Source organism: Sinohyriopsis cumingii, unplaced genomic scaffold (assembly GCF_028554795.1).
Source record: "Sinohyriopsis cumingii isolate HCF-2022 unplaced genomic scaffold, ASM2855479v2 utg002530l, whole genome shotgun sequence".
NCBI classification, from domain to species: domain Eukaryota; kingdom Metazoa; phylum Mollusca; class Bivalvia; order Unionida; family Unionidae; genus Sinohyriopsis; species Sinohyriopsis cumingii.
The window spans coordinates 572,502-716,680 of record NW_028316239.1 but is presented as its reverse complement, the minus strand read 5'-3'; the positions used below and the strand labels follow the sequence as shown (position 1 = coordinate 716,680).

General features: G+C 36.5%; 1 protein-coding gene across 1 annotated transcript; it reads left to right on the top strand.

Moving 5' to 3' along the window:
- The first annotated feature begins 37,350 nt into the window (after nt 1-37,350).
- LOC149770181 (uncharacterized) lies at nt 37,351-139,534 on the top strand. The gene is made up of 9 exons (XM_089949280.1): nt 37,351-37,441; nt 105,843-105,970; nt 106,244-106,412; nt 106,999-107,104; nt 118,495-118,713; nt 124,113-124,207; nt 125,086-125,173; nt 134,944-135,133; nt 139,140-139,534. The coding sequence occupies exons 1-9, from the start codon at nt 37,389-37,391 to the stop codon at nt 139,334-139,336; spliced, it is 1,245 nt and encodes a 414-aa protein (XP_089805406.1). The 5' UTR covers nt 37,351-37,388; the 3' UTR covers nt 139,337-139,534.
- The last annotated feature ends 4,645 nt before the right edge of the window (nt 139,535-144,179 follow it).

Here is a 144,179-nt window from a genome sequence, read left to right as displayed (position 1 = left end):
GCAAGTCGTTCGCGCATCGTGGGTGAAATGATGATATTTAAGGACGCTTCTTCGCCAAGGTCAGTGTTCCTATGCGCGAGATCATGATGATAACATGCGTTATCTACCTTATTGACTAGATTTTCGCCATGTCTTGGACGATCACCAGGATGTAATCAGATATACTGTAATCAGAGCGACAATAATTATATCTGTGTAAATGGTTATTTTAGTGTGGCTGTTGCATCAATGACATGATTACATCTGGTCTAGATAATTGTGATGCTGACATCGATGATGTCGTCATCTATAATGACGCCTGAAAAGATCATTTTGACAGACTCACAACTGCAAATTTGACGATTAATTTATCTTAATGTGAGTTTTGCCGTGCTTGTTTAACATTTCTAGGATATATCGTGGGACATGGAAAAGTTGATATTATAAGGTCAATGATATCTCTAAATTCCCTGTACTATCAGCAAAGAGAACCTGATGCGATATTTGGGTATGACTGGATACTATCGGAAATTTTGGTCCCATTTTTCCATAATTGACGAACCCCTGAAAAATTTATTGAGCAAGAAAACCATGTTTCATTGGTCTGAAAAATGTCAATAGGCTTTTGATAAATTAAAGGCCATACTTAAAAGTGCACCAGTTATTACAGCTCCAAACTTCAGTCAATAATTTAAAATGTATGTTGATGCCAGTGATGATGAGGTTGGTGGAGTGTTGATTCAGGCAGACAATAATGGCGTAGATCATCCAGTGTAATATTTGTCTAAAAATAAATAATAAGCACCAGAGAAATTATTCCACAATTGAGAAGGAATTTTCGACTTTGATATTTGCTGTGCAAGACATTGAAGTGTATGTATATCAATTCAGTTCCTTCTCCGATTATTCTATTCACTAATCACAATCACCTTACTTACATTGGCAAGATGAAAAAATATCAGAAATTATTAAGCTGGAGATTATTCTTGCACGAATATAATCAGCTACATCAAGGGAAAATATAATTGCAAATGCACTTTCATGTGTATTATGTTGTTTCGTGTATATTATGTGTCATTCACAAAAATTCAACTTCTTGTAATTTTTAAATCACATGTATGTTCGACTAATTATTTAAAAAAAATCATTAGTGTATAAATCGTATTTTCATGAGGGGAGGTGTTCTGCATTTTTCATTTGTATTTGTTAGGTTTTACTAATTTCTGCGGTAACGTTTAAAGCAAAAATCAGTCTTAGTGCTGTGTATATTATTTATTTTGGGTGAAATTGCTCAAAGTATGTATCCCTTGACAGAAACATTAATTTGAAATTATAGTGAATTCAAACAAGAACATCTTGGATTATAACATTGTGATTTTTGGAAGACTGCAAGTACATCATCACACTTTAAGCTACTGGTCCATTAGTACAGTCAAGACTAGAGACACATAGATGCCTTCAGTGCTGGATCTTATTTCGAACACCACTAAAATGTAATTAGAACTTTATTCATGAGGACTGGGGATATAACATTTGAATATTTGGGATTTAATTAGCGATACTGTAAGTTTTTTTTAAAAAAAATTCACTTTCTATTTTAGGGAAATAAATTATTTGTTAAAGTTTAATAAACGTATCGGTTTTCGCTCATTTCTATTACTTAGTTTAAGACCATAGATTTGGAATAAGAGGAGGATATTTATTTCAGCTATCGACAAACGGACTTTTTAAATTAAAAAGTGTCAAACCCCTGCCACAGAACGTTAATTGTTGTTCCCTGACATAATTGTTGTATACGTGATACGTACCGCGGTTTGTTCACAAATACCGCGGTACAAATTTTTTAGTGGTGTACTTTTCTGTTCATACTGCTCCTTGCTTATGCAGAGAAAAATTGAATGACTGTTATGATTTGTCAGTATCTTGAACTGGAAATATTTTCTAGAAATACGGATCTTAGTATTTTAAACATTAGATTTGCATTCAACTTCATAACACTATGACATGTCTTTGAAATACTGTTAAGGTGGTAATAAGAAGAATGCAAAATTGTATCTTTCAAACACAATTAATACGATTATGGCATTCAGATCATGAAATGGTGTATGCTATCTAGTTTAAGAGACGCCTAATATTGTGTAATCTTAACTCTTTGGCACAGAGATTTATCAATCATTATACTTTCTCCATAAGACTGTCAAGGAAGAAGATAACTCATCACTCGAATAGAATATGCTTAGGATATGTAATGCTAAATCTGTCAAAAACTTTGGGATGGCTGCTATGGTAGACACTACGGACATGTTTCATTCGTGAAATACATGGCACAGACTGCAAGGGGTGATCGCGTTTTGAAACTGGAAAATAAGATATGGTATAAATTGCGTAGTTCTAAGATTTATCTGCTGTTAAACTGTCAGAAGAATTATTAAATTTATCTCGCACGTGCAAGTTATGCCAGTTGTTTCAAAAGTGAGATATCTCATTGATTACCACTTGCAAAATCAATAACACATTACCGTGTTGTATACACGACTGCTTTACAGCATGTAAAGATTTCTCGGCGGACTAAGAAACTTAAATGTGTGGTCGGAAATTGCATCATATGGTTTTAGCTTAAATCAAGTTGTGTGAGCTGATAATTATTTTTGCCAAGCTGCAGGTTGCGAAAAATCCTCAGTAGACTTTGCTAAGTTGTTTTAGAGTATCTGGTTAATCTATACAATCAATTTAAATGTTTACAAGCCATTCATGTTCGTAAAGAGAAACTAAGTTAAACTTTGAACTGATAAGAAAAGATGAATGCGTCAAAAATGAACATCCCATCGATTGCTAATCCTGAAAACATGATTTTCAAGATTTACACGAGTCGAAGTCATATCGACAGGAAAATAGGAAGACTAATACTTGCATATAAAAAGGATAAACAACTGTCTTGAACGACAAGACGTGAATTCATTTGAAAGAAAACAGTTTGCTTTAATTATGTATGTCCAATTATTATTAACATTCTCATTTACTATCATCACGCGTTTGGATGACTTAAATAGAATTGCTGTTGGATGACTTAAATAGAATTGCTGTTGGGTGACTTAAATAGAATTGCTGTTGGGTGACTTAAATAGAATTGCTGTTGGGTGACTTAAATAGAATTGCCGTTGGATGACTTAAATAGAATTGATGTTGGATGACTTAAATAGAATTGCTGTTGGATACTGACGGTGACATACATTCAATAACTGGTAGGAACATATACAAGTTCACATATTATCGTATCACTATCACGCTTTTACTTTGCGTTACAAGGTATACTTAATTTTGAGTGTAATTTTAAATAGTCCAAATGATTAAACTGTGTACATATGAAATCTTTCGTTCCACGATGATTATATGTACGACATTTAAAATGATTATGAACAGAAACATTCGTAATTAGAATACACAAGTGTAGTCACCATATGCAGTTATGCGTTTTGCAGCTTTGAAGCTATACAAGTATTCATCATGCAAATTGATGACTTCATCTTAAATGTTCCTTTTTCTTCACACAATCATTAAAGACTTTTCTGGACATATTTTGCGAAATAGAGATTTTAGTGTATAATATTAAATCATAGCGTTCAACATTGTAAATAAATATTAAAAAAAACGGGATACTGTATCATGTAAGGTCCAGAGCAAGAAATGATCATTCGAAGATATAGGAGTTCGATGGAAAATTCTTGCTCTTTATAATTTTCATTTAGGATTCTGTTATCCAGATGTGTTCGAATATTCTTATAGTCTGCACTTAACAAATAATACATAAGAACAAGAAACTCTTATTGATCAATGTTTGGCATATTGTATCCTTTTCTGCTTGCAAACCAAAGTACCAAAATATGTCAATTTCCTTAAGGTATTTAATAACTTACATATATTGTCTATATTGTACTTGGCACGCAAACATTGACATCCAATATTGCCTATTTTTAACTACTTCACACGTAATGCAGTGATGCCGTTCTTTTTCCATTTGTATCTGTCAGTTTGTATGTCTCTTTGTTACGAAAATTGCTTTTCTATCTTTTGATAACTAGAATAGAATAAAAAACTAATGTGAATATATCATGTTTATTTCTATGATAAGTCTCCTTATGGGCACGATAGCCATGGTCTAATTATTTTTTTCCCTTCAAAATGCAGTAAGTATATATTGAAAACGACCGTTCATTTAATGAACTAATACCCTAGTCCAATGCAGAGGAGTCAAAGGCTTCGAACGATTAATGATTAGATCAATGTCCCTACGTGTATAGGCGATTCAGGCGTCAAAATTGAATTATCTACATTGTTAAGTTATCACACTTTCATAATACACTCTGGAAGCGTTTAAAACATACAACTATAATGGAACATACTTGGTTTCGAATATTCATGGTCTCATAATTCTAATTCAACTCCCAATGAAAACCAATGAATGTACCATTATAACTGTAAATGGCCAAATGCTCAGAATTAAACCTTTTTTCTATCGGTAACGACATAACCTTGATGCAAGTTTTTATGTAGAGAAAATAAAGATTCAAGGCTATTTGTGATCTGCGAGTATTCCAAATCCGTACCTATCAATCAAGTGCTAATTGCATTAATGAGTTTTCCAAATTCAAATCTGTACAAGGACTGAAATTGCAAAAAAAAAAAAAAAAAAAAAAAAAAAAAATTGACTCTATCTTTTCAGTTACACTATAATAAGATCTCAAAATATTATTTTCACTAAAATTTTCTTTTCATTATCAACCAGTCGTGGCGCGCCAAATCCATATAAGCTCTACTTTATGTTCATCTATTCTGAGACTGGTTCCCTATCTTCCATATACTTAGTAACGACATTCCTCCAGTGTATTAAACACGAAGAACTTATAAAAAAACCCACAGCAAAAACATTTGTGATCATGATTTTCAGAGTAATGGAAGGATAACCTGCTCGGAGTGTATTGATCTTTAATCTTTGACATGACGTGTGTATGAGTGATTGTGTGCCTCTGTGTTTCACTTGTGTAATGCATATTTAATTTATATTGTGTGCGTCACTTGTCTGTGATGGAGGTTACAGTTTTTTACGTACCTGACTTTTGTCATACTTTTTAAAGATGTCTTCTTGAATTTGAGTTTTAGCCCTAGCCTTGTTTACAAGTTTGGTACGTTCTGTAGCAAACTTGTTGACAATAATTTGGAATATTCCATTAGTTTTTCAGAAAATGCTATTGCGACATAGATCAAGTGGAATGCATATAAAACGGGTTTTGTAAACAAAGTCTTCATTCCTATGTTAAGTTCAGTATTTGTAATCATTTACTGTTGTGATCAGATATAATTTGAGAGGAAGTTATTTTTCAAATTATTTATTGGAATTGCAAAGTGTTTATTGAAATTTTAGACTAAAACAATACTTTAGGATTATTGAGAACTGTTATCTGTATTATATGCTTGGATTTTGTCCATCATTGAGTAAAGAAGTTTTGTGCTTACCGGATTTTTTCTTGTTTATAAGTTATAAATTAATTGTATACTGTTATATGAATTGAATTTGTTGCCTAATGTACAAACTTAGAATGTAGTGGAAACAAACTGTAACCCCCATCTAAGGTTTGTAAATTAGGTTGTAGTAAACAAATTCATTTCTATATTCTGTGGAATCACTTTTAGTTGTGTAATGTAATGATCTTTTATTACTGCATTGAATTGACCCATTAATTCAGTTCCTCATAATCAGAGAAGCTGAACTGAGTGGGAACAACATAGAAACAAACTCCACGCGAATTCATTCACAATATGACTATAAATTTCAGTTTCAAGTAGACCAACAGGATAATCCTTTTTGAAACTGTTGTAGAGTGCGCGACTTAGTAAAGAGGTCGCTGGGCGGAGTTACGTGCGCTTGAATACTGTTATTGTGTATTGATGAATCTACGGTTGTGAATTTACTTTTGAATAAAGCATAAAATTCAAGATCATTGTTTCTTGTAATGATTTTATTATTAAGCCTTAGGCTGTTAAGCAAAATGAGTATATAATAAAAAGGTTACTGCATTTGTATGGGAAAACATGAACTCATTTTTTTTTATACATTTTTAGGCTAGCAATAGAAGACACTGTATTATACAGGTCATATCTGGGGTCCCTCCGACAGCGGAGATACTGTTTTACAAAAAACACGAAAACACGATTTTACAGAAAAACTTGAATTGAGGGTATCGAATAAGGTCAAAGGGCACTTCCATACTAATTTAGTCTGTAGTGATTGTGGAAAGACAAGTACTGTAAAGAGAGATGTACTCAGACGGGCAGGTTTATAGAAGTGATCAAATCATGTACTGATTAAAACGATACTAGTCATTTAACTCCTTTCTCACTTGATCCAAAAGATCTTTTGTTTTCTGTTCACCAATTTATTTACTACATGTCATTGTTTAAGATTAAATTCTATGACTTTTAGGTTAAAATGTGCGGCTACTGCTGAAATATCAGCATTCTTTATCAAATGAAGACGCTTTGCGCATGGAGTTGTGTTCATGTCTACCAGTAACGTATTCGTGTCAATGGATGCAGATTTTATGCCTTTGAATGTTAATTTTATTTTTCCCATATTATACCTTAGCATCGGTATTGTTTCTTGCTCAAGGGTCTCAAGACTATTTATTATAAATAGTAAATCTTTTTTATTACTATCAGACAGTTTTACCTTTGGGCAATATTTGATAGCATTCCATATCTTGTATAATCTGGTTGATATTATTCCATATCGATCTTAAACCTCTTTACCAGAAACAGAATTACGGATCATAATCTGTAGTTCCTTAATAGTTTCTGGTGGAGTGTCTATTAGTGTGTATATATATATATATATATATATATATATATATATATATATATATATATATATATATATATATATATACCACATATATTAAAAATAATTTTGTAGAAACTAACCTTTTAATACAAAAAAAGCAACAATACTCAATCCAGGAAATAAATATTATTGAGTGTTGAGCTCCACCCTGTGTCGTCTGCTGTCATTTCTGTCAACACGGCTGTTTCCAGTCTCTCCCTCTGGCAAAATCAAGCACTGCAATTCTGTGGAGAAAAGGAAGCAATGATATCAGATAAGGAGCAAGATTTTGAAGCCACATTTAATCTACTTAAACTGTGAGTTAGTTGCAGAGTTTGATAGAGACATGGTTGAGACATTTGTACATGAAAATGTTCAATGTGTTAGGGAAGACAGATTTGTACACCATGAGTCTGATGATATACAGAAATTTATAGAAAGTAAGCACAATGAAAACACTTTAAAAAAGACACTTTTGGACGCAAGGCTAGAGACATAATTCTTGCAGTCAAAAACATGAATTCAGAAATTTACACAAGATACACCCAGTTGAATTGGATCAGCACCTGGCTGGTTTTATACTCAGTGTTAGGAATAAAGATGGATCTGAGTTTGAACCGAACAGCTTAAGAAGCATCATCAGCTCCATTGATTGCCACCTTAAAATCATGAAATATGCAAGTACAATCATGAGAGGAACAGACATAAATTTTGCATTAACAAGGGAAGCTCTTCTGGCTAAGAAAAAAGATTTAAAATTTAAAGGAAAAGGAAATAAACCCAATTAGATTCAACCGATCACAGACAAAGAACTAAATGCACTGTATAGCAAAAGCTAATTGGGATGGAAACACCTGAAACCATTGTTAACACATTGTGGTTTAACAACTCTGTTCAGTTTTGTTTGAGGGGAGTGACTGAACATTACAGTCTGAAATGAGGGGATGTTACACTAAAGAAAGATGTGAATGGCCTCTAGGATCTTGAGCTCAATGAAAGGCAAACAAAAACAAGGACAGGAGACAATTTCAAGGACATCAGAGATATTAATCATATGATGTATAAAAACGAAAACAACAAAGAGAGAGATCCACTAGCTCTCTACGAACTGTATGCTGAACTAAGACCAGCAGACTTTTGTCAACGTGAAGATCCTTTCTATATTGTGCCTAACACTATGCCAATCTCAGCGACAAACCCAATTTTTTTAGGAAACAAGTCGTTGTAATTAACAAACTTGGATGCGTCATGAAAATAAATGAAAGAAAAGGCAAATATTACAGAAAGAAATTAGCAAACACTAGAAGCCGAAAGTACCTAATTCAGAAGTTATGAGACCAAAACATTCCCCCAATTGAAATCATGCACATTTCAGGCCACAAATATGTACAGTCTATAAACAGCTACTCAAATATTAGTGACAAACAACAACAGACGTAGTCCAATTAACTGAGCAACACCGGCCACCCAAGCAATGATGCCATCAACCCCCCCACCACCACCACCACCAACAAAGAAATTTCTTACTACACAGCAATACACTTTAGTATATCAAGTTCTCAAACGTGTAATATTCAACTGAATCAGATTATCAGTAACCCATTCCACGGATCAAACATCACTGTAAACAATATATTTGTTATGAACCTCACGCAAAACGTGAACGAGATCCCTAACTGGGTCAAATTCTTTCAACAGAAAAATTCTCCAACAGGGCACACACAGCGGAAACGTAGGAGAATCGTTGAAAGTGACACTGACAGTCAGTAGGAATACCGAAATATGGACATAAACGATACCAATTAAATGTGGTTAAGGTTAATTGTTTTACCTCTTGTTCCATCATTATTTTGATGTGTCTGGCTCGAATCGTACTGTTGCTATAATTGCAAATGGCCGCCCTGTTACTATATTTTTCATGAAAACGAACGCTTCAAATTCGATGTTTGCATGCACAATATTAAAACAATTTTAAATATTAGCTATCAGCCTTGTGTTTTCATCTCATTTAATATTGCTAAAGGAGACATATAGGAATTAATATGAATGAAGTGTACTAGAAGTAATGAATCACTACATAACTTCTTGTTGGAGCGTACATACATGCGAGATGTTGTGAAGAGTTCACTCCCCTACAGTGCACAGTTTATGGACGTCAGTTTTATCTCCCATATAAAATGAAAACGTGAATGTGGTATAAACAAAATAAATGTATAGTATGTACGATGTGGTATAAACAAAATATATGTATAGTATGTACGATATATAAAAGATATACCACTCGTTGTATATTTTTTTCATTAAAAGGAAACTCGGGCAAACCTGGTTTCCATTTAATGAAAAATGTATACATCTCGTGGTAAATCAGTGATACAGCGTACATAATATACATATATTCTCTCTCTATATATATACTGTGAAATCAGTAAGTGCAGTGCAAGCAATGCTTCAACGGCAGGATGACCGCATATGTGACCATTCAACAGTATTTATACTGGAATCGTCGAATCGGACAACGAGAGACGACTCTGTGCCCCGGTGTAAATAAAGAACAACTTAAAAGGGCGGTGCAAGCCCATACGAGTAAAAATACAAACTATGCTGAGGTGTTACTTTGTATGTGAATGTGATGTCACTGTTCACATATTCCACATAGGCATTGTCATTGTTACTTTACAGTTGACAATTTAAATTTTTATTTTTAAGGGTGTTCTCTTTTCAAAGCACGATATTCTGAAAATTATTTGTTTGTCTGTTTCCTTCAAAACTCACACGTTTCTTTCGTTTTACGGTCACTGCCAAATTGACTAATTTATCAATGTGTACTAGATTTATTTCGGAAAATTCGTACATTTTATGCGCCTCTTTAATGAACCTGCATGACGCATTCAAACGATTGAGTTATTTCAGTTTGCCTTATCTCTGATCTTTCAAATCTTGTGGCAGGATTACGCCATTGCTAGTAGCTACACAAATAAATGCATTGATAATTCTCTGGCAATCAGTTCCCTGACTATTTCTCAACATTGTTTATATAAGCCACTCTTAGAATTTATTACAAAATACATTCAAAGCTCGGCTCTATTTTTCTCTTTGACTAGAATAAAATGATCACAACATATAAATTCTATATAATCGCAGTGTACACAAATAAATATACAGCAAAACTGCTATAATAGCCAGAAATATATCAGGCTTGTCAGCATATATTTAATATCATCACACTGTAAAATATTTTCCTTTCCACAAAATATGGAAAAAATGTGGAAAATATCCTTTGGCCATTTCTGTCATTCCGAACGACTTAGGAAATCAGCTCAAAGGCATGGTTAAATGACTCATGGAATCTTTAAACTGTACATGTCCACTTTCATGTAGCTGATTTTGGCTCCGTTCATGGTGACATTCGGGCATTCGGTACCTTGTTCTGAATAGTATTTCACAAGAAATTACTTATCCTATCCCGTGAAATTGTGTGCTATCACCGTGACACAGCGATGGCAGTCTCCGTAACGTTCAATGTCCTCTTGGCTCCAAGTGTCGTCGATCGGGTTCAATATCCACTGGGCGAAATCGAGAAGCGTGTTAGGTCCTCGAAATAGGTTTTCACGTCCTACTTAAATCTTGCCACAATGGGGAAAATGAAGAATAAAAAAAGTTTCTTGGATACCCTTCTTGCGCGCTCGATGAGTCACGCAGAAATTAGGAATGTGAATGCCCATCTCTTGCATGCATTCGAAATTAAAAAGGATAAAATTCATTCTCCTCCAATTTCGATTTGGTTTTTTTTTAATGTAACATTGATATTCCAGGTCCACAATTTGGTGACAAAATGTAACATCGTTTCTTCCGTCGACAAACGTGTGCATTGACATTATTAGTGCATATAATATGCTCGTAAGTAGAGCACAATGTCAGAAGTTGGCAAGCACATTATTGATGTGAACCTTGCGTCATGAGATGTTGTTGCTAAAACAAGCCGAGCAGTGGATTCGTTCTTGTCTTTCGGAATGGCATGTCTTAGCTGCGTAAGAACCCGATATATCTTTCCTCAAAGAATGTGTTGCTCCCTACTGTTAAACCCATAGTCACAATTTTCACAATAATAAGAGTGTGCGATGAGTCTGATGATACTGGTAATGGCGTCCAAATGTACTTCATGATGATAAATGTGATTATATAATCCGTCTGAGAAATATTCGCCAAGAAACACCAGTGGTATGTACACCTTTTGAGGGTACATGTTCAACGTGTAGCATGGAGTCAAAACGTCTTGCAGTATTTGCATTTTAGGAATGTCACATGCCGTGTCGATGAACAGACCTGCCTGATGTACAAGGAGTTCTGTTTCTCTGTGTTATTTTCTTTCGGTTTGGAGTGCTCTCCCAGGCTAGTTTCTGTTCTAGCGTATCGTTATTGTTGGTATTCGTCAGTGCCACGACGATGACTATGCTAAACATATCTGGTTTTGGTCGTTCTTAATTTGGACGATGCTGCTTTTTATACTGCGAAACTCGTCCAACAATAAAACCTTTCTACCTGGCCTGCTCCCTTTTCAAAAGGAAACATTGGTCATGTAAAGTATAGATTTCCAATCGGTGACATGAAGTCGGTCGTTGGATTGATGAACGTGTTGAATCGTATAAATGGTTTTCGGAAGGTGTCAATTCTGCTGGGCTGCTAAACTCGATCCAGACCGGTGTGTGTGTGTGTGTGTGTGTGTGTGCTTCAAACTGTTCTGATAAATGGAGTCTCAAACGAAGTTCTTCTTTGGCTTGGCATTGTCGTTTCAGTGTGATTAAAAAGGTATCGCACAAGTCGGTGATGAAAGCTTCTGATTTCTCCAGCGGTACTTCAGACTTGTAATCTTTAAACTTCACCTTGTAAATGTAAACCACAATTTAAGGTGTCCTGAAAAGATACTCATTGCCGAATTTTTGTCTGTGTTTGTGTTGTATAAGTAAATGTTTGGTTTTATGTATGTTTATTTTGATCCCACAAACCCTTTTGTCCTTATAAAACCCTCCTTGTCCTATAAATCCTTTTGTCCCTATAAACATCTGACAGCATTTTCTATACCTACTTGTCACACTGTTGCCAAGTTTCCCTATTGTACAGTACCATGAAGTCACCCATGTTAAATTCCATATGTCCAGCAAGTGTCCTTCCCATGATATGTTCCCATTGTCCCTATAAATCCCACCCCCCATTTAAAGGTAAGTCGCATTCTCCCCCATTCTTTCCACATTACTATTTACAGAGGTTATTATTATATAGGGGCAAGGGGCTGGGCATCGCAAACACCCCGATTTCATGTCTAAGCATGTTTATTAGCAGACCTTGACATATTTTCATACCTCCACTAAAAATATAATTCTGCCTGTGCCCTTGGATTACATTCGATGAACTCTTAGGGGACAAACATTAGTTGTTGATGATAAAATTGTCAGAAATGGCAGACCTCAATTTGATTTACATAGTAGGATTGTTAACGTGTACCTCAATATGCACTACTATAGGTACGAATGGGAAAACCTATCTTAGCATCGCCCATCGGCTAAACATGTGTTGAGTGAGTGAGGGAGTGACAATCTGATTAAAATCAGATCTGCGCTGTCCTACGTGAAGATCTGATAACGGACGCTGAAGGGTCATCTTCTGGTGACCTTTGAATTAGCCACTGGTAATGCAGCTTTCAAAAATATGGAAGTGAATCAATTAATGCTTTTCATCCACAGCTATAATGTATATCTTTCTAGTATTATATTAATAAGGAACAAGTACACATTGTATATTCCATCCATTTATTTTTATACGTATGAGTCTCCCTGATGAAAGGTTGCCTGTAATAAAGTATTCCAATATAAGTGCTTTCCTCCTTTTTTGATTATATTTGTACTCGTGCATGTGGGTCACTTGGATTATTATTATTACAATTGCATTCAGTTTTTGTTCCAGATAGTTTTTTCCTCGTCTATGTGATGAGTTTGATTAATTATGTCATGATTAGGAAAATTAAGTGTAAGGACATTTTTGTCTTTATTGATACCATTCGCATTTGGGGTGAAACCCGGAAGTTCGTTTACTCCATCTCTTCCCTATATGTTGGTATTTAATTCTTTTAATTCCTATTTGTGCCTTATGCTAGTATATCTGTATCCTTATTGTCATGTCTATCGTCATTCATGACTGACTTACTTCAATCATAATCACACTTCATAGTAATATCGTCGTCTGTCTGATCATTTTCATCGTCCGTGTTCTCATCGTCTGCGTCTGTTTATAATTTTCCGTATCCTTGTCCGATTCTTTCTCTTGCTTTGGGAAGGGTTATTGTGTTCATAGTTTTCCCCATTTATTTAAATATTTCCGGAATTCCCAGGATTTGTGTTTTTCCTAGTTCTTTATTCCTCTGTTGTAAATTTACCACTTTAGAAATTATGGTGAGTCGGGTTTTATTTATCCTCGCCGGGGATTGGTCCCTTTGTCTAAGAGGCCTCTTTTCTGAGGTAGTACATAGTTTCCTTCGTTTTTGGTGGACGGGGTTGAAGTTCTTTCATTCTCTTTCTAATTTCCCTTTCTATTTACTTTCTCGACTTCCTCTATTTGTTCCCCTGAGGATGTACTATCTTCCCTTTGGCTATGTAGTACATAGTGTTTATTTCGTTCCAGAAGAGCTGTTGCTCGTCTTTATACCGCTCCTTTAAGCATATTTTTTTGTGGGGACAGGTTGGAAATTGGCATTCTCATTTACTGAAGTTTTCCTACTCCATGTCTTGTGACGTTTCAGTAGTTTTATCGGGTGAAATGGGTATTTCCTTCTGATCCGTAGATGACTAAATGTCGAGGGTTTATTCCTCAAGAACTGTCACATGTTCTCCAAGATTATTTTCTTTGTTCCACATTATTTCTCACACAATGTCTTCAAGGAATAATTCCCGTTATTTCTTCCCTATCTGGAGGTAATTGCAAGTGGGATGCAAACTGTTTTATCTGTATACGAATTTACCGGTATTTCCTTCATTGGGCACGACCACTCATTTGGCATCATAGGCATTTTTTTATCCCGTCAAGATCCTTTGTACTAAGTTGTAAGGAGAAAACAAATGATTTAAAAGAATGTATGAACCTTTTTCGGAAGTGGATGTTTTGGATTATTATTTACCGTATGGGTCCACGGACACCGTCCTCGCCTCTCCCCCCCCCCCCCGGACAAATTATCGCCCACGCGATTCACGTTTGTCTAGTCACTTTTGTTTTGTCAGAAGAAATGTTCCACCTCCACGTGTATACACATACGTAATGCGACTGAGCCAATCATGGGATTTAGAGACTTGTACGGCTGTCTGTATCCCCACAGGGTTACGAATAAGATCAAACAGCCAGTTTTCTACTACTCCATGATGCCGTGATTGTGGAGACAAAATTCCTGCAGAAAGAGATAGAATGAGAGAGAGATGGGGGAGGGAGAGATGGACGATATACTCAGGCAGGCACGTCTATGCTAGCGATCAATATTGCGGGGAATGGCACACCAATATCGTAATGATGTTTCACGAAATTGTGCTCGACTCTGCAAATCCATGATTGAAGGATTAAGAGTCGCTAAATTATCTGCTTCTGAATTATCATTGCTAGCAGCATTTCAAGGATGTCTGATTATATTTAGTCTATGATTTGCGGGATTTATTACATCCTTGACAAACTGATGTTTGTTGGTACAGCGGTTCTCCTGAAATCATGGCTCTATCGGGCGAGTCTGAGAATATCTGTTGCCACTTCTAAATTGGTTATATAATGGATTCGATTTCCTTTCCATCGAAGGAGTAACGTGAACAACGCCATGATTCCATTGTCGACCCATCTTACTCTGCTTTTGGCATCGTAATTGGCACTGTTCTCGTGTAACAGTGTTCCCACCACTTATTAAAATGCCTCACACGGTAAAAAAAATGCTGGACGTGTTTTGCACTTGCTATTCTACTTTAAATTGATTGGGGTCTCGGCTGGGTTAGAGTAATACTGAAAATATCTCTTGCATTGATCCACTAACACTGGCGCTCCCATGACAAATGCTGGAGCAAATACCTTTTTTAACTGGGTTATTTCACAATTATTCATGATTGAGTTTTCGTAATACCTTGCAAATCCAGTCCCCGTGGCCAGATACGCAATTCTTCAATTTCAATCTGACAATCGCTGTTAAGCGGCCTCGTCGGCGGTATTGATTTAGTCCATAGTGATGCAAACTGCGTCTGGTGCTTGTCGTTAATAGCTGTACTCGATCTCGAAGTGCCGTAGCCACCTGCGAGCCCAGTCTTTTTAATCAATACACGGCGGCACGTTTAATGCTATCCATACCCGCGTGGCCAGTTGTTTAGCGATGCGTGCCGTGCGCGAGGTCACAGATGTTAGGGCTTTAGGTGCACTCGCATATAATCTATGAACAACGTCACAGCACTCACCCAGGTCCGTAATAGATTATGTACACGGGACTTGTTTTCTCCTTAAGAAAGCGAATGGATTTCACACGTCCACGAAAGAATCATATTGTTATAATTATTAAATGTTAGGCCGAAAGCTAATGTACAGTTGTATCATCAATGTTTGAGCGCCTTGATCTACCAATTGACCGTCTGGGTCTATCAGAGGAAAACGAAAATGGGTCAGCCGATTATTATGGCATGAAAGATAAGCGGATGCTGCGGTCGTAATCGAGATCAGATTGTCGCAGAATAAACACCGAGTGGGTTTTTGGACTAAATGAATAAGACAAACACAACGTGGGAAAGATGGAAATTTATGAATGAATTAATAATGATAAATATATGATGTAAAAATACAATGAATCTCTCACGCTCTTAACATACGATTTACTCAAATCACTCTACACAACATTCATACATCGAAAATAAACCAAACATTAAATCAAAATGAAGTACAGATCCAAGAAACCTCATGGACTGCACATACGCCTCAAACAGTATTTTACAAAATAAGAGATTCACATAATCTGAAACATAAATTATATTAAGATTCAAAATAATCTTAAGAACACAACTAAGATTCAAAATAATCTTATCGATATAAAAAATGCAATGGAACAACAATTAATCCAAACGTATGTTTCTAGACCCCTTGTACAGTGGCACGATTCCTTTGGTTGGTCCACACTTTTATCGACCGCTCGCACCCTTTATGAATCCACCACGAGTACAGTCATACGTTACACGTACAGACAGCATACAGCACTTTTTCTAATTTGCTACGTCTACGTCCGTGGCACAGACATACGTACATATATACATACGTATCGACAGCACGTAGCATTAAATGTTCTGGAAACTCCAGATAGATCTAAGCAACTTTAGACGGCTTCAGACAGCTTCAGACCGCTCTAGTCAAATTCACAGTCACATTGACAATCACACTTCATAGACACAATCACAGCGACAGTTACAATCAGCTACAACAACAGTCAGCTACAATAACAGTCAGAATCAGCTTCAAACACAGTCAGCTACAAACACAGTCAGCTACAAACACAATCAGCCACCATAACAGTCAGAATCAGCTACAAACACAGTCAGCTACAAACACAGTCAGCTACAAACACAGTCAGAATCAGCTTCAAACACAGTCAGCTACAAACACAGTCAGAATCAGCTTCAAACACAATCAGCTACAAACACAGTCAGCTACAAACACAGTCAGAATCAGCTTCAAACACAGATAGCTACAATAAAACCAAATTGGTAATAATAATAGTTTCTCTATAATCTCTAGATATAGGATAATACTTTAAATCTGCGTTGTAATAGATACATTATTACGCGATAAGACATTACAAACCGAATTAGCTTCGCATATCAAATGAAAATGTAAATTTAACACTTACCCCTATGGCTGGAGAACAATGGAGATCGCACACTCCTTGACGTGATCCAAAAACGACCAGTGTGGTTTTAGAAACTGGTCTTACTTAAATCCATAGGAGAGTGAGTACAAGTCAGGGTAGAATACCCGTGCATATCGTGTTAGTCATGTTACCTCGTCACAAGTAATCTCTGTGGCTAGGTACATGTTAATACAGTCGCTTACCTGGAAAAACATATTCACCCTAGATAACGTTGTACGCATGTGCAACGAGAAATGGTCGAATAGTTTTAAGACAAAACCAAGTTATTTCTTTGCCTAATTCTGTGACACAGATCACTTGGTTCCACGGTGGGTGAAAATATAAAACAAAATGTAACCTCTACAACTATGCCTGTTGCGTAGAAAAGTTGATAACTACCACTGACGGTGTCTCAAGTTAAAATTGACTTTCGTCGATGAAGTAATTCTTACTATGTCGGGAGCGATATGATATCACAACACACAAGAATCGTTTATGCTCTGGAATGTGGCCAGGCGAACCTCAGACTGACCTTATGGACAACCGTGCAATATGCATGCATACGTGTGAGATTTGAAGGTAATGAATAACTGAGTGTCGGTTCATGGGCACATATATAAATTTTAGTTTTCGCCAGTAACCACCAGAATTAAATTCTTGGTCAAATTCTTTCATTGATAGATTCTATGTCGTACGCGCCAGATGAAAGTTCAATAGTATGCCAGAGATTCTTCATAGTATCTTTGCTTTTGCAGATCTTGTAAGCACGTACGATAAATCAGCTCTTTTTCTTCCGGTGTGAATAAAGAGAATACTTCGTCGTGTTGTTTTAGTGTAGCTCTTAATTGTGAAGATTTAGGTAGTGCAGCCTTTCGTTTTGCTGATTCGGTTAGACTGTTTCCCTTTCCTGAGTTTTGTTATCAGCTGATAAGGAAGATTGGATAGTTCTTGTTGGCGCCACAATTCTACTTGTTTTTATCCACTCGTCTTATTGTTCCTGTTAGAGAAATTGAGGGACATACTATTTCTTTAGCCACATATTTATTTGCTCACTTGCAGGTGCACGTGCAGATACGTCTTCTTGTTTTGTATGTTCAGGAATCAAAGATGTATTCGTGGCACAGAACTTTGTCTTGTCAATTCTTGTGGCGGTGGAAGTCATATTTGCAAAATTTCTCTTCATAACGCTTCAACTTCATCAGTGTTTCCTTCTGTAAATACTTTGTACGTTTGCACAAACTGACCCCACCAAGCACCAGTAGTTCCTGTCTTTCCAGTAAACTCCATGAATACCATTTAAGGACATTCCCTATTCCTGTATTTATCATGTGTCTTTGATGGATTTTCTTTTTTATCATGTGCGTTTTTCATTTGGAAGCTTTTCTAAATGCGACAAGCATTTGATTTTCAAAAATTACCTGGCGAACTATTTCATTATTAAAAATTGAGGGGCTGTTGGCAACTCTGATTTATACTCGTGTGATACATTTTGCTTTCTAGCAAGTGCCTCTCTCACATCCTCGCTAAGTTCCTCGACGCTAAGTGCCTGGGAGCCTACGCGATTACACGATGTCTCTCTCCAGGTTCTTCAGCGTATTCTACGATTTTCTCACCTGTTTATGGTAAGCGCGCAATAGTTTCTGCAGCTGCTCTTGTAGCCTTCTTTAATTCTTTGCTACGTTTTGTTACCTTACGAACTGGAGTCATTTGCGAATTTTCTTTTACGTGTTGCGGTTATGGGTGCTCGTGTTCGATGTGGAGAAAGAGGTTCACATTTGTAGTGTCCGGTTAAAAAAGTCACCGGTGGCAGTGATATCACGGCTGCATTAACAATGTTACCAGGGACACCGTGGAGTAACTAGCTGGACAAGAAACATCTTCCTGCCTACAATTACTGTGGATCTGGCAAATGCCTGGATCTACTAATGGATTATCATACCCATACAGGGCCCGTCGAAGCACCCTATCAATCGATGACAACTGTTACCGATATGTCCTTTCATAACAAGCATTCAATGATATCCGTCGACGTTAAGACTCCGACACGGATCTGATACATGACTTAAATGCTATCGATCCAACAACATTGGTAGAACCAATCATATGATAAGTCGTCAATGGAGGTGTGAAAGCCAAGACTGCATTGGGAGGGAGTGAACGGAGTCCACTTGGAAGCAGACAAAAGTAAACCAGTATAAACCAACGATGGACACAAAAGCCGCACGCTGTCCATAATATACTGCAGATCGCCTGGTTATTCGAGATGTGAATCCGCCGTGGAACAGTTATCCAGTTAGCCAGTGCGGTCAAGGTCACTCATGGGTTTGCTCGAACATGGTTGACCAAACAAATGATGTGGTTGATTTATCTGCCAGTGTCAAGTAGCATTTCACGGGGTTGGTTCCATACGCCAACACTAAATGAAGTTCATCAGGCAGATTTGTTGTTTCTAAGATACGATGGAACCCGTGACCGACCATTACACATCTGAAAATAAGCACTCACCATTGTCGATGTGGCCAGCAGTTGCACAGAAGCGGAACAATTGGCGTCCAAAGATTATTCCAGTGTCGTAGATGTACACGAGTGTATATATGCACGCGGCCCACTCACACCCCTGTTGCAAGTGGATCTTGGCAAACTATTTCTTGGATCTACGGCTGTAATGTTGGCCAAATATTAGAAAGTACATACCGTGCATTGTTAGTGTATATATTGTCCAAGCTATTATGGAACGAGTTAATCGCACTCTTTCGAAACGATTATTCGGTCATCAGTATGATCAGTAATTCTTGATATGACTAGAACGGTCTCAGAAATGGGCAAACCGAAAGTCAGTCAATTCGATTTGACAAAATGCAGTTACGAAATGAGAAAACGATTTCACAGCCGACACTGTTACAACCGCTCGGAGGCAAGCAACTTCGGTATTTATATGCATCTGGAGAGTTTTAAGGCGGAACACAACTTGACGCTACTGACCAAATATGAGTAGTAGAGAGAAAGCGGGGTTCTAGGGCACTTTTGGGGTTTAGGGATGCATTGTCTCCTAATGAGTTTTGAGAGAGTAAGCAGGGTTCTGGGGCACTTTAAAATTATGAAAGTGACTTTGTATCACCTTATGTTTTCTCTTTGTGATGATTTTGGTTTTCTTATTTCTTTGTGACTATGAACGAGAGTGTAAATGCCATCGTTGGAGGGGCCCGAGTGGCCAAGTGGTCTAAAGCGCTCTCCGTTACGGACCACTGCCATCTCACCTCTGTCTGCGTGGGTTCGAGTCTTGGATTCAGCCAATGTGGGTATGTGAGAAAGCTTGCCAGTAGCTTCTCGTGGGTCGGTGGTTCTTTCTGTGGTTTTCCCGGGTTCTTCCTCCACCAATAATACTAGCCGCCATGTATAGCCTATCGTGTGCTGAAAAATTGCGTTAAACCCTACAACAACAACAACAGCAACAACAACAACCATCGTTGGAGAATCGTTTATCATCAAAGGAGCATACTCTTTTTGTTGATTAGTGTGGTGAATACTTGATATCGAAAAGTTATCATTGAGTAGTAAATCAGGTATCCATGCAGTAATGTTGATGGGTGGCTACTTTGGCGGCGACTGTTTTTTTCTTCTTCTTATTCCTTTAATTTGTCTCATGATGATGTCATCATTTCGTGTGATGAAGTACACTTTGGTTTACAGTCCTATGAATTCCCTGATGGGTACTCTGCAAGTATCATCTTTTAACTTTCCTAGCATCTTTTTGCAGTCGATTGGATGAAATCATGTATACTTGGTAAGATCAAAGAATTCTCAATGTTGATGTAGGTGTGTGTAGACGTCGTCTGTTTGAATCTCGTACACGAGTGAGTCGTACCGGTCATGAGCAGTGTGGATTTATCACCATGCTTATGTTTGATGAAGTCGTAGTTAAATGTCAGCATGAGCATTTAGGAGAGATCGAGAACGGCTGCTTCTACATAGATAGGTTCGTCTAGCGACAGATGTGTTTTCTGGACTCGATGGCGACGAAGTCTTCGTCAAAGACTTTCATGGTGTCAAAGGAATCGTTCGCTCCGAGTTTATATCATCTACGCTGGTTATTGACGATTTCGATATTTTTAGATGTCTGTTTTCCATGGTTGTTCATGAGTTTGAAGAACTCTTTGTCGAAGTCTGAGGTGGCTTTAGCGCGCTACGTCGTATTGAGATCGATGTATGGTTTTATCCATGGTCATTGACAAAATATGAGAGTTCGATGAACATTTTCGGGAAACAGTCCATGCTGAAGAGCTTGCTCGAGTAGTCGATGATGCATTTTGTTTTATGGTTGAGATTGGATATGAGTTTTATGGTTAAGATTGGGTATGGGTTTTGTGACGTTAGCACCTCCTAGTTCGAACTATTTCGTTTATCGTATTTTTTCAGTAGATAGCTTGGAGTTCTCCACGTGAATTTGTTCAGTTCAGAAGGGACACTCTTTGTGAATTGCGAGGACATGTTCTAGATATGTAAGTTCTACCTCAAGGAAATTGCCATAGTCATCAAGATATCCTACCTTTCGTTCCAGTAGAAATTGTTCCTCGCTATTCCAATGAAAATCGTCCTCAGTAAGTGGCAGTGATATGGCCCAGCCGTAGAAATTGTCTAGGATGTACTTGGTAGGTTTGGTGGGATCATAGTGTAATGTATTTACTTTTAGCAACAGCGTGCTATTTGCTGACGACGGAGTTACCGCCTCGTATCATTTGCTCTGTGAATATAAATATGTCTGGATCGGTAAATACTCTAAGGTGACCTCGGTGTGTTTAAGCAAAGTGTCCAGGAGAGTCCAGGTGATGAGAAATATCAGAGTGGATCGAACTGGTAATGACTCAAGCATGTGAGCCTGAAATTTGCAAAGATGTTCGCGAGTAAGAGCACGACCAGTTTGAGATAAACACCGTGATAGTCTCCGAGAGTGGTCGAAATCGTTCTATATCGTGTACACGTATTGGTATTAACCATCGGGGACTCCTGTCAGGCTGCGATGAGAATATAAATCTTTTTGAGGGGGAAAAGACGTTTCGTCAAGGCGTGAGGGGGATTCGATGTACTCGAAGGGATAGGCTCTTTTTGCTTGAGTAAATCGGCTTGTCGCCCAAATTCCTTGTCTAGATGGATAAACTTGGGGAAATGTTTAGTGAGTTCATCCAGCGATGTGGACATAAACTGGAACAGGTCAATGAATCGGAAAGATCCAATGGTGATCCATATGTACTTTTCGAAATATTTGGTGATGCACCTGACTTTAGTTCCCACCTCGGCTAGAATCAGTTTGATTTGTAGATGATTGAGGGCTGCCACGATAAAATGTCCATCATATCCTCGTAGAATATTAGCAATGACAATAAAAAAGTCTGTATGTTTGAAGCGTAGGTGGTATTCGGCATGAGCAGCTCCTTTATAGTAACCAATGATACGGCAGTGTTATCTCACGTTTTTGTCGTGGGGTTTAAAGTACTTTTGGCAGATGTTGCATTTTCTAGCTGACGTACGCTGTTGCATCGTTTGTGGATTGAGTGCATGGACCGGTATTGGATATATTCGTATCTCCCTGATGCGTTTCAGGTCCGAAGAAAGTTGTTCAAAGAACAATTGAATGCAATCCTAACCTCAGACGACAACGATTCATCGATGGCACAGCATGTTTTACAACCGATCAAGCAGGGGACATGTTTATGTTCTATCTAAGTGAAAACATGATTGAGATTTGTCGAGAATCCTTCTATTCTTTCCAGGATGGCCTCACTATCAAACAGTGTTTAAAACGATTGAGAGTATTTAACGTGGTGATATTCAAAACTTAAGAATGCCATCCCTGGCATCTGCACCATCTGTAACTCTTGAAAGTATCCAACTCAAATGTGCTCGTGCAGTCGTGTGATTGTGAAAAGCATCGTAAGCAACAATAAAATAAACAGTCCTGATTTTTACCCTTAGTGTACTGAGATCGGCATAACCGACTAAAGTGTTTGAATTACACAAAGTGATTTTGATACCGCAGTAAATTGATACTGTGCTATGGTGCCGTTTTGAAGATCAGCAGTGGATAGCTCACAAACTGCTTATCACCTGCTCTTTTTGTTATCGACTCCAAACACATTAATGGAAAGTCACTCGTTGAGTGGCTCCAGTTTATGAAAGTATTTGACTTCTGAAGGAAAGGTGACTCCAGTAGTTTTAAGTGTATCAAAATATGGCTTGCACCCAGAGACACTTTGGGCGCTGTCATCTGAGTGGGATGCAGTGCGGAGAGGATAGCCCACAAGAGACAAGAGTTGTTTGTCGACTCAACGCTAAAGAATATGGGAATGATTGTCTATAAATCCTTTGTCAGCACCTCCTTACGCTTTTTGAATATGTCTTGATGGTAGAAGATGGGTTACTTGATAGTGTTGTCGTTGGAGAACTTGTAGATCGATATTTTTTAGTTTTATATCTATATAAGCTCAACATGATCGACTGAGAATTTCATGCTGAAGTCGAAGGAACTTGGAAGCGCTAGCGATGTTTCCCGTGAGTAATTTGTATTAGTCGCACAGTTTCTTTATGTACTTGCTGCGTAGCGAGGTTCTCTCGTCCTTCGATCTCCTTGTACTCCTTGACGAGCTTATGGCGAGAGGCTTTGTCCAAGCTCGGTATCGCTTTGAGATCTCTTGGTACGCGCTCGATGAGCTCATACAGAGCGGTATTCGACCTTGCATATGGGACGGGAAACCATGATATGGATTGAGCGATGCTCCTCAGTCGATGAGCAAGAACATGACGAAGGATAAAATCTCTTCCTGGATCGCCACTAACCTGATTCAGAATGCTGATCCTCATTGTTACTAGGACAAGGTCCTGGTCTATTCTAGCAACGATAGAGATGCTATATAATATAGTCCTGTATTTGTTTCTTTAATTGTTTGTTAATGTTTACTTATATCAAGATTTTTGTCTATCATTGAAGCAATAGTGATACTACATAATAATTCTGATTAGTTTCTTTAATTGCTTGTTCATTTTCGTGACATAAAATATTAATGTGTGTTATATAGCACATCGCCTACGCGTGGAACACAAAAGTGTGCTTGGTGGCCTCGAGGTAGCACGGAGAAATGAAGTAGGTCTTGCACGAAAAAGTTTTGTGCTCAGCACAAGCCGTGAAGTTCAGAAAAGAAACCCTGCTTGGGATGTCAGGAAGGATTTCGGCGTAAACTCCAAGTGTACTAGTGCTGTGACGGAAGGAACATTCAATCGATTGAATATTACTATGACAAAGCCAGAACAATCCCCCCCCCCCCACAAAATAAAAATCATTCCTAGACTTTCAATTAGTTTTGGCTAAGATTAAGAATGGAGTAGGAAAATCGGTGGAAAGCACATCCCGTGTTGAGTCGTTATTAAGCGAGCGAGGAAGGATAGTTGAGAAGCATAAGCATGAACACAGGCACGTGGTGAGATTTATCACGATTGGCTATTCCAGTGTGTGCTTATTTACCAACGGAGTGAGAGCGGCAATGCACCGTCATCGTTTCGTGTTTGAAGCTCATTGGGGAATCATTCCAATCGGTTATTCCGTCTTTCATCTTAACAGAGGTACCTCAGATACTCATTTGTGTAATTTGGACATAAGACATATCTGATAGCAAATAAAATTGTCAAAGACTGCTTTCACTACTTTTTTATTCAGGAGGATCGGCTCAACAGCTTATGGAGGTCTTCTCGCTGGATGCATGAGATACAGTGCTTAAACAGTAGCTCTTTATCATAGGTCATGTTGAGTATGTCAGTGTCATAGAGCATTTTGTTTTACTGCGCCGCTGTGAGCAGAACGAGATCGTTTCCTATGCCTACAACTTAGGCCAGTGTAAGATTGACGCTAATGTTTATGTTGAGACGGAACACGTTGGCAATGGTCTCCTCGAGATCTTCCATGTTTTCAACGTTGACATAGGACATGTATCGCGCATGGTCTGATCCGACTTCAGTTATCTCTATATCGCCATAGTTTACTATACTAATTTAATTTTTAAATCTTTTTCCAAGTTTTTTTTTCTTTCGCTCAGACATCTTGTGCAGTGCTGTAGGATCAAAGTTTTGTCGTAGTAGATTTTGACGATACCATTTTGACGATACCATCAAGTCTATTCGCTGTTCTCTAGCCAGCAAGACCAGTCCACGCAATGCTCCTTGCGCTTTGGTGACTATCAGTCCGATATGAACTGGCAAGTTGTGGCGATGATTTTGTGAAGCACTTCGGGGTTATGCATGATCACGTCGGTTACAAAGGCCTCTTCGTCAGACATTCTCTCCTTTCTGAACATAGATGTTTTTGAATCGGCTCGATTCGTGCATGGATTGCCTAACATGTCCACAATGTGTTCGTCCATGGTTCTCATTTCGCGGATCAGAAATGGCATGTCAAAAGGATCCCCACCAATATAGGATCGTAGTTTGTTCAGTATGGTGTGATAAGCCAGCATAGCTTGTTTGGTACAATTCATTTTGGCCTCTATCCGAGGCTCAATATGCTTCATACGCATCTGCATTGCCAGTCCGGCTACGGATAAAATTAACATCATCGGATTGGCCAGGGCACGCGTGGAAATGACACCTCACTCTGTAATCACGAGTAAAATCAGCGAGATGACTCTTAAGATTGTTTGTAACAACGGTAGACATGTTTGTAGACGTATTCTCGTCCTTTCCCCCACCAAATCGTTTTCGTTTGGTATTATGAACCATTCTCTTGATATTTTTGACAAACCACGCTGACTCGATCTTTACAAGATTTAAAGGCGTCCCATTATCGATCGATTGCCTCTCGTAGCTGCTCTTTACACATGTGTACTACTAACAAATGAGACCGCGTGACATCATCCTCGTTCAAATGCCTTTTCAGGATAGGATTTACTAGCATTTCTTTCCTCATTTAACTGCGTGAACTCCATTGGTCTGCTTCAGCACATGCTGATCATTGGATACATAGGAGGCCTCCTGTCTGTACTCATCATCAAACAACAACTGATACACCTCTGTTGCGATGTGTACAATTTCCTCCACGCCATGTTAATCGAGAAGAAACATCTGAAATAAAATAACTTAAGCCTGGATTGGTAGGCTCAGCTGTTAGTGTTGTAAACTTAAATCTGCTAGTCACTCACTTGTTTCCTTTGCAACTGACTCCTGCCAGATGGGTTGAACGGACCATGTAGACCTTGAAGGATGAGGTGTATTCTGATAATGCTGAAATGATAAGGCTACATCTGTTATCCATGTTTCGAGAGAGAATGAGAACGTATCCAACGTAGTTTCTGTCATGGCTCGTAATCACGTACAGTTTTGTGTCTGCTTCTTTGTTGGATGTGGGTGGGTAATCTGTCACCACCAGTTTATGTCCAGACGCCCTAGCGATAGTCCCTGTCAGGGTTCCACCGCTCGTAGATAACTTAGTACTTCCAAACGAGTTCGGTTGTCCAAATGAGAATTCCAGGCTGACATCTGTGAGGGGCAATGTGGTAGGAAGACCGTACATTTTCTGCCCTTGCATTTATGTAGTTCTGTAAAAGTTAAACTGACTATTATTTATATCCACCAGCAACTAGTAATTAAAATTGTTGATGCAAAATCCTTTCTACGGTTTGACGGTAATGAGAGTGTAACTGCCAATTGCATCTCTGTCAATCCAGCTGGAGCGATCTGACGTTCCAAAATGATACACCATATTTGCTCTGGTACTGAGTCCATTGTAGGCATCCACCACTCTGCTGTTCTGAGATGTGGTTACAGAGGTCGGTAAGGATATGGTGAGATAAATGGTCATCTCACCTGTCACGGACAACGTGCAAGTCGCTGACCCCCCCCCCCCACCTCCCCGTTTTATTGTACGTACCCACCAACGCCACAGCCAGATCGGATGATATAACAGAATTAGACCAGCCATGTTGATATTTCCTGTCATTGTGCCACCCTCAAAGGATAATTTAGTCTGCAAGAGTCTGTTTACGTGAAACCAGCGCACGGCATTGGCGTCCGGAGGGGGATAACTTACATTTTCGACGTTGGTCAGACTATGGTCGCTCATGTTTAGGTGTCCCATTATTGAATCCTCAGAGCAGTTGACCTTTTCGGACAGCTCATAAGGATAGTCAACCGACGAGGAATTACTTTCATAGTTGATCAACGTCCCAAAACTAGTTTACGACATGTCAAAATTATATAAATCAAGAACATCTTTGACTTAGACACGAAGGATAACTTCTCAGAGCTTACACATCATATTATGAAGCCGGACTGCCATTACACCATCGTGAGTCAAAGGCAAAACCAATCTCCTCATGAACATGCTCCAGTATGATAGTCATTATATACACGCTCAATCCCTCATCAGAACAGATACCATACTCAGCACACGTTTGGTGGCGCAGTCGATGGAGATTTGATGGACGTCTTCACGATGGTGGATCCAGAGGAGATTTAGCCCGTGGAAGACATGGATTCAGACTTTTACGAGTTCACCGTGTTTGACTACATCAAATTCTTCAGCGAGAATATCAGTAAAATATGTGAGTACTTTTCTTTGTCGAGACACAAACGATGCAGCAGTATTTATCTCACTCGATCGTACTATGACATACCTAAATACGTCCGACTAAACACGGATGCTTTGTGCTGCTTTCGGGGTTGGATAGCCGAGATGTTGACGTGATCGCAAGAGATCACTGCAGGGGCATCACTGCATCTAGGGTAAACGCTCCAAATCAACCTGCAGCAACTGGTAAAAAAGGCAGAAACCGAGGAAATAACAGAAGAATTCACTGAAAATATACATGAAGAGGAAGAAGCTAGGCAGAAAAAGATACAAGAAGAGGAAAAAGCCAGGAAGCAAAAGATGCAAGAAGAGGAAGTAGCCAGACGTTAAAATGCTAGAAAAGAAGAAGACGAAGGCAGACTTGAAAAGATAAAAGAAGAAGAGGAACATGCAAAATCAAAGTTAGAGGAGGTACGTAATAATGACAAAGAGACTAAGGATGAATTAAAAGCGTTGCATGTAGAGGAAGAAAAGGTTACTAAAACTAGCGATCTTTAAACACTTAAACTTAATGCGGCAAGAAGTAAGCTGATCCAGGAGAAAAAGTATTCAAAATCGGATTCTAGCTTAGACTGGTTAGTTGAGTTTGGGGAAAATTAATTGGACGCTATGCTAAAATACTTAAATAGGAAAGCAACTTTGGACTAATCTTATTTTGATATTGTAGTAGTACATGATTTACTTGGTCCAGTAAACCAAAAGTATGGTTCACTGGTTAAGTCTTTAACTGATGAAGGAGGTAGTGCTGAAATTAGTAAAATAAAAGAGAGATTACAAAAATTAAACAAAGATCTTAAGGTTAAGGGAAAAAGTATAGAGATTACTCAGAACAAGTGCGAATAAAAACGGCTGAACAGAAAGCGTTGCAGTAAGGAATAACTCGCAAAATACCTAGTAAAGATATCATTATATGTGGATATTTAAATGCCCACAATAAATAATGGGAATGTAATTACAAAAGATTTAAAGAGTAAGACATTAGATAAACTTATCAAACAAAACGTTAGTTACAATCAATAAGGGGACACCAACTAGAATCAACCCAGACATTGACATATTAACACCAATATATTTAACTATAAGCATTAAGTACAGATTGGGAAGTTTTCCAAAAAAGTACTTTCGGCAGTGATCAACTTCCAATTTGTACTACAATTTACACTAGCAATATTAGGGAGCAAAAAAATAATATGCCAGATGGAAACTAGAAAAAGCAGTAAGGAACTCGTTTAAACTATTATTAAATCATATTGAACTATACGAATTACACAACAATGACACAAATCACTATTATGATAGCATAATCCAGGTAATAGATAATGCTGCAACTAATAGTTTACCCAAAACAAGTAAAAAGGTAACTAAGATCCAATACCGTGGTGGACTGATCAATGCAAACAAGTCATTAAGGAAAAGAAGAAAAACATCTCACAACCGATTCAAACAAACTAAACAATCTAGTGACTTTTTAAATTATAAACAAAAGGAAATATTTGTTAAACCAATTATTAAAGACGCCAATGAAACCTCCTGGCGTAATTACTGCTCATCGCTCAACAATAAAAGCAATTCAAAACAGGTCTCGGAGAAAATTAAATCAATAAACGGCAAACCCCAAGGACCGCAATCAAAATTTCCAGGCGCGAACACTAACAAAGAAAAGGCTAATTAATTCGCTAAACACTTTGCGAAGTTGATAGTGACTGCAACCACTCTATTAAATAAACCAATAAAAGAAAAATGTTAGACAAATATTACTCTTACTTGTTCACTGATTCAGCAAGCAATGGCAAGGGGTCAACAATAAAAGATTTTTTTAATATTACCATTAATGAATGGAGAAAGGCACTACTGCTTAAGAAAACTTCATCTCCAGGTGAAGACCAATTTGATTATAAAATATATAAAAAAATCTCCTGGAAAACATGAAGGAAATCATGCTTGATTTAATAAACAACATAAGGCAAACCAGAAATATACCCAAGCAATTGAAACAAGCAATAGTAAGAGTCATACATAAGCCTGTGAAAGACCCAACCAACACTAACTCATATAGTCCAATCTGATTAACAAATAAAATCTGTTAAATAATGGAAATTAGGGTTAAGAATAGGCTAAAACATTACCTGGAATGAAACCACCTTCTATCAGAGAATCAGAGTAGACTGAGAAACAAAAGATCTACTATTGACCACCTGGTAAGGGTAGAAACCAATATTAAAATGGCATTCAGTGCAATAAGAAATCGAGTTAGGCCCTTAATAGCCATAGTTCTAGATTTCGAAAAAGCTTTCGCTTTAGTTCGGACCAAAGGCCTAATTAAAAAAACCAATATGGTATAACAGGCAGAATGCATCCTTGGATCCAGCTGTCTACTGATTAGAGCGTCTGGGAGGTCGTGAGTTTGATCCCCGGCCGAGTCATACAAAATAGTTCTGAAAATGGCAATAACATCTGCCTCGCTTGGTGCTCAGCATTAAGATGTTAGTGTTAAGACTGGTCGGTCTGGTGTCAAGATAATATCACTGGGTGGAACATCATGTTACATGTCTGCGGCATGATGCCCAGTTCTAGACATCATTATAAACTGTTACACTGCATACATCGTAGGAATATGAGTGAACATTGTTAAAGCTAGGTTAAAAATCCAAATCACACATACACACTCATTGGATTTCGAATTTCCTAACGGAGATAAAACCAGAAAAGCAGATCTGTACTCCGACAGTTATCCACTTGAAAATGGAACACAGCCAGGAACGTAATTAGCCCTACATTTTGTAACATCATTGTCAACAAACTTGGAAAATCCATGAACAAACCAAAACTTGGTCTGTCACAGTTCGCTGTCGACAGCGGAATTCGGAAATCATGAAACTTTACACGCTACGAAAAATTCAATTTGCTACGAACGAGCTTAAATGCGATCGGGAAATAGGCAGACAATTGGGGATTCAAAATATCAAACAATAAAACCGTATGAATGCTCTTTTCTCCATTCAGCACAAACAAAATTGTATCCAAAGCTTCTTCTACAAAATGCCCCGATTTTGTTTGTTAAAGAAACACGATTTGTAGGAATGCTAATTGACAAACAACTCAGCTAGCGATCCCATATAAATTATATAATTAGAAGATGCAATCAATATTTACTAAAATATATTAAAGGAACAACCTGGAGCGTAGACCAAGAAACATTATTAATACTATACAAATCTCTAATTAAATCTAAGATTGACTATGGATGCCAAGTCTATGCATCAACCAAACTTCCCCTGCTTAAAAAGTTAGACAAAATTCAACATCGAACCATCAGGGTTTGCACAGGGACTCTAAATAGTATACAATAGATGAAATGCATATTTTAACTGGAAAATCGCCTTTGGTTCTAAGGGGAGAGGAACAATTACTAAGATACCCCACCAGAATATTAATAGATAATGAGAAAAACCCAACCAATGTGGCAATTAAGCAATGAAAGAAACTCTTTAGGATTTAATTAATTCCCACTCCACCCGGGGGAAGTAAGATTCATAACCTATGCAAGGAACTGGAGATCAAAACATTGCAAGCAGAACCACTCAAACTGTAGGATCCACTACCATGGAGAACCAAAAGCCTAAGAATAATTTAATTGAACTGACCTTCTGATCAAAACAACAAATACCATTGGAAATATTATCTAAAGTCCAAGCAGCAATCGAGGAAAACTATACATGTTATAACAAAGTATACACTGATGGATCAAAATCAACAGAACAGCAGCATTAATCATTACACCAGATAAGAAACCAGAGGGTGGAAACAGGCTTCCAGCTGGATGCTCAATATACACCGAAAACTGAGGCACTAAAATGAATCAGAACTCAACACACCACTGATCATGTCATTATTCCAGACTCGCTTAGTGTTCTTAGATCAATAGAAACAGGCAACTCAGGGAGCTGGGAAAATGTCCTAGAAGAGAGCATGCAAATAATTAGAGAAAAAGACCCCCCCCCCCCAGCAAAAAGTAGAATTCCTATCGGTATAATCACATATAAATCTACCTGGAAATAAAAAAGCCGATGAAACGGCCAAGGCCAAACTACTAAATCAACAACTGAACCATATAAACTACAGTATACAAGAGATCTACAGCCAAATTAGAAACCAAATGGACATCAAATTTCAGAAGAAAGGGAAACAACTAACTTAGGTAGAAGAATATTTAAACTGCAAAAACGAAGTTACTCGATATGCTAAAAAATTTAAAAACCATATCTGCGATAGATTTTAAAATAATAAATACAATTAGAAAAGGAACAACTCTGCTAAAGGAGAGATGTGGAAAATACATAATGAAAGGGTCGACTAGGTGCACAAATTTTCCCTTTTGTCCAACTCCAGTAAATCAAGACCACATATTTTATCATGGTCCAAAACTTAATAAACAAATAATCTCTTTAACAAAATCACAAAACATTATGAGGTAGCCGGCAAATAACCCTGACCTATTAGACCGAACAAAAATAACAATATAGAAAAGACATACAAAAATATTATTAAAAAAATCATTAAGCAACTTGGTAAGTTGAAGAAAATCTGATCATATCAATAGAGTGTATTATAGGTAAATACGATCATTACAGTGGACCAGGTGAAGGAGGCATAGGTAAAGCTGGACAGCATCCGCCTAAGGATGGACTCTAAGTCACTCGTAAAATTGTGACCTGCCCTCTTATGTCTTCCAAGGATTGCATTTGAATTAGGTGGTGACAATATTAAGGACCAATCATAACACCTACTAGCACCTATATCAACAAAAACACTTACCAAGGACTCTCTCTCAAAACCAAAATTAAAACTAAACCCTTATAATATACCAAAAAGGTTTCGTTTCTCCAGTATGTGTTGGTGTTGAGTATAATGTGTTTTGTTTGTAATAGTGAGTTCATTGGTAAAAAGGTAAAAATAAAGTTTAGTTTAGGTCCGTGCTAATATCTCTCTTTTGGACGTCTTGTATGTAATATGTAGCTTAAGTAAGTGAAATGATTTCTTCACGTTGATGCTAGAGGCATATAAAACGGTTCGTTCTTTAGTCTGGCCGACCAGTACTCACTCACTTGGACTCGATGAGCACACCTAGCTGACAAACTTTGTGGCATAATCACCAAATAGGGACAATCTTACACTCAGCCACCAAATCCATCCAGCGCAGCCCGCCAAGCAGCCCTACCACCTGCCCGCCTTCCTGTTTCGATCTGCAGACAAGGACAAACAGTCCGCCCAGCAACCCGCCGAGAGTTGATTTACAGAAGAGGCGCAGCAGCCGGCCTAACTGAAGTCTGGAAATACGAGACATCAATATAAATTGCGATATAGTGATATTGTTTCGCTATGAGATAGGAAACATTAGACGCTATTTGGAACATTTGATTAATCCCATAGGAATTTCTTCGTGCTGTTCTTTTTCACTAATAGAAATTTGAACAACATTCAATTTATCAAACTAATCCAAAAACAATTACAATTAACACTCTAATCATAACACATTCGATAATTAGTTATTTGATTAACAGTATTAGAACCAAACTTGTTGTATTTTGATACCTTTTAAAAACAATAACAAATACAGTTTATAACATGGCGCCATTTTCAACCATATAAACTTACTCTTAATGTTATTTAGGTATTGTGACAGTTTTACATTGAGCTAAAACAGTAGCTAGGTATCACACCAGCAAAAATCCTGGGTAGAATCCTCTGTGATCAATAACTTGAAAAGCTGATATTTTCTACTGAGTGGAAAGTGATAAACCAGAACAACTTCTCTTTTTAAAAAAAAATTAAAAAAAATAACGTCACTCACTGTTATAAAAAAAATCTTTTTTTACAGATTTAGAAATAATAACATACGTAAATATATAAGGCGACTAGCTCAGGTCTCCCGCAAAGGGCAGAACTCAATAAATAGAAAGACCCCCCCCCCCCCCCCGCCAGATAAACACATTACACAAATGCTGAGGCATCCCACTAAACAAACCAAGACAACGCAACACTGGCCAGTCGCTTCCATAACCGTGGAACAACACAGACTTAATTTCAAAATTTTTTCAAAATGACGCCGTTAAATCAATTAACCTGGACGTCATAAGTGTATGCTGTGGCGCTGGGGCCTCCCATGACGTCGTAGCCCTCCGACCCTTCCACGCACGGATAGTACAAATGAGAAGTATGCATTGCATGCATAAAACAGAGAGGGTAGTGGCACCAACGAGTCGCAAATGCATTAGAGCGAACCTGAGTAAGCCAGCAAAACTAAGTAAGCCAGCAGTCTTGCCGAAGAGCTGACAGATCTGCGTGGGTTTCAGGCATTTCCGGAGCAGCGGTTCGAAGAAACACGAAGTGCCGCAGGGATAAAGGAAAAAGAAGACCACCACCAGACTTTCAGAATGCCGTCCTAACAGGGCTAATAAACCAATCGCCCAATATGTTAGGGTTCCAGTTTGGCATGGACTACCCGACATGATAAAACTGTATCAAATCCAATTTGACCTTTTAAACACTATTCTAAATTATTTTCCAAATAATCAAATATTGACCAACAACTTCAAGAACCTCCTTGACTCGCAATCGTTTCTAAGCATATTTAGGTTAATAAGAGGTACGCTTAGTACACAAGATTCTAACTTAAATTACAATATAGTCAAATTTTAACTTCTTTTAGAGCGACTATAATTACGATGGTAGCATACACGAAGTTGGCAATAGGGTACAACCATTAGTACAACTGAGTTAAACTTGATTTAAGTACACTTAGGTGTTTCGGGTTGCATCATTTAACATTTGGGTTCTTCTACCGGATCACTCTACTCGATTTCCTAGACAGACAACCTAGGAGGAGTTTGTGGGTAGGTTCTCACTCATCTAGTTCCCAAATGCCCCGATGAGCGTGTACGTACTTAACTGGGGTAGCGCTAATGCCTTATAGCGCAGCCGACATTAATTCAAATATCGTGTCGTATCAATCTGGCAAAACATTCTTAACGAGTAGCTTTGGCACATTTATTAAGGACATTATATCAAGGGACACTAAATATCCACATTGCCCCATTAACAGAAGACTTAGATCATATATTCAATTTATACTCGAAATATCATAAACACAGAAATGACTTCCAAAGAAAAGAAAAGTCGTTAAATTCACCATGACTCTAACCAAACTTCATTCAGCAATACAACAATAATAACGTGGCATTTGCTTATAACAATATTATTGCATTTTTTAAGAAAATAGGTAAATATAAAAATATAGTTTCGTGTTATACATACAATACCATACTCACACAATTGTTAAGGATTTCAGTTGATAAAAATGTAGCAAATGAGTGTACCCATGTGCAGCCTTGAGAGGGGGAAGGTAGGCGGGTTGGATCAGCGGGTATTTGATAAGCCGGACACCAGCCGCCTAGGATCTGGTAACTAACTGTACGCGTACAGTGGACCCTACATCAATTGTGAAAGCCTGCAATGCACACACCTACTCTGTTATGGTAAGCATTTGACCAAGGCAATGCAATTTGTAACTAAAGCAAAACAACTTTATAGACAATAAAGAAGTCTTACACAACAAATTAAAACCTACACTATAATACTATACATAAGATATTTCTTTCTACATTCATAACTAATCTCCTGGAAGCATCACACCGTGAATGCAGTCACAACATACAAATTAGAAAATAAAAGGTGGCTAAAACTACCCGCCACAAGAAATGCCACACAATGTGGCGCTCATTAACAGTATAACATAGGTATTATATAAGTAACTAATTAAATAGTATTAGTAGTAGGCCCTTACCTAAAAATATAAGATGACTAAACCCAATAAATTATGACCCCTACACACAAGACGGAACTAAAATGATCAATACAAGGTCCCCAAATATACACACTTCACTAACGCAACCCTAAAGAAAATGCACAATACAAGACAGGCCAATCGCTTCCAAATATAGGAAAGCAATGATTATACTTCTAACTTGTAAGGCTACGTATTTAGATCATGAATCCAGGACGACAGGGGTGCCTGCTGTGACTCTTCTGCCTGCGTTTGTGTTGTCTCTTTCCGCCGATGCCACGCACAGACATTACAATACCGAAGTATGCTCTGCATATATTAAAACGATGGGTAGTGTCTGCATACCTCCATGCTCGACTAATTAATGATCCCATCCAGTGTGAGTAAAGTAGTGGCAAATGCTTAAAGGCGAAGCAACCTTAATTCCATTCATTCAGAGAGTCTAGACATCCGTTGTTGACTTGTCCACACACTGAAAAATTAAATTTTATGAATGATTTAAAAGATGCTTGGTATTGATGGTGGATGCGTAGTATGCGGTAGAAACGATTGCCGTTTACTAGAGTTATCCAGTCACCCTAGACTTCAAGTGACGATTCTAAAAGTAGCCAAGGAGCTGGTCAAATACGTGATAGTGGAGGAAGCCAAGATTAAAGGATTGATGAAGTCTGAGTTAAGATAGTAAGTTGAAGGAGGCTATTGATGGTGTGGTGAAAGTAAAGTATTTTTTGAAACCATACAGGATTGGGAAGATTGGTCTTACCTACGATTAAGGAGTGTGCATTGGTGATCAATTTAAATAAAGCTTAAAAGAAGGTCAAAGGGTCATGGAAGAGGAAGTAAGCAAAATAAATGCTACTTAGGCCAAGGACAGGAAGGAGAAAGAAAATAGAAGAAAAAGAGAACTTTGGGAATATATGGGAATTGGAAAAAATGTGCAGGACACGTTTAGAGCCATGGAATATCCTGACTCGATCACGGAGGATGAAAAGAAGATGAATTTCCTCCGAAAAGTAAGAAATGTTTGAATAAATGCAGAATATAGAAGAGGGAACGAACGACCCTAACACTCCATTGCCTCTAAAAGATCTAATATTTGCACCAATTGTTTTGTCTTTATGTGTATCAATGTTTTTGTGCATGTCTGTGTGTGTATATCTATGTTCAGAGTCCTATTCTGAATGAATGTGCAGTACAACAACTTTTCCGATTGTTCTGGAATGAATAGATTTTTGTGGTTTTGTCGATTCTGGTAAATTGTGTTATTATGGACTGGATTTATCCGTGTCAATTCTACATGAAGTAACATCTGATCTGTGTAGCGAGGAAGCAGCGTCTTGACTCGTCTGCATGTGTGTTTCTGTTCTGTCATTGAATGTTTGGAATCATAATGTAGGAAAATATGAACTATTTCAATTGTAATTTTCAAAACAACGGTATGGAATATAATGTTCCTTTCACTCTGAGTGTAGTAAAGATGATGTTTTTGCACTTGGAATGTTGTCGAAATTACAATGCGATTTTGACATGTCTAATCAAGCTTTAGAACCCATGACATAGCTCATGTAAGTCTGATTTGAAGAACTAAGAAACTACATTGTGTGACCTGTCTGGCATCTATCGCTAGCCTAAATACGACACATTGTATCGAAATGTTAACGCGCAATATTGCCAAGCATCTGGTATGTGGCAGTCCACGAAAATGCTGCTTTAGTTCATACAAAAACAAATTTAATGAACCAAAACGTAAAGCGTCTACTGTATGACTGTACATGAGTTGTTTACAACGTAGTTCCGAATATACTATGCTACTATTGGGCACGCGTGTCGTACACGTGCGTGCAATATAAAGGTGTTCAATATCGTAAAATATTAAATGATTCTGAAAATGTAAAGTTAATGGAGCGAAACATGAGCATATAATAATGAGGTTTATATATTACTTATATTTCCGGTAAGGGAAACTGGACGAGAAAAGATATGTTCTGTATGTCAGTAAATGATAGGAAAAAACTCATTTTCAGAATGGCTGCACTTGATACTCATTGTGGATAGAAACAACGTCATAATCTTTTGACGTCACCGGAATACCATAGATACCGTCATCAAAAACACCATTCTCATTTTATTTGGAATGCATACACGTCGTCGCTATGAAGACTTTACCAAAATAGGTCAGGAGACAAATATGGAATTAATTTACCTTCCTAATCTGAGCATATTCTGCAGAGAGGCAGTAGTGTGAGTATTATATATAATTCAGAAATATGCTTGAAACATAAATCCTATAACTATATATTTATATGTTATTGCATTTGTGTGGGAAAATATGAACGCGTTTTCGGATGGATATACTGCACGACGTTGGAGTGCAGTATATCCATCCGACAAAACTAGTTCATGTTTTCTCATACAAATGCAGTAACCTTTTTATTATATGCTCATCTTATTATTCTGCCTAAAGCTTAATTATATAAACAAAAATACATTCAATAAACAAGAAAACTGAATTTATGCCGTATTCCAAACTAAATACACAAGTATAGATTCATCATTACACAACAAAAATATCATTGATGTGCACATAACTCCGCCCATATAAATTTTAACATAGTCGCGCGCTAGATATAACCTTTGAAAGAAAATGATGTTTTGTTCCACTTAAAATTGAAATTATATTCATATTGTGAATGAATGCGCATCGCAAAAACGTTTCCATGTAGTCTGGATTCAATAAAGGTGTTATTAGGCAAGACAGACATCTGAATTCCTACAGAAAATAAGGGTCGCCGGATGAGGGGTGGGGTCGTTGTGGATACTGGATTATAAAATGTTTGCAAACTTAATAATATTACCTACAGCATGTTAAAATGGTACAAAACCTTTCCAGCTAAATGCTATTCTTAAACAAGTATTTATTTCAGATTAATACTGGCAATCACATTTCGTGTATCTGTAGTAGACCATGTCCATAACTACATTGTTATAGCTTAATAAATTTAAAATAAAACCAATGTATAACGTGCAAGAAAGTATAAAATGATTGGCTTCGGTTTCCATTTTGTTAGCAGTGAACTAGTCAATAGATTCAGCTTCAAGAGTGTTTGATCAAAATCCTTTCAGGAAAAAGACAACGTGTTATAGTCGGCATAGCTACATAAAGAACCATATGAAAAGAAATCAGGATATCATTGACTAAAAAAACAGTAAAACGAAATGATCTGAGGAACAACACCTGATGAATTTTATTCCAGCTACTTAAGATACACTGCAATCTAAATTTCTGCTTTCGATTCGAAGTTAGCTCAAGAAGAGTCCTACTGTGTCGTCTGACATATATTTAGTCCTTAACTTAAAAAAAAGAATAGCACGAGGATGACAGTCAAGTGCCTTAGATATATCCATCAAAACCACAGCTATACATTTGTAAGTCGTCTAATACCTATGACCTTTACAAAATGACCCCAACTGTATAATAAATATGTTCTCAAAAAATTACGCTGACTGGGTCTCATTTGATTTTTCTAATCGTTGGATATGATGGATAAAATGAAAACAGTTCGGTAACTACTTTTATCAAGGATTTATTCTTGCCCAAGGTTTTAACAGATTTACATGGATTTGGTCACATCTTGTAGCTTTTTTTAAAACCATATACGTCTTATGTGATACACTTCGGATCAAATATTGTATAAATCGTGATAGTGGCGTTGATAGCCTTGATAGTTTGACGGGTAAAAGGGCCAAATGGCCCAATGGAAGATCCTTACCAATGCCCAATGCCACATTTACATAAAAATTATTGAAGTATTAACCTATTTGTTCTGTCAATGTTTACAATTGTTGTACCTTCAGCAAGAATGATCTTACCTAGACCATCGAAACATTTATTAGAAAAATATAGCTTAATAGTTGACCAAACGTTCCTAGACTTAGTGCATACGCACATCTTGCTAAACAATAAGCCATCAAATATTCATTCTTTTATTTCTTTACCAAATATATCAGCTTCCTTTAGTCTTCCAAGTCTTCCAATGATCTATACCTAGTGTATTTCGTAAACAACACATATTTACCAGATGTAGTTTTCCTTAGTTTTATGTTCAAATAAGGTTATGGTTTTGACGAGGTATGTAGTCCTAAGTTTTTTGGAGCATGTTTGTCTGTAACATTTAACATAATTTTGAAAATATAATATAGAGTTGAAAGAGTCTGAGTCAATACCGGAAGAGAGGGTAGATAAAAGAGCCTTTTAAAAATGTAATATAGAGTTGAAAGATCCTGAGTCAATACCGGATGAGAGGGCAGTAACTGGAGCATTTTAAAAATATAATGTAGAGTTGAAAGATACTGAGTCAATATCGGAAGAGACGGCAGTAAAAAGAGCCTATTAAAATATAACATAGCGATGAAAGATTCTGAGTAAATGCCAGAAGAGAGGGCAGTAAATTGAGCATTTTAAAAATATAATATAGAGTTGAAAGATTCTGAGTCAATACCGGAAGAGAGGGCAGTAAATGGAGCATTTTTAATATATAATATAATTGAAAGATTCGGAGTCACTACCGGAAGAGATGGGAGTAAAAAGAGCCTTTTAAAAATATAATATAGCGTTGAAAGATTCTGAGTCAATACCGGAAGGGATGGCAGTAAATGGTGCATTTTAAAACATATAATATAGCGTTGAAAGATAAAGCGTCATTGCAGGAAGAACGGGCAGTAAATGGAGCATTTTAAAAATATAATATAGCGTTGAAACATTATGAGTCAATACCGGAAGAGATGCCAGTAAATGGTGCATTTTAAAAATATAATATAGCGTTGAAAGATAAAGAGTCATTAGCGGAAGAGAGGGTAGTAAATGGGGGCATTTTAAAAATATAATATTGAGTTGAAAGATTCTGAGTCAATACCGGAAGAGAGGGCAGTAAATGGAGCATTTAAAAACAAAATATTTACAATGTCAACCACATCAAAAACTTTAAAACGTCCATACCATCCTTTTTTTCTGGTTGCAGAATGCATACGGTCTCTTAACTGAGTAAAGACCATATTATGAAAATCACGAATACCAGTAGTTACATTTAAGGTATTGATACATTGGCTTTGTTCATTTGTAAGGATAAGATCAACACAACATGGTTTGCATCCATTCTTAGAACACGTATGTTTGCTAATTAAGCATGTCATTTAAAATGTTACATATATAATGATAGGATCGGGATTTGGAAAAGTCATGCTTACCAAAATTTATGTCACTGGTGATAATAATGTTTCGCACTTAACCAGACTTTTGTCAAGCGATTTTATAAGATTTTCCGAAAATAGATTTTCATTTAGTGATGGCTGTATATAGATTAACTATTTAGTTTTATTTACATGCAGTTCTTTAGTAATCTGATTCAGGTGCTCGGCTTTTAAATCATTCATCTCGCGTTCTTGTATATCTTAACGCAGTCCGATAAATCAACCCCACAAATCTGTGCTTTTACTGATGGACGATGTTATGGGTCTTATGTCACTTGTTCATTAAACTATGCAATTTTGCTGCATGCAAATCATTCCGGAACAAACCCGCGTACACTTTAGACACAAACCGGTAACAGCCATATCAAGCGCGAAATTCAAAATGGCCACAGGACAGATAGTTGTGCTATTCCATGTGGATTTACAAACATATGATTTGCTCAGGAAATATAATCTACATGTCACCAAAAGAACCCTTCAGTCGACGGTAGCTGCACAGCCACGAGAAATACCTGTAAGTGTATAAAATATACATCGATGTGTGGAGTCAAATTTAAATGCAGATAATTGCAACTTTTAATCAATATGTGATATCAGCCCCTCACTCGAAAATGAATATTATCACGGGTGAAGGGCTGATTTATCGACCTAATCTAAACGAATAAATGACATTATAATACCACCACTGGAAATAAGATCCCTCCTCTCAAGTTTATACTTATCAAAAAGATAAACTTTGTCAATTCACTTTTGTTATTGACAGTGACCGGTTTAGTTATGGAGTCATACTGAACAATGTACACTGCTGTCGGGCATTTTTGCGCACCTAAGGTTTTCGTTTCCAATATTGAAGCAAAACGCATATCGAATTCGAGCGATTGACAAAAATAAAATGCAGCAATGCTTACCATTTGAAAAGATGCAATTGTCACCAGAATATTCTGTTCAAAATAATATTAATTTTGGACACAGGGGATACCCCCCCCCACCCCCCACCCCCCACCCCCCCGTTTTCCTGACTCGCGATATGTCGGCCTATTCTGCGCATAGCTTTGGAAAGATGTAATATTTATCCATTGGGCTACAGAAATGAAACATATTACTTTGGACTGTTTCTGTCAGCAGTTCAGTCGAGTAATTAGGTCAGGTTTATAGCTAGTTTTACAAAATTCAACGTAAAAATGCCAATAAATGGCAAGATATATTAAGCAAACTAAACCGATCTTGTAGAAAAGTTAGTAAAGTTCAACATTTTATGAAAAATAAGCTAGTACGTGGAAGAGAAACAACAATGAATAGGATGTAATGTGTTTACAACGTCTTGTTGATGGGGAAAAATTACTACAGAATTTGGAAACAGACTATACACCGGGGAATTTGTTGAGAATTTATGTTCTAGCGGCAAGTAAACACGTTGGGTAGCAGACGATTGAGTATGTGTAGGACAACTTCTTGCAAAATTGGAAACTTGGATTAAAATACAGTTTTGTTTCAAGGTACACATTTCCATCTTTTATATATGTATTTATTTGCATGATTCTAAAAGATGCATAGCAAATCGAATTTTCTGGGTTACAGGTTTAAGAAAGTCACGTTGCCATTTAGACATCACATTTTTATGTGCATTTCGAGTCTAAATGTGGGATATTTTTGTACACTTTATGAATATCACTTTTCTTAATTAATATACGATTCTTCTTTCTGGACACAAAATGGATTTTTGACCCAAAAGAGCACGTGATCAAATGTTTACAGAAATGACAAATCATTGCGCAGAATTACCCGACGCGCAGAATAGGCCGACAAGGCAGTATATATTATGGGTATGCTCATTGATTTATTTGATAAGTAGCTACGAATTTTAAACTTTACGTTGTAGGACCAGTCTGAATGTCATCAACAATGTTCTCTTCATTCACAAGTTTTCTTATCATCACCTTTTTATATATCTTTCAATCATGCAACTTGAATTTGTTTTGTTGACATTTCACTTTTTTAAAACTGTCTGTGTACACTTTTGTGGATCTTGTTTCCATTTATGTATCTTCATTTTATATGTACGTATTGAGATCGTAGAATCTAAAAACTAAACAACTTATTCGTTGTATAATGTTGAAACTCAATGTATGAAAGATGTCATTTGTGTACATAATCTGAGCGCAGTAGTTCGTATCAACTCCATTGGTTGTGTGTCTGTGTGCGTGTGTATAAAACATGAATGACACACTGAGATTTGTATGAATAAATTACCAGTGACTAGACCCATTCAAAAGAAGGAACGTTTTTAATTATTTAAAGGCAAGTACATATTTTACTTGCCTATTACACGATGCTCGTTTTATCAAGAGTTGTCAACTAATTCAAGAGTGGTAGCTATTATAGTAAACACTAAGTTTCAGTTCACTATATATAGAACTAAGTGTGGTAATATTGATCGCAAACTTATCTTGATCTCTTGACACAATCCAATTCATTCATTCTTTTTATTGTTTATAACCCAGCTTGTAATATTGTACTAAAAATATTGATATCTTTAGTAATGGCTATGTTGGCGTGATTTCAGTTTACGTATGGACTTATATTTTGATACCGACAGTTAATTTACCGGAAGTGATCCATGGACCAGACGTATAGTTCTTAATATGTGTGGAGAGTGTAATTTAATTCATATATCGAAAGAAAGAGAAATATTGCAAGCAGGAACTGAATGTATGAACTTTTCTGAAATTCTTTTTTTTTTACGATGGTTCAATAAACAGTCAAGGAATTTGGTTATTGGACAGATGACTTTCTCGTAAAGACAGCGGTGCATTTTAGAAAGCAAAACCAAATTGGCAACTTTAATGATTAAATTGAAGAGGTAAACATTATTTGTTATAATTCGATTTGTAAAAGAAAGAAGGCAACATATTTGCCCAGATTCATGATCAATATCTTTAGTGTTGCTTGCCTATAAATGCTGTCCGTGTGGGGAAAAACATGTTTATTACATAAAAGTATACATATTAAGGGTTATTTTCGGAAAGAAAACAGAATGTGTTTAAACCGAAGCTTTGCCAAAATATTCTACTAGCACACACACACACACACACAAAATACACACACACACACACACACACACACACACACACATATATATATATATATATATATATATATATATATATATATATATATATATATATATATATATATATATATATATATATATATATATATATATATATATATATATATTCGACTGCAAGAATAAACTTAAAGACCTAATAATGTTCCCTACCTTAAATATTTACAGCATGTTTTTATGTTTTCTAATTCCATGGTGTTTGTTTTCTCTAATAATATCATTATATATGGGTTTTTTATGTTATACGTGTTGTCTAATGTTGTAACGCGCTTAGAGCTTCTAAAGATTAGGCGCTATTCAAAGTCCTATTGAAAACACTTCTTTCAATAATAATAATACGAAAGACACTACTTTTAATATGCGTTGTGATCCTAACTGTGAAACATCAAAGATTATTTATTTAATCACATGCAAAAGATAGGGCATCCAATATATTAGACAAACCAGTCAACAAATATCTAAACGTATGAACCAACATAGATCAGACATAACAAATTATATGGATCAATCATTTTCATCTTTTGCCGCACATTTTAACAACAGTTCCCATGCTTTGCAAAATTTCTCCTTTCAACATATTGTTATAGCATTTCTGAGATGGATTGTCTGCTAACGGAAACCTGTTGGATTCACCGTCTAAATTCAGTATATCTAATAGGTCTAAATTCGAAAATACTGTACGATATTCATTAATATTTTTTTTAAATTATGTCCCTTGTCTACAATTAATTACTTTTATGATATTCTAATTTACAGAATAACTTAACTAGTGAAAGCATAAATTAATATCATAAAAAATGTTTACGAGTTATTTAAAAATGAAAGGGCATTTAAAATTAATTCTAAATATATTATGATTAATTATTTATAAAATTCTTGATTATAAGTATTATGCACACCATATTTGTTTATTATAAAAAATGAGTTCTGATAAAATATTGAACATTCGTCAATAATATATCAAGATAAAATATATTATTTTTTCTTACATTTTTAAAAGTTTTTATTTTAAATATGTGCATTATACATAATAAAAATATTAATAAAACTGTTTAGCTCTATTTATACATAAATTTTACACACACACACACACACACACACACACACACACATATATATATATATATATATATATATATATATATATATATATATATATATATATATATATTGTTGCATCATTGATATACCACGAGATGAATACTTTGTTCATTGAAAGGAAACGAGGCTTGCAGATTTTTTATACAACGAGCGGTATATCAAAGATAAGACGTAAACACTATACATATATTTTATTAATCACATACAATTACACATATTTGCATTTCCAACACAGTTAAGATTGATTTCAAGAAACTGTGTATCGATGCAATGAATAAACTTTGCACAGCCCTGCCCCGTGTGTCCGCTAGAAAATATAGTTCTTAACCTTAGGCGAATAATCGCAATCTCCAATGCAAATTGATAAGTTGCTTCTTTTTTTTCTGAACTTCTTTTTTCGTTTATGTTGATTAAATAAATAAGACACATTTATTATTTAAACAAGAAATGTGCTTCAAATACATCAGTCTAAGCACTAGAAACACAACATCCTGGCTCCTTGAACACTGAATGCGCCTTTCTGTACGGCTCGCGCGTTGAAACGAGCTGGAAATATAAACTAAGCGAAACGAGGAACCAGAAAGAGGTAACTCAGACATTTAAATACTTAAATACATGTACAGTTCATCTAAATCATTATTATGATTTAATTAACATTGCTACCAACCATAAAATTGCTTCTTTCCTCCAGTTTCCTTTCTTACTCTCACTCCACGTTCTTCGCGTATTCTCTCTTATTTACATGAGAGAGAGAGAGAGAGAGAGAGAGAGAGAGAGAGAGAGAGAGAGAGAGAGAAATACAATTTTGCACCATGAATTGTTAATATTTTTATCGTTATTTCATTACAACGGTAATAATGGAACTTCGTCACAGATTTAGAGAATATAGAAGCCTATGCCTACTGTTGACATATGATCTAACCATAAAACAAGATTGATAGTTGGGTATTAATGCAGCATTATTGACATCATTAATACTACTTTTCAACAAATACCTTCTCTTATACAACTTGAATCTTTACAATGTAAAACCAAAAATAGAAATGAAGACATCATTCCTTTTGTTTTATAATATAATCCAAGTTTGCTTAATATAGGTAAGATTATCAATACATACTGGGATTTATCAAACTTATCACGTGAAGCAAGTGTAAAATCGCTACACGAAAGCAAACCCACACATTCTTATAAAAGGACTAAATATATTGAAGATTTCCTAATTAATTCTAAGCTAGAAAAAACATCATATAAAAAGTCATAATAACTAAATGTAAAAGACATATACGTTCAATGAAAGTACTTCTTTCAATAGAAATAATACGAAAGAAACATTTAATATGCATTGTGATACTAATTGTGCAACATCGAATGTAATTTATTAGATCACATGCAAAAAAGGGGCATTTTAAACTTAATTTTCAGTATATAATGATTAAATATTTATAAAATACTTATTTATTATATGATTATAATAAGTCTTATGTCCGCAATACTTTTATATTATATAATCAGAGTTCTGATGAAATATTGAATATTCGCCAAGAATATATCAAGGTATAATATATTATTTTTGTAGAAATGTGAATTATACATAATAAAAATATTAATAAAACTGTTGATCTCTAATTATTTATAAATAAACATATATATATATATATATATATATATATATATATATATATATATATATATATATATATATATATATATATATATATATATATATATATATATATATATGTTATGTAACAGAAAATCTGAAAAATATCCACACTTTATTCCTTCGAGAGCTTTCGCATCATTTTTATGGATGCTCTTCAGTGAATACATCATTTCTTTACAATATTTTTGTACATAAACAATAAGACGTCATTGTAAAATTAAATGCGTCATTGTTTTTACGGCGAGATATTAACAACGTTAATGCATATTTATAGGTTACTGCATTTGTATGGGAAAATATGAACGAGTTTTTGGATGGAATGCTGCACGAACTTGTGAGTGCAGTATATCCTTCCGACAAAACGGGTTCATATTTTCCCATACAAATGCAGTAACCTTTTTATTATATGCTCATTTTTTTATTCTACCTAAGGTTTAATTATATAAACAAAATACACTACAAGAAACAACGTAAATGAATGAATGCCGTATTCCAAACTAAATACACAAGCGCAGATTTGTCATTACACAATGACATCATTATTAATGTGCACATAACTCCGCCCAGATAAATTTGAACTTAGTCGCGCGCTCGACATAACTTTCGAAAGAAAATGGCGTGTCTAGTTAAAATTGAAATTTGCAGTCATATTGTGAATGAATGCGCATTGCAGCAACTGTTCCATTTGATCTGGAGTGAATATATTTTGGTATTTTGTTTCGATTCGACGAAAGTTTGTGATTTTGGACTGGATTCATCTGTGCAAATTATACATGAAATACATCGGATTGAAGTGGCGCGGGAGAAGCGTGTTTACGTCTGCAAATGTGTCTGTTTCTGTCATTGAATGTTTGAAATCATAATGTGGGAAAAATATGAAGTCTTTCAGTTGTAATTATCAAAAAGACGCTATGGAATTTAATGCTTATTTCATTTTGAATGTAATAAGGAGGATGCAATTGCACTTATCACCGAAATTACAGCACAATTTCGAAATGTGTAATCCAGATTGAAAACGTTTGGCATGGCTCATGTAATTCGGATTTGCAGAATTAAGAAAATACATTTTGAGGAAATTCAGGATGTAAAACTGGAAGTATATTTTATTTTGCCATTCTTATCACCAGCTAAAGAAAACAGTATATGCCTTGTCACTTGTATGTTATTTGTAAGGACCTAATCTTCCGTCATTTATATAATGTAGCTAGCCTAAATCCGAAACATTGTATCAACGCTGAATGTGCCAAAACAGCTGGGTTTTTTGCAGTCCACGAAACATATTTTAGTTCATTCAGAAACAAATTTAAACAACCACAACGTAAAAAGCCTCTTACGCGAGTGTACATGATTTGTTTACAAATCAAAAGTGCTGGCGTCTGAGTTCATTGTTTGTTTACAAAGGAAAGTAGTTCCTTTATTCACGTGAATGCTATATGTGTATTGTCGCTTGCTTTCAGTATCGGGGAATATTGAACGATTCTGACAATGTAAAGTTAGCGGGGAAAAAATGAGCAGATAAAAATTATAGGTGTCTGCATTTGTATGGGAACATATGAGAGATGTTTTCGGATGGAAATACTGCACGACCTTGGGAGTGCAGTATATCCATCCGACAAAACCAGTTCATATTTTCCCATATAAATGCAGTAACCTTTTTATTATATTTTCTTTTTCTACTTTACGCTTAGTTATGTAAACAAAAATACACTACACGAAACAAATTAACTGAATGTATGCCGTATTCTAAATACGCAAGAGCAGATTCATCATTACACAAGAACAACATTATTAATGTGCACTTAACTCCGCCCCGACAAATTTGAACTTAGTCGCGCGCTAGACATAACTTTCGAAAAAAAATGGCGTTTTGTTCTACTTAAAATTGAAATTTAGATTCATATTGTAAATGAATGCGCATTGCAACTTTTCCATTTGATGTGGAATCAATATATTTTGGTATTTTTCTCGTTTCTAAGAAATTTCGTGATTATGGAATTATTTATCACTGCCTGGATTTATCTCTGCAAATTCTACATGAAGTACATCAGATTTCAGCGGCGAAGGATCAGCGTGATAAAATATGCAAGCGTGATTCTGATCTTTCATGAAATGTTTGAAATCATAATGTGGGAAAATATGAAGTCTTTCAATTGCAATTATCAAAAAGACGCTATAGAATATAATGTTTATTTCATTTAGAGTGAAGTAAGGAAGACGTAATTGCATTTGGAATATAGTCAAAATTACAGAACAATATCGAAATGTGTCATCAAGCCTGAGAACCTATGACATGGCTCATGTAATTCGGATTTGCAGAACTAAGAAAGTACATTTTGAGGAAACTCAGGATGTAGAACTGTAAATATATTTTTGGCATTCTTATTACCAGCTAAAGAAAGTTTATGGCTTGTCACTTGCATGTTACTTATAGGGACCCAACAATTTTATGAAATCTGGCGTCTGTCGCCCACCTAAATCGGAAACATTGCATCAATGAAGTTAAGGCATATTGTAGCAAAGTAGCTGGTACCTGTCAGTCCACTAAACATCTGCTTTAGTTCATTCAGGATCAAATTTAATCAACCAAAACGTAAAGCGCCTACTACGTGAGTGTACATGCTTTATATACAAAGTAGTTATCACACAGCCATCGCAACACATTTCCGGTATCATGTTCAGTCGCCTGCTTCGTTGAAAGTTTCTTTTTTGAGTCTATAAATGCATGCACATTGTCAACTTTGGCATACCTGCTTTCAAGTGGCTTAAACAGTGTGTTGTGTCCTTTGCTTGTTTACAACACAAAGTAGTTCCTTTATTAGTGCAATATGAATTGTGAACGCGAGTGCAATATCGTAAAATACTGAACGATTATGACAATGTAAACTTGACGGAGAAAACTATGAACATAAAATAAATAGAGGATCTCAAATGGGTAATAATTTAATATTGAATTTATGAAACCAGTTGAATAATATCCAGCATTGCGAACCTTGGCGATAACAAGTTGGACAGTGTAAAACGATTTTCATAAATTTAATATTAAATCATTACCCATTTGATAATCATTTTATCTAATTTTATTTCAGTGGAATTTATTTAGATAGAAAGAAGAGTGAATACTTGTATTCATTCTGAAAGACGGTGCACCTTTCATTTGTTGTACATAAAATATAGTCCCCAAAATGTTGAACTAGCAAAAGTAGATTGTACTTTTTTACAAACTTTAAATCAGAGAAAAAGCTTCCATCCGAATAAACAGAACATTTTATAACGATAAAATCATTTTTTCAAAACAGAACGATCAATGCGATGTGATGCCACATACATAGGAGCTCAAATGTGTAACTATTTAATAAATAATTTATGAAGCGAGTTGAATAATGTCCAGCTTTTGTGAGCCTTGGTTCACAAAAGCTGGGCATTATTTTACGAGTTTCGTGAATTTAATATTAAATCATTACCCATTTGAGATTCTTTTTATCACAGAGTTTTTGGTAGAAATTATTTAGATAGAAAGAAGAACGAATAATTTCGTTATTCTGACAGATGCTGTACCTTTCATTTGCTGTGCGTAAAAAATATTCCCAAACGAAGTTGAAATAGTAAAAGTATATTATACATTCTTGCTAACTATAAAACATAGAACAAGCGTCCTTCCAAATAAACAGAACATGTTACAAAAGACAAAACATTGGTCAACAAAAGATGTCCAATGCGTGTGATGTCACATTGTTTACTATGGTGCACAGTACCGATTTGAGTCAGCCTACATCACATCACAACTAAACATTACATTGTTGTAATATTTTTGTGAAAAGAAGATTACTGACTGGAGAAATACACATATTTACTGCAATACATTGCTGACAGATATGTTCAGTATTTGATTTAGAACATTTGATTGTACAGAAGACGTAAGCAAATCTCTTTTTTAGTCGGATTTGTAACACATATTAACTTCGTACATATGCTATGGTTGGAATAAGTTCTGTCAGTTGGGGAGACCGATTTATGTCAATATTTTTCTGCGAACAAAAGTGTGTTTATTTACTTCAGTAAGTTCGCTTTTAAACAAAGCTTGTGTATAGGATGGATTCCATGGTACAGATATACCACCCATCCGTCCCCACCTCACCCTTGTTATCATCTAAGAAATGTCGGTTGTTTTTCTTGTTGTTATTGTTCTTGTCTTGACAGTTTTGTCATTTTTCATGTTATGATATTGTTATACATGTCATATGAAACCCTTGTGGGGGTAAATTGTCAATATTGAAAAAGACGAGACCATTCTTTCCAAATTCCCTTTTGCGAGTCGAATAAAAAATATGGCGGCCAAAAATGTTCAATGAAAACAAAAAATTACATATAGCGAGGTTAATTTTTTTCGCGCGATCCCAGCCAATCAGTAAAGAGAATACTGCACAATAATTTTATGGGTTTATTTGGACCAATTAGAATCACATAAGGTGATATGTTCATATGTATGATATGAAAAATATTAAACAGCACACACCGTAGGCAAAATATATTGACTAGATGAAAAAATTTGATACAGTACACACGGCCCATTTAACATGTTTACCCTTAAATATCCCGTTCAGAGCTAAACACTTTTTTTGCGATTTTCACGTGAAATAGGATTACTGGATGCAGAAATTCCCATATTTACTGTAATGCATTTGTGAACGGATATTTGCAGTATTTGATTTGGAACAATATACCGCACATAAGACGTAAACATTTATTTTTGAGAAATTTGCTGTGGTTGGATAAAGTTCCGAGATTTGGGAGATCCAATTATGTCCACATTCTTCTGTGACCAGAGGTGAGTTTATTTACATCTGTAAGTTAGCATTTAAACTACGCTTGTATATACGGTGGATTCTATGTTACAGATATACCAATCCCTACCACACCCCACCATCCGCTATCAAATGAGCAATACCCTTAGTTTCACTTCTTTTTGTTGTTCTTGTCTTGTAGTTTTGACGTTATTTTTCTTATGATGATATTGTTATACATGACATAATAAACCCTTTTGGGATTTACTTGTCCATATTTAGTCAGCCGAGATAATATTTCATAAATTTCCTTTGACGAATCGAGTTGAAAAAATGGTCGCCATAATGTTCATTCAAAACAAAACACCCCAGAAGGCGGGTTTAAAACAGTTTTCCCACGATCGCAACAAATCAGTAAAGAAAATAGTGCACAATAATGTCATGGTAAGCCCAATCGGAAATATTAAACTGCATACACCATGGACAAAGTGTACTGACTATATGATAAACATAACATACTCTTACACAAAATTAAATTTCCAGTGTTTGAAATATCATGAAGGTGCATCAATGCATTGATGCAATATAAAATTTGATCATATAAATCAAATTTATTGAAAAATTATCAAGTCATTATGATATAGAAAATATGTTAGTGTAACGATACAATGTACGAATAATCATGTTTTAATTTTTAGAAATAATTATCTTGAGTTATTAAGGTCTGGGTGCAGAGTACGTATGAAATAGAGCTCACATTCTTCACATAAAGTTTCATTATTAGTTTATAGTTTATATAAGGGAAACACCTTGAAGTTTCCTCCTGAACAGTTATGTGTATGTTTATTGACTTTTAATAACGTCAGTCACTGATGCAGCCCTCAGCAGCATAAAGAATCTGCCCACCATGGAAGAGCTCGACAAAGTGCCAACCTTAAAGGAGCTCAGCAAAGCAATCGACTGCCTTCCAAACGACAAAGCACCAGGTAGTGACAGCATCCCGCCGGAAGCTATCAAATGTGGAAAACCAACATTAATTAAACCACTGCACGAGCTACTTTGCCGCTGCTGGGAGGAAGGAGTAGTCCCCCAAGACATGCGTGATGCCACAATTGTGACCCTTTACAAAAACAAGGGCGACCGCAGTGACTGTAATAATTACAGAGGGATCTCGCTCTTGAGTATTGTTGGTAAAGTGTACGCCCGCATCATACTCAACAGGCTGCAGTTGCTGGCAGACCGTGTGTACCCGGAATCACAGTGCGGCTTCAGAGCAGGCAGGTGGACGACAGACATGATCTTCTCCCTACGACAACTCCAAGAGAAGAGCAGAGAGCAAGGGCAACCACTCTACATGATGTTCATCGACCTCACCAAGGCCTTTGACTTGGTCAGCAGGAAGGACCTTTTTGAACTTCTGAGTAAGATAGGTTGCCCCCCAAAACTCCTCAGCATGATAATCTCTTTCCATGCAGATATGAAGGGAACAGTCCTGTATGATGGATCCTCCTCAACCTCCCTCCCAATTAACTGTGGTGTGAAGCAGGGCTGCGTGCTGGCACCAACACTTTTTGGGATCTTCTTCTCCCTGCTCCTGTCCTACGCCTTCGACACGTCCACGGATGGCATATATCTACACACCAGGTCCGACGGGAGGCTGTTCAACCTGGCACGACTGCGCTCAAAGACCAAAGTGAGAGCTGTGCTCGTCAGGGAGATGCTTTTTGCAGATGACGCAGCTCTTGTGGCCCACACCGAGGAAGCCCTCCAGAGACTGGGAGACCGTTTTGCTGTTGCCTGCACGCAGTTTGGTCTCACCATCAGCTTGGAAAAAACAAATGTCAGCGTGCAAGATACCACCATTGCCCCTTCAATCAAAATCAACGGTGTCACCCTGGAAGCAGTCAACAACTTTACCTACCTAGGGTCAACCATCAGCAACACTCCCTCGATTGATATGGAGCTGGACAGAAGGCTTGGAAAGGCAAATACCATCATGGCTCGATTGACGAAGAGGGTGTGGGAAAACAACGCGCTGACAGAGCACACTAAGGTCCGAGTCTACCAGGCCTGCGTTCTCAGCACCCTTCTATATGGAAGTGAGACCTGGAGTACCTACATGAGGCAAGAACGCCGGCTCAACTCCTTCCATATACGGTGCCTAAAACGCATCCTGAAAATCAGCTGGCAAGACCGTGTTCCACACGGCGAGATCCTGCAGCGTGCAAATACCCCCAGCATGTACTCCCTGCTAATTAAACGCCGCCTTCGATGGCTGGGTCACGTCCGACGCATGGAGGATGGAATGCTGCCAAAGGACATCTTATATGGACAGCTGGCTACTGGCATGAGAAGAGTCGGACGCCCCTCACTCCGTTTCAAAGATGTGTGCAAGAGGGACATGAAGGCATGCAACATTTCACCCGATGGCTGGGAAGAGCTGGCCGAGGACCGAGGGACCTGGAGACTGATGGTAAACAATGGCATATCAGTCGCTGATGCGAGGAGAGGCCAGTTGGCGGCAGAGAAACGTAAGAGAAAGAAGAACGCAGCAGCAACCACAGTAACGCAGACTTTCCAGTATGTCTGCACCAACTGCAGTAGGGACTGTCACTCACGTATAGGCCTGCACAGCCACAGCAGATGATGCCAACAGAGACAGACAACACCCCAAGGGCGCTATTCGCATGGTCTTTTGAGACTGAGTCGCCAATGATGATGATGAATATGAGTTCTGTTTTTGTTTGCTCTCTATATACTGTCATTCTCTTCCTTATTTCATTTTTCATCTGACCTATGTTAAAGGCTTCACACTTCACACTCATTAATGTATAAAACACTTTTCTTGAATTGCAATTGATGTCATTTTTAATTTTAAATAGCTTGCCAATTTTTATATTTTATTGAGTTTCCTTATATCATATTTAAACAAGTCTTGCATCTACTCGTACCACATTTGGTTATTCGGACCACTCTTTCAATGAAGTTAGATTTAGATCTAGTAAACATATATAAAAAAAATAAACAACACCAACATGTAGAATGTTTTACCATTTTAGCTTCCGCTCCGGTGGCCTAGTGGTAGAGCGTCGCCTCGGATGCGGGAGGTCGCGGGTTCGAACCCCGGCCGAGTCATATCAAAGACTTTTAAAAATGGTACTAACAGCTGCCTCGCTTGGCGCTCAGTATTAAGAGATTAGTGTCAGGACTGGTCGGCCTCACGTGAGGATAATGTGACTGGGTGGGACATCATGATGCCCCAGTGTTAAATATCACTATAAACTCTCACACTGCAGACATCGTAACCATTTGACTGAAAAATTGTTAAAAGCTACGTTAAAAATCTAAATCATACACACACGCCGGTTTCGCTTTATTGTTTCACCAGACTGAATTCAAACTGAATTCAATATCATTGCTTACGGCATTAAATATATTCTGTTTCTAAGAGATTAATGATATAAACATTGTTACATAAACATGATGACGTCATAGCTTACATTTTGGACCTAATTGTCTTATTATTTAACCAATAAATGAAATGGAGATATGCATATACAGCACATATTAATGGTATTTTGATACATAAAAATACATGAAACTGGATTGTAAAGATACATATATCTCTATTGAAAACTATCTCTAAAATGTATGAATAAACAGAGATAAACGGTTTTATTAATAATTTTAATTTTATTATGTATAATGCACATTTAAAAAAGATATAAAAAATAAATAAAAAGTTAATGAATAAATATGACAAAAAATGAACAACAAAAAATGTATTATATCTTGAAATATTATTGATAAATGTACAATATTTGATCAGAACTCAATTCATATAGTAAAATATTATGATGTGCATAATATTTATAATCAAGTATTTTATAAATAATTAATCATAATGTATTGAGAATTAATTTAGAAATGGATTTTCATTTTTGAAGAATTAGTAATTTATTTTTATGATATTAGTTTATACTTTCACTAGTTAAGTTTTTCTGTAAATTAGAATAATATAAAAATATTCTTATCTGTAACAAAGGGTCATAATTAAAAAATAATAATAAAATGATTAATTAATGTTGTATAGTGTTTTGGAATGTAGACCTTTTGGATATACCGTAATAAGACGGTGAATCCAATAGGTTTCCTTTAGCAGAAGTTCCATCTCAGAATCATCTATAACAACAGATTGAAAGAAGAAATCTTGCAAAGTATGTGAACTCTTGTTAAAATGTGCTGCAACATGAGATGAGAATAATAGATCGATATCATTTTTTTTGTCTGATCTATGATGGTTCATACGTTTAGATATTTGTTGACTTGTTTGTCCAATATTTGGGATGCCACATTTGTTGCATGTGATCAAATAAATAACATCTGATGTTGCACAATTAGTATCACAACTCATATTGAAATTTCCTTTCGTATTATTACTATTGAAAGAAGTATTTTCTTTTAATAAAAGAACAGTGTGAATATCTAGGTTTATTATATTTAGTTGATAATCCTTTTTTATATGAATGTTTGTCTAATTTAGATTTAAATGGGAAATCTTTAAGATTTTTAGTCCTTTTATAATCAGTTGTGGGCTTGCTTCGTGTAGCGATTTAACACTTTCTTTACATGATAATTCTAATAAATCACAATATTTACTGACAGTCTTACCTACATTAGGCGAACTTGGATTATATTCAATAACAAAAGGAATGATATCTTCATTTCTATTTTTGATTTTACATTGTAAAGATTCAAGTTGTGTAAGAGAAGATACTTTTCGGAAAGCAGTATGAATGATGTCAATGGGATAAATTTTAATTAAACAATGCTGATCTAACTCTGTCAAAGATGATTTAAAAACAGCGTCATCCGAGATAATTCTTCTATATCTTTTTGCTTGACTATATGGTATCCCATTTTTACATGATTTAGGTTGGCATGAAGAATATTCAACATATTGATGAATATTCGTGTTTTTAACATGAACCATGGCAGTGATGTCATTATTTTATCATGGTAGTGATGTCATTATTTTATCATGGTAGTGATGTCATTATTATATCATAGTAGTGATGTCATTATTTTATCATGGTAGTGATGTCATTATTGTATCATGGTAGTGATGTCATTATTGTATCATGGTAGTGATGTCACTATTGTATCATGGTAGTGATGTCATTATTATATCATAGTAGTGATGTCATTATTATATCATGGTAGTGATGTCATTATTATGTCATAGTAGTGATGTCATTATTGTATCATGGTATTGATGTCATTATTTTATCATGGTAGTGATGTCATTATTATATCATGGTAGTGATGTCATTATTATATCATAGTAGTGATGTCATTATTGTATCATGGTAGTGATGTCACTATTGTATCATGGTAGTGATGTCATTATTATATCATAGTAGTGATGTCATTATTATATCATGGTAGTGATGTCATTATTATGTCATAGTAGTGATGTCATTATTGTATCATGGTATTGATGTCATTATTTTCATTTTTATATGCACACACATTTGGTAAAATTCCAAGCTTTGTAAATATTTTAGGACTGTCGAAATGCACACAATTAATTAGTACTAGTTCCAGTGAGTTGATACTAAACGAGCGCAAACATCTAAATAATTTCATAGACACGATTTCTTCTCTGTATAGTGAATAAGGATAATCTGATTATGTAATCAATTTTAAAATAAATAATATAGTTGTTAAATCTCCACTACAAAGTGTTTCTAACCAACTCCGAATATGACCTATGGGAGCTATTTTTGTTTTAAATTCAAAAACTGTATTTTTGACACATATTTTCATTACCTTTAGCACATTGTTATTTAATGATTGGATTCCTGTGTGTGCGTGCATGTGTGTGTCATTTGCTTCTTTGTTTGCGTTATTCTGACAGAACAGCCAGCTACTGAAACGTTAAAATTAGAATAGCTATAGAATTTCAAATGATAAATGATCACTTTTGTGCGTGTACGTAGTGGTTTTTTTTTTTTTGGGGGGGGGGGTGTCTCTCATTGTTCAACACCATCTACCATCTCCGTCTTGAAATTCTTGTTTGATAGATATCGGTAAATACTTTCACATAATTCTAGTTACCAAACTTGCATAATTATATGCTTGATTGTGTACACCGATGTTGATGACGTAATAAATAACAGCGCTACCAAACTGCGCATCCTGTCAACAACGGTGAGTACGGTCATCTGCGCTTAATCGTTTAAGTTTTAGCTTTTTATTTTGAGAGGAAGCAAAATGAATTTATTTGGAACGGCATTTTGTGGTTGTATTTAAATCGTTTTTGTGGTCTGACAATTATTCAAATCGACATGGTTTGTAAAATATTGCAAATATCCGCCGGTAAAGCCTCAGTTTTGTAGATGCAGATAACTGTGAAAGTCTTTCAGCTTCGTTAAGTGAATCTGTACATGTTGTAAAATGAATAAAAACAATTAGATGGAAAGTATATGTTTTATCCCCAACAAAACTATGCAGCAACAAATAGAGGAGATACAAAGAGATCATGCAGACTATGTGTAGGGAATCCAGGTTTTTAAACGTCCATCGAAACACTCTTGAGACAACTTCGATGTCTTTACTTGTACGAGAGGTCCTTGGGCCCTTTTACCATACAAGTCTTGCATCATAATGGATATTGTCGCACCTTATTTGTACGTCTCTTTAAGGGTGACTCAGTTCATTTTTCTGTTACGTTTTTTGTATGTGTGTAACGTAGACACTCGTGTACATTTCTGTATTTATTACTGTTACGTGTTTAGGCTCGAATAAACAGTAACACAGAAAGAGTGAAAACAACAAGCTTTTTAAAATTTAACAAATAATTTATTTTCCTGGAAAATTCTGTAAAAATTAAAAAAGGAGAAGAACTTACGGTTTAAAGAATCAAACCCCAAAACAATCTAAGAATAATCTACGAATTAAATTGCAAAAGTCCTAGTCATAAATGTTCTAATAATTTCAAGTTCGAATCCTGATGGAAAATCCAAGATGGATGACGATGACATATGCTATAGTCAGTACTGTGCTTATCTACAGTTCCTTGTAGAAATACAAATAATGGCACTCCGGTGTTGGACATCCAAATTGAATTTGCAAGCAATGTTTTTCTAAAATTTCTGTGTGAGCCCTCCTCAAAATATTTCCAGAGAATAAAGAATTAATCCTTTTGAAATCCAAATGATCTGAAGAAAATTATAGCTCAAGATCTGGCTACAACAAATGAACTTGACATCAATATGAAAAGCTCAAAAACTGAGAAATCTCCATCTACACATCTCTATTAAAACAACCAAATGCGTAGTAATGGAAAAACCAGAATTGCGAAATCAAAAAAAGGGAGGGGGGTCACGTGATCGTACACATAATATGGCTTTGATTAGACTAATGATTTGCTATAAAATAAAAAGATAAATAAAAAAGTTGTTTACATCTTAAACCATGTATGCCCATCATAACCTTGGAAACAACCAATCATTTTAAAATAAAATAGAACTTTGTTTACTAATTTTGAATCAAGGTAAGAATTTAGATCAACACTTGGTGTTTATGAAAAGAATGATTCAGGTCAACCAATTTTCTGAAAAAATATCATCTCTATTGGATAAATTTACATTACAATAGCATGTAAGAAAAATAAAATAAAAAAAAGAAATAAAACTGAAAATAAAAACAATTAAATTATAATAAATATATATTAAATCAGATATACGTAACAATTACTGTCGTCGGACAAGTACAGGACTGCTCTAAATGCATGGTTTATTTATTCGCATCCTGCTCGTGAATGTTTGTATACACGACATTTGCGTCATGTTTATCTGCATAAACTTTCCATCATATCGAACGAACACGACCATGCAACTTCACAAGATAGGTTTGGGCTAGATTATTTGTACGTGTGCCTGTCTTTCTGCTCTTACGAATTTCCTTATGCATGCATAATTCTGCCTTCGCTGGTACATGCAGGTGAGTTTCGACACCACGGTATCCCTATCCACAGAATGACGTGCTTCAACGATTCTGTATGTACCTGCCTTGCTTGCCCTTCTCTACAAGTAGCATTGTAATTGAGATCGTCTGCTATCACTTTATTCCAGGAAACAATCATTTGGCATAGCTCTGCGCCTACACGATTTTCAAAAATAGCATGTGCAGGCCCATATATTTCTCCCACGTGCAGGTGGTATAGTCATTTTATTTTACCTGTATACTTCATTGCTTATTAGACTGTCTGTTAACAATTTCTTGGTCAACCTTTTAATGATTTAACTCTGTGTGTGTGTGTGATTATGATTTTTAACCTAGCTTTAAAAATTATTCAGTCATATCGCTACGATGTCTGCAGTGTGGCAGTTTAAAGTGATGTTTAGTACTGGGACATCATGCCGCAGACATGTAGCATGATGTCAAACCCAGTCACATCCTGACACCAGGCCGACCAGTCCTAACACTAATCTCTCAATGCTGAGCGCCAAGCGAGGCAGCGATTAGTACCATTTTTGTAAGTCTTTGGTATGACTCGGCTGGGGATCGAACCAAAGACCTTCCGCATCCGAGGCGGACGCTCTAACCATTAGGCCACCGGAGCGGTTAATGATTTAACTCTGCACGGATATTGCTTTCTAATGACATGTACAGGTCTACAATTCTTGCATGTTAGTACTAAGGGATACGCGCAAACAACGCACAGCTCAGGACGAAAACGTCACCAGTCACAGTGTGAAAGGTTATGGTACAAGTGAGATAATTCAAGTTACCCCTCAACCACGAAGCGCCGCACATTGACACGCTCTGAAACAGCATTGGCACCAAAGTCACTACCACATGACTCAGTATTTGTGGAACTCTCTCTCTACCTTGCCACATCGTGGTCTGACTTGATTCCTCTTGAGGAACAGTGAGGACAGAGCTAACAAACAACCATGTTCCCTCTCCCTCTCACTCAACAGACATACGATCAGGTTACATGAATCAACTATTAAAAATCCCGTTCCTACTGCTGATCCTAGCAATATCCTCCTCACACTGATTGCCTATTTCCGTTGCGACCGGCCTAGGCCATATACGAGGGATCACAAAGTGCCTAACGTCAACATTACGAATTCACACGATAACAGCATCGTTTCCATTACGTCGAAACAGACTTTTGCATACATGTGCTGAGACCAGTCTAACCCTCGTACCACCTCAAAACACCCATTCGGCACGATGACACGAATAATTTATCACGCTTCAACAGAAGTCGTTCGCAGTTTCTATACACTCTGCCACGAGAAGGGACTCTTACCTAGTGACTGTCTTGATGTCATGGCTTCCAATGCTGAACGTTCTACGAGTTAGTGAACGACACACCTAGTCACTTTTTGCTCTCTAAGTCTAAGAATCACATGGGACCTTAGCCTCACCTCACGCAACCAAGATGATGTTGCCCTTTTTCCAGTACTGTCATCTAATCTACACTATTCGAAGGCACTATACCATTTTGCCTTCCGAGCCGTTGTTGAGGACGTGTTCCGCACCCAGAAGTTTGTCCTTGTCCTCCTATACCATCAACAACCTGGGCCAGAGGTTCAGCAGCTGATGGTCTTACGACGTTACAGAAGAGTCCAAATTCAATTACTTCCGCAGTCTAGGAAAGTTACAAACGGTCTGACCCGCCATTATCATCAGGTCGTCGGCGGGGCGGTCCTACCTTTGCTTCCCAATCGATCTTTCATTCGGAAACCAAGCAACTAACAGCGATATCGCCGCTTTGGTATGGAAAATGCAACACTCCATACGTACGGAACGGATGACCTTTAATGACACTCGAAAGTTTGTGAGGATATTGTTTCCGTGACTTCGATGTTGAACTTCTTCTTCTCCTACTCTCAATACCGAGGGCCATGCATGGGAGTCAATGTCAAGAATGGACCGAGTACTGAACAGAGCAGCTCAACACACTTTGGCCAATGCCGTAACCGCAGCTGCATGTAAATTTGGCGAACCACAACGCAATGATCTCTGCATACACTTCCTGAACGACAACTATACGGCCAAGCTAATAGCGCAGCCTTTATCTTCTAACCTTCTGTTTAACGTCCAGATGGATGAAGTCGGCCAACAAGCCATCAATGAGTCATATTTCCCTCCCTCCAAGAACCACAACGTCGAGACAGGGATTGCAGGAAAACAACAAAAGGACCAAATAGTCCCTCACTGGACACGAGACTCTGAAAACCGTCCTGTCGTTCGTTCCAGATTTCTCTTGGTCCCAAAGGCAAAAACGATATCGCTTCTTCTGCCCGAAATTACAGTCTATACCGATGCAAGTACGGAAGGCTGGGGAGCCCACCTAGAATCATACTTTCGGGAAGCCAGTGGTATATGCTGTCCCCAAAAACGACATCTTTATATCAATAATTCTGGAGATGATGGCCATTTTGAAAGTTTGGTGGCAGGACTATTTGCGTGGCAAAGAAGTTCACATTCTATAGAACAACTTCTACAGTGGTGACTTATGTCAAACGACAAGGAGGAACCATATCCTACAGTGGTGACTTATCTTTAACGACAAGGATTATCCTAGTCACCCAGACCTTTACGTCATTGTGTGGGACTTTCTAAAGTGGTGTTGTCAACAACAACTCCACATTACATGTTTGCCATATCCCGTACTGGTAGACTCTTTGTCTCGGAACAATCAACTAATGCAGACGGAATGGTCGCTCCATCACTCAGTGTTCACTCAGATAGGACGAACCGTTGGCAGACCTGTTTGCAGTAAGGTAACTGGCCTATTCTTAGACTTTGTTGAAAAGTCTTACATGTAAGGGGAGGTCACTCTGCTAGACCACAACATAGGTTGGTAGACAAATCTTAGCTCCCTTTAGCTGAAAGTAGTATCAGAGAGGGCTGGATTTGCGAGTTTGTATTATTTTTCTAAGGTATTATGATTTGGTAAATATTTTCAAGAAACATATTTTACTAGAAAAATTGGTTTCTAATATCTGGATGTAAGTACATGTATCGTATTGCAGAAGTTGGCAAATGCAACTTCCATCGAATGTCTATTTTTTTAAATCCAAAAAGTGGATGTTTAAATTCCCTCACATTTTGTAGCCCTCAATTCACTTAAGAAAGACAGACCATGTACACAGACACCTTAGAAAATACGCTGTCCTAACTGACTTGTTAGAAAAAGAATTTACAGATTTACAAGTTAAATTCTAAAAGATTCATAGAATTACAAACACAAGTCCTAATAATAAAACTTCCGAATAACCTTTAGAAAAAATCCAAATTAAATCCAATGCTAAAAGAGTCTGTGGTTGCCTATATTGTGGTGTTGTACCAATATTCTTTTGTGCATCTTTATAAGAATATTACATTTTAATAAGCACTCTGTATTTCCAGAGAATAAGTCACTTGTACTAAATAATTTAAAGACAAAAATTCTAGCCCAAATGAACTACTCCACACAACAATAATGCTATTTATTCTGCTAGATTTCAAAGTATGAATTTAGATTTTTCCAGTGACAAGATTATATAGTACTCTACTTGACTCAAGTCGCAATCAGCATTTTCATATAAAAAATTATTACATAATGGTAAATTTCAACCGGGAAGGTTCTAAATCTTTACAAAAGAAAATGTTACTTTTATTTAGAAGGTCTGTTACCAAAATTATAATATATAACCTGAAATTTGTCAGGTGCACAAGTGGAATCACATTAACCTCGACCCATAACCAATAAACATGTTTACTTCTATTAATAATAATCCTAATCGTCACCCTAGGTCATAGCTCGGAAGCCGTATAGATACGAAACTTTTACCTATGCAGTGCTTGAAGGACATTATTTAAAATGTACAAATTCTTAGGATAAATCTTGTAGAAAGAGACTTGCTGTTAGCCATTACTTAGAAACGGTTGAGATCCCTAGTCTATAACTAGATATAAGTTCGAAGATCATGGGGAGACAAAATTAGACATATGTCCAGGACTGAAGCTGGGTTGTGCCCACCATGATTAGAAAATTGACACTGGCTCATAACTTGGAAACTATTAAGATCCTCATCCTGGAACTATTTGGGCATACTGGAATATATACAATTGTAGATCCAACACATGTCCTGTTTCATGCCCTTGGAGCATGGGACTTGCTCATGGCTCATAACTTGGAAACTGTCAGATTCCCACCATATATAAAAGTTGCCCCTAGATCAGGCTATACCCCTAGCCATATATATTGGAAGCATGGTGATAAGCTGTGCCATCTCATGTACCTGCTTACAGGTATTTTCCTGCATCTCACTTTGGATTACACTGTTTTTTTATGGATACTCAAGCAATCATCCAGTTTGAATACTGTGCAAGTGAACTGCCCAGATATTTCCTGAAGAAAATATAAAGTTAGTGGGAATGAATACATATATAATTTGGTACAAAATCTTCCACTTTATTCTGTATGAAACGAGCCTTTGGAATGATGTTTTGTATATTGTATCAGATCTAGGGATAGTGTAATTCTTCTTTTTTTAAAGTCAAGGTCATATATTATGGTTACAGTTACTTTAAGTGTGCTTTTGTAACTCTCAGTCCTAGAAACGTAGTGGCATGAACACTTATAAACCTTAATACATATTTAAGATAATTTAAGATAAAGGTCTCTGATGAGTCACTTTCATGGTTCTCATTTGATTGTCAGAGGTGGACATTACTATATTTGTTTGGAGGTGTAACTTCCAAACTTCTGAATGAAGTAATATAAATTAAACTTGTAATAGCAATACATCATGACTTGATGTTGTGACTTGACACTTGCGCGGATCTGTCAGTAAGGCCAAGTGTTAGATCTGAGGTCAATGTATTTTTGTGCGTATCCAAAACTGTCACCCAGACGTTGTTAAAGATCATGCAATGACATGTTTCCCTCTGTATAACCATAGCTTGAGAGTGTATCAATTGTAGCTATTGTGTGTATCAACTGCATGCTCCAATCAACAAGATCGAACTCTCATGTAAAGCTTACTCAATGTTATTTACGACTGTACGTTATTATTCTTTGAAAGTAGTTTAAATAAACCTATATGTATCACATACTTTCTGAATGTGACATTCATTTTTATTCATATTTGTATCAATGTTTTGATATAGATCAACATTATCTATGCTCTGATAAAACTGGGTTTAGTCACGCATCATGACTTAAGGACATGTCACATAACACACATGTATGATCCAGTTGTAAGGTCAGTGTTATTTCTTATGGTTGGTTCAGAGGCTGTTTAAGTAATGAAAATAAAATATTTAGTATGGTGTATCTCGTGCCACTTTCAACATCATATCTACAAAATTAGGGACACAGGCATTGCAAGGTACTTTCATGTGATGTCATGGTTGTTACTTTAAGCCATTAAATGAAGTATTATCCAACACTGTGAAGTTTTACAGGCACGTACTTTAAAGATGAGTCATATATAATATGCAGTATGATGTTTCATTCATACGTTTCAAGGTTAAGTCATACTTATAAGTGAAAGTAAAAGTGTAAATACCAAAGGATTCATTTAAAATACTCACCTTGTTTAGCTATTACATTGGTAGCTTGATATATAAGAGGATTAGAACAGGGAATCATTCATTCTTAAAGAAATTACTGGTCTTCAAAGAGTATTGATAGAACAGATTCATTTATTTAATTGAATATCTTTCATTGGAATTGCAGTCCTGTAAAATTTCTTCGAAGACATTTCCATATATTAATTGCTCTATGGATTTGCTGTTAAAAATTTAAAGACTATTTTGATTATTAGTTTTACGGAAGTGCTGTGAAACATTCAAGGACATTTTAGATTTTTATTTCTGTTGGATGTACTATGAATACATTTAACAGACATTTTCATTTAAAACATAATGACTTTTTATGCAGCATTGGTACATCAGTACGTTAGAGTCAACATTTGAAATGCCTTTGGAAAGTATTCAGACTATTTGGAACTGTTGAAATTGATAAAACGTTTAAGACTTTAAGAATCCTCACATACTGTAAGTTATTTTTAAGTCTTTCACTTTGTATTTTAGGAAAAAGCTTCAATTATATAAAATGCGTTGGTTATCTCTCTTTCTTGTTATTGTTTAGCCCCTAGAGATGATAACAGTATGAACACTTCTTGTGTCAAGTTATATTATGATATGACTTTTGATGCAGTTTTGCACCCATCTTAGACTGGGAAAAATATAAGCGGCAAGGGTGGGTCAACCGACCCGTTGCACATGGGTGAAAACAATGACGCCAAAAAGTCTAAGGGGTCAGGAGAGAAAATGGCATCCAGACATGAGTGAAAATGACACAAAAAATACAAGGCTCTGTTTCAGAAACTAATCGTGGTAAGAAACATTTGTTGTTTTCCCTGTTGTGTATTATCGTGGCTTCGTTGTTGTTTTCCCTGTTGTGTATTTTCCTGGCTTCGTTGTTGGTTTCTCATGATTTTGTTTTGACCAAATGTTGAACAAATTTTTTTAAAATAATTTTTTTTCTAGTTTTAAGCAGCAAAAATAGACAGCAGAAGCTGCGCTACGTTCGCTACATTTGCTGTGCCTGTTTAGTTGCCAATTTATTGCAAGTTATTTTTGCTTGTGCCAGTTTATATCCTTTCATTGGGTCACTTCATAGGGTACCCTTCAATGAGGTTTTCTCAATGTTTGAATTTCTGTCTTCATGGGGTCCCTTCATATGGTACCCTTCAATGAGATCTATTTTTGGTTTTGGATTTTCCATGTATTTCTTGCTATATTTATTTCTGGCTATTTTTAGGCTTTTTACATCTACTGTCCATTTTTACAAAATGGGGTTGGGGAAGTGTTTTCCCTTTATTGTCACACGGACATAACCCTCGGTGAATTCCTAGATACGAAACAAAATATTAGAAATTCAGAAGATTGCCCATAAATCTCGCGCACATCATTTAATGGATACCCACTGATTTCTGACAATTTTTTGCACACCCACCCCAGACAAACCCGAGGTGGTGCAGAACCGCACCACCACCAGTTTCGATGGGTAATGGATATGAGCAAATTGTCAACAATCAGTACGTTTTCCGGTTAACTTTGGAAAGCTTTGGCTATCCCCCCCCCCCCACTAAATAACTTAGCTTTAATTCGCCAGCAATATACCAATTCTGGGGTTGAACCCTCGAAGTAAACTAGTAATGGTTTGGGAATAAAATGACATTACCACTAGACTATGCTGCTGTGAGATATTTCTTAAAACCTAATATAGATACCTACTGACGATAAATCAATAACATTTTAGATAATTTACAACTATCCCGCAATCCGTAATGTTCAGCTGAAATGCCGTATATCAATAGTCTTATTTACAATAAATAAAAACTATATCTATATTCGTACTTGATATATTGCCGGGTGGGGCGAATAATCAGTATATGTAGCCCACGGGTAGAGTTAGTCAAAAGAAACATGTCTGGCTTGTTATAACTATCACCATACTGGAAAATGTTTCTAAACAGCCTGCGGCAAAATGGGTGGTTTTCGCAGGGAATATATCAGTATAATATATTTGTGAACCGACCGACAGACAAATATATAAAAATTTAAACGTGCACATGTATTAAGATCGTATTATTTATTTATCAAGTATTCTAGTATTCTAGTATTTTAAAATTTAATTTTAATGTAACAGGTACAGATTTCTCCAATTACTATACAGTTATCGGTTTTTACCTTGTGAAATTTCAGCGAGTTAGTAATAGCGCTCATAGGTATTTAGCACTTTCGGACACGTGATCATGTTGTGGGAAACCCTTCGTGTCCTTATTAGCGGATATGTATTTTTAACGCAGTCACCCACGTGATCAAGGCAATGTCTTCATTTTGAGACAAATTGAGATTCGCTGTTGCTGAAAATTACGTTACTGTAATACATTACAACCATGTATATCTGCTGCCTTGATGATCTGTAATTACATTGCGGTTGTAATAATAATATTTAGTGATTCTGCGCTTCCTGTAGAATCTCATAGAGCAAAATTTGCTCGACAACTGCTAGATCAAATCAAGAAGTATCCTCAAATCCGTGATTCTGTCAAACAACAGGTGCAACAACGACAGGGTACTCATGTAGAATTTACACAGGATACATAACAGTTATTTAAACCAGTCACAAAAAACACTAAAGACCTTCTCCCGTCGTTGGAACAAACAGCTAAATCAAAATCAACCGAACAAACAGCTAAATCAACCGAAAATATGGCAGAAAAACCCTAAAAAAACCAAACAGATTCTCAAAGAGCTTCCAACTAAAATAGTTGCTGCTCAGGCAAAATTAAGGCAAGCAATACTGCAAGCAATAGAGGGTATAGAACAAGCCAGTGCTGAGATTGGTGATATAACGGATCCTGTTGAACCAGAACCAGAACCAGAACCTGTTAAACATCCACCTGCCGAATTTACCGAAGAAGGTCATAAAATACTTCGAGAACATCCTGTAGCGGTTGCTGCAGCAGGATGTCAAATTCGCAGTAAACTATTAGATCCAGAGACCGCCGATATCACCCAAGAAAACTGGACTTGGTTCGTGTATCGAAAGTACCATGGTATACACCTCAAATTAGTGGTGAATAAAAGCCTTTATTTGAAGAATCTGAGAAACATGTGAAAGAAGCTGGAAAAGTCTCATTACTTGGAGATATATTATCACCCAAAAGATCATAATTTGGACCGCCTCAAGTTGAGGAAGAAGAAACAACAGAATGTGGCATTGCCGCTCGCGACCGACGTCGTAAAAACAAGATGATAATATGATCACTGAACGCCGGTGATTCAAGATAAACTTTGTTTAAATAAGATCCTCGTTGATGTTGATAGACTAGAAATTCGGATTGTTGGAAGACGAGCCGGCAACATTTCCCACGAAATTATCAATGAAGCAGCTGCTATTTGTCAGCGTTTATTTACCGGTGACGTCATGGACATTAGCTCACAGAAGAAGCTCCATTGTTATCGTTCTTGGATAAAGGCGGCAAGTCAACGTTGTCACGGCTGACAATGACCACAGACTTAGTTACAAGAACAGCAATTTCATATGCATGGCAAATAGCGTCTCAACAGGGAATTTCAGCACCACGACATATATTCGTTGCGTTTCAAGGTAACATAAGAGTAGAAAATCAAGAAAGAAACCCGATTGTGTTTGATAGATTACGCGTGTCCACGATTTCGCCGGGGATACATTGACATCAGGAACCATCCGAAAACATAATAATGAATTTCGAAAAAAAAAAAACGAACGTTGCACGGGAATATCATAGTTTGATGAGATTTATGGGGCGTGATCAAAATGTTGATTCTGATTTGCAGATATCTAAGCATGATTCCGCAACACTGTATCAAATCTAATTTTTCTCACTGAAACGTCTGGATTTTTTCATAAAATCTGTTGTCGATATTCATGTGCCTGCAGCTGTTAATTATATACCTTCTGCTCCTCGTTGTTCCAGAGCAATCGCTGTGTTATTGTAAGACAAAACCATGTTGCTGTAAGGTGTTAGTGGACGAATGAGAATAATTGATGGGGTCTGTGAAACAGCAATGACCGACGGTATAGTTCCAACGATAACAGCTATACCAGCGCTAAGTTCAGCAGCTGCTTCAGCTGTTTGCAAAAGCAGCTGTACTTGGTGCAGTTGGAACAGGACATGGCCTAAAGACCTAAACAAAGGGACGCGGTCTAAGATTACCAGGGACATGGTACAGTCAAGGTCTGGTACTGCCGGGGACGCTTCAAAAAGCGTCCCATGTCCAATGTTGATTTACTTGATGCTGCTAGGCGATTAAACATACATGATTTCAGAAGCGTTTCAATGTGTGATCAAATTCCGGAACAATCAAATAATGTTGAAACCGGTATCGTTAATCTCGATGAACGTTCTGGTACAGGTACTCATTGAGTTGCATGCGCGGCTGATCCACGTTGAGTTGTTTATTTCGATTCGTATGGATTGGCGCCACCAAACGAATTTTTACGAAATAGTGGCTTAGCCAGTGACATACCAATCTGATATTCAACATTACCAACACAGACAACAACGGATCTACCAATAAGTGGTCCAGAAGTGCTTGCAGTACTTAATGGCTTGTCAACGTCATCAGTACCGCTCGTGGTTTCAAACAGGTTAATAGTTTATAATGGTAGATATTTACGGAAGATCTGTTAGCTGCAAGCCCCAGGGTGACCTTGATTAATCTTAATATGCAACACGAGATGAACTTGCTGATCTTTTGAGTCTCGCCGATGTTGACAGAAATGAGGTTGTTGTTTTTCAGGATCAGCAAGGACGATTAAAGACAAACAATATCCCGTTGACATATATTATTTTGTTAGTTCCAGGCACGACCGAATATAACTTCGTGGTGTTTACTAAAATCTTTAAAGTTAAAAACTCGGAATGATCAATTCTAACAGTCATGGACGTAATAGAAGAATCGGAGACATAATGTATTACGATCTCAAAATAAGCGGTAATACAATTACCAATGTGAAAGAACCAAAATCAGTCAAAACAAAAATACGTTGACACTAACAACACCACGATCAGAAATGAGATCAGTAAATATGTTGCTAAAGTAAGTAATGCAATGACTTGCAATCTCAACATGATCGGAATACGCATTGCTAATTTGAGAGAACCACCATCAAACTATACCGCTGCAACGAAGAAGTACGTAGATAACAGCAGTATCCCGAAGATGGCCTCGTGAATGACAATCAATGATAGACTGACCACATTCGGATCTGAAATATAATATTCATGTCAAAGCGTTTAAAACTTTCGTAGGAACATAGATCGAATCATTGATAATTTCTTTGGAATTCCAACGGTCATCAACACCAAGTTCTCTGAAATTCACACACAACTTGTTTATCTCGTCAAAGTTATTACAACTATCGAAATTATTAACATTGAGCTCACCAACATCAATCCAAGAATCAATTCGATAAACACTGAACTCGATACAATCAAAAATGGTAGCAGGTGGTGTAATTCACCTAACTCCATTCATCAACATGGTATATACAGTACGGTATGGATCTGGAACATAGACAAAACATATCAAATTCATCAAACATACCACTAAGGTAACTGGGGTGTAGATGATATCCCTGATTAGCGTTGCGCAAGTTGGGACAGGTCTTTTCTTTCCTTTGAGTTATGGCTCCAAACCTTCTTCTTTTAAAAGTATGACAATCATGATAGAGCTTAATACTTAGGCAATAGTCATATTGGAATCAGAGGAGAATGCCTTAACCTCAACGATATACTACTACTGTCTTGAATTTGTCGCGAAAAAATCTTGATTGATTATTTAGTATATACCATAATGAAACTCACACAGTCCTTTCAGTATAATCAAGTATGTGTGTGGAAGATATCTCTGGAAGAAATCATCGACGAGTATATGATAAAACAAGAAAACAAATATCTCAGACGATTCATCGTCATCGACAATGTTGTATACGCGGTTCTTCGCTATTCGCTGCAACAACGACGTTAATTGGCACATTATCAGCGACGCACGTGATACCGCCCAAGGATGGAACCCGTATCTATGTTGTTGTCGGTGTTGCTGGTATACTCACTATTATCGCGAAAAAAAATATCTACATTTACCAGTAAAAAATTGCATGAACACAGAAATAACTTACGCTGCGACATATACGTGTATAAATATATCATTCATACTGTTAGCGGGGTTAAACGATGTGCAATATCAGACAATGACTTTGATGCAATTAGCGATATTCATTACAGACATCACAAGAACGCAAAAGCACCGTTGTCAATGTTGCCAACGCCAGATTTATAATCCGCCGAATATATTATAATGACCGCGGACAAAACGACACGACTGGAATACATCATCGTTAATACAACACCGCCAACGACCAAAATGTTACCAGCAACGTCAACACAGCCGGAATTCGATCTTGGTTTCACAACTCCCTAAAGCCCCCACTAGTCGGTCACTAGAGATCGGACTGGCACAATTATGACTTTATTATAGCTGGCCAAATATCAGGAAAATCATTTGGCAGATTAGACGCTAATAATTAGCTGATATTCTTGCATAAAACCGCAACTGATGCATCTGATAAGCATGGTCCAATCTGGGAAGTCGTCAGCGTACCAACAGGATCATATAAAACCGAACACATCATTGATGAATTGCAGCGCAGAATTAAATCAATAACATGAAAAGAATGAAAGATCTATATCAAGGTATACAAGCCAACGTTGAGCGCCGCCATTGAAATATCGAAGCAAGATTACGATGTTGACAAATACAAATAGTCGAGAATAATAGATCGATATAATTTTTTTTGTCTGATCTATGATGGTTCATACGTTTAGATATTTGTTGACTTGTTTGTCCAATATGTGGGATGCCACATTTGTTGCATGTGATCAAATAAATAACATCTGATGTTGCACAATTAGTATCACAACTCATATTGAAATTTCCTTTCGTATTATTACTATTGAAAGAAGTATTTTCTTTTAATAAAAGAACAGTGTGAATATCTAGGTTTATTATATTTAGTTGATAATCCTTTTTTATATGAATGTTTGTCTAATTTAGATTTAAATGGGAAATCTTTAAGATTTTTAGTCCTTTTATAATCAATTGTGGGCTTGCCTTCGTGTAGCGATTTAACACTTTCTTTACATGATAATTCTAATAAATCACAATATTTACTGACAGTCTTACCTACATTAGGCGAACTTGGATTATATTCAATAACAAAAGGAATGATATCTTCATTTCTATTTTTGATTTTACATTGTAAAGATTCAAGTTGTGTAAGAGAAGATACTTTTCGGAAAGCAGTATGAATGATGTCAATGGGGTAAATTTTAATTAAACAATGCTGATCTAACTCTGTCAAAGATGATTTAAAAACAACGTCATCCGAGATAATTCTTCTATATCTTTTTGCTTGACTATATGGCATCCCATTTTTACATGATTTAGGTTGGCATGAAGAATATTCAACATATTGATGAATATTCGTGTTTTTAACATGAACCATGGTAGTAATGTCATTATTTTATCATGGTAGTGATGTCATTATTTTATCATGGTAGTGATGTCATTATTTTATCATGGTAGTGATGTCATTATTTTATCATGGTAGTGATGTCATTATTGTATCATGGTAGTGATGTCATTATTATGTCATGGTAGTGATGTCATTATTGTATCATGGTAGTGATGTCACTATTGTATCATGGTAGTGATGTCATTATTGTATCATGGTAGTGATGTCATTATTATGTCATGGTAGTGATGTCATTATTGTATCATGGTAGTGATGTCACTATTGTATCATGATAGTGATGTCATTATTGTATCATGGTAGTGATGTCATTATTATATCATGATAGTGATGTCATTATTATATCATGATAGTGATGTCATTATTTTCATTTTTATATGCACACACATTTGGTAAAATTCCAAGCTTTGTAAATATTTTAGGACTGTCGAAATGCACACAATTAATTAGTACTAGTTCCAGTGAGTTTATACTAAACGAGCGCAAAGATCTAAATAATTTCATAGACACAATTTCTTCTTTGTATAGTGAATAAGGATAATCTGATTATGTAATCAATTTTAAAATAAATAATATAGTTGTTAAATCTCCACTACAAAGTGTTTCTAACCAACTCCGAATATGACCTATGGGAGCTATTTTTGTTTTAAATTCAAAAACTGTATTTTTGACACATATTTTCATTACCTTTAGCACATTGTTATTTAATGATTGGATTCCTGTGTGTGCGTGCATGTGTGTGTCATTTGCTTCTTTGTTTGCGTTATTCTGACAGAACAGCCAGCTACTGAAACGTTAAAATTAGAATAGCTATAGAATTTCAAATGATAAATGATTACTTTTGTGCGTGTACGTAGTGTTTTTTTATGGGGGGGGGGCGGTGGGTGTCTCTCATTGTTCAACACCATCTACCATCTCCGTCTTGAAATTCTTGTTTGATAGATATCGGTAAATACTTTCACATAATTCTAGTTACCAAACTTGCATAATTATATGCTTGATTGTGTACACCGATGTTGATGACGTAATAAATAACAGCGCTACCAAACTGCGCATCCTGTCAACAACGGTGAGTACGGTCATCTGCGCTTAATCGTTTAAGTTTTAGCTTTTTATTTTGAGAGGAAGCAAAATGAATTTATTTGGAACGGCATTTTGTGGTTGTATTTAAATCGTTTTTGTGGTCTGACAATTATTCAAATCGACATGGTTTGTAAAATATTGCAAATATCCGCCGGTAAAGCCTCAGTTTTGTAGATGCAGATAACTGTGAAAGTCTTTCAGCTTCGTTAAGTGAATCTGTACATGTTGTAAAATGAATAAAAACAATTAGATGGAAAGTATATGTTTTATCCCCAACAAAACTATGCAGCAACAAATAGAGGAGATGCAAAGAGATCATGCAGACTATGTGTAGGGAATCCAGGTTTTTAAACGTCCATCGAAACACTCTTGAGACAACTTCGATGTCTTTACTTGTACGAGAGGTCCTTGGGCCCTTTTACCATACAAGTCTTGCATCATAATGGATATTGTCGCACCTAATTTGTACGTCTCTTTAAGGGTGACTCAGTTCATTTTTCTGTTACGTTTTTTGTATGTGTGTAACGTAGACACTCGTGTACATTTCTGTATTTATTACTGTTACGTGTTTAGGCTCGAATAAACAGTAACACAGAAAGAGTGAAAACAACAAGCTTTTTAAAATTTAACAAATAATTTATTTTCCTGGAAAATTCTGTAAAAATTAAAAAAGGAGAAGAACTTACGGTTTAAAGAATCAAACCCCAAAACAATCTAAGAATAATCTACGAATTAAATTGCAAAAGTCCTAGTCATAAATGTTTTAATAATTTCAAGTTCGAATCCTGATGGAAAATCCAAGATGGATGACGATGACATATGCTATAGTCAGTACTGTGCTTATCTACAGTTCCTTGCAGAAATACAAATAATGGCACTCCGGTGTTGGACATCCAAATTGAATTTGCAAGCAATGTTTTTCTAAAATTTCTGTGTGAGCCCTCCTCAAAATATTTCCAGAGAATAAAGAATTAATCCTTTTGAAATCCAAATGATCTGAAGAAAATTATAGCTCAAGATCTGGCTACAACAAATGAACTTGACATCAATATGAAAAGCTCAAAAACTGAGAAATCTCCATCTACACATCTCTATTAAAACAACCAAATGCGTAGTAAAGGAAAAACCAGAATTGCGAAATCAAAAAAAGGGAGGGGGGTCACGTGATCGTACACATAATATGGCTTTGATTAGACTAATGATTTGCTATAAAATAAAAAGATAAATAAAAAAGTTGTTTACATCTTAGACCATGTATGCCCATCATAACCTTGGAAACAACCAATCATTTTAAAATAAAATAGAACTTTGTTTACTAATTTTGAATCAAGGTAAGAATTTAGATCAACACTTGGTGTTTATGAAAAGAATGATTCAGGTCAACCAATTTTCTGAAAAAATATCATCTCTATTGGATAAATTTACATTACAATAGCATGTAAGAAAAATAAAATAAAAAAATAAAACTGAAAATAAAAACAACTAAATTATAATAAATATATATTAAATCAGATATACGTAACAATTACTGTCGTCGGACAAGTACAGGACTGCTCTAAATGCATGGTTTATTTATTCGCATCCTGCTCGTGAATGTTTGTATACACGACATTTGCGTCATGTTTATCTGCATAAACTTTCCATCATATCGAACGAACACGACCATGCAACTTCACAAGATAGGTTTGGGCTAGATTATTTGTACGTGTGCCTGTCTTTCTGCTCTTACGAATTTCCTTATGCATGCATAATTCTGCCTTCACTGGTACATGCAGGTGAGTTTCGACACCACGGTAACCCTATCCACAGAATGACGTGCTTCAGCGATTCTGTATGTACCTGCCTTGCTTGCCCTTCTCTACAAGTAGCATTGTAATTGAGATCGTCTGCTATCACTTTATTCCAGGAAACAATCATTTGGCATAGCTCTGCGCCTACACGGTATTCAAAAATAGCATGTGCAGGCCCATATATTTCTCCCACGTGCAGGTGGTATAGTCATTTTATTTTACCTGTATACTTCATTGCTTATTAGACTGTCTGTTAACAATTTCTTGGTCAACCTTTTAATGATTTAACTCCGTGTGTGTGTGTGATTATGATTTTTAACCTAGCTTTAAAAATTATTCAGTCATATCGCTACGATGTCTGCAGTGTGGCAGTTTAAAGTGATGTCTAGTACTGGGGCATCATGCCGCAGACATGTAGCATGATGTCAAACCCAGTCACATCCTGACACCAGGCCGACCAGTCCTAACACTAATCTCTCAATGCTGAGCGCCAAGCGAGGCAGCGATTAGTACCATTTTTGTAAGTCTTTGGTATGACTCGGCTGGGGATCGAACCAAAGACCTTCCGCATCCGAGGCGGACGCTCTAACCATTAGGCCACCGGAGCGGTTAATGATTTAACTCTGCACGGATATTGCTTTCTAATGACATGTACAGGGCTACAATTCTTGCATATTAGTACTAAGGGATACGCGCAAACAACGCACAGCTCAGGACGAAAACGTCACCAGTCACAGTGTGAAAGGTTATGGTACAAGTGAGATAATTCAAGTTACCCCTCAACCACGAAGCGTCGCACATTGACACGCTCTGAAACAGCATTGGCACCAAAGTCACCACCACATGACTCAGTATTTGTGGAACTCTCTCTACCTTGCCACATCGTGGTCTGACTTGATTCCTCTTGAGGAACAGTGAGGACAGAGCTAACAAACAACCATGTTCCCTCTCCCTCTCACTCAACAGACATACGATCAGGTTACATGAATCAACTATTAAAAATCCCGTTCCTACTGCTGATCCTAGCAATATCCTCCTCACACTGATTGCCTATTTCCGTTGCGACCGGCCTAGGCCATATACGAGGGATCACAAAGTGCCTAACGTCAACATTACGAATTCACACGATAACAGCATCGTTTCCATTACGTCGAAACAGACTTTTGCATACATGTGCTGAGACCAGTCTAACCCTCGTACCACCTCAAAACACCCATTCGGCACGATGACACGAATAATTTATCACGCTTCAACAGAAGTCGTTCGCAGTTTCTATACACTCTGCCACGAGAAGGGACTCTTACCTAGTGACTGTCTTGATGTCATGGCTTCCAATGCTGAACGTTCTACGAGTTAGTGAACGACACACCTAGTCACTTTTTGCTCTCTAAGTCTAAGAATCACATGGGACCTTAGCCTCACCTCACGCAACCAAGATGATGTTGCCCTTTTTCCAGTACTGTCATCTAATCTATACTATTCGAAGGCACTGTACCATTTTGCCTTCCGAGCCGTTGTTGAGGACGTGTTCCGCACCCAGAAGTTTGTCCTTGTCCTCCTACCCCATCAACAACCTGGGCCAGAGGTTCAGCAGCTGATGGTCTTACGACGTTACAGAAGAGTCCAAATTCAATTACTTCCGCAGTCTAGGAAAGTTACAAACGGTCTGACCCGCCATTATCATCAGGTCGTCGGCGGGGCGGTCCTACCTTTGCTTCCCAATCGATCTTTCATTCGGAAACCAAGCAACTAACAGCGATATCGCCGCTTTGGTATGGAAAATGCAACACTCCATACGTACGGAACGGATGACCTTTAATGACACTCGAAAGTTTGTGAGGATATTGTTTCCGTGACTTCGATGTTGAACTTCTTCTTCTCCTACTCTCAATACCGAGGGCCATGCATGGGAGTCAATGTCAAGAATGGACCGAGTACTGAACAGAGCAGCTCAACACACTTTGGCCAATGCCGTAACCGCAGCTGCATGTAAATTTGGCGAACCACAACGCAATGATCTCTGCATACACTTCCTGAACGACAACTATACGGCCAAGCTAATAGCGCAGCCTTTATCTTCTAACCTTCTGTTTAAGGTCCAGATGGATGAAGTCGGCCAACAAGCCATCAAGGAGTCATATTTCCCTCCCTCCAAGAACCACAACGTCGAGACAGGGATTGCAGGAAAACAACAAAAGGACCAAATAGTCCCTCATTGGACACGAGACTCTGAAAACCGTCCTGTCGTTCGTTCCAGATTTCTCTTGGTCCCAAAGGCAAAAACGATACCGCTTCTTCTGCCCGAAATTACAGTCTGTACCGATGCAAGTACGAAAGGCTGGGGAGCCCACCTAGAATCATACTTTCGGGAAGCCAGTGGTATATGCTGTCCCCAAAAACGACATCTTTATATCAATAATTCTGGAGATGATGGCCATTTTGAAAGTTTGGTGGCAGGACTATTTGCGTGGCAAAGAAGATCACATTCTATAGAACAACTTCTACAGTGGTGACTTATGTCAAACGACAAGGAGGAACCATATCCTACAGTGGTGACTTATCTCCAACGACAAGGATTATCCTAGTCACCCAGACCTTTACGTCACTGTGTGAGACTTTCTAAAGTGGTGTTGTCAACAACAACTCCACATACATGTTTGCCATATCCCGTACTGGTAGACTCTTTGTCTCGGAACATTCAACTAATGCAGACGGAATGGTCGCTCCATCACTCAGTGTTCACTCGGATCTGTACCCGATAGGACGAACCGTTGGCAGACCTGTTTGCAATAAGGTAACTGGCCTATTCTTAGACTTTGTTGAAAAGTCTTACATGTAAGGGGAGGTCACTCTGCTGGACCACAACATAGGTGGCGCTATACAGTTTCGCATTTTGCATAGGGTTAGGAATTTAAAGAAAAAGAATGTCCCCGGCTTTCCTCACTGGTTATACTGGCTATTTAAAAAAGACCTTGTATATCTTAGGTATAATGCAAAGAACCTTTAATTCCCTTTATTTTGGTGTATGATTGATGGGTGTACTATGGGTTATAGAGTATACAGCTTAACCTTACTTCAAATGTGCACCTTTCAAAAAAGTGCTAGCTCTACTTGGTCATTTTCACTTCCTGAACTTCAGAGGTCAATTGTATAAAAAAGAGCCGATAACTTTTTTTACATTTTATATATTTGGTAATTCATTCATTGCACTTTCAGAAGCTGGTATTGTCTAGTCTGGCAAAATTCATTTTCCCTATTTTAATAGCTGCTATGTATAGTGTACTTTAGACTAATTCAGACTGATTTTTTAACACAAGGGAGCAGTCATTTTAGTTAGCAGTGTGCTTAAATCATGTAAAATTTCCAAAAGTACAATATCCAAAAGAAATATCATCCACATTACATTAATGTAGCATAGAGGTATGCAAACATTCTCTCCACTGTGCATGTTTTAAATGCGAACTACTTCACCTTACATACGTCACTCTCTCAAAAGTACATATTATCTGGTGAGCGCCACCATAGGTTGGTAGACAAATCTTAGCTCCCTTTAGCTGAAAGTAGTATCAGAGAGGGCTGGATTTGCGAGTTTGTATTATTTTTCTAAGGTATTATGATTTGGTAAATATTTTCAAGAAACATATTTTACTAGAAAAATTGGTTTCTAATATCTGGATGTAAGTACATGTATCGTATTGCAGAAGTTGGCAAATGCAACTTCCATCGAATGCCTATTTTTTTAAATCCAAAAAGTGGATGTTTAAATTCCCTCACATTTTGTAGCCCTCAATTCACTTAAGAAAGACAGACCATGTACACAGACACCTTAGAAAATACGCTGTCCTAACTGACTTGTTAGAAAAAGAATTTACAGATTTACAAGTTAAATTCTAAAAGATTCATAGAATTACAAACACAAGTCCTAATAATAAAACTTCCGAATAACCTTTAGAAAAAATCCAAATTAAATCCAATGCTAAAAGAGTCTGTGGTTGCCTATATTGTGGTGTTGTACCAATATTCTTTTGTGCATCTGTATAAGAATATTATATTTTAATAAGCACTCTATATTTCCAGAGAATAAGTCACTTGTACTAAATAATTTAAAGACAAAAATTCTAGCCCAAATGAACTACTCCACACAACAATAATGCTATTGATTCTGCTAGATTTTAAAGTATGAATTTAGATTTTTCCAGTAACAAGATTATATAGTACTCTACTTGACTCAAGTCGCAATCAGCATTTTCATATAAAAAAATTATTACCTAATGGTAAATTTCAACCGGGAAGGTTCTAAATCTTTACAAAAGAAAGTGTTACTTTTATTTAGAAGGTATGTTACCAAAATTATAATATATAACCTGAAATTTGTCAGGTGCACAAGTGGAATCACATTAACCTCGACCCATAACCAATAAACATTACTTCTATTAATAATAATCCTAATCGTCATCCTAGGTCATAGCTCGGAAGCCGTATAGATACGAAACTTTTACCTATGCAGTGCTTGAAGGACATATTCAAAATGCACAAATTTTTTTGATAAATCTTGTAGAAAGAGACTTGCTGTTAGGCCATTACTTAGAAACGGTTGAGATTCCCAGTCTATAACTTGATATAAGTTCGAAGAGCATGGGGAGACAAAATTAGACATATGTCCAGGACTGAAGCTGGGTTGTGCCCACCATGATTAGAAAATTGACACTGGCTCATAACTTGGAAACTATTAAGATCCTCATCCTGGAACTATTTGGGCATAATGGAATATATACAATTGTAGATCCAACACCTGTCCTGTTTCATGCCCTTGGAGCATGGGACTTGCTCATGGCTCATAACTTGGAAACTGTCAGATTCCCACCATATATAAAAGTTGCCCCTAGATCAGGCTATACCCCTAGCCATATATATTGGAAGCATGGTGATATGCTGTGCCATTTCATGTATCTGCTTACAGGTATTTTCCTGCATCTCACTGTTTTTGATGGATACTCAAGCAATTATCCAGTGTGAATACTGTGCAAGTGAACTGCCCAGATATTTCCTGAAGAAAATATAAAGTCAGTGGGTATGAATACATATGTAATTTGGTACAAAATCTTCCACTTTATTCTGTATGAAACGAGCCTTTGGAATGATGTTTTGTACATTGTATCAGATCTAGAGATTGTGTAATTCTTCTTTTTTTAAGGTCAAGGTCATATATTATGGTTACAGTTACTTTAAGTGTGCTTTTGTAACTCAATCCTAGAAAAGTAATGGTATGAACACTTATAAACCTTAATACATATTTAAGATAATTTAAGATAAAGGTCTCTGATGAGTCACTTTCATGGTTCTCATTTGATTGTCAGAGGTGGACATTACTATACTTGTTTGGAGGTGTAACTTCCAAACTTCTGAATGAAGTAATATAAATTAAACTTGTAATAGCAGTACATCATGACTTGATGTTGTGACTTGACACTTGCGTGGATCTGTCAGTAAGGCCAAGTGTTAGATCTGAGGTCAATGTATTTTTGTGCGTATCCAAAACTGTCATCCAGACGTTGTTAAAGGTCATGCAATGACATGTTTCCCTCTGTATAATCATAGCTTGAGAGTGTATGAATTGTAGCTATTGTGTGTATCAATTGCATGCTCCAATCAACAAGATCGAACTCTCATGTAAAGCTTACTCAATGTTATTTACGACTGTACGTTATTATTCTTTGAAAGTAGTTTAAATAAACCTATATGTATCACATACTTTCTGAATGTGACATTCATTTTTATTCATATTTTTATCAATGTTTTGATATAGATCAACATTATCTATTGTTGCGTCTATGCTCTGATAAAACTGGGTTTAGTCACGCATCATGACTTAAGGACATGTCACATAACACACATGTATGATCCAGTTGTAAGGTCAGTGTTATTTCTTATGGTTGGTTCAGAGGCTGTTTAAGTAATGAAAATAAAATATTTAGTATGGTGTATCTCGTGCCACTTTCAACATCATATCTACAAAATTAGGGACACAGGCATTGCAAGGGACTTTCATGTGATGTCATGGTTGTTACTTTAAGCCATTAAACGAAGTATTATCCAACACTGTGAAGTTTTACAGGCATGTACTTTAAAGATGAGTCATATATAATATGCATTATGATGTTTCATTCATAAGTTTCAAGGTTAAGTCATACTTATAAGTGAAAGTAAAAGTGTAAATACCAAAGGATTCATTTAAAAGACTCACCTTGTTTAGCTATTACATTGGTAGCTTGATATATAAGAGGATTAGAACAGGGAATCATTCATTCTTAAAGAAATTACTGGTCTTCAAAGAGTATTGATAGAACAGATTCATTTATTTAATTGAATATCTTTCATTGGAATTGCAGTCCTGTAAAATTTCTTCGAAGACATTTCCATATATTAATTGCTCTATGGATTTACTGTTAAAAATTTAAAGACTATTTTGATTATTAGTTTTACGGAAGTGCTGTGAAACATTCAAGGACATTTTAGATTTTTATTTCTGTTGGATGTACTATGAATACATTTAACAGACATTTTGATTGAAAACATAATGATTTTTTATGCAGCATTGGTACATCAGTACGTTAGAGTCAACATTGGAAATGCCTTTGGAAAGTATTCAGACTATTTGGAACTGTTGAAATTGATAAAACGTTTAAGACTTTAAGAATCCTCACATACTGTAAGTTATTTTTAAGTCTTTCACTTTGTATTTTAGGAAAAAGCTTCAATTATATAAAATGCGTTGGTTATCTCTCTTTCTTGTTATTGTTTAGCCCCTAGAGATGATAACAGTAAGAACAATTCTTGTGTCAAGTTATATTATGGTATGACTTTTGATGCAGTTTTGCACCCATCTTAGACTGGGAAAAATATAAGCGGCAAGGGTGGGTCAACCGACCCGTTGCACATGGGTGAAAACAATGACGCCAAAAAGTCTAGGGGGTCAGCAGAGAAAATGGCATCCAGACATGAGTGAAAATGACACAAAAAATACAAGGCTCTGTTTCAGAAACTAATCGTGGTAAGAAACATTTGTTGTTTTCCCTGTTGTGTATTATCGTGGCTTCGTTGTTGTTTTCTCATGATTTTGTTTTGACCAAATGTTGAACAAATTTTTTTAAAATAATTTTTTTTATAGTTTTAAGCAGCAAAAATAGACAGTAGAAGCTGCGCTACGTTCGCTACGTTTGCTGTGCCTGTTTAGTTGCCAATTTATTGCAAGGTATTTTTGCTTGTGCCAGTTTATATCCTTTCATTGGGTCACTTCATAGGGTACCCTTCAATGAGGTTTTCTCAATTTTTGAATTTCTGTCTTCATGGGGTCCTTTCATATGGTACGCTTCAATGAGATCTATTTGTATTTTTGGATTTTCCATGTATTTCTTGCTATATTTATTTCTGGCTATTTTTAGGCTTTTTACATCTACTGTCCATTTTTACAAAATGGGGTTGGGGAAGTGTTTTCCCTTTATGGTCACACGGACATAACCCTCGGTGAATTCCTAGATACGAAACAAAATATTAGAAATTCAGAAGATTGCCCATAAATCTCGCGCACACCATTTAATGGATACCCACTGATTTCTGACAATTTTTTGCACACCCACCCCAGACAAACCCGAGGTGGTGCAGAACCGCACCACCACCAGTTTCGATGGGTAATGGATATGAGCAAATTGTCAACAATCAGTACGTTTTCCGGTTAACTTTGGAAAGCTTTGGCTATCCCCCCCCCCACTAAATAACTTAGCTTTAATTCGCCAGCAATATACCAATTCTGGGGTTGAACCCTCGAAGTAAACTAGTAATGGTTTGGGAATAAAATGACATTACCACTAGACTATGCTGCTGTGAGATATTTCTTAAAACCTAATATAGATACCTACTGACGATAAATCAATAACATTTTAGATAATTTACAACTATCCCGCAATCCGTAATGTTCAGCTGAAATACCGTATATCAATAGTCTTATTTACAATAAATAAAAACTATATCTATATTCGTACTTGATATATTGCCGGGTGGGGCGAATAATCAGTATATGTAGCCCACGGGTAGAGTTAGTCAAAAGAAACATGTCTGGCTTGTTATAACTATCACCATACTGGAAAATGTTTCTAAACAGCCTGCGGCAAAATGGGTGGTTTTCGCAGGGAATATATCAGTATAATATATTTGTGAACCGACCGACAGACAAATATATAAAAATTTAAACGTGCACATGTATTAAGATCGTATTATTTATTTATCAAGTATTCTAGTATTCTAGTATTTTAAAATTTAATTTTAATGTAACAGGTACAGATTTCTCCAATTACTATACAGTTATCGGTTTTTACCTTGTGAAATTTCAGCGAGTTAGTAATAGCGCTCATAGGTATTTAGCACTTTCGGACACGTGATCATGTTGTGGGAAACCCTTCGTGTCCTTATTAGCGGATATGTATTTTTAACGCAGTCACCCACGTGATCAAGGCAATGTCTTCATTTTGAGACAAATTGAGATTCGCTGTTGCTGAAAATTACGTTACTGTAATACATTACAACCATGTATATCTGCTGCCTTGATGATCTGTAATTACATTGCGGTTGTAATAATAATATTTAGTGATTCTGCGCTTCCTGTAGAATCTCATAGAGCAAAATTTGCTCGACAACTGCTAGATCAAATCAAGAAGTATCCTCAAATCCGTGATTCTGTCAAACAACAGGTGCAACAACGACAGGGTACTCATGTAGAATTTACACAGGATACATAACAGTTATTTAAACCAGTCACAAAAAACACTAAAGACCTTCTCCCGTCGTTGGAACAAACAGCTAAATCAAAATCAACCGAACAAACAGCTAAATCAACCGAAAATATGGCAGAAAAACCCTAAAAAAACCAAACAGATTCTCAAAGAGCTTCCAACTAAAATAGTTGCTGCTCAGGCAAAATTAAGGCAAGCAATACTGCAAGCAATAGAGGGTATAGAACAAGCCAGTGCTGAGATTGGTGATATAACGGATCCTGTTGAACCAGAACCAGAACCAGAACCTGTTAAACATCCACCTGCCGAATTTACCGAAGAAGGTCATAAAATACTTCGAGAACATCCTGTAGCGGTTGCTGCAGCAGGATGTCAAATTCGCAGTAAACTATTAGATCCAGAGACCGCCGATATCACCCAAGAAAACTGGACTTGGTTCGTGTATCGAAAGTACCATGGTATACACCTCAAATTAGTGGTGAATAAAAGCCTTTATTTGAAGAATCTGAGAAACATGTGAAAGAAGCTGGAAAAGTCTCATTACTTGGAGATATATTATCACCCAAAAGATCATAATTTGGACCGCCTCAAGTTGAGGAAGAAGAAACAACAGAATGTGGCATTGCCGCTCGCGACCGACGTCGTAAAAACAAGATGATAATATGATCACTGAACGCCGGTGATTCAAGATAAACTTTGTTTAAATAAGATCCTCGTTGATGTTGATAGACTAGAAATTCGGATTGTTGGAAGACGAGCCGGCAACATTTCCCACGAAATTATCAATGAAGCAGCTGCTATTTGTCAGCGTTTATTTACCGGTGACGTCATGGACATTAGCTCACAGAAGAAGCTCCATTGTTATCGTTCTTGGATAAAGGCGGCAAGTCAACGTTGTCACGGCTGACAATGACCACAGACTTAGTTACAAGAACAGCAATTTCATATGCATGGCAAATAGCGTCTCAACAGGGAATTTCAGCACCACGACATATATTCGTTGCGTTTCAAGGTAACATAAGAGTAGAAAATCAAGAAAGAAACCCGATTGTGTTTGATAGATTACGCGTGTCCACGATTTCGCCGGGGATACATTGACATCAGGAACCATCCGAAAACATAATAATGAATTTCGAAAAAAAAAAAACGAACGTTGCACGGGAATATCATAGTTTGATGAGATTTATGGGGCGTGATCAAAATGTTGATTCTGATTTGCAGATATCTAAGCATGATTCCGCAACACTGTATCAAATCTAATTTTTCTCACTGAAACGTCTGGATTTTTTCATAAAATCTGTTGTCGATATTCATGTGCCTGCAGCTGTTAATTATATACCTTCTGCTCCTCGTTGTTCCAGAGCAATCGCTGTGTTATTGTAAGACAAAACCATGTTGCTGTAAGGTGTTAGTGGACGAATGAGAATAATTGATGGGGTCTGTGAAACAGCAATGACCGACGGTATAGTTCCAACGATAACAGCTATACCAGCGCTAAGTTCAGCAGCTGCTTCAGCTGTTTGCAAAAGCAGCTGTACTTGGTGCAGTTGGAACAGGACATGGCCTAAAGACCTAAACAAAGGGACGCGGTCTAAGATTACCAGGGACATGGTACAGTCAAGGTCTGGTACTGCCGGGGACGCTTCAAAAAGCGTCCCATGTCCAATGTTGATTTACTTGATGCTGCTAGGCGATTAAACATACATGATTTCAGAAGCGTTTCAATGTGTGATCAAATTCCGGAACAATCAAATAATGTTGAAACCGGTATCGTTAATCTCGATGAACGTTCTGGTACAGGTACTCATTGAGTTGCATGCGCGGCTGATCCACGTTGAGTTGTTTATTTCGATTCGTATGGATTGGCGCCACCAAACGAATTTTTACGAAATAGTGGCTTAGCCAGTGACATACCAATCTGATATTCAACATTACCAACACAGACAACAACGGATCTACCAATAAGTGGTCCAGAAGTGCTTGCGGTACTTAATGGCTTGTCAACGTCATCAGTACCGCTCGTGGTTTCAAACAGGTTAATAGTTTATAATGGTAGATATTTACGGAAGATCTGTTAGCTGCAAGCCCCAGGGTGACCTTGATTAATCTTAATATGCAACACGAGATGAACTTGCTGATCTTTTGAGTCTCGCCGATGTTGACAGAAATGAGGTTGTTGTTTTTCAGGATCAGCAAGGACGATTAAAGACAAACAATATCCCGTTGACATATATTATTTTGTTAGTTCCAGGCACGACCGAATATAACTTCGTGGTGTTTACTAAAATCTTTAAAGTTAAAAACTCGGAATGATCAATTCTAACAGTCATGGACGTAATAGAAGAATCGGAGACATAATGTATTACGATCTCAAAATAAGCGGTAATACAATTACCAGTGTGAAAGAACCAAAATCAGTCAAAACAAAAATACGTTGACACTAACAACACCACGATCAGAAATGAGATCAGTAAATATGTTGCTAAAGTAAGTAATGCAATGACTTGCAATCTCAACATGATCGGAATACGCATTGCTAATTTGAGAGAACCACCATCAAACTATACCGCTGCAACGAAGAAGTACGTAGATAACAGCAGTATCCCGATGATGACCTCGTGAATGACAATCAATGATAGACTGACCACATTCAGATCTGAAATATAATATTCATGTCAAAGCGTTTAAAACTTTCGTAGGAACATAGATCGAATCATTGATAATTTCTTTGGAATTCCAACGGTCATCAACACCAAGTTCTCTGAAATTCACACACAACTTGTTTATCTCGTCAAAGTTATTACAACTTTCGAAATTATTAATATTGAGCTCACCAACATCAATCCAAGAATCAATTCGATAAACACTGAACTCGATACAATCAAAAATGGTAGCAGGTGGTGTAATTCACCTAACTCCATTCATCAACATGGTATATATAGTACGGTATGGATCTGGAACATAGACAAAACATATCAAATTCATCAAACATACCACTAAGGTAACTGGGGTGTACATGATATCCCTGATTAGCGTTGCGCAAGCTGGGACAGGTGTTTTCTTTCCTTTGAGTTATGGCTCCAAACCTTCTTCTTTTAAAACTATGACAATCATGATAGAGCATAATAGTTAGGCAATAGTCATATTGGAGTCAGAGGAGAATGCCTTAACCTCAACGCTATACTACTACTGTCTTGAATTTGTCGCGAAAAAATCTTGATTGATTATTTAGTATATACCATAATGAAACTCACACAATCCTTTCAGTATAATCAAATATGTGTGTGGAAGATATCTCTGGAAGAAATCATCGACGAGTATATGATAAAACAAGAAAACAAATATCTCAGATGATTCATCGTCATCGACAATGTTGTATACGCGGTTCTTCGCTATTCGCTGCAACAACGACGTTAATTGGCACATTATCAGCGACGCACGTGATACCGCCCAAGGATGGAACCCGTATCTATGTTGTTGTCGGTGTTGCTGGTATACTCACTATTATCGCGAAAAAAAATATCTACATTTACCAGTAAAAAAATTGCATGAACACAGAAATAACTTACGCTGCGACATATACGTGTATAAATATATCATTCATACTGTTAGCGGGGTTAAACGATGTGCAATATCAGACAATGACTTTGATGCAATTAGCGATATTCATTACAGACATCACAAGAACGCAAAAGCACCGTTGTCAATGTTGCCAACGCCAGATTTATAATCCGCCGAATATATTATAATGACCGCGGACATAACGACACGACTGGAATAGATCATCGTTAATACAACACCGCCAACGACCAAAATGTTACCAGCAACGTCAACACAGCCGGAATTCGATCTTGGTTTCACAACTCCATAAAGCCCCCACAAGTCGGTCACTAGAGATCGGACTGGCACAATTATGACTTTATTATAGCTGGCCAAATATCAGAAAAATCATTTGGCAGATTAGACGCTAATAATTAGCTGATATTCTTGCATAAAACCGCAACTGATGCATCTGATAAGCATGGTCCAATCTGGGAAGTCGTCAGCGTACCAACAGGATCATATAAAACCGAACACATCATTGATGAATTGCAGCGCAGAATTAAATCAATAACATGAAAAGAATGAAAGATCTATATCAAGGTATACAAGCCAACGTTGAGCGCCGCCATTGAAATATCGAAGCAAGATTACGATGTTGACAAATACAAATAGTCGATCTGAACCGTGCTTGGATGACCACAAATTCTCGAGTAGATCATCATACCCTGTGACTAAAGAACTGTAAGGACGGTCTGCAGTTGAATAACATCATCTCGTTTTGGACATAGTGGTTTAATAACATCTGGTGCTGACAGTCAGCACCAGATGTTGTTAAACCACTATGTCCAAAACGAGATGATTTTATTCAACTGCAGACCGTCCTTACAGTTCTTTAGTCACAGGGTATGATGATCTACTCGAGAATTTCTAACATCAGGATAATAAACTTCATCAAGAATAAATAGCCAGCGCGATCACAAGGCTATATGAACAAGAATAGCGAGGATATCCTAATTTATTTATTAGATCAAGTATCACTATTATAATGAGTCGTCCAGGGGGTCTGAGTTTCAATGTGTCACGTTTTGCATTACGTATTTAAGCGGTTGTCCGAAAGTAAAATAATCCCGATTAACAAAAATTATTTTGTGATCGCTTTAAGGTCATTGAAAACGACCAATTGGGTACATTTAAACTGTCCAGGCTTGATTTTGATGAGATGAAGTAGACTATCAATGATATAGCTGACAAATATTTTCCGAAGTTTGTTGCAGCATGGGAGAAAATAAAAGACCCGCCAGGTATTCTCCGACATGACAATGATCGAACAAGTTGTGGTCGTTATCTTGTCGCCAGGCATTGTCAATATCACATCGACGGTTTCTGTAAATCTAGTCTGTGACGCAGTCGACGGTATCTATATCGCGTCTGGGCACGCATTACAAATGTAGACCCAACGGGAATGTGTTCTTTACAGCTTTTGTCCGGAAGTCCCGCCGGGTCATTTTATTGTGTTGGCACTCACTAATCCTGATCAGAAAAATAAAAAAATAACATTCTTTTGTAGTTAATTTTTGTTACGATCTCACATTTTTGTACCGGTGACCACGCTGTTCTGTGGATTCCTTGACAGATTCTGTGGGAATCTTTGCGGCGAATTCCAAGCAATCTGACAATAGTTTCGGCTGTCTCGCAAGTGCATTTATAGGCGACTGAGTTTAATATTGTCGAGACAAATCTTATCAAATTTTCTCGATGGTGTTTGCCAGTGGAACAAATTTAGCTGCATCATGCTGTTCCTTTAAATCTGCCAATGACAATTCCATTTCACGTTGGAATAATTTGATAACTCTGTACTCAGCCGCGATTGTATACCTGCCATCTTCTCGTTGCTGCAGCATTATTTCAAGATCATAGCTTTCAACGTCGAATTTAATCGCGAGACCATCTTGCTGTAATTATTCGATCGTAGAGATAATCCCGTTCATTATACAACTATTGTATTTCTTTAATAAAATATTGTACTGAGACCAATTCGATAACGTGTTGCTGGATCATGTAAACTTATCGTGATTAATTCATAAAGGGTTTTCTGAGCACGTGCGAAGAAATTTTTGAAACATACTTATGTCTATGTCGCCGGGACGCCATGTCTTATGAATATTTTGAAGCGTATGTGTTGTTGTTGTTGTTGTTGTGGGTTTAACGCCATTTTCAGCACACGATAGGCTATACATGGCGGCCAGTATTAATGGTGGAGGAAGAACCCGGGAAAACCCCGGAAAGAACCACCGACCCACGAGAAGCTACTGGCAAGCTTTCTCACATACCTACATTGGCCGAATCCGAGACTCGAACCCACGCAGACAGAGGTGAGACGGCAGTGATCCGTAACGGAAAGCGCTTTAGACCACTCGGCCACTCGGGGCCCCCGAAGTGTATGTGTACCGACCCCGTTAAAAGTAACCCCAAAATTACAGTTATCTCTAATTACTTAGGGAATCTGAGTGTACCGCTGAGTAACGTAAATAGCATGTGTTTTTATGTCTGCCACGTGAAAATGTTCTGGCTGGATTTGCTTGTTTGTCAAACATGACATCATCATACACCACTAGATTGTTGATATCCCAATTACGATCCTCAACGGACGGCGCTTCATCGATGACTGTGATAAATTTAATAACATCGTCTTCAGCCGCTGCATATATATTAAATTCCTTAAGTATATTATAGCATCTTTGGTCATCGATGGATGGCACTACTAAATAAAGTTTATCCCATTTGAGCCACCTCATTATCAGGTTGAGCAAGAATTGGGCTACCCAACCCAGATGGACCAATTATAATAGTTCGAATGGAATTTGATAGCACTGGATGATGCTCGACCGGTGTTTGCTCACGTGTCGCTGAAAAAACTCACGTTGATATTGTACAAATATAATATTATTTATAATCATGCGTTTATATTGTCTTAGATGCAAGACAGTCACTAGTACAAAATTTCTGAGAGTAACCACGTTGAAAAATAACACGCCATCACTTACAGGTAAATGTATAAAATCTGGCACACAATAATATAAGTTTGTGAGCAATCATGTTGCCAATAATGTGGAGATATTGTATAGGCATTCGGAAAACACCTGGAACGTTATGGGCTAAGAATCCTGGTGAGAAGCATTGTCAAGGATATAATTATTGTAGTCCTGGAACTTTTCTTGATATTAGACTTGACGAAACAATGAACCAAAAACCGGCGAATTTCCGGAAAATGCGATTGATCAAGCGTGCCATGTTCATGATGTCAGGTAAAATAATCCAGATCTACAATAACGACTTACCGGTGATGTCAAGTTGATTCATACACTGAATTCGATAAAGAATAAATTCGTCCGAGAATCACTCGCGAATTCGTGGATAAGATCGGGAATGAAAGGTAAAATAGTGTTGAGAGCGGGCACTTAAAGGCCACAAAATTGCATAATGGAGTCGGTTTATTATAGTCCAAGAGGATAATGGCTAGGTACATCAGCAGTTAAATAACTTGCCGATGTAGCAGGTGCCACTCATGTTGTAGACGCAGGTTGGTTGTCAAGACAGGCCATAAGGCAAATTAACTTCCATGTTCCAGAACGATTTAACATGGACGGTTTGATGTCGGCACCCCTTAACGAAGTTCATCAGGCAGATATCTTGTTTTTACCACATGGCGTATATAAACGGAGCACGTACAAATACGCGCTGACTGTCGTAGTTGTTGCAAGTAGATACAAAAAAGCTGAACCTTATTGTCTAAAACAGCAACTGAAGTTTCAGCAGGGTTTCAACGAATTTTAGTCGCGAGGATCCCAGGCCTCGTGACGGCCTGCGATGGCCACAGTTGCTACAGGTTGATCCTGGCAAAGAATGTATCGGTGCAATAAGAACGCTGATGCAACAACGTAAGGTTAAAATCAGACGAACACACGGCGATACATCGCGATAAGGCAATCGATGAACGATTTAACAAAACACTTGCACAGAGACTCTTTGGACATCAAGATGCCCAAGAATTAATGAGCGGAATGCTGAGCGTTCAGGATAGATTTCGTGAATGGGTTACAAGACTACCACATGTGGTGGCCGCGTTAAACAGTGAGGTCACGAGTGTAATTAATACGAAACGTGTTGATGCAATTGCGAAAAGACATATACTACGAAGAAAATCACCAACGCAGCAACAACCAGTGTTGGGTAGTAAAGTAACAGTGAGGTTTTTATATGAATCCGGTGAACATGAGGATGGTGCAGCAAGAGCAACTGATCCCTTGTGCAGAGTAACAACTCATACAGTGTTCAGCGTGGTAAGATCTACTGTGCAGCCACTAATATTCAAACTAGATTCAACAGCTCCTCAACGTGGATTTATCCGTAAACAATTACATGTAATTCCTGAAAACACCAAGTTATCACCAGACTGCCTACGCTCTAACACAGAATGCTAACAGGAGTCACACGCGTCGAGGAACGAAGGTTCTCTACGTCTTTTACATTCAAGACATGTCTTAGAAACATTTTCGCGTGTGTGGCCGGTACTATTATTAATTCTGTCAACGGTAAATTGTCGTACGTCATTAGGACAATATTGGCACAACATTTTTGTGTTACAGCAGGCGCAATGATTATCTTGTCATTGTTTCAGCATCATGACAAATTCCACATATTGATCAAACTGGTGTGACTTTTTTGTGATCTCTTGCATAACCAAATAAAATTTTCTCTCACTATGTTGATAATTCCTGGTAACGCTGTTGGCAACTCCAATACGTATACAACCCTTTGTAAATGAGATATTTTTGTTACTCCAGACACAGCCAAATAAACTAAATTTGACCTTTCAATGCAATCATCGAAAACCCAGATATTAGGTATTTGATATTGTTACTCCCTGAGACGAATGTATTGTTATTGCACATCCCAAAGTCCAGCACGATGGGTTTGGCTGCTGTCGTGGAGCGACTGCTGCTTGCGTCTACAACACAGACAAAGCCTGTTGTGCAGCCTCTACTCTATTTTGTCAGCGAGTATCTGTTGGTCGTAAACATAATGTAACTAGCTGATCAGGAAATGTTTCCTTGCGAACCTCAAATAATTTATGCTGAAGTTAATCACGGACATTTTCCTTGATACAGCTATTAGATCATTTGGGCGCTATAACTTCCAGAAATCTGACATTTGAGTCTCTGACGTATTATACACTGAATTTGTTCAGGTAGCATTTTGATTAAAGATTTCAATTGTCGTCGTTGTTCATCCTGTGATCGATGGTCGTACAAAACTTCTTTATAATGGCTAACATAGTAGCTCAACTATTCGTGTGGAGATTATCCAATAGACGGCGGAGGCTGTCCATGATCGGCATACATGATAATTGCAGTAGATTTTGCTGATAACAATTCAAGAAATATCTGTAATATTTCTTTGGATACTGTACCGGGATATATTTCTCACCCGTTCGTTCGGAGGTCCATGCATTACCTCGCCATCTAAAGAAACTATGATACGTGCATGCGCTGACACCACGTTGTCTCATCTCTCTGACAAGCGGGTGAGTCGGAGTCAACACAGTCATATCAGAGTTTTTAAATAATTCTATCGCACGTGTTGTTTTACCAGAAGTACCTGGATCATTCAGATAGACCGTGCTATATCTCATGATTAGATCATTTATTGACGGTGATGATAAAATCTGTGATAAATTATCGTTGCGATAATAAATATCTGGTGATTTAACGTTGGCGGATTCAGATTATTTACGCATTTGTTCGTGTTTTATTCGTCATGAACCCATGTTGACACCACAGGTGTCTTCTTTGATAAATGACTCAAGAAGGTCCATTTTACAACAACTAATATAACAAAATCCGTTTCGACTCTAACAACGTCGTTGCGAAATATGTTGCTCATCGATAATAGGTTTATTGACGAGTATGGCAGCATAGATGGTCTCAAATGAGTAAACTGAGCAGAATCTGTGTAGCATTAGCTAATAATCGTGTCGATAATTATTCCATCTCGTGTTGTTGAAAAGATACTTCGTGGTAAAAAATGCGCCTGATGACGTAAAATTAAAAACCGCAGAGGATTACATGAAGAGAAATATAACAAAAAATAAAATTTGGTCAAGGTTTGGTTAAAATGAATTAATGATAAAACAAAAACGAAGCCACAAAATGACACATCAGGGTCAACAACACATTTTTCTTGCAACGATTAGTTACTGAAACAGAGCCTTATATGTTTTGTGCGTCATTTTCACTCATGTCTGTACGCCATTTTCTCTCTTGGCCCCTTGGACTTTGGAATTATTTTTGTTTGGGTGAGGGAGTCATTATTTCACCTATATCCGGCGCCTCTTAGGTCGGTTGATCCTCTGTACTGCTATATGTTCACACTATAACCATGCATTTTACTGTTAATATTTGCTAGTCTAGCCATATCTTTGTGACAGATGGAGAGATTTCATGAAATTCTGCCAGTGTTTATATCATGACTAGATGGTGTGTCATGTACATTACGTACATACGTGCCATATATTGGCTCCCCGTCCACTAGGTTAAACTCACAGCAAGGCAAGAGGAAATGTAAATGTTTGATTTTGTACATTTGCTGGAGGAGGAAATATAAACAGCGGAAAAATATAATGAAACCTGATCCAGTTTTTATCATAATTAGTGATATATAACCATGACTTAAGTCTCAAGATTAAGGGCACAGCTAGAGAATATATAAATCAGTGATCCTTGCCCATGTGCAGGTATAACATTTTAACCAATGAATATATTTTCGTTTAACTTAAGGTTGCTATATATCTGGACATGATTGTGTCTCATATATTCATAATCATACCCTCTACCCACCAAGGAAAAGGATAAAAACAAGAGAAGTCAATGTCCTGTTTCTTTATCAAGGCTTTCACTTTTCACCACTTCATATATTTTCAAAAAATTGTCTATAGCTCCACATCTTATCATGCAGATGGCAGCTTTGTTTGTAGTGATAAGGTGAAAGGGGTTAGTAGAGAAAAGAACACAATATGGATATAGAATATGACCTGTGGTACTTTTGTTACTTCAAGTCTGGCAGTAGCATCACATATCACGTTTTGGTGCCTCTTCAAAATTAGAAATTGTAGAGTTTAAGAGGGTTATTCTATATGCTTTAACCTTCAACCCATGTGACACTGATATAAACGTTTGGGTGCTTTGAGCACCTACATCATTGCGACTCTTGAAGTGGAATTTTCATGAATTGTATGTGCATGGTGCTATAACAGTATGGGATTAAAATGGCACGAAAGTGCATATGCAGACATGCTGCTTTTCTGAAAATTTCTTTTTGAACATAACTATCTGTAAGTTCAATATGACAAATTTTGGTTTGAAAGTCCGCTTCACATTTACATATTTTGGAAATAGGCTACGATTATGACGAGAGTTTCTACAGCTTGAAGCTTTACAGAAAGTGAGACATGATACATTCAGTGTCATACATTATTAAGTTATCATCTGTCCTACATGAACTTATGAAGTAAGAGAAACTTTACAAGAGTTTTACATTGTCTGCAATAGCTGTATATATGGACAACTAGAAATTGCCTGCTAAGGACCAACCATTTTTAAGAGCAGGGTGGGGGGGTACCATAGATTTTTATATATCTTCAAGATAATTAAATCTTGTGAACTAATTTAATGAAAATAATTTTTTGTCCACAAATTAGAGAGAATATCTTCTAGTTATAGAGGGCTGGAAATTTTAAAGTTTTGGTTAAAATATCTAACTCTCCAACCTATTCTGAAAATTAAATGGAGATAAAAGCAAATCTCTGAACTTATTTTAACCAGCAAATTACTATTATTTTTTAATTGTACCTTTACTTCAATGTTATCCTAAGAAGCCATACTTTTAAGCGCCACCACCACCCCAATAAGCACCATTTTTTGAAAGTAGTCAATAGTTATGCGCTTTCAAAATGCTTCCTTTTATACTTTTTTATCAGTAAGTTGACGAGTTATGGGGTTTACTCTGTCCATCTATCTGTGAGGGTTAATCTGCCTTCAATGTTCTTGGCGAAACTCCTGTACAGCTTCATTTATTAGCATCATACTTTCACTAAGGGTGAAACTGGGATAAGCATTCCTCACCCATGCAACAGAGAAATCTTGCTCGTTTGCAAACCTCACTTTCGTTATATCAGTCTGGATGTCTCAGTCAGAACGTCTTGGTCATAGTATCCACGCAGTAGGAACTACTTTATCAAGGGATGCAACCACTGTTGTCTCAGCTTTGCCTAATGGAGTTGTTAAATTGCAATAAATATTGACTGCCATTACCGCTGTATATAAACATTTACACTAGATATTAGACATCTTCCCAAATTATAACTGTTAAGTTTTTGCTGTTGATGGGTAATGATTTTTAAGCGTTAAATATAATTGGATTTTCCTTGGATAATATTCTGAATTTTGCAAAACATTATAAGACCAAATGACCTAAAAGGACATATACAGAAATAATAGTGAGTGATGAATACTGATTTCGCTGAATGTGCAAAAAGGAAAAGTTCTTTTAACTTAAAAGGAAAATATAGGGTGCGAAAATAATCTACTTCGGGGTTTGCAATGGGACAAGGAAACTCCCGTCGCAACACTACATTATTTGTCTCCCCATGAGGCTTTTCATAAGGGGAGACAAATAATGTAATCCCACCATAGTTATATTAGTATTTACCATATCGATAAAGAGATCGAGGGATACATTGTTATTATTTTATTTTACTAGAGAAACAGAGAAGGTGAGGTCATAACCTTTCAATCAGTAACACGTGGAGACGACATACACGGTCCAATTACAAGAGAAATTTACTTTCTTATTCACTGCACCGATAAAGTCCAGGACAATACATTACGGTGTATTTAGACTATTTCGTTCCATGAGCGACAGCAATAGATATCATATAAATTTATGCGAAAACATAAACATCTACTCACTCTATTTGTACCGTATGTGACAGGGGACAATTTCACGCATCAATAGAGGGCATGAAGACTAAGATTCGTAGTGGAGGTAAAGTACATTGATGTAATGAAACTAGCCACGATGTTTTTGGGATCAACAACTATGACTGAATATATTTTGGGCCGAGTCCCACGTAATGGTCGATGGACTTGCCCGCAGTTCAGCATTAATCGCCACTACATTGTTATGTTCACTGGTGAACCGTGTGCTGTCACACTGGTTACAGCTATGTCTATGTAGAACTTGTTACGTGATAGGGCTAAGTGTCTGAATCTGTGTAAAGCATATTCATATTGCTACAATTTGGTACAGAAAAGACGCACCCACTTACATTGGCTTTGACATATTATAAATGCCACCGATGCAGCAGTCATCAGCTACCTTGGGACCACGGGACCTACGACGTCATCACAGATCCAGCAATGAGTGGCCCTGACAAGCTTTTTTTCCCCTGAGCGATAACAATGCGTGATGCATTTCTCAAAAACATCAAGACATTTAAGAAACACCTCTACCATGTCATTGCCACGATACAATGTTGATGACGGTTTGACGCAACATTCAGCAAATTGCTTTGCATTGTTCCAATGTGAACCTTCCACAGGAATGTTCAAATATTGACCCGGCGTCGATCATATATGGTACATTAATTTTTATGTTGTCATGTATATTTAATTTAATTGCTTGTTTGTTAGATCTAATTTTTTATTCCATTACATGCTATTGTAATGTAACATTGTTTACTGGATTTGACATTGTCAAAAATTGAAACATTGTAACTAATTCCTGACCTTCAAAATCAGTGACTCTTTTGGTAAACAACTTTTTAAAAATCTTTTTTATTATCTTTCTCAGAGTAAGAATCACTATGTTGAGTCAATTTCATACCTGGACTACATAACAAGTATCATGTGTCAATTGGTCAATTAACTTCTATCATTTCCAGAAGGATGAACTTTTGACTCCCATCCGGGAATCTGTTTAGCTTCTTAAGTGGTCGCATAACTGATGTTATGATACAAATTATATCAGTTGCGCTTTAAACACTTGAGACGTAAAGTTGTTTATGTAGTGTCCAGTTTGGGCTGAATTTTTATTTTCTTCAAATTAGTGGTTATTTTCTTTGGAAATACAAAAGTGCTCTGATAATTCGTAGACCAAAACATTAACTGGAATTTATACGGAATTCAAAACTATAATAATATTTTATGTGATTCAACAAGAGACTGTTGACACATCTGCACTTCGTAGGTTATTACAGACGTCATCGCCTTCTATCTTGGATTTTTATAGAGATTTGGACTGTGATTCACTTAGAACTTTTCATTGATAGGACTTGTATTTTTAAATTCATTGATTATTTTTGGATTTAATGCGTAAAATCGTAATTTCTTTTTCTCATTTTTCATTTTGTATTCTAGAGGAAACAATTATTTGTTAAATGTTACAAATTTTCTTGTTTTCACTCTTTTTGGTTACTTATTTTAAGAGCATGGACACGTAACATAAAATTGGGGTGCTCGTCCTTAGGATACGAATTTTGGCTAAAACTTTGTTTTTGACATTTAAACCTCCCTATTTTCGGAATTTTAAATCCCAAGTGTTATTTCACATTTTAGAAATCTTTTGTGAAATCAACAGGATTTTTTTTACAATATCATCAAAAGTAGAAAATAGTTTTGAATTCTACCCAGTAGCGGTTATAAAATTTGAAAATGGAAGTACAGCTAAACAAGTTAGAATTAGAGATAAGACAGGTTCAGTTTCAGATAGAACTGACACAAAGGAAAGAGAGCGGGAAATGAGAGAAATGCAGTTTCAGAAAGAGTAAGATGAAAGACAAATTAAATTTAAGAAGGAAAAAGAAGATAGGCTAATGCAAATGTAAATGCAAAGAGAAAAAGAAGAAAGGTAATTTCAAATTCGGTTACAGGAATTAGATCTGCCAAATGGAAAACACTCCCCCTTTTGATGTTTTAGGAAATGTCAGATTATTACCCTCTTTCATGGAAAAAGGAATAGATCAATATTTTGTTCATTTTGATTTTTCGTTGTTGAAATTTTGAAGTGGCCAAGAGAGCACATTTGTTTGTGCAAATCTCGAGACATCTATGCATCCCTGTCAGTACAGCAAGAGTGCTGACTATACTCTGGTAAAGAAATGCATCCTAAAGGGTTATGAGTTAGTCCGTGAGGCTTATCTGCAAAAATTCAGTAACTATAAAAAGAAGCTGGACAAACTCATATCGAATTTGCAAGGGAAAAAAGCAGTTATTGGATAGGTGGTGCTCTTCGGAAAAGGCTAATAAAGATTATGAGTATCTCAGACGTTTCATATTACTTGAAGAGTTCAAGAACAGTGTCCATAGTGACATTAAGATTTATCTTAATGAGCAGTAGGTCGAAAACTTGGAATATGCCGCTTGTACTGCTGACGAGTATTCCTTTGCTAATAACATTTATTTTGGTAACAAAGTGTTTCCGCCTAATGCAGGCCCTTACAAATGTTAGTCTGACACAACTTTTAGAAATCACGTTTCTGATAGGAATGGTCAGAAACACTTATCTCTTCCCACGTGTACATACTGTAAGAAGAAAAGACACTTTATTTCTGATTGCTACAAATTAAAAAATAAGCAAGAGAATCAAGACAGACATATTCAAAACGCCCTTATTTCTAAGAGGTGAAGCGGACGGTCGTCTATTGAAAGCAATACATTTGTTGTGTCCAATAAACCCCAGTCTGATTTTATTATGGAGAAATATGAATCATTCATGTCGAAGGGTTCTATATCCCTCATGGGTGATTCAGCCAATCCAATCCCTATTGCAAATGTAAGGTAGACAGGAGCTTCTCTGAGTCTTTTATGGTCAGGAACTTTGCCTTTTTATGACAAGCCTTCTTTTAATAAATGTTCTTTTTGAGGGAATAGAGTGCGCCTTTGTTAATGTTCCTTTCCGTTTTGTAATTGTTTCATCAGTCTTAGTGTCAGGACCACTGACAGTCGGAACAGTGTAGTATTTACCCTAGAGGGAACTAATTTATTACTAGGCAACGACCTAGCTGGAGATAAGGTTGTGGTGAATCCACATGAAACTGATAATGCCCTTACTGGATCAGAAAGTCGATCCTATTGAAAAAGAATTCCCTTATATATAACCAGCTTGTGCAGTTATTAGATCTATGGCAAAGAAAGATCTTGAGAATGATGATGATAAAGAAAGGATTCCTTTAAATTACACATATATTGGTCAGGCTTTTAATGAGGTCACTCTCACTCCTTGTTTGGATCCAGCAAAGGGTATTGATCACAGTGATACCCTATTAACTACTAATTCTCTTTGTCTAATCAGGGTGACAAACGACAATCTTTAGTCGTCGAACAGGAAAAAGATCCTGAGATTTTTTGTTTGTTTAAAAGGGCCATTGGTGCAACTGAAACCACAGAAGTACCTGTTTGCTTCATTAAGAATGGTATTCTTATGAGAAAATGGAGAACGCCAGAGGTAACTGCTGGTGACGAGTGGTCAGTGTACTATCAAATTGTATTTCCAAAATCTTACACACAGGAAATACTTAGCCTGGCCCATAAAAGTCCTTTGATTTGTCATTTAGGGATTAATAAGTCTTACCACAAGATACTGAATCACTTTTATCGGCCAAAAATTGAAAGTGATGTCTGTAAATACTGCAGATCTTGTCATACTTGTCAAATGGTAGGAAAACCAAATCAGAAGATACCTAAGGCTCCTCTGGAACCTATTTCTGTATTTGATGATCCATTTAGCAGAATAATGGTAGATTGTGTTGGTCCCTTACCTAAAACTAAGTCAGGTAACCAATATTTGTTGACCATTATGGAACATGATTTCCATATGCAATTCCTTTGAGAAATATTTAAACTAAACCAATAGTAAAAGCTTTGATAAAGTTTATTTTACTCATTTGGGCCATACCACGTCTGTTCAATCGGATCAAGGGTCAAATTTTAGATGTGAATTCTCCAGTTAATTATTCTTGAATTTGGTATTCAGCAATTGAAGTCACAAGTGAAATTATGGTTTCACAGAACTACAGTGGAGAAAACATTTGAGTCTGGTGATGTTGTGACTCTCTTGCTCATTCTTTAGATTAGGTATCACGGTCCTTACAAAATTAAGTAGAAAATGAATGAGTTAACTAATTATAATAGCACTCCTGGTTTGTAAATAAATTAAAGGATTCCCATTATGTTGGAACCAATAGCCAGGTTAATTATGCAATTAATTTAGTTATACCTGTCCCACTCATTGAGAATTTAAGCGAAGGAATGCACTCGGATTCTACTGATTTTTGAGTAACAAATCTTCGGAATTCAGCAATTATGAATGATCTGGACCAAAACCTTTCACATTTGCAGCAACAAGAAAGGAATGAACTTAAATAGCTGTTACTTGAATATGACCACATATTTCCAGATGGTCATAACAAACACAATTTACCATGACGTTGGAATTGTAAATTCCACACCTGTGAAACAACACCAGTGCAGGATGAACCCTTGCAAACAGGAATACTTGAAAAAGGAAATACAGTATTTTCTGTCACTGGAGTTCACCATGTATACTTATTCCAAAGCCAGATAATACTTTCCGCATGTGCACTGATTATAGAAAGGTGAACAGGGTGACTAAAACCGATTAATTTTCATTGCCAAGAATGGATTACTGCATTGAAAAATTTGGAAATGCAAAGTATGTCACCAAATTTGACCTTCTGAAAGGAGTTTGGCAAAATCCATTGACGGAAGGGCAAAGGAAATTTCGGCATTCATGACTCCAGATGGACTTTATCAATATAAGTTGATGCCGTTTGGGATGAAGGGTTTGCCAAGTGCTTTTCAACGTTTAATGAACATGATTACGTCTGGTCTAGATAATTGTGCTGCTTACATCGCTGAAGTCATAATCTACAATGACACCTGGAAAGCACATTTAGCGACAATTTCGGAAATTCTTAGACAGATTCAATGATGCAAGTCTGACAATCAATTTTTCCAAAATTGACTTTTGCACGACTTGTGTAACATTTCTAGGACATATTATGGAACATGGACAAGTTAAACCTATTGGTGCGAATTTCAAGGCTATCTCTGAATTCCCTGCGCCTATCAATAATAAGCAACTGTTGCGGTTTTTGGGTATGGTTGGATAATATCAGAAATTCGTGTTTCTTAATTCTTAGATTTTTTCGGATTTAGTTAAAAAACCGTAAGTTCATTTTTCTCATTTTTCACTTTGTATTCTAGGGAAATAACTTATTTGTTAAATGTTACAAAACTTGTTGCCTTCACTCTTTTCTGTTACTTATTTTAAGAGCATAGACACGTAACAATGTGTACTGATGCAAAGTTCATTATATTTTTGCTAGGTCTTTACATAATCGTTTGTTGTAACTTTGCACTGATTCCATAACGGTAAAAGGTATGCTTATGAAGCAGCTGTTGAGCGCTATATACATATATGCAGTGTGTAGATTGAAATTTCCTACCGTCATACTTACTATGCCAGTACGATATTCGTGGAAAATCTTTTATTAACACATAGTGATACCCTGACAATGGATCGTGAAACAATACTAAGTCCAGGGGCTGTATGTATTTTCTCTATCTTGATTTTTATTGTTACCAATGGGATGAAGAGGAGACAAGAAGTCATATTCAAAATATCGATTGTCATAGTTTTCCACATTGCCATGCTGCTTGCTGCAGAATACACACTGGCGTCGAATGCAACTCGATATGTGAAACGGATTTAACAGGAACATAGTTGAACTTCCACAAATCTTTCTGGAGTTCATCTTAACCCTTCTTTTAGTGAATTGTTCTAGTGTCAGAAGACTCCGTGCATATGTTGTATCAATTTCATAACTGATGGTATCTGTGTCTCTGCGATTTAGATCACACAAGAAGCACTCTGAATCCACGGGATTATGGTTTAAAACACATCATCACTGTTACAGTTAAGTGGCATAAGCAGATTTACATGAAGAAAAATTCCTATATTAACCGCGTAGGTAACCATGCGCTGTAACGATATGATTCCTAATTGCATCTTTGAAAGAAGTTTTAACCACGTTGTTTACCTGGGTTTTATTCAATCATGATAAATTTCCAATAATGTAACCCAAACTTGGGTACTTGCAGTTGTCTTACTTTTCAGCAGCCGCAGTGGCAATGGAATCTGCAATGCCACCCGTGCTATTTCAGCTCTCTTCGCTCATGTAGGAATCTCTGCCTAATACTGTGCTTATTGCCTAATTGAGAACGCTTTGTAGTTTTATTTTACCAGGACCAGAAACTGCAATTCTTGCGATTATTTCATTGACTTCGTTCGTCGTTGGGTGTTTGTACAATCATAGGTTAGGTGAGACTTCTCCTGCATGCGCGATAATAGTCGCACAGAGATCAGCATGGTCAGCAAAACTGATCATGTGACTCTTCTCCCATACCACATTTAACGTATTGTGGAGCACTGAGACCACCACGTAAGGCTAACAAATGTGATTTACTGTATTCATAATGACATGTTTCTGCCACGTAGTTCGCAGATTTCAGGGCATACCCCTTTTTCTTTACTGAATCTTAGTGCCATTGAACTTTTTGTATACACACATCATTATCTACGTGGTAAATATTTCCAATCACCATCTTTTAATATTATGTGTTAGGTAGTACATGGATAATGAGGTCAAAATCCAAATGATAGTTTTATGGAATCCATCAGGCGACCAGTCATATTTTTGTGTCATGGTAATTCGAATTCAAATCATGATTTATGCAAATAAGTAGGCTGGTTCTTTTACAAATTATCATAAAATTTCATTGCAAGGCTAAATAAAGTATCTTTCAAGATGGTGTTTACCCGAATTATCTCAATGACCTATTATTGAGGATGGTAGCAGTATAATATTACCAAACTTAAGTATATATGAATATCAATAGTCTTGGAGTGATTCTAAATTTTCCCGACAGTTGTTGCTAACATGATTGGGGCTATAGCTTCTGAGAACTTCTCCCTGTGAGTGCGGCACTGCTCCACTTTTGTGGTGTTATACATCAACCCCTATAGCCTCTGAATGGTGGTGAGTGTGGATACCTTTATTATGTATGTTTGATATAAAAAGAAAAAATGTGCACTCATGTTGTGCTCATCGATTAGTATATCGTTTGAGATTTAAAGATTCTGCTGATTGTAAGCTCTTATATATGCTTTTCTTACTGTCAACAGACGTGTATAGTCAGTGTCAATTAAAACAGTTCGAATTTGCAACCCCAGATGAGCCCCTCACATGCCACGTGACAGATTAAAAGGCTCAGAGGTTCTTCAGACCAAATTAGTCTCACAGTTGTAATTGATATCAACCTCATATGATAATGACTTTGATTATTATGTATAACCAGCCTAAGCTTCAACATATACTCAGTTATTCAAGAAAAAATATTTTTTTTTTCACCAAGTTTTGTTCGAACGTGCGATGTCTTGACCAAGTATAAAAAACCGGTTAGCACACAGAGAACTCTTAACAAATGAACAAGTGTGTTGTGTGCGATTTGGATTTTTAACGTAGCTTTAACAATTTTTCAGTCATATCACTACGATGTCTGCAGTGTGGCAGTTTATAGTGATGTCTAGCACTGGGGCATCATGCCACAGACATGTAGCATGATGTCCCACCCAGTCACATTATCCTGACACCAGGCCCACCAGTCCTAACACTAACCTCTTAATACTGAGCGCCAAGCGAGGCAGCTGTTAGTACCATTTTTGTAAGTCTTTAAATGACTCGGCCGGGGATCGAACCCACGACATCCCGAATCCGAGTCGGACGCTCTAACCACTAGGCCACCGGAGCGGTCAACAAATGAACGAACTCATAATTAAAGGTGAAAGAATGGGGAAAGTACAGGCACACTCTTCCTTTAGTAAGTAAACATGATAAACTATTCCATTTTGAATTACTATTCCATTGTGTATTATACACATGCATACATGGTTTGTTTAGTGGTAAGTGTACATAGTCATGGAATACTAACTCTACGCCTCAAATATTGATAAGACTTCACCCAACAATAATTTGGATAGTATTTCACATCAAAAACTTTCAATTTTTAATAAACAGAAGAAATACCAAATTCCGCTTTGAAAATAATAGGCGCGTCAGAATACTACATTTCTTGGTTAAATCAAGAAATTATTATTTCCTCTTTGAGAATGTAACGGCACAAAGAAATATGATAATAGTTTGCTTGATTTGATACATCAATACATGTGCGTTGGTACTGTTTCACTAACGCATATCACAGAGCTAAATTAAGTCTGTATTAATATTGATCGGTTTGCGACCAGGCTGCTGAGAGTTTCTGGTAACTGCTGCACTGAGAAAGTCATTTACGGGATTCCACTCATGTGCATAAGTTCTGTAATACAATTCCAAAAATAGTTGTAGGTCTTTTCAGCATGAGCATTATGTCAATATTGATCTTGGTCAGTGAACAGTGAGCATAGAAATGTAAACGTGGATGTATATGTCCAGTGCTCGCAATTTACACGTGTCATTGCTGTGTCAGAATTAGTAACCTATATGGAATTTATTACACGAATATGATAATACAAATTTGGTTTCGCTACTGTTCTTTGTTGAAATCTTGTACCTCGCTTAAGTTTTCCTCTGGCATGGGCACCTGATATTAGTGTTTTGCGTGTGGGTTTACATGCGTGCGTATGTGAGGTGAGGAAAAGGTCATGGGGGCTGTTTTCCTGTTTAAAATGACCTCAAATATATAAATTGAGATATAACAGTTTATTTATATGAATGAAAGAAACTCCTGTATGTAGTGTTAATATCCTAATTATTATCATATATATATATATATATATATATATATATATATATATATATATATATATATATATATATATATATATATATATATATATATGTTTATAATATTTACTCTTTTCCAAAATTATTTAAGTATTTAAACATTTCTGTTATGCAAGAAACAGAGTCAGTGCTTTATTGCCTGTACGTGTCTTACATGTAATTTAACTTTACTATATAAGACATTAAACTTTGATATATAATTATAACGGATGGTTCCTAATCATTGCCAATTTATAAATATAATAACCCAGCGAATGGTGCAGGTATTAATTAGCATGCATTATGTTGGACTAGTCTGGTAAATCTATTCCCTAGAATGGTGCGAGTACATGAGGCCTTACGGTAACTATTAATTTTATTTGTTCATTCCAGCTTTAACCAAGTGAAATTATTCAACACATTAGCCACCAAGCTATACAAGGGAATTATTCAAGCTGAACAATACCAGTCAGTTTGTACAAAGCTCCTGCTTGATGTCATACAAATCAGTGAAAAGCAAGGTAATTCCTTTTTTCTGAAGCTTCTACTTAGGAAAAATAATCTGCGATTTCGTGATATTCCACCGGCATAGAGACCGTTAGCTTTTGCTGATTTTGATGACAATGTCATTATTCCTTAAATTGCATTTTATGTAATACTCGGAAATAAATTTCTCATTATAGTAAATCACTTGATTAATCCGTTGATGTTTCAAGGAAAATGATCTCAAACAATTGCAATAATTAGTATATTTGATGGAAAAATATAATAACCTTTCTCAATTTTTTTTCCAGTCGTGACCCCACCAATTAAAATATTGCTTGATGTAATCAAAGCCGCAGCTTTTGCTAAATGTAAGCCTGGCACTACCCGAGAAGTGAGAGAAAATGATACTGACATTACAAGCGAATCTAGCGCAGAAAAGCTCGAGATAGAAAAGGATCTCATAAAGAAGGAACATATGTGTGTGTTTAATTTTTTATTGGATTCTAATGTGTCATAATTTTATATGCTGTTCTCTGGAAAATATAAAGTGACTGATATTTGAATCCTTAAATTTCTAGAATAATTAAATAAAATTAATCATTTGAATCTCACCATTCATCCATCCAACCATCCATGCTCATACATACATACGTACATACATACATACATGCATACGCACGCACGCACACATACATACATACATACATACATACATACGTACATATATGTGGACATGCATGTGTATGGTAGTAAACATATGAAAAAACGTTTGTACGTGTAGGATAAACTAAATACTTTTAGGTAGGTTCAAACCAGTTTGATTTGAGAAAAATAAACCTGGACATTTCGTGAAAATGTTATTTGCTTAATGACATCATACTTGAGAAACGATGACCAGTGGTCCTCGGTTGACCTTATCTATTTAACACGCCTCCTGCTTCAAAATATTTCAGGCGTACATTCAATATCATACATCCTTTATAATCTCACTACTAAAAGAAAATATAGGCTTTTAATAACAATGATATTTCATGTAATCGTCATTTGCTTACATATGTTGTAGGTTCACGCCCTCACTTTTACGTAAGTGGGATCTTTTGAGGAGGAGAATGCAGCTTATCATTAAAGTGTACTGCAGGGACATCAAAAAATTGAAGCAGGCTGAGATGGTAGGTCACCACCTATTCATTTAACTGCAGCACACACACACATATTTGATATAATTAAAGGTTTGTTTAGATGTTGGCTAACATAGAGCTCATTTAACTATAAAAAAGACACTGTTACACCTCCAACAAACATTGTTGCCGATTGGGATTGAACCCTGAACTTCCAAATTAAGAGACATTCCCATTACATAGACCGTCTAACCCACTCTGCCACAGACATACTAGTCGTGTACCATCTTTGGATAAATCTGTGTATTCAAGATACACGGCTTACATGAGGTAGGATTATCTTGCTAATATAGCAACGTAAATGAAGCGACACATAATCTCACGAAGCGAAAAATATATTCCACTGACTGTTTTAATATTAGGACGACAGCTTCAGTTGAAAACAATACAATAGAAGGCGGTAATGTAGGATTGTTAGGTATACATTTTAACTGTTATAATATTTATTTAATCGTACCACACTGCTATGTGACTCACTGCTTGCTTTTCCGACGATGGCGTGCTAGCTGTTGCGTTGCTCCGCTTTGTCATGAAAGTGTCACCGACACTGCTAGATTGATAAACAAGTAGAACCCGATATACCACAATGGCCTGAAATTCTAATCTTCTATGTTCTCACTCTACAGTTTTCACTTTTGCACAGAGTTAGATTTTAAAATAAATATAATTTCCCTTGTTTTCCTGTCTGGTTATACTATATTTAAAAAGGACCTTGCATATTATAGGCAATGTTAAAATAACGTTTAATTTTCTTTATTTTGATGTATGATTAATTGGTGCAATATGGTTTATAGAGTATATATCTTGGCCTTAGAGGATGTGCACCCATACAAAAAACAACTGGATCCGCTTGTTCATTTTCACTTCCTGTATTAAGAGATAAATAGGTTTAAAAAGGTCCAATAGTTTTTTGTACAGTTTATATAATTGGTAATTCGTTCATTGCACTTTCATAATATTATTATTAATAATGAGGACTTTGTTTAGCGCCTAATCTTTAGAAGCTCTAAGCGCTTTACAACATTAGACAACACCTATAAGATAAAAAACATATGATGATATGATTACAAAAATAAACACCATGAAATTAGAAAAAATAAAAAGATTTGAAAAAAAACATGCTGAGAATATTTAAGGTAGGAAACAGTATTAGGTCTTTAAGTTTGTTCTTGTAGTCGAAATAAGTGAGTTTTGAGAGCACTCTTGAATGTAATCACTGTGTCTTTGTGTCTAAGTTCAGTGGGCAATTCATTCCACGTTGCTGGGCCCTGGTATGCAAACGAACGCTGTCCATATGACTTTGTTTTCATAGTGGGAATAATGAGTATACGATTGTCAGAAGAGGGGCGTAAGTATCTTGATGGTGTGTACACATGGGTGAGGTCGGATAGGTATGTTGGACTAGAGTCTGACAGTGAAACGTAGCATAGAGAACAAATTTTGTGTTTGATTCTGGATCGAATGGATAGCCAGTGTAGGGTACAGAGCAGCGGGGAGGTGTGCTCTGGTCGTGGTACTTTAAGTATGATCTGAGCAGCTGTGTGTTGAACGTTTTGAAGTTTCTAGAGCAGATATTAAGATGAACCAGGCAGAACTGAGTTACAATAATCCAGTCTTGAAAGTACTAATGAACACACAAGTGTTTTAGTGGCATGAACTGAAAGATATTTGCGAATGGAGCTGATGCGTCTCAGCTCAAGATATGCAGCCTTGCATATATTCATGACATGTTGGTGCAATGTGAGAGTACTGTCCAGAGTAACACCTAGGTTTCGTACTGATTGTGTGAATTTAATGTTGGTGTTGCTGATATTTATTGTTTGAGATATGGGGGCGCTCACCAGTTTTTTTTGAACTTTTGAGAGAGTGACGTAGGTAAGGTGAAGTTGTTAACATTTGTAACATGCACAACGGAGATAATGTTGGCATACCTCTATGTTACTTTTATGTAATGTGGCTGACATTTCTTTGGATACTGTACTTGTGGAAATTGTACATGATCTAAGCACACGGTACAACAAAATGGATGCTCCCCTGTGCTTGACAAATTAACCAGAATTAATCAAAAGTACACTAACTTTAGCAATTATTAAAATAGGGAAACCGAATTTTACTGAAGTAGACAATAGCATTTACTGAAAGTGCAATGAACCAAGTACAAAATATCTGAAAAGTTAAAAACGTTATCTGCTCTTTTTTCTACAATTTACCTCTGAAGTCCAGGAAGTGAAAATGACCATGCGGAGCTAGCAGTTTTTTTTAAATGAGCACATCTTAAGTGATCTCAAGCTGCATATCTAGAACCTAAATTACACCCATCAATCATATATTAAAATAAAAGGAATTAAAAGTTCTGTTAACAGCACCTAAGATATACAAGGTTATTTTTAAATTGCCAGTATAACCAGTGAAGAAATAATGGGAAATTCTTTTTTCTTTACAATTCTAACCCTATGCAAAATACGAAACTGTAGAGCGCCACCTTAAAGAACCAATGAAAATGTGTGTCAACTTATAGAAAATGTGTCGTATTCTGTATTCAATTTCAAAGATTTTGATATATGATACATGGTATTTACTTCCAAAATGACAACCACATAATTAATTTACTATACCCCTCTGAAGTAGCTTGAATGTAGTTTCATGACGTCAAAACTGTATTCTAACGTCACCAGGAAATGCTGTAATTTGTACATGAAAGAAAGATATTCAAGAGTAAAATACATATGAATTATTTGTTTTATTTTTCAATTCCAACATTAAATGATGTATTCTGATCATTTCCCAAGTTGCATACCATACTTTAGTCATGTTTACATTGAAATCAAGAGAGAAAAGTGGGGAAAAGTCCATATAGTTTGAGACAATAGTGCAAAAATTGTCCAGCATTGGATTAATAAAAATAAGTCCTTGATGCTATAACTTCATGACAGTAGACAAAAATGTATATTTTTGGTAAATAATTACTTTTTCTTTGTTACTAGTAACCTAATTTAAATCCCTACCAATGCTTTGTATGCCAAAGAATTGAAATGAAAAGTCAGGGGGAATTAACTCCTGGTGAGACCATTCCATGGACAATGAATGTGATTGCTGATTACATACACAACTGATTACAATGAAAATGAAATATGTTTACTGCATTATATGGTCACACAAATTAAAAACCTCCAAACATGCAGACTTTTATACGGGGGGGGGGGGGGTGTTGCTTCCTAAAAATTTCAAGCCCCAGCCTGACAATGATGTCACATCTTGCCTAAGATCCATCACAACCAAGAACAATTGGTAACCATGACGTCACTAATACTACATCAACCTACATTAGCTACTTCCTAAGAAAACATGGCTGCAGGAAGACCTATGAAAAGAGCAAAGCGTCCACAACAGTTCGCACAACAGAGTCAACCATGGAACTATGGTGTACAGATAGCCAAGAGTGGCCAACCAGGCTCTAGGTTGCAATCTGGCTCTGCATCTCCATTAATAAAGCGGCCAAGATTAGATGTTTATGAAGAGTCCCTATCATCTTGTGGCCCTAATCAAGTGCCATCCAAGCTTCGCCCTGAAAAGGAGAGAAAAAATGAAGAGAACTTCATTGTTGGGTCACATGAGGAGGCAACCGGTGTGGACAACATCAATGGAAATATAATAATTAACATACAAAAACTTAATATTATATTGGAAAAGTTGCACATAATGCATGACAGAGTTGGAAGTTGCAAGCGATACAGTCCACAGATGTATGCAAGCAAAACTCAAGGACTATGTGCTTTTTTGACCATTAAATGTACAAACTGCAATCTTCAGGAAGCAGAACAGGCTGCCTTTCCAGAAAAGTGCCCAGGACAGAGAAAGAGAGGCCCAGTCACGGGAAATTTAAATGAGATGTTGGCACTTTCTTGCTACAAGACCAAAGTTGGAGTGACTGACCTAAGATTTATCATATCATGTCTGAACATTCAACCTCCTTCTTCTGGCTATTTATACAAGAAACCTAATGAACTGTCTAGTACTGTAATAACTGTCAATGAATATGCTTTAGTGGTAAATCAAAAATTTGTTCATGAGGTTAATCAGTTAACATACAAAGGCATTCATGTACAGACAGACACTGCATACAACCACAGACCACAGAGTGGGGGGGGGGGAATCTGCCACACAGTCTGTGGCTATAGTCATGGAACATTCTACAAGCAGAAAACTTCCCCTCTGTGTGCCCATTACAAACAAAATATGTGGGGGAAAAATGCATACACTTAAACTGCAAAAAACATCATCGCACAGAAGATTCGATGTCCTCCACAGAAACCAAATTAGCAAAGGAAAATATAAATAAGCTTGAACTGTTAAACATACTAAAGATTGATTCTTTAACTTGTGATGTGAGCGATCAGCTTGAAAAGACTGTCCGGGAACATTCGGCTAAAGTTAAGAGACCCATACGACAATTTACATGTTATGTGCATGCAATGCGCACACTTCAAAAACATGTTAAAAATGTACATTTAATTGGTCCCTTCCCTGGTAAGGACAAACAACTCTTTCAACAAAAATTGGCAACTGCTATCAGGAGAAGAGTACATTTTGAGCTTGTACGCATACAACAACATTTCAGTTCTGAAGAAGCATTTATGGCAAAGGCAAAGGTAGCCGTCCAAAATATTATCCAGTGTTTCAGTAATAAGCATGGAAATTGTCGAAAAACATCCTTAGTCTGCCTTGCCCATTTAGCATCCTATTCATCAAAATTTCTGCCATATGGTAAACATTTAACTCTTTCTTCTGATGATATTGAAAAGCTTGAATCGGTACTAAGACATTTTGTCCCAGATGTCAAGCTAAGTAAAATTTCACGCCTTCTAAACACAAATAAATGTGAAAGCTTGCACAATAGGATTTTTACATATGCACCTAAGACATCAGTATGGAGCAGAAATTTTGATGCATTATGTCATTCAGCCCTTCATAGCTCTGTGTATGGTACAGGAAAGTCTACACTCATACTGGCCAAGTCTCGTGGAATTGTTTCTAATAAATCTGTGTATGGTACAGGAAAGTCTACACTCATACAGGCCAAGTCTCGTGGAATTGTTTCTAATAAATGTAAGTGTAGACTTTCCTGTACCATACACAGATTTATTAGAAACAATTCCACGAGACTTGGCCAGTATGAGTGTACACTTTCCTGTACCATACACAGATTTATTAGAAACAATTCCACGAGACTTGGCCAGTGTGAGTGTAGACTTTCCTGTACCATACACAGATTTATTAGAAACAATTCCACGAGACTTGGCCAGTGTGAGTGTAGACTTTCCTGTACCATACACAGATTTATTAGAAACAATTCCACGAGACTTGGCCAGTATGAGTGTAGACTTTCCTGTACCATACACAGATTTATTAGAAACAATTCCACGAGACTTGGCCAGTGTGAGTGTAGACTTTCCTGTACCATACACAGATTTATTAGAAACAATTCCACGAGACTTGGCCAGTATGAGTGTAGACTTTCCTGTACCATACACAGATTTATTAGAAACAATTCCACGAGACTTGGCCAGTATGAGTGTAGACTTTCCTGTACCATACACAGATTTATTAGAAACAATTCCACGAGACTTGGCCAGTATGAGTGTAGACTTTCCTGTACCATACACAGATTTATTAGAAACAATTCCACGAGACTTGGCCAGTATGAGTGTAGACTTTCCTGTACCATACACAGAGCTATTAGAAACAATTCCACGAGACTTGGCCAGTGTGAGTGTAGACTTTCCTGTACCATACACAGATTTATTAGAAACAATTCCACGAAACTTGGCCAGTGTGAGTGTAGACTTTCCTGTACCATACACAGATTTATTAGAAACAATTCCACGAGACTTGGCCAGTGTGAGTGTAGACTTTCCTGTACCATACACAGATGTATTAGAAACAATTCCACGAGACTTGGCCAGTGTGAGTGTAGACTTCCCTGTATCATACACAGATTTATTAGAAACAATTCCACGAGACTTGGCCAGTGTGAGTGTAGACTTCCCTGTACCATACACAGATTTATTAGAAACAATTCCACGAGACATGGCCAGTATGAGTGTAGACTTTCCTGTACCATACACAGATTTATTAGAAACAATTCCACGAGACTTGGCCAGTATGAGTGTAGACTTTCCTGTACCATACACAGAGCTATTAGAAACAATTCCACGAGACATGGCCAGTGTGAGTGTAGACTTTCCTGTACCATACACAGATTTATTAGAAACAATTCCACGAGACTTGGCCAGTGTGAGTGTAGACTTTCCTGTACCATACACAGATTTATTAGAAACAATTCCACGAGACTTGGCCAGTGTGAGTGTAGACTTTCCTGTACCATACACAGATTTATTAGAAACAATTCCACGAGACTTGGCCAGTATGAGTGTAGACTTTCCTGTACCATACACAGATTTATTAGAAACAATTCCACGAGACTTGGCCAGTATGAGTGTAGACTTTCCTGTACCATACACAGATTTATTAGAAACAATTCCACGAGACTTGGCCAGTATGAGTGTAGACTTTCCTGTACCATACACAGAGCTATTAGAAACAATTCCACGAGACATGGCCAGTATGAGTGTAGACTTTCCTGTACCATACACAGATTTATTAGAAACAATTCCACGAGACTTGGCCAGTATGAGTGTAGACTTTCCTGTACCATACACAGATTTATTAGAAACAATTCCACGAGACTTGGCCAGTATGAGTGTAGACTTTCCTGTACCATACACAGATTTATTAGAAACAATTCCACGAGACTTGGCCAGTATGAGTGTAGACTTTCCTGTACCATACACAGATTTATTAGAAACAATTCCACGAGACTTGGCCAGTATGAGTGTAGACTTTCCTGTACCATACACAGATTTATTAGAAACAATTCCACGAGACTTGGCCAGTATGAGTGTAGACTTTCCTGTACCATACACAGATTTATTAGAAACAATTCCACGAGACTTGGCCAGTATGAGTGTAGACTTTCCTGTACCATACACAGAGCTATTAGAAACAATTCCACGAGACTTGGCCAGTATGAGTGCAGACTTTCCTGTACCATACACAGAGCTATTAGAAACAATTCCACGAGACATGGCCAGTATGAGTGTAGACTTTCCTGTACCTTACACAGATTTATTAGAAACAATTCCACGAGACTTGGCCTGTATGAGTGTAGACTTTCCTGTACCATACACAGATTTATTAGAAACAATTCCACGAGACTTGGCCAGTATGAGTGTAGACTTTCCTGTACCATACACAGAGCTATGAAGGGCTGAATGACATAATGCATCAAAATTTCTGCTCCATACTGATGTCTTAGGTGCATATGTAAAAATCCTATTGTGCAAGCTTTCACATTTATTTGTGTTTAGAAGGCGTGAAATTTTACTTAGCTTGACATCTGGGACAAAATGTCTTAGTACCGATTCAAGCTTTTCAATATCATCAGAAGAAAGAGTTAAATGTTTAAATTGTTTCTAATAAATCTGTGTATGGTACAGGAAAGTCTACACTCATACTGGCCAAGTCTCATGGAATTGTTTCTAATAAATCTGTGTATGGTACAGGAAAGTCTACACTCATACTGGCCAAGTCTCGTGGAATTGTTTCTAATAAATCTGTGTATGGTACAGGAAAGTCTACACTCATACTGGCCAAGTCTCGTGGAATTGTTTCTAATAAATCTGTGTATGGTACAGGAATGTCTACACTCATACTGGCCAAGTCTCGTGGAATTGTTTCTAATAAATCTGTGTATGGTACAGGAAAGTCTACACTCATACTGGCCAAGTCTCGTGGAATTGTTTCTAATAAATCTGTGTATGGTACAGGAAAGTCTACACTCCTACTGGCCAAGTGTCGTGGAATTGTTTCTAATAAATCTGATCCAGTATTTCAGCACATGGTAGAACGAGATCAAAGAACAGTAAAAGATAGGGAGAGGAAATCGAGTCGTCAATATAAGTATAGACGCTACATCAAACGCAAACAAAAATGCAACAGAAAACTTATACAAAATTCAATGTTTGCCAATTCAATAAATAATTTTGTAACCAACGAACATTCATACACATTAAATCCGTTAAATTAACACCATTTAACCAATATTAAATTTACCTGACTATCACAGTACACACCTCCCATAGCCCCTATGACCTTGGCATTCACCATTGGCTTTACATGATTTTCTAGCCATGTTTGCTCTTTTTTTTCAAGTGATAAATGATCAGGATTTATACATGTTTTTGTGTGGGATCTATGCGATACCTCACACTAAGATGGTAGTGAGTTTACCATAGTTTCTACATAAAAATTTAGTCAGTAGGCCAAAACAGTCTTTCTTTACCCACGAAAGGTTACAAAAATTATTCCATAACCATGTCGGTCATGTGAGCCTGCCCAAATGTGACACTTGCTGATGACTTGTGTATGTCGAACTAAAGATCTTTTAAATGTAATTAATTCTTGATCTGTTAATTTACTGTGAAATATTTGTGACATATCAAGACCATATGATACTATAGAATTTTTTATCTGAAAATAAAAAAAATATTAAACGCCATGACAATGAATTTTGTTGTGTTTTATTTTACATCTTTGTCCATATAGTTTTATTTGACAATTAAAAAGAAAGAAAAAATACCCATATTATTACCAGTTCAAAGAATAACTGATATCGTCTTCCTTGAGAAAGGTGAAATTAATGCAATATGTTTTAAAAACAAGTACACACAGAGGTTTCTAATTGCCATTAGTCAATGCCAAATTGTGTACAAAGACAAGGGACCTAACTCTTCTCAAGCCTACCTGCAACCTCTTAATTAGAGCCTATTTTGGAAAGAAAGACACAGTTCTAAAATTTAGTGAATATAAACTAAATGAGCCAATATTAATACAGACAGCAATAAATATAACTCCATGGGTATACACCCTAATGCTCTTTATGGGGGCGCTCACCAGTTATTTTGAACTTTTGAGAGAGTGACGTAGGCAAGGTGAAGTTGTTTGCATTTGTAACATGCACAATGGAGATAATGTTGGCATACCTCTATGTTACTTTTATGTAATGTGGCTGACATTTCTTTGGATACTGTACTTGTGGAAATTGTACATGATCTAAGCACACGGTACAACAAAATGGATGCTCCCCTGTGCTTGACAAATTAACCAGAATTAATCAAAAGTACACTAACTTTAGCAATTATTAAAATAGGGAAACCGAATTTTGCTGAAGTAGACAATAGCATTTACTGAAAGTGCAATGAACCAAGTACAAAATATCTGAAAAGTTAAAAACGTTATCTGCTCTTTTTTCTACAATTTACCTCTGAAGTCCAGGAAGTGAAAATGACCATGCGGAGCTAGCAGTTTTTTTTTAAATGAGCACATCTTAAGTGAGCCCAAACTGTATACTCTAGAGCCTAAATTACACCCATCAATCATATATCAAAATAAAGGGAATAAAAAGTTCTTTTAACAGCACCTAAGATATACAAGGTTATTTTTAAATAGCTAGTATAACCAGTGAAGAAATCATGGGAAATTCTTTTTCCTTAAAATTCTAACCCTATGCAAAATACGAAACTGTAGAGCGCCACCTAAAGGATGTGAATGAAAAAGTCTTTGTGTTGTGATCAGAATGGCCCCAGTTTTATCATCATTCATCTGCAGCTTGTTACATGTCATCCATGATTTCACATCACAAATGCACTTGGTAGCTGAGGCATGTTTGTCGAGCAATGAACGCAGGCAGTTATTGAGTTGTTCTGCTGTAGGTTGTAAGCAATTTGTTAGGTTTTCTTGGATGTCGTGCATTAGTTTGGTTCTATTTATCATACGGACGTTTATCTTAGTAGCAGATAAAGGTGGAGGGTTAGGGACTGATACGTCAAGATGGCATATAATCAGAGGTGATCTGATGCAAGGTCATGGGATACCAGGGAGGACCGTAGAATGTTATCATCAGGTCTATGAAGAATCCAGTCTACAATGTGACCATGTTTATGGGTGGGTTGGTTAACTGACTGTTTGAGTTTGAAAACATGAATGGAATCTATGAGTTTTGATTTGTTTGAATTTCCAGGACAGTCAAAGTGAAAGCTGAAATCTCCAAGAATAATCAGGTTGCCACCTATCGAATTTCCATACTCCAGGAGATTCTGAAACAGCTGTTATTGTCTAGTCTAGCCTAATTTGTTTTCCTTATTTGAATAACTGCTAATGATAGTGTACTTTAGACGAACTCAGGCTGAGTTTACATTCACATGGGTGGAAAATTACAATATCCAAAGACATTTCAGCCAATGTACATGAAGGTATCATAGAGTTATGCCAACATTTCCTCCATTGTGTGGGTTTGAGTCTCGGGTTAGGCCAATGTGGGTATGTGAGACAGCTTGCCAGTAGCTTCTCGTGGGTCGGTTGCTCTTTCCGGGATTTTCCCGGGTTCTTCCTCCACTAACTATACTAGCCGCCATGTATAGCCTATCTTGTGCTGCAAAATGGAGTTAAACCCTACAACAACAATAACTCTACATTGTGCATTTTGCAAATGCGAACAGCTTCATCTTCTCAGAAATACATAATATCTGTAGATACTATATAAATCTGTGCATAATGACCACACAGGAATTATTATTATATAATTTAATTTTGTTTGTATTGTTGAAACATTTAAATTGCAAGCATCAAAACAGTCCATTTGAATGCTTTTCATGTTTTCCCCACATAGCATTCATTAGTAGCAAAGTCACATATTAACCCAGCCACACTCCACAACCCTTATGATAAAATTAGTTATTTCTAAAATACGCATTGCATTGTCTCAACATAGTGACCAATTTTATGCTGAAAAATAGGAACAGGAACTATGCCACAGTATGAAAAGGGACTGAACAGATGAATTTCAAGGAGGTCATAGATCAATGGTTAAAATGTTTGTTTATTCTGCCAGCACTAGACTATGGCAGCTAACGAATTCGCTTTGTCGTTAGTTAAGTCTTAATTTCATTACAAATAAATTAAACAATATTTTCACTATAAATTTCTTTTATTTAATGCAACAATTTTAAATTTCAGATGACTTCACCCCTGTATTCTTAGACTTCAAATTTTTAGGAAGTATAGTAATGTCAAATAAATCTTGAAATAAAATTTAAATGGATACCATGTAAGTCAGAAACGTCAGATTCTTTACTACTAATTTCATCTTCCATGTCTTATACCCTTAGTAATTTTATTGTTGTTTCGTTATCATGACTTATAAAAGTACACATATGATTTTAAGCTTGTGACTTTTAATTCTGTATCTAATCACTTTGACATAGATGTGCCGACGAGCAAGAGGCAAAATGATCGAGTCCTTGGAAGCCATCTATGAAGGAAATATCAGACAAATTAAAGAACAGCCGCTCGTTACAGAACACGCCCTTTCCAAGAGATGTGCCAGGAATCTTAGAAAGAGTCTTGAAGTCTACAGAAAGACAAAGATACTTTATTGGCGTCGCCTTGATAGGGAATATTACCTACGACTCAAATTAAAAGAGGTATCCTCCAATGCGCAAGTCTGTACATCTGTCTGTCTGAGTATGTCCATGTGTAGGTTCATATACAGATTCTTTCTAAGTACAACAGGATATCAGTAATATGTTCATCCTTTCGTCCTTCAAGTGCTTTCACATCATCATCATGGATGATATTCAATAGATACACTATACGTTCAAAGTATGTTTGTAAATAAATCATCTGATGTCACTTTTATGTCAAATGCGTCATTGCTTTTAAGGCGGGAGATAGACAAATATCTTTACATCTCTACACAACAACAATACTCCAAACATATTTTTAATAATGACTAAATCATCCAACTCCCTTCACAGGGTTATTGAACACTCTTACTTATCCTAGGACTGTGGGGGTGTTTCATAATTTCATCGTTCTGTTTATATATTGCCCTATACATTATGATGTAATGAACATAATAATGACGTCAGATTGTTATTTACAGGCATACTTTGAAAGGATAAACCATTACGTAAAGATCATCGTGTAAATGGCACACACACACATACACAGACACACACACACACACACACACACACACATATATATATATATATATATATATATATATATATATATATATATATATATATATATATATATATATATATATATATATGACCTAGCAAAGCTCTGAAGCTCTTAATGAAAGAATTGGTGAGCATAGTTGCCACTCTCTCGAGCTTCCCAGGCCATCAGCCAAACCACTTATTCCTGTCTTAGCCACCTGTGGCAGAGGCTAGGAAGCCAGCCAGTATTATCTTGTGACATAATACATGCAACAAGGATTGCAAAGGTAGCCATGCCACGACGTCTGTCAGATGTGAAGATAAGAGTAAACCCGCTCTCTACCTGGCTGAGAAGAGGAGAAGGCAACAGTTAATGGGAACCACATGGTAGTGGCATGGTGCAGATCAACTCACAGAGATATAAGCCCTTTTCAACATGATCAACAGGAAACGAATATAAAACTGCTTCTGCATGCCGCTATTGCAATAGGCTGTGCGGTTGTCAGCATCAACATTCTCTAAGATACCGAGGTCTGTGCTGTCTAGCCGACGGTATCCATAGTTATACAGGGACGCCAAAGTTATAGTCAGAACTGGGTACAGGTGCTGAGACCAATTTATGAAGACTTGGACCTAGGAATCCTGCCACCTTACCAGGATTCAATGCCATCAGTGGTGTCGACCAAATACGTAGCTTTCTGTAAAAGTTTCCAGGATGCCAGTAATGACAAAATATCTAAGACCCCAGTGTCTACTGGTGACTAGTTTACTGCTATCACCTACCTCAAAATTGGATCTCATACGATGATAAAGATAGGTTTTGACTGTTTACAAATAAGCACACACAGTCGTTAAAGCTATCACCTAGAGAAGTTTCACTAAATCAAGGAATTTTTCAGACTCACTTTTAGGCCATAACGATTTAAAGAACTACCGCCCAGGTTCTAATCTCCCATTCATATAAAAAAATCTTAGAAAAGGTTGTTCTATCTCAGCTTGTATCTCATCTAAATTCAAACAGTCTTCCTAGCAATGTACTATCTGCATATCGCCCTTGCCACAGTACTGAAACTACTCTTCTAAAAGTAGTTAATGACATTCTCTCTGCCATGGATAGCGGAAAGATTACAGTCCTCACCCTCCTTGATTTGTCTGCAGCATTTGACACAATAGACCATGATATATTATTTCACCGTCTCCAGCATGTATTTGGCATTCATGATACAGCCTTACTGTGGTTCAAGTCCTACTTGGTCAACAGGACACAGATTGTATCTGCAAATGGAATACATTCCAGCCCAGTTGATCTATGTTGTGGTGTTCCACAGGGGTCTGTTCTTGGACCTGTTCTCTTAATTCTGTACACTCAGTCGCTCACAAATGTCATAAATCATCATCCAGTGTCTCACCAGTTGTACGCTGATGACACCCAAATATACAAATCTAGCCACCCAACTGAAGTTGATGCTACCATCCAAGGTGTAGAGAGGTGCATTTCTGATGTGAAATCGTGGATGACATGTAACAAGCTGCAGATGAATGATGATAAAACTGAGGCCATTCTGATCACAACACAAAGACTTCCTCATTCACATCCTTTACATCACCAACATTAAATTCACACAATCAGTACGAAACCTAGGTGTTACTCTGGACAGTACTCTCACATTGCACCAACATATCATGAAACATATGCAAGGCTGCATATCTTGAGCTGAGACGCATCAGCTCAATTCGCAAATATCTTTCGGTTGACGCCACTAAAACACTTGTGTGTTCATTAGTACTTTCAAGACTGGACTATTGTAACTCAATTCTGTCTGGTTCATCTCAATATCTGCTCCAGAAACTTCAGCAAGTTCAAAACACAGCTGCTCGGACCACGATCAGAGCTCACCTTCCCGCTGCTCTGTACCTTACACTGGCTATCCATTCGATCCAGAATCAAACACAAAATTTGTTCTCTGTGCTACGTTTCACTGTCAGACTCTAGTCCAACATACCTATCCGACCTCACCCATGTGTACACACCATCAAGATACTTACGCTCCTCTTCTGACAATCGTATACTCACTATTCCCACTATGAAAGCAAAGTCACATGGACAGCGTTCGTTTGCATACCAGGGCCCAGCAACGTGGAATGAATTTCCCACTGAACTTAGACACAAAGACACAGTGATCCCATTCAAGAGTGCTCTCACAACTCATTTATTTCGACTGCAATAACAAGCTTAAAGACCTAATAATGTTTCCTACCTTAAATATTCTCAGCATGTTTTTTTTTTAATGTTTTCTATTTTCATGGTGTTTGTTTTTGTAATCATATCATTATATGTTTTTTTATCTTATAGGTGTTGTCTAATGTTGCAAAGCGCTTAGAGCTTCTAAAGATTAGGCGCTATACAAAGTCCTCGATATTATTATTATTATTATTATTATTATTATTGTTATTATTATTATTATTATTATTATTATTATTTGGAACAACGACACCACATCAAACCACGAGATCCTATCACCGCAAGAAAATTATTTTGGTTTCAGTCATGATAATACAATTCCTGCACCAAAGTCTAGTTTATAGTAGATCAAGTGTGGCTACACCAAGACGAAATGCCAAACAGCGTGGTAACCTGTCAGAAATCAGGTTTCATCTGTTTCATACGTGGTTGTTCTGACATTTGGGAGTGTGTGAACTCATTGATCAAGTAAACCCACTGCATGATAATATGGAGGATGTTGGGTAGGAGGATACAGATCATATGTTAATGCGAACTATCTTGTGTACTTGCAAATGATAATATTACTTGTGTGGCAGCAGTGCACTCTTACCTATTAAACCCGCAGTCAATCTCTGTTTCCCAATACCTATGGAACACATGTCAACAAAGGTTTTGTTGTAAATTGATATATAAATATCAGAATTTAATATAATTAATACAGAAAGTTTATGTTATGTGTGATAGTAGTACTTAGAATAATTTCTTGTCAAACTGTTCCATTTCCTGAACTCAGGTTAAAACATTAGTTGACTGTATACATGTACAACTGTGTTTATCTATTTGACTCAATTGGCTTTCAATCAATATTTTAGTTTCAATTTTGTTTAGAAATTCACAGCCAGTGCCAGGGCAAATTCCCAGACAAGCAACATTTTTTAAACTGTTATTCAATTTCCCCTTAACACATTTATACTAATGGCTTACTATTATCACAAGATTCTCATGGGACATCATATGCTTCATGAATGTAACTTAATTTATGTAATGCTTTGCATGTCTGACTATTTTTTTAACCTATACCTAGGTTGAAATGACAAATGTTTTCATAACTATTACTACTGAAATTTTAAGTTTCGATTCGAGCAGAAATATAAACTTATGTGTTTGCATGTAAGAGTTGATAATTCACCAGAGTCAAATATGAAAAGTATTTTTTCACTGTCCTCAAAAAAAAAACATCGATAACATTATGATCCCAAAATTATGAACAGCCATTTGTTTACATTTTAGTCAGTCGGTAAGTATAGCAATCTCTCCGCAGTTTCCGATCTCACGTAATATATTTGTTCTCTTTAGTTTGTATGTTTATATGTTTTTTGTTTGCTTTGAATTAGACAATTATAGTGCTGCTGATAGTTTGCACACACAAGAAAACACAGCAGAACATAACTGATAAACATCTGATATTATTGCGCGGGATATTGTACGAATTCTGCCACTTTCATCCGTCGTACATATTGCTTGCATTGTAGCATAAACTAAAATGACATTTAGTTTGTTCGATGTGACTAATGGCTATTTTTTACCCACTCGTTGCAAGCAAATATCCTCTATTTTATTCTAACCATGAATCAGTTTACTTTCAAAGAGAAATACTTTTGATAATTCACTGGCGAAATGTAAAAAATACTTTGTCTACTTCGCTTAATAGATCACGCTAAAATACCAGGTTCTAATCCAGCAATATGCTTACATTCTTCTTCAGTTTTATTTTTATAGGTCTATTTGGGACGAATTTGGAAATAAACTTGTTACTGTAATATGTTACAAATATTGGTAGCAAATATGTTTGAGCATGGAATTGAAAAGAAAGATGCTTGTTCTGAGTGAGCGACACATATTTAGTCTTTTGGGTGAATAATCTATAGTATTTTCAAACGTTCGCTAAAATAGATTCGTTATTCACTCGAACAATTTTAATTGTCAATACATTTTCTGGCTGTATCTATGTAGGTCTTCTTATCTTTCCATCATTATCATTCATGCCAATTAGTTTATGTCTAAGTTCAGAAGATATTATCCATTATATAGATTATAAAGATTTTTCAAAAGGGGCATAATTCAAACATTGAGCAGAAATAAAATACCCGACTTGCCATTATTGCCTCTTTTGCGAAAGAATTCAATAATAATGACAAAAAATTAAATGTATGTTGCCCCGCCCCTTGATTTTTTTGAATGCGTCTTACATTCTACCGATTTGCAATCAGCATTGATAAAACAAATTGTAATCAACATTAATTATATTCAGATACAGTAGGCTGATATGAAAGATATAAACTATCTTTCTGAAATGAGAACCATTTACCACAACAATGTTATAATGTGACTCCATCATAACAGGATTATTTTGTGCGGCATATATAAGATATAATTTATTCTTCGCAAATTATGTTTTCTCCTCTTACTGTAATTATTTATGTCATATCTATGAAGAAAAAAATTGATTTGAATAATAAACTTAATCAAATTTGTCGAGATTGCATGTATTGTTTTGTTAATATTTTTATTTTCAATTGAAAGTGGCGAACTTTATACTAATACACTATCAAGTTATCTGAACAATTAATGATGTTTCACTCTATTCCAGGTTGAATGGCAACTACACTTAGAAATGGAAAAGCGTATAGAATTGACGATAGAACGAGGCCTTTCAAAATTAAGGAGGATATGTAAACGATGGCAGTTAGTTCTTTATGTAAAATTATGCTCATGTATGCATCTCTCTCTTTCAGGCATATATCGTTACTATAGTACTGTATATGTTGAACTTAGTGTTCGCAGGAAGCCAATGGTAGTATATTGGTTAGGTGTAAGTTTATTATTCTCGATTGCATTTTTAAGGAATTCAGTTAAATGTTTGCCCTGTGAAACCATAGTTATGTATATTATTACAAGTGTTGCTGTCATGTAGGTGGTACCTAATGTAACGAAGGAATACAATACTCTTCTTTTTTAGTGTGCTCTTCCCAGATTTGATGTCATCGTTGTAGTGTGCGGATGGTTGTGGCTTGGTGACTATGCTGTGAAACAAAAACAAATTTAATTGGAATGGAACGCACAAAAACCAGAATGTTACAAATGGTTAATAGGCATAATTTTCCATGCACCAGTTGAATGGCCACCGCCACCCTCCGCCTAAAAAGATATTGATGGGATTTGGTATTTGCCAACCTAATTATTTGTCTTAATAATCCTACTTGCTATATCAAATTAGTAATGGGTTCTCAGACAGATCATGGTTAATTTTATCAAGCGATATTGACTGATCCGATGAAAACGTGCTATATCCACTGACACTGTAAAATACATTCAATACAGTTCTTCGCCACAGCGCCTAAGCGTGGCCGACTCATGTCAGTGAGTTTTAAGGTTTGAATCTTGTTCTGACTATCACATGTCTGCTGCTCTGGTTTGTTCAGGATGAGCCACTTTATTAACATTCCTCTACCGTTTGTACTTTGTTAATATGCCTTTACGTGTAATTAAATCCAATTTACATACCCGCTGCATATAAACGAATATTAGTTCATAGAACATCATTATATCCCATTTATTTGCAGGATTCCTTATGTGAATGGCCAGCATGTGTCCCGCGAGATCATGCTTCTCACCTCTACAAGGGTTTTCTTTACAATCCCACCTCAGTCTGTGAGTATTAATGCTTTCCAGATATGTTACATCGTTTACACATAAAGTCGGTTCTGCATAAGCTAAGTTTATTATTGTGGAAGCACAAAGTTTGGGATTATTCTACCCTGCCAGTCCAGTTATGCTCGTATGTGTGAATGATGTCATGCTTTTACACCATTTGACATAGATACTACATACCAGGGTTTTTGATTGAGGGATGGGGTAAAGGTATGCACAATCCTTTCCAAATTTTGATCAATGCCTTAGATGTGAATTAACAGAATGGGCAGGCAGGACATACATGTATAAAAACGATGAGGAGTAGTGTCACTGGACAAACTGTGTTGAAAAAAGGCTGCTTATCTGCATATTTTGAATTCAAAGATATTCCTATTTCACCATTTTGGAGGGGATACTATTAATGTTTTAGAAACATTTACGACATCCTTATATGAAATGTTTGCTTGTAGGAACAACATTCTCATTTTCATTCACCTGACTCTAACTGATCATCGGACTTTAGTGTGGAAATTAATAGTAGCTAAATCGTGTTTATAGCCTTGGAATCACAATTAATTTAGTTAGGAAAATTCAACGAATCTGTCCGTGACTATCTGGACATGGAACAAACGAAACATTGCAAGACAAGATTATAATGTTGATGATCTTTTTTGTTTATTTTGCTCACTCACTTTGATAATCTAGCAAGCAGTATTAAATATATAGTAGAATATCAAATTAGTAAAAGTTCAAACTAATAAGATTTTCGAAATTATGGATGACGATAATATAGCCAAAAGGAAAACCTCTTCTTTCATACTGTCCGGGAAATACAAAATGTTATGTTCAAAGTTATATAAGTTTTGAAACAAATGGGTTCTGTCTTTTGAAAAAGAAATATTGACTAAATTAGAATTGTTTAGAATACTTTTCTGTCCAGATTATAATATGAAATTGAAAACGAATAATCACTGTTGTGCTTAATATTCTGCAATTTCAAAACTTTGATTTGTGTTTTAGTCAAGTATAACATAATGATAACTCTTTTAAAACTCATTTTTAAGGGCAGAAATCTAACGGTCATCTATAAGCAACTGTATGGGCCTCTATGAGGACATACGGGAATTAACATTAGCCTGTATAATTAACACGTTGAAGGTATTCTGGGGACAAATTTTTTTTTTTTCTTTTTTTTTTTGGGGGGGGGGGAGGATAAACAGGAATGATAATGTTAACATTTTTTGATTGCAATAAAGAAAGACACATATGCTCTTCCGTGCACATTTTATAATCACAATCCAAGACACCACATATACTATCTAGCGGACACTTTTTATTAAAATCCAGGTTGTACCACTACGATCTATTGAAAAGGGTAGGAATGTATTGCACACATTAGACTACATACAATCAGACAAGAAGTTGGTAGAATGTAAAAGAAGGTTACAATAGAAATGCACTTTAATACAAACATACAACACATGCAAACACGCACAAGGGTAGGACCCGTTTATAGACCAACTTATACCCTGGAACATAAAATCTCAGATGTGTAAAAGTCTTAAGTTATTAACGTTGACATGCGCAAACCATACACAACCACATACATATGCAAATATGTGGCAAATGGTTAGTATTTGTCTTTTCTAAGGATCTATATGGTCCTCAGATTGTCCTTTGCTTTTGCTGCCACTGCAATTAGTGGCCACTGTACCTCCTTGATACGGTTTTTATAAGGAACGTTTTATTTCTTCTCATGTGCATACAGAACACATGCAAACATAAAACAACAAATTGGCAAATAACTTGCATCTCTCTTTTCTAGAGATCGGGGTTGCCCTGAAAAAGTGGCTTGTTTGTTTGGTGAGTGGTCCTGGATTTTAACATATAGCAGGACGACCACATCTCACCATTGGCGTCACCACATCACAGGGATTATCTTTCTATAGGAGAACGAGAAGTCATCGGTGTCCATTCTGCATTCCGTTTATTTTCCTTTTGGCTATTATTGTTGGTTGATGTTGCTGCCTCTGCTGCTATCCGTGTCATACAGGAATTATCTTATTATCGGTGATAAATCGGGGATTAGTTGGTAACGTTTGTTTTGGTTTTGTAACAGAATGAATAATTTGTGTTCACCTGTTCTTGAACTCGTTTGCTCAGGATATCCACGATGAAAGCTCTTTGACCCTCATTGATACTGATGGCTTGAGGAGAATGCAGGATGTTTATCAAAGCTACATCCCAATGAACTTCTTGATTCAATTGAATAGACCGAGATAATTTGACTAACAAAGAACTGTTGGAATACACATCACTAGAACCGTCACAATATAACGTTAAATAAATTGGGTATTCATTGTTCGATGGTTCTAGACTTCCGAGGCGACATTCACGGTAAAAAGAGAGGGATACAAAATGTTCCAAAAGAGTGTTGCAGCTGTTGCTATTTGAAGAGTTGTAGTGGTGGCTGGTATTCACAGCAAAGCTACTGTTGATGTTACTGTACTGTCCTATTAATTTCAAGGAAGTACTGGGAAGAGGATGACCAATGCATCTACTGCGTAAAATTGTCAACAAATTATTGTTTACTTGTTTTAAACTGAGGTTTGCAATTTCTTCTCCGATGACATATAACACACCATACAGATTTAGCAGAAAGCAAAATTAGATTTATAGGAACACGGTTTCCACACTGCATACACAAAGGTTGCTTTTGTAGTTCTTGAGGAGAGGATCTTTAGGGGAAGCTGCTATGCTTAAGGGCATATGAATGACTTGACTTATCAAGTAGCAATCCAAGAATAAAATCTAGTTTGACATCTGTTCCAGTGCACTTTCATTTCCTCAAGTTGATATCTGTCAACTTTACGTGTTCTTCGAGAATATTTACGATATTGTGCACGTCGACTTCTTTCATGGGTACTCATTTTAATTCAGACAAGCAAAAGGTTCCTTTTAACCCTTCTCCATTCATATCTTCTAACTTTTAGACAAGAGGATGCCATCCACATACTTACATTACAAAACAGAATTTGGTTGTCCAATTAGGTAAACCACCTTTGTTAAAAGTGCATTGATTCTTTACTTTTACCATGAAAATCCATTCTCCAGTTTGTAATAATTCTTTTCTTGTGGTGGGTAACATTCGAAACAGTCGATGAAACACCGTCACATCGTTTTCAGGAATTACTTCCACTGCTGCATACCTGATGTTTGGATGCTATGATTAATTGTAAGATTGTAATTGTAATATTTGACTCGTTTTCTTTGATGTTTCGATCGGTAGAAAAGATAAATGTCTTTTTCAGTTGGTTCTGAAAAGCTTGTTAGCCACTTTGTTTCAAAATAACCAATTTTAAAGTTCGCACTAACACGGAATTTATATTAGGTTGTATTGAGGTCAAAGAGAACTACCCAAGTTGATTTTGAGAATACGTTAACAACACAGAAAAATTATTCGTATCCATGATTGATTGCTATCAAATGAACGTCGACTAAATCTGTCAGCAAGGGACGACGAATGTCAGCTTCTTCGGTTTAACTTCTAGAAAATGGAGTTGTGTAACATGTATGTCAATAGTTCTTGTAACCATTCTCTCACATCTTGCAAATGTATACTTTTGCCTTTGGTTTTATTAGCAAGGTACAATGTTTGCTAAATTGTGGCTAAAAGTGTTTCAATGATGGGTTTGCTGTTTCTTGCTGTTGCTGCTGTTCCTTACTAAAACACCCACTGTTTATTAGTGATTTAAGGTTTTTGTTGGTGTGGTATTGGTTTGGATTGTGATGGGCAGGACTTATTCTACGAGCAATGTGAATATGAGTCATCGTCATTTGTTGGTAATTTTTTATTGATTTAGTTTTTCAGTTCTGTCTTTTTGTCTTCTTTGGAAGAAGACATCCAAATTTTTTTTAGTCAAGCTTTTATTTCTTACTGTGTGGAAGTAGGTGAGTTAGTCAATAATGAGGTTGTGATCTTACTATTTTATTTGCTATATAATACTTTTTTCAATGAAATTCATCTAAATTTCCTTATGGGCACCACTTGTCGATGAGATATTTGCAATTGACTACATCACGACAGTTCTTGTTTTTATAACAATACAGGAAATGTTGTTGCACACTTGTTCCACGTTGTAACTTTGTCTTAGGGGAGACCGCTACAAGCAGAGGAAGACAGTGTAACCATCGTCATGAACAAAAAAGAAGTAAAGATATACATTGTCACTGAGACGCGTGGTTCCTAGCGGCAGTATAACCTCTCCTTCTTACAGATGTTCTTTTATGGAACTTTTCTTCCTTGCGTCATTTTTCTTATTACAGTGTGATCTTGATACACCACTACTACCACTCTTGTTTTTGTCTGCCTTCTTTTGAAGGATTAGGCTTTGTTTACCTTGGCATTAGGGTCCCATTCTAAAAGTGAACTAATAACGACACATCCTAAAGACCCACTTCAACTAACTTTCACAACAATTTGTTTGCCTGGTTTGAATATTGATTCTTGGCTCTGCATGTTGTGACAACGCTACTTCATGTTTTTCAAAAACCTTTCCCTTTGATGTGAATGATGCCTTGAAGCAAAAGACTTGATTTCAAAGTAAGCCATCGCAGTCTTCTTTGAGACTCTAACAAATGTGATCATAATTGTTTCTTGTTTTACGCGACGGATGTCTCGCGGTGCACATATCAATTTAGCAAGAGGAGGAAGTCATGATGAATGATGTTAGAAAGAAAGGGAATGAAGGATGTTTTACAGTTTAATTTCAGAGAGGCATACATTGCGAAATAAATTTTTTCGCAATCTAAAATAAATCGGGAGTGGTAGGTTTTAAATCGACAGAAAGTATGCATGGGCTTGTTTGAATGGTAACATCATACGCATAATTCAAGCAAAATATTCCTAACTTTGTGACTAACACTTGCACATGCGAGTTGTTTCTCTGATGTTTAAGCAACACCACATAATGGGTATCGAGACTGATAGTATAATGTGCTTTATAGTGTTGAAATACATTTTATGTAATGTACAAGTTACTAATGGTGTCCTTTTCGTGTAAACCAAAGATTAAGTTGTTGTTCTTCTTCTCAGAAAAAACCATTTAAGAGGACAAGAATGAGACACAATCACACGGTCTTCATGAGGAATGCCGTCTTCCAATGAAATAGATTCTCTTTGACTTTCTTGGAGTGATGTTTAAGCCGATTGCCACTCTTTGCACCACCACTATATACGCTGTGGTGGAAGATTGAACAACTGTGATTTGTGTTCCAACGCCTAACAAATTCTGGTTTTCCTGATTCAAGTCAATCAATCAAAATGTTCAAGGGATTTCAGAGATACAATAGCTCCCAGCTTTGACAATCTAACTTTTAGTTACTCACTTTGAGAATGGAGGAGGATGTAGCCACAGACATGTAGAATGATGTCCCACCCAGTCACATTATCCTGACACCAGGCTGATCAGTCCTAACACTCACCTCTTAATGCTGAGCGCCAAGCGAGGCAGCTATTAGTACCATTTTTGTTAGACTTGGTATGACTCGGTCTGGGATCGAACCCACGACCTCCCGTATCCGAGGCGGACGCTCTATCCACTATGCCACCGGAGCGGACCTAATTCTTGTGAAAATATCTATATGAAAATGTCTATGTCATAAAGGATGTAATTGTTCTCTGCATGTCACTTGATTCTGCACCACCTCGTTGGAGCGCTGGAGGTAAGCTCCGAATATTCTTTTCTAAAGTATATGACATGATGATCAAGTTTTGGACCGACCTGAAGGAAGGTAGTGATAGGGTGAAACAATATGTCGTGTTCAAATTAAGTTGTATCATTATACTCTCATACACAAAGTATCACACCACAGCTGAAACACAATTCTTAATCTATGTCCACAAAGTTTACGAATCTGGGTGTGGCTAAAGATTTGGCAGTAGTTCTATCCCGATATTAGGCTATTTCCCTTTGCTTTGAATGCCTAGAATAGACATTCAAATTCACAGTAGCTAAGCAAAGCCACATTAACGTGTAATCTTCTTCGATTGTTACATCACATTGAGTTAGTTGTATTCACGACTTGTTTGCGAGTCAAAGGTGCACACACGACATCACTTTTAAAAGAAATGCAAGATAGTTCTACTGCACGTTTGTCCTAGAACTTAGGTAAGGTACCCGAATAGCATCACTTTCAATAGTAGAAGAGCTATAGGTCATCCTGTTTTGCTGATGTCGCAGCGTAAGGAATCAGTCTGGTCGCAAGGCACATAATCGGACTAAATTACATTGAACTAGGAATCCTCAGTGGGTCCTCCACCTGATTGCGGTGTTTCATTCTCCATATTTGGTGAATGAATGTGCCTTGTACACAATATTAAACATTGGAGTCCATATTGTCTCCATTACTCTGTTTAATTGTTTTTCTTTCTATATCAGCGTTTTTATTAGGAACGAAGTGTTGGTCCTGGAACCTTCCTCTCTTTCATGCTGGAGCCCAGAGTATCCGTATGGTAAATTGTTGTGTCGAAGTGATACTCTTTTCTGGTAGATAATTTCATTCACTTGTTCTGAAGATCGGCTGAAGATTTTGCTGAATTTGTAAACGTAACAGGTTTTGTGGATCTAATGTCTTAATCTTGTCCAGACTGTAAAGGTTGTGCATAAATGTCAAAGTTCACTACTTAACTCAAAAGATCGTCCGGAGGGTATCATCTTCCTGCGCATTTGGTATGAACTTTTCCATGTCAGTCTCTATATCATTATTGTTGAGGTCATTGCTTGCAAAACTGCCCTCTGGATGTTCGTCAGCCCATGCCCCAAAACTGTCGTATTCAGTATCTTGGTGATTGCTACGAGGGTGATCGATATTCATACAACTGTTGGTGTCAAAGAAAATGTCTCGATCTCCTAAACATTTCAAGGCATCATACAATTTTAAGTGTACATTAGCTATCAGGTATGCTACAATGATGACATTTTCGAATTTGTTAGGGGTGGGATGCAATCTCTGTCTCTGCGTTGTAATTAATTAAAATCAAATCTTCAGGGATGATCTCCACATTTTACATCAATTTTCCTTTGCCGTCGACAAGATGAAATTAGTCAAGTTTTCCATCTTGGGCAATATCGGAGGTTGAGCTAAGTTTCCCCACAAACAATTAAACATGGCATTGACAACACTATCGTCTTCATTCGCTGTTTTCCACGAAGAACTTGAGGGTATACTTTGAAAGTGTAACTGGATGGGTCAGGTATGGGTGAAACGATGTCATAAAGTTTCTGCCTTCTAGGAAGGTGACACGCCGTCTCTTCCGAAATTCCTGCTTGAATCAAAAGAAGTTTGCTTATTTTCTAGTTGTGGTTTGTGATATTCGGCTACACTACCATGATCTTTTCAATTCTGCTTTATTCTGCTTTAACATTCTTCTTAGCATAAATTTTGAGCCACAACAATGGCATGAGTTAAGCATATTTAATTTTGTCTATTGTTAATTTGGACTATACATGTTTTGTAAATGCGAATTTCACAAATAAAACTTTACATCCTCTCGGAAGTGAAATGTATGTCATGAAAATAGGGGTTTTACTGTCACTCATGATTTAAACTCGTCATTGGATTGATGTACGTGTTCAATTTTGTCGATAATTTAGATGTTAACTTTGGTGGTGTACTAAACGTGATCCGGACGGGAGATTTCAAACTGTTATGATTTATGAATAATTCCAATCCATCGTTATCTTTAGCTTGGCATTGTCGTTTCAACGTTTCAAGCAATGAATCCCTCCAATATATAAAGACACTTGGTGCTTTCTCTGGTAGAATTTTCTAATTGAATTCCTTTAATTTCACCGTGCATGTGTAAGCCATTGTTTAAAAGTTTCTAGAAGTCATGTTTTAGTCAATTGAATATAAAAATGATACTCCAGAGCTACTAAAAGAGTCTCTTAGTCTTGACTCTCTTGGCCTTGCGGTAGAGTAGATGCTGTGGATTCAAGTTTGTTCATGTTATCTTCAACATCACAGGCATGCACTTGTGCTAACACTTCATATAATATGTAAGGCAGCACCGATAGTCGACATCCTTTTGCTTCTTCTTTTGGTTTCTTCTCAGCAAAATGTGATCATTTCATTATGATTAAAAACTGTATTTGATTTAGCTTTAGTACTCTCTTCCTACATAAAGAGCTTTTGATCATAAGAGAATATATGCATTTACCTCTCAGTCTGTGAAGAAGATGGAAAAAATGGAAACAGCTAGCCCTTCTTATCAGTGATTTACAGAGAGCCTTTATACAGTCCACTTCCAATAAAACTACAAACTACTTTACTTGAGATATAGAGGTTCAGAATGTCCACAACGTCAAATAAAAGGAATAGAGACAAAAAGAAGAAAGAAAAAAGTAAGGATATCTGCTATTATTGTCAAGAGCAAGGACATTGATCATCAGAAAGTTTTAAGAGCAACACCCACCCACCCACCCAAAAAACACTAAAGCCGAGGAGGAGGGGCGTTCTTCTAAAACAGCAGAATAACCGATATTCATTGAGGAATTAAAGAAGGCAAGACAAATAATAGACACTGAAGGAGAAAATGAAGAACCGATACCAGTAAAGAAATTAAGAAAAGAATTAGAAAATAGACTTTCTTTATGTGTTATAACACTTCAGTATGACTAGTATTAAAAGGGACGCAATTTCTTTGGTATATTTTCTATGTCTTGATTGTTTTTCGTTTTTTATAGATACGATACTTTAACATATTCACACATGGACACTTTGTATTATGGAAGGACTTAAAATTTACTTGATTTGGCAATCAGTGAATAAGATATGTTTCCTCAGCGATATAGCTGGCCCTAAAATTGACCACTGGCGTTACCTTTCTTAATGACCCCTACGATATATGGACTTGGCATTATCAGCTGTAACTGTCTTAATCCATCACATGGCAAAGTCCTACTCCTCCTCCTGCTGTTGCTGCTATGGTGGTTGTAACTGCTGTTGCTGGTATGTTATCTGTGGTGAATGTCGAAGTAGTCATATAATGTTTATATGTCTTAGATCGCGAAGGATTATCTGTCTAATGGTTTTGGGTAAAGAAATTTGAACCATTTATCTTATGTGCTTTTACTGCATCAAACTGTCCTGTAGCACACACAAGGTTTCATTTTCACTCCATTCTGCCTTTAAGTGTTGAACGAATGTCTCGTCTTCCCCTCTTCACGCTCTCTTTTCTCTTGCTGTTGTTGAATAAATATTTCTTCTGCATCTTTTAGAGGTTAAATAGTTGTTTTTTGTTTAAAGCATCACACACAAGGACAGACTGAGAAGGATGTGAAGATAGTACTTTCATCGCAGGCAAACGTTCGTGCGGAGCCAACATGACATCAGTCAAAGCTAAATATAATTCATTCTCTTCTTGAAGAATAGTAGCAATAGTTGTTGTAGTCATGACACTGTCACGCTCTGACTTTCGTTTTGATCGGTGGAACGTTTAAATTAATTTTGACCTTGTTCTTGACGATGTATACAAGCTAATTATCCTATGGTTTCACCTGTTCGTATATCCTCAGAAACGTTTGTATCATAATACCATCCCTGAAAACAACTTTAACACAGGATTTACCCCTTGTCCTCAGAATGTCGCACACTTGTAAACCTATGAGCTAATGTTAATTCCCGTACTTACCTAGAGAGGCCCAAACAACTGCTTTTGAACGATATGTTTGGTCACAAACGTCAGATAATATTTTACTTTTTATATGACGTTTTATATTTTTCAGGATTTTATGAGTCCAGCCACCCCTCTTACCTTTTACTTTCCTCAAAAAGTTGTGAGTGAGTTTGTCGATATATATTATGGACAGACATCCACTCAAACCCACAGCCACTACCTGGATGCAGAAAACATTTATGTAAAGTGTATCGAACCTGCTTCAGCAAAAGGAAAGGAAGACTTGGACCTTCAGGGAGGTGAGAGCTTAGCCAAATATGTTGATTTTCAGAAAGCACCATTAATTTAGAATATCCTCTAAACATAGGGCATTAATATGATAGTATTTCGGTTGCCTATCATTATTATTATTTGTTTAATGTTTTGTTTTCTTCATTGCTTCGATACCAATATTTTAAGTTTTCTTTTGTTGCAATGGCTATGAAATAAATAAATGACAGTATGTAAGCAGAAAATACATTATACTGACGACAGCCCACATATCCATCCGAGTCATAGCTGCCGACTTGGTCCAATGCAATGATAGTATAGTCGCGTGCGGCAGAGGCATACGTCAGTGAAAAGCAGCATAGCACGTAGTGTCATTGGTTAAAATATTAGTTAAACCAGCTACGTCATTCGGATTGTCCAGTATCATCTGTTTCTGCCTTTTTTAATTCTTTCATTTAAATCTCTGCCTTGTGGAATTGAGTTAACATGCTTAAAAAATGTACTAATTTCCAAACAATCTTGAAATGAAACCCTATGTAGCTTTCTCGCAGGATGTATGTCCCCTCACTTATTATAGTGATGGCATGAGAGAGTATTGCATTCGGTAAAGGCATTCATCCTGCATTAATACTAAACTTACAATGAATAAAAATTACTTTTGGATTTTACGCTGATTGGTTCTTTCCATTTTAACATGCTATATAAAAACCTTTTCTGTCCTAACCTGCATAATAATCATGTTCTGACTGTGTGTGACAAATTATGTTCTGGAACTCACCACAACATTTTTGCTTGATAGACAGGCAGATCAGAAAAGGCGCAACCTATTTTCATGGTTAAGAGACCGATCGGCAGAGGCACATCTAGTCTGTATATTATCAACAGGCAGATTTTCACAGACACGATTTTATTTGCATGGTTAACAGTCAGATGGGCATGGGATTCTGCTTATTTTCCCTACGTTTACTTGAATTTTTCTTTTGGTGCTTTTTGCGTATTGCTCATTCTGTTTCATTAAGAGAGGCATTTGATGATGTTTAATTTTGGTTTAACATTATTGTGAGGGAATAGGGCCTTAAAAGTCCTATAAATATGGATATCATCTCAACATAAACTATACAGCATGCTTCTACTTGTGGCATTTACCAATTTTGTTTCCAAAATATTGATTATTTTGTTTGACAATTTGTTTTTCTATAACAAAATCCCTTGCTGATATCTTAGAGTCTTAACATCATTCTTATTATATTTGAAATTTTAAGCTTGTCTTTCAAATACATACTTAATGAAACACTGACACTGCAGCAACTGACCTAGCAAGCCCGCTTTGTTTGATAAACAAAAGGTATGCGCTTTTTCCTGTATGATTGTGCAACTCTAGGTTGTGATTTCAATATCTGCCATTATAGGCTTTTATAGTCTTTGTAAGCTGCGTTTGACTTGTACCAGTCTCACTAACTCACGTCATGGAATATGGCTTCAGGCTTTTTTATTGCATTTACTTTAGACACAAGCTGTTGAAACACTTGATTGAATTGTTTGAAAAATCAAAGCCGCTTCAACAAGGATAAAGGGCGATATAAATAGCTGATACTTTGATATCTTTGGTGTGTTGCATCGTTTTTGGAACATATTTCTTTCATTAAGAACAAATTTTAGGTGGAATTGAACGTACGTTTATACGCGGGTAGCATGCAACTGAAGGCGGGTATCTTGCCCATAAATTTACTCAAACCAGTTAAAAGAGAAAATGACGTAGCGCATCAACAACACACATGCTATTCTGTCCCAACATAGCTGCTTGCTGCAAGCAGCCTTTGGTGCTCTGATACGTCGTTTTCCATGTCAGTAAAGATTTAAAACCAGTTTATAATTCTACCAAGAGTCCAACATTTGGTTTATTTATGAGTGTCAAATACATTTGGCTGACACTGATTGACCTCTTGATCAGCAATTATGAGTGTGGATGTCCAAAACATGGACGGCTAACTGTTGGGCAGATATCTCTGTTCAGCTGAAGACCCTTTGCTGACAAGCTAAGGATCTGTTAATATATACCATAAACAAAAGGCAATCTGTTTCTTCAGTTATGTCCCTAGGAGGACGAGTGGCCTTTGTGCTCGCCTTTAAAATTAACTCCTGTTTGTATGTGTGTATATATTACAGCCTCAGCACTGCCAATCAGTATGTGATTAAGCTTACCAGTAGCTCCGCCATCAAATATACTGGCTGCCATGTATAACCTATCATGTGCTGAAAAATGGGGATAAACTACATGGCATTAGGTTTGATATGCTGAGACACAAAGCCATTTTCATGAAGCCCAAATTATGCCGCATGATCCTGGTGTGGATTGTATATGTGCATCTTCATTCACAAATTATTAAGTTTAAATAGTTAAGTATGTTTCTCTTACAAAAAAATATTCTATCATTGCATGCACGTCCTACTTTTTTATTTTTCTTTCTTAAAACGAGCGTGTAGATAATTTCACCAAAACTAATTCAAGCAATTACAGTTTCTTTATAACTGGCTTAGTTGAAATTTTTATTTGTATGCACTAAAGAATACGCGCTGCAGATTAGCCTCACAATAGATATGCACTGTTACAAACTAATGTATTAAATAAGGTTATCTTAAGTGAATATGACAAATAGTTCTTAACAAGCTAAGTTATGGAAAATCGTTTTAAATGCACTTTTAACACAAAATTGGCTTTATGACGTAGAGGAAATGAGAGCTAGGTGCATACGTAAAAACAAACCAAAGCAGCAGAATTGGGATGGCGTTTAAGGGCATCTAACTCATGATACTTGGATAATTGTTCGATACCCTATCCACTGAGTTACTGGGCTTACCATAAAAATTTACGAGGTTTGAAGGCAAATTTTTAGGTTTCATAATTGTCCCCTAAGCTTTTTCCTGTCCACAGAGAGAGAGAGAGAGAGAGAGAGAGAGCGAGAGCGAGAGGGACATATATTTTGACGACAATGATCACGCTAAACGTTCGTCTTCGAACAAGTAAGTCTTTCATTTCATCACCACGATCCCCCTACAGTTTTGCAAAAAGTCAAAATAGTATGCAGATTGATAATAAAGTGTCAAAAATATATACATAATCACATCCGAATATTTATATATATATATATATATATATATATATATATATATATATATATATATATATATATATATATATATATATATAATGCATCCTTTCTTGTGTTCTTAATTTTTGACTTTGCAAGTTGTTGATAATGTCAAATTTCTTTACGTAGCTAACTTCTGTACGTGATCCTTTAGAAGTTGTAAAAATGGTGTTTACATGGCATTTTAGTTTAGAAATTTCTGAGTACATATTTGTTACAATTAGATTGGAATTTTGCATTATAATAACTCACATATAGGTCAGGTGAAATTGTGTCCCAAGAGTGGTTTAATAACCAAATCATTAATTCCTGATTTAAGATCAGTTTGGAGGACTCCTTAAAAGTCATGCTGCGATTTGATGAGAGTTATTTCTATAAAACACTTCTTTGAATTAGTAAAGTGCTCATTTATTTGTTGGATTTAAACACATTATTTGGAATTATTGTGAATTCATTTGAAAACATTCTGGATTGCATCATTATGTTATATTAAAGCAATCAAGACTATTTGAAGTGATTCGAAATATTCCATATTTTTGGACATATGAAAGGAAATTTATGATTTTTTAGAATGTAACTCACAAACACTGTATTTGTGTCTCTTGAATTTTCACCATATATTGAAGAGAAATAAATTACTTGTATATATATATATACATACATACATACATATATATATATATATATATATATATATATATATATATATATATATATATATATATATATGACATGCATGAAATATTGAAACATCAAGTGATTTTGAAATTTTTGAATAAGTTCAATATTTTGAATACTTGTTCCGTCCTATAAAAGATCTAAATACTAATTTTCACACGAAATAATATGCGATATATTGAAATATTCATTTTTTGCCTTTGTATAGAACAAATAATCAAGCAGAAACTAATATCTATGGATGGAGAGAGGGCATTCGGGTGGACAAAAGCTGGCAGACTACACATTAAACACTGGGGTTTCTATCAAACCTCATGTGTCACCAGGGCAATACCGAAGTATGAGGCCTATTTCAGCGAGAGTTTTATCAGGGAATGTAACGAGCACAAGAAATTCAGATCCTAAACTGATTTTAGCAAGAGAATCATATCGTCGAAGCTGTGGATGATTTATGCCTAGATTAATTGTGAAAACCTAATCGGTTCACACACACACACACGCGCGGACACTTACTTACATAAGCGTGTACACAGAACATTGTGAAACACGTTTTGCACTCAGGCCTACACTCCGAAAAAACTGACTATTACATATTAAAATTATTCTTCCGATCACTGATTATCTCATTTTCAATATAATATAGAATTGTGCATCTTGCGATTCTAATAAGGTTAAGCTGCCAAGGAGAAATTCTTTAGTATAAGTGCATAATATCTTGTTTTCAATCGTGATTTAACACAAATTGAAGTTGCAAGTGTTTCTGTAATTCTGTGTGTGTGTGTGTGTGTGTGTGTGTGTGTGTGTTGCACCAAAATAAACCTTATAATTTGATTATGACCTTCTAGATCTTGTGTACGAGTATCTCTTTCGCAAAGATAATTCATGAATTGTTAGAAGATATTCTTTATATTTATTTCCTCCGGTGTAGTTTATTTGTTCCTAATACTGATTTAGGTTTCAAATGTCATGGTCTATGGGTAAGCTTAGATAAGAATCCCGTAAGAATATTATGTGCAATACAACATATTTTCATGTAGTTCTTAAACTTTGTTTGACAAATGAAATGCATATCGGAATCATGCGAAAGAATAAGGTAAATGTTTGTATTAAAAATGAAGTACAATGTTATCAAAGCAAGACCTTATTTATCATCTTATTAGTGCTATGTTTAATTTCTTTTCATAATTCTTGCTATAGAGGTGAACATCAAAATCTAGTTGTGTAGTGTACATATCGCATATGCGTGAAATAAACTATCTTTCATTGCAAGTAGATAAAGTAGGAAATAAGAAAAGAATAATTTTATTCAAGAAACATCCCTTAAATAAATTTGCGTTTAGCTATTATTTCAGTTGAACTATTATTAATGATCAGACATTTTATTTTAAAAGGTTGATTGTGGTAACATTAGATATTTTCCAGGTAATTTTGTCACATAACCTATTGTTTTCTTGTTGAAAGAATAGTAGCAAACTGTGTGTGGACTATATACTTAGATACGTAATACATCTCTGGCAGCACTGAAGTTCATAGAAGCAAACTCAGATTGAAAGTTTTATAAAAAGCAAATAAGGTTTGATCTAATCAAACACATTTATGTCTGATTATTTGCGTGATCAATATATTAGATGAACATTGCAAATAGATCTGACATTAATCAAACGAAAGTATATCCTATTAGGATTTTTGGATCGCTGATATGATTGTTGTTTTGAGCCCATCCATTGCACAAAAAAATCGTTCTTATTGAGTTTTACCATGGGTGTCGTGTCCCTACAAGATCAAGTGTAGCGGGAAAATATGACATATCTGCAGAGATCAAGCAGACGATCAATGAAAATCGCGTTAACAAAAGAAGCTGAGGGTGTTGTAACTTACACAGCCAAACAAATATATTGTCTAAGCGCGGTCAAGAAATCATTAACGAGCTCGATAACATAGCGGCACCCCTGCTGAATATATCGAACAAAAGAAGCTGAGGGTGTTGTAACTTATACAGCCAAACAAATATAATGTCTAAGCGTGGTCAAGAAATCATTAAAGAGATCGATAACAGAGCGGCACCATTGCTGAACATGGCGAATGTCATATCATGATGGGTTCAGATCTAAACTGAATTTTTGTCTATCATATTCTGTCAAAATTTACTGAATATTTTAAGTTATTGGATGACTCTCCAGTTGGTGAGTCGACAACTGCACACGAATACGTATAGTACCTGAACAAAGGCATACATGAGATCAGTCAGCTTAGAAGAAACATTATTGATACTAAGATGTTTGCCTGCTGCTTCATAAATCTATTCTTGAGGTCATAGAATACTTGCAATCAGCTGCTGGCCGAAACGTGCTTTTGACAAACTACGGCTGGAGTTTTTTTTAAGACGGATTGATACCAACTATATAATCAAGCAGTCGGAGACACATACAAGTATCTGCATATCACCAGCACACTCATGAACTTGATCTCCATGAGCGACGACCATAATCTAAGCTCTGCAACAAGTACGTTTTGGTAAAACGACTCAGAAAATAGGTTGATACTTAACCCAGACGGGACAGACAATGCTGCACAATATGGAGCACCTGTGGATACCATAACCAGAATTGATTAAACAAACAAGACCACAATAGCCAATTTGAGAAGACACAATTACAAATCTTGATTTTCCGTCAGGCGCGCAATCACAGACTGCCATAATGAAGTTTGCATGATGATGCTTTTAGTTCCATATTTAATTTCTGTGGCGATATTGATATTGTATTTCGAGGTGTAAAGCAAACTGTTGTTTTGGAACTAGCTAATCTGACCATGTATATGCATCGTCCAGAAAGAGAAGACGATGGAATATTTAATTTCACTAAGTTAAGTCTCTGGATGTCAAAAGTGACGCCTTCTGTATACCACGTGCTCGAGTAAGACAACATATGTTCCCGTTTTAGAAACAAACTTTACATTGGTTCAGGTTTCTGGCGTAATAATTGGCAATGACAAAGAGAGTACCTATGTTACCAGGCACAGAGTTCTATGATGTATCTTTCTAACGTTTTAGCACACCACTCAAGATGCAGATTAGGTGGAAGGCAAACCAGGTGTTTGACAACATGGGCGTGACCCATATCCTTTTCAGTGTCAACAACAAGCAGCACTCCGTAGATGAACTCTGCTTGATTTTAGACCTGTTGGGTACCTCATGCTTCAAGAGGCCATGAAAAAATATCAGATGTTAATGCAGGAGCACAAATGACACTCGACGAAGTCGCGAATTCGATTACGATTTATCACTTTTACGTGTCCAAGCACATGAAACCATATCGTTGCGGTCTGGTATTATAATGCAGGTAAACTTTCTCAACATAATTGTATTCGTTGCCAGTCTGCGTTTAATGACATAGATCACAAGCATGTTTTCAGCTCACTGGGAGACAAGAAGGATGATTTTTAATGCGATCAGTCTGGTTGGATATTGACTGTCCTGTCCTGTTGTGTAACAAACGTGAAAATATAATCAGCTGCATGTTCGATCTTGTTTGGAGCTACCTGCAGAAAACAACTCCAGCCAGAACTGTATTAACGGGAAGAATAATGATACTATATGTTTCATGTGAGCCGTACTATCCTGTAGACATGTAATAATACATTGGAGTGCCAACGCTTGCTGCATATCAATATATGTTAAATATCTGAGCTAGTAAATGACGAGTCGAAATTCGAGCGACCAAATCATATTTCAGTAAATGCTTTTGGTGTTAGCAACCGTGCAAGTATCTATCCTCTGCATGTTCATCCTATGACATGTGATCAAGAAGTTGACGTATTTTATTTTATAACGACACCAAATACTGTAACTATGTCTGGATCAAATTTTTTGAGTGGCCAATAGGATATATTCTAGAAAGTGTTTTCGTTGTTTTTATAGCAAAGATCTTCTTACTTACCCTGATAGAGACTGATCCATTGTTATAAAAATATTAATAACTGCTGAAAAAAAATACAATGTTTTAAAATTTGAAAACTTTTGTCTTATGTCAGGGGTGCCGTTTATCATATATGATGAGTATGAGTTGCTACTTCTTACCTCAAGCGCAGATTGCAATCCAGAAAAGTCATCAACAAGGAAATATCGGACTCATGTTCCTTGTGGCTACGCTTTTAAAGTAGTTTAGTTTCAACAACAATATATGCAAACCAACACAAATATATCGTGGCGCTAACTGTAGGGAACATATCACAGAACCTTCTACGAGAAGTTAACATTGTGAATCGCATTCCAGTGCTCAAATAATTGGATATGACAAAAAATATGTCTGCCACGCTTCCTCTCTCTAATTACAAAATCAGTTGTGTTTTTATGTAAATTCATTACACAAGACCAATATTGTCCTCATATTTTGTGTCAAATTATACAATCCCATCTTTTTACAATCGTCTACTCTCATTTAAGGGCGACATTTAAATGGTAGAAAAGAAAAGGGAGGCTACTGAGCCATACTATGGAGTAATCACTATGACCGAGAAAGATTTTTCACGAGGTCAAACAAATACAATTAAATTTCATTTTCTAATCTTGACCAGGTGAACTGGTCAAAATATATAAGGAAAATTATGAGGTATGCACATTTCACGTTGTATTAGTCACGGAGATAACGAGCAAGTAAGCTTATAGCCTAGCTTTAACTACACTACCGAACAGTTGGCACCATTTTGTTCCCTGAAAATCTAAAATATTCTCGCCGCTCTTTTTCAAAAAAACTTCTTTGTCCGAATGAGACGAAAAATAGATATCGTACATTGTTTCGGTCTCATTAAATTTACCAGATTTACTCTACGAAGAGTTTTGTCTTCGAAAGCACTACAATTTCGTTCTGGACATACAATAAGGGTGAAGATAAAAGAAAAAGAAGGTAAAGATTGCCCTTTGTTTTGACTTTACATGCGTCAGTAATTAGATTATAACGATACATTTCGTACATCATGTAGATGCTAGACTAATTTTGTTTCTCCTGCAGTCGATCAACGGAAGGAAAATACTTTACTATAATTAAAGTCTTTCTTCTGCAATATTTGATCTCTCGGTGGAAACTTTCCACACTGGAGAGTGTCTTGATGAATGTATTGTGATAAATCGTTTAAATTGTTGACCACTTTGATACTTCTCCCCACAGATATAGTATTTTTGCCATTATGCATAATAATTGATATGCTAAGTTTTTTCACCTCAAATTCCAATCAAATGCAGTCTTTTTGG

Coding starts and splice junctions, on each gene's coding strand:
- LOC149770181 (XM_089949280.1), top strand. CDS start 37,389: ATGGAATTAATTTACCTTCCTAATCTGAGCATATTCTGCAGAGAGGCA. Junction 105,971..106,243: donor ACAAATCAGTGAAAAGCAAG/GTAATTCCTTTT, acceptor TTTTTTTTCCAG/TCGTGACCCCACCAATTAAA. Junction 118,714..124,112: donor TACGACTCAAATTAAAAGAG/GTATCCTCCAAT, acceptor ACTCTATTCCAG/GTTGAATGGCAACTACACTT.